General features: G+C 29.9%; 12 protein-coding genes and 1 long non-coding RNA gene across 40 annotated transcripts; 5 read left to right on the forward strand and 8 right to left on the reverse strand.

Annotated features, from left to right (window-relative positions):
- Nucleotides 1–1,515: 1,515 nt before the first annotated feature.
- On the reverse strand, nt 1,516–3,283 carry LOC8273435 (GATA transcription factor 5). The gene is made up of 3 exons (XM_002521454.4): nt 3,074–3,283; nt 2,598–2,949; nt 1,516–2,494 (listed from the first exon to the last, which is right to left on the reverse strand). Exons 1-3 carry the CDS (start codon nt 3,178–3,180, stop codon nt 1,757–1,759), a joined length of 1,197 nt encoding a protein of 398 aa, XP_002521500.2. The 5' UTR covers nt 3,181–3,283; the 3' UTR covers nt 1,516–1,756.
- Nucleotides 3,284–23,520: 20,237 nt separating this feature from the next.
- LOC8266413 (beta-galactosidase 3) lies at nt 23,521–29,521 on the forward strand. Its single transcript, XM_002534084.3, has 20 exons — nt 23,521–23,537; nt 23,615–24,000; nt 24,101–24,196; nt 24,322–24,434; nt 24,591–24,657; nt 24,816–24,908; nt 25,156–25,299; nt 25,417–25,505; nt 25,604–25,709; nt 25,832–25,919; nt 26,234–26,352; nt 26,440–26,604; nt 26,792–26,970; nt 27,141–27,250; nt 27,323–27,432; nt 27,771–27,881; nt 27,953–28,066; nt 28,157–28,359; nt 28,448–28,784; nt 28,872–29,521. The coding sequence occupies exons 2-20, from the start codon at nt 23,818–23,820 to the stop codon at nt 28,998–29,000; spliced, it is 2,556 nt and encodes an 851-aa protein (XP_002534130.3). The 5' UTR covers nt 23,521–23,537; nt 23,615–23,817; the 3' UTR covers nt 29,001–29,521.
- Nucleotides 29,522–30,698: 1,177 nt separating this feature from the next.
- Nucleotides 30,699–32,879, reverse strand: LOC8266412 (thioredoxin H-type-like). 3 transcript variants are annotated; one of them, XM_002534085.4, is made up of 3 exons: nt 32,723–32,879; nt 31,163–31,285; nt 30,699–31,060 (listed from the first exon to the last, which is right to left on the reverse strand). In XM_002534085.4, the coding sequence occupies exons 1-3, from the start codon at nt 32,810–32,812 to the stop codon at nt 30,917–30,919; spliced, it is 357 nt and encodes a 118-aa protein (XP_002534131.1). In that variant the 5' UTR covers nt 32,813–32,879; the 3' UTR covers nt 30,699–30,916. The 3 variants fall into 3 exon arrangements, with proteins under 3 accessions (XP_002534131.1, XP_015583840.1, XP_025015709.1); XM_015728354.3 differs by having other exon boundaries at nt 32,705–32,857; XM_025159941.2 differs by lacking the exon at nt 32,723–32,879 and adding an exon at nt 31,971–32,438.
- Nucleotides 32,880–34,265: 1,386 nt separating this feature from the next.
- Nucleotides 34,266–36,633, reverse strand: LOC8266410 (protein RTE1-HOMOLOG). 2 transcript variants are annotated; one of them, XM_002534086.4, is made up of 3 exons: nt 36,508–36,633; nt 35,410–35,697; nt 34,266–35,171 (listed from the first exon to the last, which is right to left on the reverse strand). In XM_002534086.4, the coding sequence occupies exons 2-3, from the start codon at nt 35,680–35,682 to the stop codon at nt 34,764–34,766; spliced, it is 681 nt and encodes a 226-aa protein (XP_002534132.2). In that variant the 5' UTR covers nt 35,683–35,697; nt 36,508–36,633; the 3' UTR covers nt 34,266–34,763. The 2 variants fall into 2 exon arrangements, with proteins under 2 accessions (XP_002534132.2, XP_015583841.1); XM_015728355.3 differs by lacking the exon at nt 36,508–36,633 and adding an exon at nt 36,422–36,503.
- Nucleotides 36,634–39,081: 2,448 nt separating this feature from the next.
- LOC8266407 (general transcription factor IIE subunit 1) lies at nt 39,082–45,500 on the reverse strand. 2 transcript variants are annotated; one of them, XM_048374379.1, is made up of 12 exons: nt 45,271–45,500; nt 44,430–44,618; nt 44,202–44,321; nt 43,691–43,811; nt 43,236–43,361; nt 42,998–43,107; nt 42,680–42,863; nt 42,076–42,276; nt 40,561–40,797; nt 40,238–40,442; nt 39,609–39,732; nt 39,082–39,535 (listed from the first exon to the last, which is right to left on the reverse strand). In XM_048374379.1, exons 2-11 carry the CDS (start codon nt 44,450–44,452, stop codon nt 39,638–39,640), a joined length of 1,422 nt encoding a protein of 473 aa, XP_048230336.1. In that variant the 5' UTR covers nt 44,453–44,618; nt 45,271–45,500; the 3' UTR covers nt 39,082–39,535; nt 39,609–39,637. The 2 variants fall into 2 exon arrangements, with proteins under 2 accessions (XP_048230336.1, XP_048230335.1); XM_048374378.1 differs by having other exon boundaries at nt 39,082–39,732.
- Nucleotides 45,501–46,699: 1,199 nt separating this feature from the next.
- Nucleotides 46,700–49,482, forward strand: LOC8266409 (purple acid phosphatase 5). Its single transcript, XM_002534089.4, has 8 exons — nt 46,700–47,143; nt 47,226–47,432; nt 47,533–47,644; nt 47,726–47,952; nt 48,055–48,193; nt 48,284–48,504; nt 48,930–49,051; nt 49,143–49,482. The coding sequence occupies exons 1-8, from the start codon at nt 46,991–46,993 to the stop codon at nt 49,345–49,347; spliced, it is 1,386 nt and encodes a 461-aa protein (XP_002534135.2). The 5' UTR covers nt 46,700–46,990; the 3' UTR covers nt 49,348–49,482.
- A 165-nt stretch (nt 49,483–49,647) lies between these two features.
- LOC8266411 (protein WALLS ARE THIN 1) lies at nt 49,648–51,792 on the reverse strand. Its single transcript, XM_002534090.4, has 6 exons — nt 51,472–51,792; nt 51,335–51,397; nt 51,133–51,249; nt 50,643–51,045; nt 50,332–50,483; nt 49,648–50,185 (listed from the first exon to the last, which is right to left on the reverse strand). Exons 1-6 carry the CDS (start codon nt 51,687–51,689, stop codon nt 50,008–50,010), a joined length of 1,131 nt encoding a protein of 376 aa, XP_002534136.1. The 5' UTR covers nt 51,690–51,792; the 3' UTR covers nt 49,648–50,007.
- An 11,363-nt stretch (nt 51,793–63,155) lies between these two features.
- Nucleotides 63,156–102,530, forward strand: LOC8277614 (protein MICRORCHIDIA 1). Of its 16 annotated transcripts, none has more exons than XR_007215959.1 (22): nt 63,156–63,854; nt 63,971–64,045; nt 65,196–65,230; nt 67,555–67,633; nt 67,740–67,829; nt 78,361–78,436; nt 79,058–79,136; nt 79,226–79,354; nt 80,853–80,951; nt 83,382–83,489; nt 83,576–83,725; nt 85,474–85,566; nt 85,788–85,839; nt 85,921–86,032; nt 86,906–87,125; nt 95,537–95,622; nt 97,687–97,729; nt 97,845–97,967; nt 98,073–98,273; nt 101,899–101,972; nt 102,065–102,170; nt 102,276–102,530. XR_007215959.1 is itself a non-coding variant. In XM_002533613.4 (19 exons), exons 1-18 carry the CDS (start codon nt 63,608–63,610, stop codon nt 97,962–97,964), a joined length of 1,893 nt encoding a protein of 630 aa, XP_002533659.2. In that variant the 5' UTR covers nt 63,156–63,607; the 3' UTR covers nt 97,965–97,967; nt 98,073–98,363. The 16 variants fall into 16 exon arrangements, 3 of the variants coding, with proteins under 3 accessions (XP_002533659.2, XP_015583532.1, XP_015583533.1); XR_003080834.2 differs by having other exon boundaries at nt 102,065–102,133; XR_003080833.2 differs by having other exon boundaries at nt 102,072–102,133.
- On the forward strand, nt 99,293–99,952 carry LOC112536925 (serine/arginine repetitive matrix protein 2). The gene has a single exon (XM_025159858.2). The coding sequence runs from the start codon at nt 99,293–99,295 to the stop codon at nt 99,779–99,781; it is 489 nt and encodes a 162-aa protein (XP_025015626.1). The 3' UTR covers nt 99,782–99,952.
- On the reverse strand, nt 100,240–100,667 carry LOC125370114. The gene is made up of 2 exons (XR_007215965.1): nt 100,534–100,667; nt 100,240–100,451 (listed from the first exon to the last, which is right to left on the reverse strand). It is a non-coding gene; the product is annotated as an uncharacterized LOC125370114 (long non-coding RNA).
- Nucleotides 100,998–102,530, forward strand: LOC8277610 (glutaredoxin-C3). Of its 2 annotated transcripts, none has more exons than XM_015728051.3 (4): nt 100,998–101,389; nt 101,899–101,972; nt 102,072–102,133; nt 102,276–102,530. In XM_015728051.3, exons 1-4 carry the CDS (start codon nt 101,211–101,213, stop codon nt 102,324–102,326), a joined length of 366 nt encoding a protein of 121 aa, XP_015583537.1. In that variant the 5' UTR covers nt 100,998–101,210; the 3' UTR covers nt 102,327–102,530. The 2 variants fall into 2 exon arrangements, with proteins under 2 accessions (XP_015583537.1, XP_002533656.1); XM_002533610.4 differs by having other exon boundaries at nt 101,013–101,389; nt 102,072–102,170.
- Nucleotides 102,531–102,709: 179 nt separating this feature from the next.
- Nucleotides 102,710–106,950, reverse strand: LOC8277613 (probable methyltransferase PMT27). Of its 2 annotated transcripts, XM_002533609.4 has the most exons (8): nt 105,300–106,950; nt 104,976–105,125; nt 104,580–104,850; nt 104,274–104,384; nt 103,939–104,113; nt 103,537–103,809; nt 103,247–103,441; nt 102,710–103,145 (listed from the first exon to the last, which is right to left on the reverse strand). In XM_002533609.4, the coding sequence occupies exons 1-8, from the start codon at nt 106,791–106,793 to the stop codon at nt 102,929–102,931; spliced, it is 2,886 nt and encodes a 961-aa protein (XP_002533655.1). In that variant the 5' UTR covers nt 106,794–106,950; the 3' UTR covers nt 102,710–102,928. The 2 variants fall into 2 exon arrangements, with proteins under 2 accessions (XP_002533655.1, XP_025015625.1); XM_025159857.2 differs by lacking the exon at nt 102,710–103,145 and having other exon boundaries at nt 103,243–103,441.
- A 4,990-nt stretch (nt 106,951–111,940) lies between these two features.
- LOC8277615 (protein SHORT INTERNODES) lies at nt 111,941–119,674 on the reverse strand. Of its 7 annotated transcripts, none has more exons than XM_048375132.1 (4): nt 118,413–119,674; nt 117,475–117,846; nt 115,366–115,410; nt 111,941–112,237 (listed from the first exon to the last, which is right to left on the reverse strand). In XM_048375132.1, exons 1-4 carry the CDS (start codon nt 119,062–119,064, stop codon nt 112,125–112,127), a joined length of 1,182 nt encoding a protein of 393 aa, XP_048231089.1. In that variant the 5' UTR covers nt 119,065–119,674; the 3' UTR covers nt 111,941–112,124. The 7 variants fall into 7 exon arrangements, with proteins under 7 accessions (XP_048231089.1, XP_015583530.2, XP_002533653.3 ...); XM_015728044.3 differs by having other exon boundaries at nt 115,366–115,413; XM_048375131.1 differs by lacking the exon at nt 111,941–112,237 and adding an exon at nt 112,248–115,141.
- Between the last annotated feature and the right edge of the window lie 23,993 nt (nt 119,675–143,667).

Here is a 143,667-nt window from a genome sequence, read left to right on the forward strand (position 1 = left end):
AGTGAATGTTCGTTTGCTCTCGTTGCCGAAGCACTAGTAGTGCGAGAGGCGATGAGTTAGGCAACACTTATGTGTAATCAACAGTGGTAATTGAATCTGACTCTCAAGTTGTGATCAAAGCTATCCAAGGGCGAAAGGCCATAAACATAGGAGATTTTGACTATTATGAATCATATTAAGCATATCTCAAACTTGACTAATCAGATTAGCTTTAGTTTTGTTTAATGTCCTGTCAATTCAGTGGCAGATTGTATTGCAAAAGACATTAAGTGTAGCTCTATTTCTTTATATTGGATGTATTTTATGCTAAGTTCCTTGGCGATCCTCATTGCTAACCATGTAATGTCTCTTCTTCTTTAGCTTAATGAAATCGTTTTCTATTAAAAAAAAATTACAAAATATATAATATTTAAACTACTTGTGATTTATTAATGTATTGAAAAGGGTTCAATAATAAGATGGAAACATCAGAAGCCATACTCGCCAGTCTCCTCTTTTGATAATTAAAAAAAAAGTTAACGACTTTAAAGTGCTCACATCACAGTCAATATCTTGTTTAATGTTTCCAAGTGCACCATTTGTACAACCCAAGAGTGGTCCAAATCAGCATAAAAGAAATTAAAAATTTTAAAAGAAAATTCCTTATTTAAGTGCCCCTCCCCAACAGAAGCTGACATGTACTCTCGTTATGCACCGTCATCAAGAGAAAGAAAAAGGAGGGCAAGAAATATTAACCGTCCGATTATGATTCCAACGATGGAGATTCTATGAAGTGCGGATATCTCACGCCACATGTATCTTTTCTCTCTTTTCCTTTCCCTTTCTTACAAAGAAGATAAATAGAGAGACTTTTCATGATGTTTTTGCTTTCTAACGGCCAAAGGAAATGAGGTGTCTTCGCTTTCTAACGTTCTTAGATAGCAAATCTCAATCTAACAACAATTCTTACTGTATACACTTCCAAAGCACACCAATTCTTCACCATTCTTACCTCTAATCAAATCCCAATTCCAATTTTTCTCATTATATTATATATAATTTTATCGGATTAACCGGATGTGAGATGAGCGCGAACAATACAGATAAATTTTTAAATAAATTTAAGATAAATTCAAATAATAATATTTTAAACGAATTTGTATCGGAAGACAAGCTCTCCCTTCTCATTCTCATTAATATATTACACTCAATTATTAGATGAATGATAAATACGGTTAGAAAAATTACTGCGGCATATAGAAACGATAAAAATAATTAAAATAATAAAAGGATGGTATGTATTCTAAATTTTATAAATATTTTATATTTATTACTCATTCAACCATACTCTATCATACCAAAAATAGCTACAAAAAATTTATTGCGCATTGACATAGTTGGGGTTTGAAGTAATTATATTAATACATTTATGGTAATTTGAAATTGGCAGTGATGTAATTTGTATTTTGACCCCAAAAAAGAATCAATTTTCCTTTTTAATTAAAGAGATTAGCAAAAAAAAAAAAAAAAAAAAACTATAAGAATCAAATAAAAAACTTGCTAGTAAAAATGAGAGAATCACAATATTAAAAGTCTTTTCCTAATTTAGAGACTACGTAACTAGCAAACCTAACCTACCCACCAAGAGAGGGGAAAAAGAAAAAGAAGAAATGTACACTAACCCGAACCTAAATGAACCGGGTTGAATGTCACCGGTTCGACCTATCCTCTATCTAGCTAATACACTGTCTAGCTTTGTAACTAAACTCTAGATTTTTCAAAAACTGGACACTGCAGGCGGAACCAAACCGGGTTCAACCTGAACCACTACCTCTTTTTTCTTCCTCATCTCCAGCACTTTACGATGATGGTTCGAGTGTAATTCACTGCAAAAAGTCGGGCTACAAGCCGGTCTATATTCGGGTAAGAGCCGACCGGACTTAAACCGGACTCCACAAGCATTGCAAAGAGTCTTGGCTCCGAGAGGACCGGTTCGCCATTGTGGAGTCTTTTGAACACCACAATGGCTACACCTTCTAGGCGGTTGAGACCCGCCTCCACCACTGGCTGGCTCGCCGGAAAATCTTTTCTTCAGCTTTTTAATAGGCGTTTTTTCATAACATATCGGTTCGGTCAGTTCACGGCTCATTCCTTGGGTAGTGAAAATGAGGTAAGGACTTAAAGGACTTGAAGAAGAAGAAGACGAAGAAGACGACGACGAAGAAGAAGTATAACTTGAAGAAGAAGAAGATTCAGTTAGAGAAGGTGACCCGAGAGGCCAAACTCTTACTCCGGTTCTAGTACGCTTGCTTCTAGCCTTGGTTTGAACTGGAGTCTTAAAAAAGGTCTCTGTTAAAACCACCGGTTTTTGTGTTACATAGAAAGGCTTGTTGTCGTTCTCTTCCTTATGATTTTCATGAGAAACTATTCCGGCGGCCGGAAAAGGGGTAGAATATTCCGAGTTGGAATCCTCCACAAAATGAGATAACCATTCTAAACTCGCCAAATCATCCGCCTGAAAAAAAAAATGCCACCTTTTTACTTTTAAAAAGAATTTACCCACACCAATTAACCAAGAAATTAAGCATTAGGCATCTTTCAAAATGAAACAAACTTACCGGAACGCAGAGTTCCGTGGCGAAATTGGAGGTACTGTCGCTAATTTTACCGTCTTCAGGGCGTTGGGTTTGCTGTTGGTTAGGAGAAAGAGAGACAGAAACAGCCGTGCATGCTTTCTGTTGTTGTTGTTCTTCTTCTTCTTCTTCATCCTCTCTTTCTACCGCTGCTTCTTCCTCATTAGAGAAGTCCAAAAGCTCGTCCACTATAAAGTCATCAGACGAGGTGCCGTTTTGCATACTAAGCGCATACAAATCATCAACAAAAAACGCTTGCGGGCTCAATTTGAAACCCAACTCCTTTCTAAAACTTGTTTTCAGAGCACCTTCAACGCATTCCATTTCTATTTCCCACCTAAAAGAAAACAGGAAGAAAGAAACACAGGAGACACAGAATTTAAAAACGTTTCTGAAAACAAAAACTATGTTTAAAAAAGAAAAAAAAGAATTTATACATCTATATTATAGTATAAATATACCTGAAGAGGAGCAGATGACAATAAAAGAGAAAAGAGGAGGAAGTGGTTGCAGAGGGGGAATGGAAGATAAAAGGATGATGATAATGGTGAGTAGTTTGGTAAAGCATTCAATGAGAGACCAAATCGTCCGTGGCCTATACAAAAAGTGCCCGTTTCTTTTTTTTTCCTCCCCTTTTCTTAATTTTAATTTTTTTATTTTTTTATTTATCTCTTCTTCTAGATTTTATGTATATGTATTATAAATATATAATAATTCTTTTAATATGTTTTTTGAAGTACCGTTGCTGTAGATAACGCGTATTGATATCACTAACTATGCAAATTGTTTTTGACTGAATTTACGATGCCTGTTCAAAAGTCAGTTTCTTTTGCTGGCTTTTTATGTTTAACTATTAAGTTACTTGCCTACGGTGCTACCGTTTTTTAATATTTTAATTATGAATATTCTAAATTATTTATTATATCGAAATATAAATAAAATGTATGTTAATCAGTAAATTAATCGTTTTAAAAATACTAACTCATAATTATAAATTTATTAAATAAATAATATATAATGATCGATGCAGTAACAAAAAAATAAAAATTCGTAGTTGTACTTCGTGAAAACCCGACTTCTTTATTTGAAATATATTAAATAAAAATAATAATATATCATAAAACTACCTAATATAAAAAGATACAACATATTAATCTTTTAATATAATAAACATATTGTATTAATTATATTATTAATGGATTAATATTGTATTTATTTATCTGATTATCGGATCGATATAATAATAATTAATATTTTAAATTTTGACTTTAATTGTTTTTACTTTTCTATTTATCTTATTACATTTAGTATTATCAGGTTTAAATTTAATTTATTATTTTATTAACTATATATTAAGTAGATAATTATTTGTATGCATAAGCATCATCTATCCTCCCTACAAAGTTTGATGTATTTTTTCATTTTTACTAATATCAAACATATGCTTATAGAAAAATAGTTTCAAAGCACTTTGATCCATCAATAGAGTTAAAAAGTTAAGATGGTTTCTTTCATTGTTTTAAAAAATTTGTTAATTATTTTGTTTTATTATTGAAATTAAGATTTTTTCTAAAAAAAAAATAATTAATAAGCTAATAACTATGTTTAGCTGAAATAATTAAAAAAAAAAAAAACATATTTTTCAGATGAAGCTAAAATTTGAGCAAAACAATTAAAATAAAACTCTGTCTTGTAACTCTATCCAAAATGGTTTGATGTTTCTGTATTAGGAGACACCACCAAAAGTAAGTTATTTTTGTTGAATTGGGTAAATTAATCTTACCTCACTAGCTTAAATATAATAAATTATATATAATTTTACTAAATTATAATAAATAAATAAATTATTATTTAGAGTTTTTTTTTTTCATTTTTACTTATAAAAAAGAAAAAAGAAAAACAGAAGAAAGCTGTTTGACGCGGAGATATGATGGTAACCGGCCTATGAAAACTGGTGTTCGTGAACACCTAGGAAACCGCCACCTTTCATATGTATTTTTATGCTTACTTACAAACACCTCTTACTTTTCTTTCTTAAATGGGTTTTGAGAATTTTCTTTTTCTTTTTTGGCCATCCTCTTTTGACTATTTTTATCCTCATTCTATTCTTAATTTTTCTTCCAAACTTTACCACCATAATGCTTTATACACTCCTTTTGTTTTTCCTTGACTATCATGCTCTTTTTTTTTATATATATATATTTTTTATTAATATTTATATAGTTATATTTAGATAATTCTTATATTTAAAGGTATTAAATTTTTTTTTTTTATGGTACCTAAATCAACTCGAATGAAAGAGTTAAATGACAGAATCTAATACGTTCTTGACAAATTAAATCATTAATTATTAATTCTAAAACTCTTAGGATATAATTAACAACAAAAGAATTCTTTAAAGATTTTAAAGTTTTAACCCTTTTTTTTCTATTATTCTATTAGCGCACCGAATTCATGAATGTAGATTAAATTAGTCAATAAAAAGATTTATATTTAGTATTTCTATTCATAAAAACAAATGTAATACAAAATTCTTATATCTATATTCATGATCTACCATTTAATAATATTAGAATTGATTATTATATTAGATAATCTGAGACTATTGGGCCCGGGATTAGAAAAAAAAAATTGCAAAAGAAGCAACCCTAAATCAACCCAAAAACAAATAAATCAAAGAAGAGGAAGAAACAAAATGTGCACCATCCTTCTACAATAATAATAATGAGCATAGTTTTGGGACAGGACATGCCTTCTAAGCAAAGAGAGTGAAGAAAAAAAGTGATACAAATATTAAGACCCATGGCCAGCTTTTTGTCCCCCTTATCACTACCAACTGAAATGATTCCTCTCTTACAATGACACCAATCAAAAAGAAAGGAGAAAAATTAAAATATACACTTAGATTATCCACTTCATATTAAATAATTATTTTTACTGTATTTTTTACTTTTCAAATAAAATTAATATTAAAATTTATTTTATTATTGAACTTAATTTATATGTTAATATAAATTATGATTTCTCGTGATTATATGTTTGAAACCAAATAAAATCCATAATTATAAAAAAATTATAATTTAATAAAAATTTAAGTATTATAATTTTTTGATTTAATATTTAATTGTATTGATAAAATAATAAAAATTAAAAATAAAATATATTAATATTTTATCATATTAAATAAAAAATAATGTTATGTCAAAATAAAATATATTATAATATATAAAAATTATTTTTAAAATAAAATATAAAAAAATAAATTTTATTATAATATAGAGCTTAAATCTGTTTATAACTACTTTAAATTAAAATCATATGTAGGGATCAATTTTTATATAAAATATATTTATAAATGACTTTGCTCTATTTTAAAAAAGCAATAGCATATACTATCACTCTGACTTTTGCCATTAAAATCCACGCCTCTTGTGTGACTCCGTGCCCTCAATGGCTGCACCTTCTGGCGCAGTTTCGTAATAATGGCCAAAGCGTAAGGACAATTTCGGAATATTATTTTGGTAGTGCAAAGTTGAATACGTATCCGAGATTTTCCAAAACGGACGGTTTTTTACCCGGTAAAAACAATTTGAACAAGATAGCCGGCTCCATGTGTCGTTTTCGGCCGCCTTCAAGTCGTTTGAAAAACGTGTTGCACTATGATTGGAGCACTTACTGACAAGTGACCTTAGTCCACGAATTGAATTTTAGAAGATTCTTTTTATCTTATTTTTTCCAAATTCTTTTGGGAAAGAATGTTTTAAAAAGTTTTGAATTTTGAAATGATTTTGGTATTTGTTGGGTTCCCTCTCTTGCAAGTTGAATAAGGAATGATATAATACTCTAATGGCATTTTACTTTTACATTTGTGTTTTTATTTCAATTTTCGTATATTTTTAGTCCTCAAAGTTTATTAGCCTCTCTGTTCTTTTTCCTTTTATAATTCTTTTGCAAATGATTTGGGTAATTTTAATCCCAGCTTTTGATTTCAGCCACACTTTAGTCATTAAATTAATACTGCCCCAATTTTCAAATAGTACTTTATTTTGAGATCCTTTTACAAGGAAATATGCACCATCTATTCATTTTAAATTACACATCTTTAATATGCATAAATATTATTATAAAAAATCTTGTTAAAAAGAATCTTCGAATCGGTGGATGGAAACTCGTAATTGATAGTAATTAACAAATATAGCCTACACTTGATTAACTTTTTTATTTTTAAATGAACTGAGTTTCAAATATTTAATTTCCGTGCGTGCGCGGACATGTTTATATATATAATTTCCCCACTATTTGTAAAATCATCTCTCTAAATAAAATTATTATTCTCATTCTTTCTTCTTCCTATTTTCGAGTCCAACTATTGTCACTTTCGTCAATCACATGTCAAGTAAAAGTTGATGAAGGTTTTTACGTGGTTCTTTTGTTATTAGTTATTACTTCAATCTCATTTAACAAATTGATATAATCTCATAGACCTGAGAAACTTTTATTTCTCTTTTTGGTAATTAAAAACCACTATTTTTAGCATAATCTAATTGATATTATTTTATTTTAGTTAAATTTAGTTTTATAATACAATATGTTGGGTTTATATTTAAAAAATTCTAAAAATTTTGATTACTGAAAAGATTTAGTTTTATTAATCACATACATACCCTTGCATGTTATTGACTTGCTTGATAAGATAAAAATGTATGAGTGAAAGTCAATATTAAAAAATACACTATAACAATATGAGATTTGATAAAATTTACTAAAACGAAGACCTATTAATATATTTTATCAAATTTCAAGAGAGAACTAATAACATATTAAACACGAAAAAAAAATCTATATGTTTAGAAAATATTAATATGTTGATAGTCTTTTAGCATATTAACTAATATAGTATTTTATAAGATTACTAAATGAAATTGAATCTCAAGAGCGTCATGATATATCTTTTAATGTCGGTCTCATTTCATTTCACTTCAGAATTAGCTATATTTTACCTGTTTGTAAACATTTGGAGGATGTCAAACAACAAAACAAACATCTAGAGGCAGGTTTTCCAAAATGCCCATGGAGCATTTGTGTACTTTGAATTTGAAAGGGACATAATAGTAGAAGAAAATGGTACAAGGGAAAAGAGGTAAGGAAAGAAACAGAAAGTACAGAATCTTGTGAAATTTCCAAAGAAAAGTTTTTAGGAGAAAAAAAAAAAAAGAAAAGGAATAGAATTGTCCCATTTTTTGATAATATCTCTATTGTTAAAACAAAACTGAAACTGGCTAATATTTGGTATGGGAAGTAGGAAGTTTCTTATGAGGAAAAAGAGTCATAAATAAGCCCCTTAGCTTGTTGATAAAAGTGGCAAAGAGGTGTATAATGTATTTTTCTTCTTTTACTAGAATTTTTGAACTTTGATGTATTTATTTACCTTTATTTTTCTCGCTTTGTTTATATTTTGCTCTTTTGACATATTAAAGCTTTATCGAGTTGTCTTTCTCTTTAAAATTACTCTCCTCGATTACAAATCCAAAAATAGTCCGCTAAGTCAGAATTTGATTTTTTTGGATGCCATGCTAATACTTGCTTCTAACAACATTTTTAAGTATCAGTATTAAATAGAATCACATTATACTTCTAAAAATTAAAGTTGTCATTATTTCATTCAATTCGGTTATGTAAGATTTTGGTTTGATTTTTGATTTGTAATTTTTATATTAATTTAATTTGGTTTATTTCGGTTGAGTTCAGTTTGAAAATCGAATCAACCGATGCACACCCCGTTAAAACTAGCTTATCACCCTACATGTAAGTAGACGTTAAAGAGAGAGAGAGAGATGGTGTGCAAGTAAATTTACTTTTATAGGAAGTAAGTTCATGCAAAGCTGCCACAGAAAAAATGAGAATTTTAGGAGCAATAGATAAGTGCTATGCAAATTTCCAACAATATTGATCCACCATTTAATGACTTTCTAGCACTGACGAATCAGCAAGACTACCTACCATATTAGTACTCTTTACCGAATGAAGACCATACTCTATCAAAATGCCAAGATACTCTGATCACGACCAGCAAAACTTGGTTCAGGCATCCTTCAAATCATTTAGCCTCAAAAGATAAGAAATGAGAGTTGATTAAACCCATATTATAAGAGCCGTCAATATTAAGCAAATGAGAAACCAAACAATTCTTCGGTAAAGTTATAAAAAAAAGAGACCATGAAGCTATATGGGGAATGGGTATCCATCTATCCTTGTAAATATGGAATTGAATCAAGGGTCATTCACTAAAAGTAGCCTAATCCCAAGTTTATTTACATAGAAAGTAAAAAAGAACATAGCTTAAAACTAGGATAATAATTGGTTCATCAGTAAGTGGGAGAATGTTAGTATATGCTTAAAGATGTTTTGATTTTTTGCTTGATCTATATAAATCATCATTCTTATATTGGCATGTTTTCATAATATGCGTTCTTTACTATACAATTAACTTATGTAAATCGAAGATGGTTTATGAGAAAATATTAATTTGGAACGAATTATAGTGAATGTTTAATAGAGATTGTATATTGATTAAATTTAGACTATATACCCATTTGTTTATAGATAATTATTAATTTGGTGGTTCTATAAGTTGTGATATTTAGATTTATATATCTCGTACGAGGATTATTACATTTCGATACTATCGGACATTTTACTTACGAGATAAATGAAATAATCACCGAATATAGTGAAAATCATATAGAAATAACGAGTTATTAACAAATGAGTAATTACTCAATGTAATAGGCTGTAAAAGTTTATCCTATTGTTTCTGGATATGCATTACTACCTAAATCCTTAGCTAAGGTTGATGGAATTTATGAACTGGTTTTTATATATCTTCTTAACATGTCAACGGCATTATGTTAAGAACAAAGATAATCTTCTTCTTTTTTTCATATAGAATTGACATTGAAATCCATACTTTATAACTATAAAGGATATATAAGATAACAAAAAGAATTAAACTACATAGAGAAAGACCGGTCTCGAGTCAAATCATATTAACTTTATATATATATATATTTAGATATTTATAATGCATTGCTAAATATTAATCTTGATCTATGAAACATATCTAATTAATTAATTAGAAAAACAATGATGAATATAAAAAAATTTAGTTTATCTAATACATATTCATCCTTAACATGATTACAACCTAATCGATCACACAAAATAATTCGTTAGAAAATTAAAAAAAGGACTGAAATTAAGATTGAATCAATAAATAAAGGTCTAATTTTTCAAGTATTGGATTAAAAACTAATCGAGCCAATAAAACTTGGCACAACCTAGTAGTGTATGCCCATGCCCTAATTCATTCGGATAACATAATATATGGATTTTGTTGCTCCTCCAATTTTCCTAGAAGTAATTGCAAGTCCACAACTATCCACACTAAACAGTCTCTTCGGAAATGTCAAGTTTTTATTGAACTTTATTTTAATATTAAAGGTTTGCCACCTAACCCTCTACTTGTTAGTTTTATTATGTGCAATTTAATTAATTTATATTTAGTCAGTCCAAAAATATAATAAGATATTCATTTTATAATTTATAATTTATAATTTATTACTGAATACTATTCATAAAAATTAAATATAAAATATAAAAACTATTTTAAGAAGCAACGTTAGAGTTACTAGATGTCATGTGGTTGATAAAATAGATCATTAGATTACCATTTGGAGTTAAAACTTGAGATATATTAAATTAAATTAATTAGTTCTTTTTTAGCTTAAGAATAATTTATTTTAAATCAAAATGCACAGTTGAGTTTAATATAATACATAAAATAATATGTAATATAACTTTATATAAAGTGGTAAGAGCATTTATTTTTTATATAAATATGATTATCTTTTCTAATATACATATATTTAGAATTAATCTAGAATATATTTAGAAGATATCAAATAAAATTTTATAAATAATAAAATATTATTTAAAAATTTTAATACAACTATATATTTAATAATCCAACTCGAGATATTAAATAATTATTATTAAATTACTTGTAGTTTAATCGTCTTCATGTAATGCACGCACCTTTAACAAAATGCTATTAAAGACTGATCGTATTGAAGGATAAATGCTGATGCCAAGGGGGAAGTCACGTGACGGGCATGAAGAAACAACAACATGGGACCATGATAATTGAGTTTCAGGAAAATGCAAACCAAAATAATAATAATAGTAAAGGGCAAGTTTGTATCTTGGGAAGGGAACCCAAACATTGAATTTTGTGTGGTATTAGCCATCTTTTTTCTTTTATTGCTCAACCCTTTTAATAATTATAATTTGGTTATGTATTTTGCTTTTTCTTAATCTATGATGTTTTTTAATTTTTATTTTCATTCTTTCATTCTCTTAATTTACATTAAAATCTGTCTACAGTAGTATTCTATATAGAAATAATTTTTATATAATAATAAAAATTTATAGTTATAATTGGACCAATTATAAATATGAATAAACTTTTTGTTATAATAAATTATAATTTTTTTCCAATCTTGTTTTAAAAAATATTTCTCTAAATAAGAATATTTATATATTTAATTTAATATATATTTTATTATATTTTATTTTATTATAGTATTATTTTATCTTATCAATTTATTTGTATAACATAATAAGATATTCATTGTATTTTATCTCTTGTTTATATTATTTTATTTAAAAAATTACATATTAAAATTCAAAAATTTAATATTCATATGACTATAGAGAAGTTAAACTCTATATGATTTTTAGGGTTTATCAAAAAATATATATATATATATATATATATAAAAGAGTTAAACTCAAATAATATTATAGTTTAAATTAATAATTGAAATGTGTCAAAAATTTAAAAAGTAAAAAAGTTGTCTTTGTATATTAAATATATTTTTTTTAGAAAAAATGTAGCTTTTTAAGATGGTGGTTGAAATCTTATTTTTTGAAAAGAAATATGGATATTCCATTAAAGAAAATTAATAAGTTTATCTTAATATAAAAGATAAAAATAAATATCAAATTATCAACAGTGCTGATGAAGTAATAAATTATAATTTTACAAAAAGAACGCTCCACTCAGTACTACTGAGCTACATATTAATCTTATAGATATTTTTTGATAAGTCCGATTGTTTGAATGTCGGATTTAATTTTTTTTTTTATTACTTTTATAGAGGGAGAACTCAATATCGTTGTAATGGATAACTATAAAATTCAAATATAATTATATTTATAATTTCCATAATAGAAGACCATGAAATTTTTAAAAAAATATTAAAATTTATTTATTAAAACTAATAAATAAAAAAGAATTTTATAGCAGATTTAAAAATAACCGGTGGCAGATGAAAAAAAAAAAAAAAAAAAGGAAAAGAACAGAAAGAGGAGTGGCCGGTAGGATATCTTTTGGTCTCAAGTATACTTCACATCTGATCGCTAAATGGCGGTTCAATCGTAATTGCCTGGAAGGTGTTAATTTATTGAGTGAAGTTAATCCAGTTTTAATTTAATTTTATTATTGTATAGAGTCGGTTACTCTAATTCAATTTCAAGTATCAGATGAGCCCGGTTCAAATAATCAAATTGTATCTTTAAAATAAATTAACTGCATTACTTCTGTTTTTTTATTTCTTTTTTAAACTGAAAATTGAACCAGTAATAAGAAAAAAAGTCAATTTGGTTAATCAAGAAATTGATAAATTAATTAACAAAATTAAAAAAAAAAAAAGAATAATAACCAATCAGTTAAGAGTAAAAAATTCTCTCCTTCTGGGCCCTACTTTATTTGATAGGCTCACTCAACTTCTTAAGAAGATTGGGCTCAGAAAAAAGGCCCATTTACGGGAGATTGAGAAATAGATATTTTAGACATGAGTGGTATTCCTTTCGTTCTAGAAAAAATTTCATGGGGCCCAATCTTTTTTTTCTTAAATAAATTTTTAAAACTTTTTATTATGATTTTTAAATTTTTTTATCTATATAATCTTTTTCCTTTTTTTAAAGATTTTATCAAAAAAAAAAAACTAAAATTTCATCTAAAAGATACCGAAAGAATATTATTTTTACTTATATTATTGTGAAATTAAGTTTTTATTTTATTTTTTTATGTTTTTAGAATCTGGTTAAAAAAATAATACTAAAAATGTATAAAAATATATTATTTTAACTTGTAAAATAATATAGATTTATTATTTTTATTTTATCTTTATGTTTTGTAATCGTGAATTGAATGATATTAAGTGTTTTTTTTATAGCAATTAATATGTTTTGATGACATGAAAATGTATATTTTAAAAAATATATTAAAAATGTACTAAACAGTTAAAGTGACTATTTATTTTTTATAACAACAAAAAAATATATAAAGATAAAGAATGACTATAATTTTATTAAAAAGAATGATACTAGAAAAATATTAATATAATATCAAAAGAATATCTCAGCACAATTTAAAAAAAAAATAGTATATAACTAAAACTTTTTCAAATCTTAAGTCATTAAGAAAAAACAATTTGAACCCGATTTTTTTATATATATTTATAAAGAAAACCCTTTTTTATGCATCGAAACTATTTGGAGATTTTAGAAATGCGATGCAATTTCTCTTATGTCCTTGTAAAGTCTAAAACTTCAATTTCAATTTAAAACAAAGAAGTTTTTAGATAAAGTTATCCACTTGAAAATCTAAAATTTAAAATACAGAAGAAACAAATAAGCTCTAACTGTAAAAGTGAATATTAAATAAGAAGTTATTCTAAAAAAATTTAATAGAAAAGTACATTGCTAAAATTATGAAACTTATAAGTTTTAAATTATATTTTCAAAAATATTCTTTTTCTTCCTGAGTCCAAACAATTTAAAAAATTTAAAATTAAATTAAAGAAAAACAAGTAAGCTCTAAATTGTAGAAGTAAATATTAAATAAAAAGTCAATCTTTTTTTTTTCCGAAAATAGTTTTTTTTTTTTCTTCTTCTCCTTTTTGGGTCTGAACAATCTGAGATTGTTTTTTTACGGTGAGGGTCATAGATTTATGGGCCATAAATTTATGGGCTGGTAGTTGGGTCGGGTTTCTGGATCTTGTGATGGGTTCATGAGAGAATAAATTGGAAAGTACCCATTACAATTAATTTTGTATCCTAATTCGCTGGACTTATTTATTTATTAGCATTGATCGTGACTAATTTACTTGTAATTTACGTGTGACTTATTTTCTTGTGTAATTCATAAAATACGTTTATTTAATAAATTAATATATAATATAATATAATATTAAATAGTAGATAAATATATTGATATAGTATTATAATAATACAAATATATGAATTAATATATGTTAGTAAAATAAAATTAAAAGTATCATCCTTTTTTCTATGACTTTTGTTTTTAATTTTTGTAAAAAATTTGTATTGAATTATTTGAATTCTACTATAGGTATATATATAGTTTGATATATAGTAATTTATCAATTTCTTAGAGGCTTAAGAATATATATGAAATTATTATAGAATTATGATATAATTAGATTAATTCTATTAGAATTATGAGATTACTTACTAATTAATTTAATTATAATTAGGAACATATAAAATTTAGTCAGTTTAAAAATTCTCCCTCCCTTTTATATATATTATAAAATTTAATATTAAACAGAAAATATAACGTATATAATTCTATTATAACTTAATTCAATTTTGATAATGACCCCAAGTATCCCATCAAAACTTATCCATACTCCTACATTTGTTACATTTGAAGATATTTTATTTTCTTTGATAATGACTTCGCATATCGAATTTAATTTAATATAATATTTAAATTATTTAAGCTCGAGCTCGAATTTGATTTAATTCCACTTCATTATATGGAAAGGTTTAAGCAGTCAAATCACTTGGAGCTCAAATATGATTAAATTAAGTCGATTTTTGAGTAACTTGCTGATTGGCCAGACTTATATACACACCAAATTTTCCATATCTCAATTCTCACCCCTTATAAATTTATAGTACAACGTTAACTTTTCTTCATTATTGTGTTGTTTAATTAGCAAAGTTGACCGTTAACTTTATATTATTATGGATGGGTGAATGTCATGTATAAATTATAATATACATATACTTTTTATTAAAATATAAATTTTTTAAATGTTTGTCATTTATATAAAAAATAACTAAAAAATTTCTATTTAAAATATTTTAATAAGCGGGTATATATATTTAAGATATAATTTAAATGGTAGGAACATTTATTTCTAAAAATAAAAAATCTTGAATTTAAATTCTCTACTCAACACTAAATAAGTTATCGTTTTTACGACGAGTATAAAATAATAATTATTTACTATTATACAGTAAATAACACATTAAATTACTTATGATTAAAAAGTAAGCGATAAATACAATTTTTCCGATAATACTTTATTTTTATCCTGAATCATCCCTATCCACTTAAAAAGATTTTTCGGTCATTATCTCAACGGTAAATTCTCCCACTAAACTCAAAATCATTTCACAAATGATGGCATAATAGAATTTGACTAAGCAAACCACATTCATTCACCTTTCTTTTTCTTCTCTCTCTTTTTTTCTTTTTGGTTACAGTTAATTAGTGGCGCCAAAGTGGCAACTTCTGTGTAACGTATTTTTAGGTTCTTTCAGTTATGAGTAATGACCAAGAACTCAATCAAAGGGGAATCCAATCCAACTTTATAGTAAAGTAGTAGCCAGTAGGGTTTCTTTTGAAGGACCATACAAAGAAAGAGACTAACTAGTTTACTTTTTATTTAATAGTAGGAGATAATGGCCATGGAACCCTAAGAACAACAAAGTGGGCAACACCTTGGTCCCTAAAGCGTGAAGGAACTGTCCCAACGTAGATAATGATGCACCCAAAAAGTGCCCTAACATAACCATGTCTTGTAAACTAAGGAATAGGCAGTCCTAAGTCGCGTGCAAAACCCTAATGAAATCTACTTCCTTTTATTTTATGTATAAATAAATAAAACAACTTTGAATTTGAAAACTTACTCGAATTGAATTACATGTTATCGTTAAATTAAGTCTACACATACGTGTCTAATTTTAATACTTTTTTCTTTCGAGATGTATCAAATTTATATATATTAAAATAAAGCAAGCATGTCTTGTCAAATATTGTTGAGTTAAGATTCACAAATTATTTGTATAGGTATTAATTTTAGTTGGAAATATATTAGTTTTGTACAAAATTAGCTCAATTAATGAGTGAACTTGCTTTTATTTAATCTAAAAATACTTTTGACAACTACTAGTATATTTCGTAAAATTGTTAAACGAGTAATATATATTATGTATATTTCATACTTTGTCAAAAGAAAAATAAGATATCTTCTAAATTTTATAACTATATTATATTTATTACTCATCCAACGGTAATAATAAAAAAGATTTATTTAATTTAATGATGAAAGCTTGAACCCAAAATTGAAGTACTATAAAGGAAGTATTAGTTTCCATTCTTAACTTTTTGCATGTACCCATTTGTTTGTAAGAGGAAAAAAGTACAAATGAATCCACTAATATTAATTGGGGCATGAACCCTAGAAGGGTTTGTTAATGGGTTTTGGTTTAGTATATGCCCGCAGGCATAATCTTAATTACCTGAACTACAAATTTGACTTAAATGGAGTTGCATGTGCTAATTAATCATAGCTTTTGGACAAAAGGTTAGCACTCACCACATAGATAAAATCTTATGTTCTTAACATGCTTTTGCCTTTTGTGCCATATGGGGAAAAAGATGATTATGTCCAAATTTACCATTAATACCGATCTTTGAGCCGTTGAGTGAGGTGCATAATTAGAATATTTTATTGTTTTTTTTTTCATTTATTATTTCTTTAGCTTTTATGATTAGTGAAAATAAACAAAGTTTTTAATTGATAATTTAGTTGCAAATTTGGAGACAGAATGAAGTTAGATTGACATCATCTGAACTAAGATTGACATCAATATTTCTCACCTTTGCCAATTCTTTTTTCTTAATATAGACTTGGGAAGTACAACATTTTGGAAGGTACACAAATATGTTTATAGTTGAATTGTATATTATCATAGGAAGTTCCAAAATAAAGGTATAAAGTAAAATTGAGTTAGTTGCTAATTTTCATCAATTTATCTAAATATATGTTTAGAATAGTTTCATTTTTGAAATAGTCGAAAAAAGTATAAAATAAAAATTATTTTTTCTTTCCTTTTTTGAGATGGCAAATATTTATTGGAAAATGGAGTGTGAATGAAATCTATATTTGATGTAATTATTTTATTATGAATCAAATGAAAGAGTTCGACAATATTTTTATTCTAAGTATTTTATATATATTTGCGATGGAATAATATCTTATTGAAAAATATGATAAATTTAAGGATTGAAACATTATTTAAATTTAAATAAATATTTATTATCAAATTAGATTGTAACATGCCAACCTTTTCACAAAATTGAAGTCATTTGTGTCATTTTAGAAATTTGTTTCTTTTCTAAATTTTATCTTATTCATATTTATAAATACAAACATATATTTCATAATAGAAAAAATATCTTATAGTCTAACGATTTTAGATATTTTTAGATATATTTTTATTTTCTAAAAAATACAATATAAAAGATAAAATTGAAAATATTAATTGACAATATGTAAGAAAAAGTTTTTTCTTTTCGTGAAAGGAAAAATCGTTTTCTTTATAAATAAAATATAAATTAATATTTGTATTCAATGTTGTCTTATTGCATAAAATTGCAATTAATCAACTGTACAAATCTGATAAAGTTATCAAAATAAAAAAAAATAATAATAAAAAGAAGAAGGAAAGCAAGGGATGCAATTGGTAGAATTCCCAAAAAGAAAAGTGGCGAAAGATGATCAAGAGAAAAATAATTTCAACGGCAAAAGATGTAACCACGTGGCAAATAATACATCAGTACTTCGTAAGTATCCAACAAAGATTAGATCGTCTATGTCCTTCGCTGCTTGCCACGTATACATCAAAGCAATCTTCCTTACAGGGGCATTTTCGCCATTTGATTTAACGGAATGGTAACCACCGACGTTAACGGAAGAACGTACCTCTTCAATTCGTAAGCAACGGTGAGAGACGGCGGTTGCGGTGAGTTTGGTACGTTTTCTTATAATTAATTAGTTACAAAATGAATACAGAAGGGAATCATGCGGAGCACGTGCACCGACGCAGTTTTATAGTGGAGCCCACAAGAAATCAACCACGTTTGGGGGGTCACGTGTAAATCAATGGGTGTCTCTCTGGAATTTGTTTGCTGGAACAAAATTATATAGCTTATTAAAAAGTATGTAATAATCTTTATAATAAATTTAATATTTTCAATAGATTGATGAATAATTTAATTTTTAAAATAGAGGCATTAATATTATTTAGACTTGATTAAACTCGTTTAAATTCAGAAAACATAAGAATATTTAATAAGTTGAAGGAATTCAATTTTATATTAGCTAAAACTTTGGTTTAATTGCATCCCTAATTGTTGTTACCATAAAAAAGAAGAATATATGTTAATAATTTCTTCAATATGAGAATATCAAATTTGATTTACTCTAACCCATGTAATATGTAGAACAAGAGAAAATGATTTAAAAAGTATCAAATTCTATATTAGTCAGATAGTGATATTAAAAAAAAGATCTCAATAATAGAACACCTAATGAAATAACATAATTGCATTTAATTAGTCTTGTCCTAATGCTTTTATATAGGAATAATACTCTACTTTAATAAAATATATACTTCTATTAGAACTACGACCGTTAGTATCTATTTTTAACAAGAGTACATATAATTGATTGCAGATAATAATTTATACTATTTTAAAAATTAATTATTTTTATCAATTTTTTAATTCCTTAATCGAATTAATTGACTAATAATATTTGTTATATATAAAATAAATATGTTAAATCTGAATAGGTGAGTTTGGTGTGATTGAATGGAGACGGAGGTAATAAAAATTATTATCGTTAGGTACGGTAGGACCTTCACACAAAAAACTTTACCCTACACATCAAACTCGTTACCGCATAAAAAGAAGCCACAAATTAATATTTACTGAAGCTTCTTAACTACTGGCTTTTAATTTTTCGGTTAAAAAGAAAGAAAGAAGTTAGTTAATTAGTTACGATACCTGCTGCTCTGTATATTTAGATAAAAGTGAAAACGACATCTCAATCATATATATTCATTTTCATGAAGATGCTAACCTGCATGTGGAAGTGGAACCCTTTTAACCATAAGCTAACTTAACCTTCTTTATGGACAGAATGATCATGGCAGCCTTTTATGTGTACAAAATGATGATGCTCTTGTTTTACAAAGAAAATAATAATACTAATTGTAAGAGTTTCTATTAATTCTTGATGGTAAGAATGATGTAATTTTATATATTTTTTCACATACTTTTTAATAAATATAATATTTTTTAAAATATATTACCGTCAAAATAATAATAATAATTTGTATAATATATAAATAAACAACTAATTAATTTTAATTTATTCGTCCCAATATAAATAAATAAATATATTTCTTAATTTACATTGAATTGCAAAGATGCATTATATGTGTATATATTAAAATCCAACCTCATCTTAAAAAGCAAAAGCTGCTACCATAAGGAATTAAGAAGGTCAACCTGGTAAGTGACAAATCACAAGTCTCCTCCTCGTGGCCAAACACAATATTCTCAGTTCTACAGCTACATAACATTTATATTAATAATTAATCCAAAAGGAAAAAGGAAAAGGAAAAAGAAAAGAAAAAAAAGAGTCCGAAATCTCCGGTAAGAAGTGGGTGAGAGAGCAGAGAAGTGGTCCGAGTTAGACTAAGGCCCCAGTGTTTGGGGGTTCTTCCACCGCTTTCTTTCCGTCCTTCACGCCATTGAAGGATGCTACAAAGTACAGACATTGCCAAAGACACACAAGAAACCAACAAAGATTTAAGACCATATTATAGTATAACTTTATAAGCATATATGCCTATGTGAGTGAGATTGCATACTATATATATATATTATTAACTATTAACCAGATATCACCACTAATCCCCCCCCCCCCCCCCCCCCCCCCCCTAATCTGCCTTTCTTTATGCAACTTCATTCCCTTAATTAAAGCATGTACATGAGCTCTTTTTTTCTTATTATTAATTTTTTTTAATTTATTACCGTTAAATGTTTATTCTAATTGCAAAGGCAAAAAGTATTTAATTTTGAGAGAAATAAGTATTGGGTTTAGATATTTTCTAGCCTTTTATATTAGGTCAATTTATTTTAACGAGTGCAAGAGAATTGTTACTTTTATTATATTAATGTATGATTTATTAGATTTTAAACTTGTAATTTTACAAAAGCTTTGCTGAAAAAAAGTATAAAACTTGTTTTTGTAGTTTAACTTTTTGAAACAAGATGTTATGTCGTCCTTTTGGTGATTTTAATATGTTAGTAATTTGTGTTCAAATTCATTAATAATTTTTACTTCTAAGATTTTATAAACTCTAACACTACAACATCAATTTTATTAGATAGATAGCATAGTGTATAACTTTCTAGTATTATAAAATCATTTAAAACTCGTCCAGATTTCATGGAATCACCATTAATTAACCTTGAACGAAAGTTAGTATTTCTTAAAAGCTAGATTGATAAGAAATAAAATAGTGATAAGCTCACTGATTATTAACACCGATTAAATGAGTTATGCCTATTTAATTTACGATGCTAATAAATTCGAATACAAATTATTAATGATTGAATCTCAAAATATACTAAAGTTTCGTAAAAAATATCACAAAACTCTTGATGTTAGAAAGTTGAATGGAATACTTTTCCCTTTTATTAATGTAAAGAAAGGATTTGGTGTACTTCTTCTGATCAAGTTGGGAGGTTTAGGTTATAAAGCATGATTACATTTTTAATTAGGTATAAAGTATGCTATTTTCTGCTATTCCTTCAATGCCTAACTCCTCCCCACATGCTTAAGTGACATATTTTGATTGGTTTACTGCCTAACCCATTTGTTATCCCCTCTTTAATATTAATATTTTGGGTTTTAGCTTTTACATTTTCTTTTGGACGAATACAGTTTTGCAAAGTACAATGGTGAATTGATATGTGGCAGTTCTCTTTATCCATTATTTATTTTCTTATTAATTATTTCTATAATCGTTATTTTATTTATTTATAAAAGTAATAAAAAAATATAAGTTTAAATGATTAAAAAATAAAATAAAGAAAATACTATTTTTCTGTATTTTACTACTTTGCAAATAAAATTAAGTAATTTACAGACAAGTAACCCAAAAGAAAATATACAATCAATTAGGGTGTCGGTTTGTATTTCAAGAAGCAGTAGCAAATCTTGCATGGTCAAGATCTTGTTCAGGATAAATGGCCTACCAAGAAATGCTTAGCCTTTTCACTGAAAATAATGTGCTTGTCATCCAAAAACACCATAAAAACATCAAAATCATGCAAGTAGTTTTCTTGCCCCCTTAAATAGACATTTCATTCCTTTCTCAATTGAATTGGAAAAAATAAAAAAATCAATCGGATGCGATTCAATTAATATCTGATAATTCCGTACATAATACATATATTTTATATAGAAAAAACCGAGCAGGAGAAAAAGTCCGACAAATTCTAGTAAATAATTCATCGGCATAGAACGAGTTTCAAGTACTATAAAGTCTCGAATTCAAACTATATTAGAAAAAGTTTATTAAAAAAAAAAAGGGAAGTCCATGTTCATGATTTTATATTGCACCCATAACCAGATTCTTGAATAATCTACGGAATTTGGAATCTTTTGTCCGCCCTTAAAAGGACAAAGAGTTGAATCGGCAAGGGTTGTTTTTAGTCTGGTTTTGAGTGACAGGTAATGGAGTGGGCTGTCTGTGTTCAAATACTTGAGTTCTTGAATAGAGATAAAAGAGATCCACTACAAGAAAAAGATTTGGTGCAGAAAAGTTGCCCTAAGGGATTATGTTCTGTGTCATATTTGCAATCACAAGCAATTGCCACTAAGATGATGGTAAGAAATTAAATAAATAAAATAAAAATAAAACTCTTCCCAGTACTACTATATAACATGTATATGAAAAAGAAAGAGCTTTTGACCCACCACTAAATTGGACTCTTATTTTAATCAGACTAAACATTTGGATGTAATATGATATGTGGAAATTTCCTTCTCATATTTGTTTAATTGCAAATGAAAAGAAAGAAGAAAAGAAAAAGGGAAAGTGAGTGGGTTTCATGGGATGGTTCTTTGATTCACATGGAGACATTCATTGTGGAGTTTTTGTCAGCAAATTAGGCATTCTGCTTCTTTAACAGCTTAAATGCCAATCCATACCCCAAATTTTGTAAGAAGTTAATTTGCTCCCAGCTAACTTTAAAATTTAACCCTTAGTTAATAGCTAAATTTTGATCATTTGAGATCTTCAAAAAATGTTTTGTTTTTGAACTAAAATTTAGAACCTTATTATGATTTATTATCCGATTTTAAGTTAATACATAATCTTTACTAAGAGCTCCCTGCGTTCCATCTCTAAGTATCAAATGCATTTTTCATTCTCTTTCTTACTCTATTATCCTTCAATTACTAAAAAAAAAATAAGATCCTGTAATAAATTCAGAAGAATTCATTTTTATAGTAGAGATTTACATAATTAATTGAGAATTACTTTTACAACGACAATAATATTGGTATATAATTTAAGAATTTGTAACTCCCACTCTCAAAAGCTTAAAAAACTGACCTAATTATTCACATTATGAAACTTATTGGGAAAATAGGTGAAAAATGTTAAAATGGGGTGAATTGAACTTTGAACACAAGTTTAGAGGGCGAATTGGAATTGAAGCCCTTGGTAGTACCTGGCCATATACTTTCATTACAATAATGCCCCTAGTCAACTTCAAAAACCACAAGTCAAACCCACCAATTCTTTTACCAATGGGGATCTTCAGTGACAGTTCACTGAACATTAACAAAATGTAAATAACATCAGTAACAAGAATTAACTATTAAATATATAATTACCTCACTAATGTCTCTAATATTAAATAGAATGACATGAATTCCAGATACCCAGTCACAGAAAAATAAGCCTCCAGAGAACACTTTTTCCTCTTGCTTTAGTAGATTCCGTTAACGCGTGCTAAACACTCACCAATGGCAGTCTCTGCCATACTTCAAATAAAATCTACAGATATACTACTTTATTGTATTGAGCTTTACTCCAGAAATTTCCTGCGCAGACCCTTGTGGCATGGATTACAATTTTGATTAATGTTTAGGATTTATTTAACTAATTATTCATAAATTTATCAATTTCATAATCTTTCATTTAATTAATAATTATTTCCCAAGTTATTACTTTTTGGAGATTTTACTAAATAAGATACCATCTCAACTGCCAAATGAAAACCACAAGAAGACTATATTTCAATTTCATACACAAAGCTCATTGTTTTTAGTGGATTGGGTTCTAATTGAATTCGATTCTCATAATTGGAAAATTATTAATTAAGCCAAATCGCATGGTTCTTATTTAGCTATGGAAATAATAATTAAGAGAAAAAAAAAAGAAAAACATAATAATAGGTATGCAAAAATGAGTGGCTGCGGCCAAGGTAGAGAGAATAGAGATGGAAGAAAGGAAAAAAAGTGCAGAAAGCATGTTACATTTACTGTTGCCATGTTTTTTTTCTTTCTTTTCTTTTCATTTTTTCCCCTGCTATGTCAGGTACTGTAAGTTTTATTATTACTGCTTTAGTAGCCAACAGCCACGCAGTGTGATGACTATTGACACTTGTGAACAGTGAGTAAATAGCATAACTGTACACACTTTATTTCTGTATATATATATATATAATTTATATAGATTGTTCGTTCCAGGGAGCTGCGTAGAGTCTGAAACCAGACTGTGAAATTGTGGAGTCCATAGTGACAGATGGACACTGTTCTCGTTCTTGCTCAACAGTAGACACCGATATAACCATAAACCAAGAATACCCTTTTGTTCTCTCTGTCTCTCTCTCTCTCCTTCTCCTTTTAGCTTCTGTTTACACAGCTACCTAGAGAGCTATTGAGAACCAGGAATGGGAAGTAGTAGCAGTAGTTCAGTTCCTATGAAGTTGCTGAGTTTGGTGTGTTTGGTGATATGTTTGAGTTCTCAGCTGGTACAATGCAGTGTGACCTATGACAGGAAGGCAATTGTTATTGATGGCCAAAGGAGAATCCTTTTCTCTGGTTCTATTCATTATCCCAGAAGTACCCCTGATGTATGTTCTTATAGCTTTCCATTTGTTTTTTCTTTCTTTATATGTTTATGTTCTTGGGGTTGAATCTAATTTTTCTTTGGGAAAAATGGGGACTTTGTAGATGTGGGAAGATCTGATACAGAAGGCTAAAGATGGAGGCTTGGATGTGATTGAGACCTATGTTTTCTGGAATGTGCATGAGCCTACTCCTGGAAATGTATGTTTATGTGTGTGTGTTTGTGTCTTCTAATATCTAAAGAGTGGAGAGCCGATGGTGTATTTTGTTTTTTTACCTTTAATTTGATTAATTGTATATGGTGTTTTGTCTTTGTGGGTTTATAGTACAATTTTGAAGGGAGATATGATCTTGTGAGATTCGTCAAGTTAATACAGAAAGCAGGCCTTTATGCTCATCTTCGCATTGGACCTTACGTTTGTGCAGAGTGGAATTTTGGGTACCCACCATTTCCTCTTTCACTGGATCTGCTTGCTTCTTTTACTCATTTTGGTTGTTCTGCATTTGGGTTTTTATTTTTCTTCCTCTTCTTTTTCTTGAATTTTATTTATTAGTATATTTGCTAATGTCCATAGGATTCTACTATTATTTGCAGAGGGTTTCCTGTATGGTTAAAGTATGTCCCAGGAATCAGCTTTAGAACAGACAATGAGCCTTTCAAGGTTTCTTCCTCTGCCTTCTGTATTTTCATATATTAGTTTATTTCACGGTATCTCCTACAAGTCAAAGCAGAAATAGTGCAAATTAAGTAAACTCTTGGATTTGTTTTAATTGTAGTTGTAATAATAATAATAATAATGACTTTTATATGTTGTTGCAGAGAGCAATGCAAGGTTTCACTGAAAAGATTGTGGGATTGATGAAGAGTGAAAATTTGTATGAATCCCAGGGTGGCCCCATTATACTCTCTCAGGTATAATTTTTTTCAGCCTTCAGGTTCTGTATTTTCACTTCTTTGTGGCATCTTGTGTTGCCAATTTGTGCAACTAAGCTATCTTCATGATTTCAATTGCCAACAGAGTGTCAGTTACTATTGTAGTTGAAGTAAAGAAAAGGAGGGAAAAGAAAAAACCTTTTAGTTGTTCTAGTGTTGTATTACTGTTTTTCTTCTTCTTCTTCTTCTTCTTTTTTATGCTCAATCTTTCCACTGAAACGTGCAGATCGAGAATGAGTATGGGTCACAAAGTAAGTTACTAGGTGCTGCTGGTTATAATTATATGAGTTGGGCAGCAAATATGGCTGTTCAAACAAGAACTGGGGTACCCTGGGTGATGTGCAAAGAAGAAGATGCCCCAGATCCAGTGGTAAGCTGTTTGACACTTGACCTAACAGAATTCTTTAATAATAATTAATTGTAATGTTCTCTCTAAAATAATTAATTGCATTAAATTTAAGGAGCTCTTTACCTTTTCCAATGATAGATAAATACATGCAATGGATTTTACTGCGATTCATTCTCCCCCAACAAACCTTACAAGCCTACAATTTGGACTGAGGCTTGGAGTGGATGGTATGCCTTTGAACATGTTATTGCAATTTATTATTTCACCTTAAATTGAATTATTGAAAACCTCTCCATTATTATTTATTTTTAATCATGTCATGAAGGTTCTCTGAGTTTGGTGGTCCGATTCATCAGCGCCCAGTTCAGGATTTGGCGTTTGCAGTTGCTCGATTCATACAAAAAGGAGGATCTTTTGTTAATTATTACATGGTCACTTTCTTTTCTTTTCTTTTGTTTTCTATTCCTTTCTTGAGAAAAAAATTCTAAGTATGGATTAAAATATTAAATTCTGTAAATTTGGTGAAATTGATTTCCTGTGTCATGTGTAACAGTACCATGGAGGAACTAATTTTGGTCGCAGTGCTGGAGGTCCTTTCCTCACCACTAGTTATGACTATGATGCTCCCATAGATGAATATGGTAAGGATTAATGATTTTTTTACATCCAAATAATCGTGTTATGAAGCAACAAAAAGAAGAAAAATAAATCTAGGAGTGAGATTTCCAATTAATAACTTGGTAAAAAATCTTGTTGGAACTCTGGTTTGAGATGTTATATCTTAGACACTGAGGAGTATCTTTCAATTGGATCTGGAAACCCCAGCGTTTATCTTATCATAATATGTTTCAACTGAAAAAGTATGAAGGTTTAGTTCCAAATCGTCTGGGTGGTTGCTACATATTATCAGCTTAGTGCGACATATTAAACAGCTTTTACTGCATAAATTTGACAGGTTTAATCAGGCAACCAAAGTATGGTCATCTAAAGGAGCTTCATAGGTCCATTAAGATGTGCGAGCGAGCTTTAGTTTCAGCTGATCCCATTGTTACACAATTAGGGAACTTCCAACAGGTTTTCTCAACTCTGACAAGCCTTTTGCTCAGGATTTTAGTAATTTCATTATGTACCGATTTCTGATATCATCTGTTACTTTACCAGGCTCATGTGTACTCTTCAGAATCAGGAGATTGTGCAGCTTTTCTTGCAAATTATGATACAAAATCTGCTGCAAGGGTGTTGTTCAATAACATGCACTATAACTTACCTCCTTGGTCCATCAGCATTCTTCCTGATTGCAGAAATGTAGTCTTTAATACTGCAAAGGTATGCAGTTTCTTGTTATGTTATGAATCTTGTCATGGTCATACCATATGATACATTGAGCTCGGACTATGTCCCAAAGAAGGAGGTGGTGGAGGAGGGGGAGAAGAAGAAGAGGAAAAAGAAATAACTCGTACTTTCAAGAAAACTATTTCTTTCATGTCCTTATCTTTCGTTCTTTCCTTTGTAGGTTGGAGTTCAAACATCTCAAATGGAAATGTTGCCAGCGAGTACTGACATGCTTGCATGGGAGAGTTATGATGAGGATCTTTCTTCTCTTGACGACAGTTCAACATTCACTACTGTTGGTCTCCTGGAGCAAATAAATGTCACCAGGGATGCTAGTGACTATTTGTGGTACATAACTAGGTGAGGCTAATTACCTTTCAGCAAGTACTAGTTTTTGATTGTCAAGCATGCTTTTGTCTTGCATCAAGCATTATGAAAATCCATTCTTTTTTTGATGCATGTCTTTTGAATTTAAGTACAGCAAGACATTAACATTTATGATTATCTCATACTTGTCAAAATGCCTACAGTGTTGATATTGGTTCATCTGAATCCTTCCTCCATGGAGGAGAACTTCCCACTCTAATTATTGGATCAGCAGGCCATGCAGTTCATGTTTTTATCAACGGCCAGCTATCAGGTATAGAAACATAAATATGCTTCATATTTTATATTGATTTCCCTTTCAGCTAATCAGCATGTATCATTCTAGGTTCTGCCTTTGGGACAAGGGAGAACAGGAGGTTCACATATACTGGAAAGGTCAATTTGCATGCTGGGAAAAACCAAATTGCGTTGCTGAGTGTCACCGTTGGATTGCAGGTTCCTATTCTATCTTTATTAATTGTCTGGTTTTTCTTATAATCAGATCGTAACATACTATAAAGGTTAGAACTCTGTACAACTGAATAGGCTGCTTGAGAAAAGTAAGTGTAGTATGTATCTACGGGTATGATTTAGTTCTCACTAATAACTGGCTAGAGAAAAGGGGAGAAAGAAAAGAAAAGGTGGAGAAAAATAGAAAATCAGGCCTATATATCATGCCCAGTCCACACTGGAATGCTAAATATCCTGTGACAATGATTCATTCACCTCTAATTTATGTTATGTATACCTACTTCCTATTGAATTTGCTGACACATTTATTTTGTTTGATGAAGAATGTGGGTGGACACTTTGAGACATGGAACACTGGCATCCTAGGTCCAGTTGCATTGCATGGACTTGACCAGGGAAAATGGGATCTATCCTGGCAAAAATGGACATACCAGGTTGCTATAATTCATTCATGTATTTCATTAAAAAAATAAAATTTGTTCTCTCATTTATTTCTTGCTAATAGGTCGGGCTTAAAGGGGAAGCCATGAATCTAGTTTCTCCAAATAGTGTTTCATCTGTTGGGTGGATGGAAGCATCATTGGTGGCACAAAGACCGCAACCATTGACATGGCACAAGGTAAGATATTATGAAGAGTGAAACTTCAGGTAGTTAGGTCAAAACAATCATTCATGTAGAAAACTTTTACTAACCGATACAACTTTGTAGGCATATTTTAACGCACCTGATGGAGATGAGCCATTGGCTTTAGACATGGAGGGTATGGGAAAGGGTCAAATTTGGATTAACGGGCAGAGTATAGGCAGATATTGGACTGCATATGCTAGTGGTAATTGCAACGGCTGCAGCTATGCAGGAACATTCCGCCCTCCTAAGTGTCAGGTTGGTTGTGGCCAACCAACACAGCGCTGGTAAATACTCCCTACATGATATGCATAAGTTTTATACGGAAAATATAAATGTTCATTTGGTTCCTGACAATAGTTAAAAAATTCCCAGGTATCATGTGCCCAGATCATGGTTGAAGCCCACCCAAAATCTCTTAGTAGTTTTTGAGGAGCTCGGAGGGAATCCCTCGAGAATTTCACTTGTGAAAAGATCAATGACCAGTGTGTGTGCTGAGGTTGCCGAGTTTCATCCAACTATTAAGAATTGGCACATTGAGAGCTATGGAAGAGCAGAAGAGTTCCACAGTCCCAAGGCTCACCTTCGATGTAGTCCAGGCCAATCAATTTCTTCCATTAAATTTGCAAGCTTTGGAACTCCTTTGGGAACCTGTGGGAGTTACCAGCAAGGACCTTGTCATGCGCCAGCATCCTACGATATTGTAGAGAAGGTACTATTAACATTACTCTCTCTCATTTAATTACACTCTGAAACCTTGCATGAAATCTTCTCACCATGTTCTGTTTATGTTCCACAGAAATGTATAGGGAAAGAAAGATGTATTGTCACCATAGCCAACAGTAACTTCGGCCAAGACCCATGTCCAAATGTGTTGAAGAGGCTGTCTGTTGAAGCTGTCTGTGCTCCAACAAATTGGAGGGGCTAATTCCAGGAAAGAATTGATAAATTGCTAATTTGTATTGCAACTACCAGTAATTTTAACTACACATTACCAGCAAGAGAAATGAGGAAGAAGAATAGGAAAGACAACAGGAGAAAAAGAAAGGGTTCTATTAGTTAGATAGGTGGAATGCCATAGTCTGTCAAAGTGGGAGAGGCTGTGGCCAGAGGTGTTTGGCATTCAAGAAAAGTAGTACTTAAAACTTAAAGTGGGTTATTGAACTATGTTGTAAATTAGTGATTTGTTTTTTAGATGAGTTGGAAAATCCCTTAGGTTCCAGCAATTAAGGGGGCCTAAAGGTGAATTTCAAGCCCCAGTACTCCCAACCCTTTTAAACTTGGTTGGAAGCAGTGGGAAAAGAGGTGTGTGATTTGATCTAATATGTTTGTATTCAGTAGGGGTAAAAAATCAAATTTCCCCAGTTTGTTCATGTTAGGAGTGGATCCTACTATGGTTGTTGTTCTCTTGTGCAGTTCATTTTTAATACACTCAGCTTTCTGTCCACAGTCATTCTCTTGTACATTAATACTCACGGGGGCTCTGTTTCATCTCCCAAGTTCAATCTTAAAACTCACTCTGGCCTTCAGGATCTGCTTTATAGTTTCTTAAAGAAGCTAGAAATTCAACTTTCCTATTTAATAAGTGAAATTTCAAAATCACAATAATATTAAGAAAAAAATTTAAAAGATCATAATTTCTACTCTTCCATGGGTTATGCCATGAATTCTTCTTCTTTTTTCTTTTTAAATATTTTTAAACTTTATTCTATTTTATTGAGTTGTACTTTTATTTAATTTTATATACTTTTTATATTTATTTTATGAAATTTTTATTTGTTTTATTAAATTAGTTCAGTAATCTTTAACAAAAATTAAATAGTTCAGTAAAATAATATAAAATTTTTTGATAAAATAAAATTAAAAATTCAACAATTTAAAAATACATTTCTTATTTTCAGAACGCTACAAGGTGATTGAGGTTGTATTTGGTAAAAGTAATTTTAAAATAATCTTTGGAAGTCGTTTTATGAAAAGGATAATTAATGTTTTTGTTTAAAAATAAATGCAATAAAATAATTCATAAAAATCTCTTAAAACTCATTAGCAAATTTATCAATAACTTGATAAATATAATATTAATATTTTTATTTATAACTTATATATTTTTATTTGTCATAAATATAAAATATTTACTAAAACAAAATTACAAAATTATATATCAGGATGAATATATTAAACTTTTATCATAAAAGTTTTGTTTCTTAATAAATTAATAAAATAATTTTATTTAACTCATTCTCTGCTATATTTATTTAAGTTCGCGGGTAATAGATAAATATAATAAATTCAGATCAGATTCAAATCATAATCAAACCAAAAAACTCAATTGGGTCAGAATCCCACTACCACTGCTTGACATTCACACCATAAAATCGTAGAAATGGGGAAAATTATTTGACAAACTTGTATATCTAGCAGGCCTCAGCATATTTAAGTTGGTCTAAACTCAAATTATGATGCCGACAACCAACAACTAAAAATGCCAAAGACAGGAGCAACTGCAAAAGATGCCTGTGGCTTGTAATAGCAGCAGCGATCCTTGGAGACACTTCTCTGGTCTATATTTTTGCCACCCCTAATCAATTAATCATAACAGAGTATCCAGATATGTGCAACCAACACAAATCACAGAATCATCAGCCAAACATAAATTTGCATGCAGCAGAGAAATCTTCCTTTCCACACAAAGATAATAAAGCAAAACTAGTCCCAGTAACAGAATTCTATTGCTTGACACTACTCTACGAGGATCAACTCGTGGTAGACAGCACCAGTCTTAGTTATTTTGAAAAACACAAAATTACTAACGTAAACAGTGAAGCCGCATGGAGATTTTCCAATTTAAGTGGAAGCAGTAGCCATGTGTTTCGCTATAGTTTGCTGCAGTTCGTCTTTCTTTGCTCCAACCACCTTGTCCATAATCTTCCCCTCCTTCAGGAACATAAAGGTTGGCATTGACTCCACAGCCCACTCGTGAGCAACAGTCTGCAAGTGATAGTACCCGTAACCGTAAGGGTCTGAGTTCACAATCTGTACTTAATAAGCAAAAGTCTAAAGGCCTTTTCTTCAATTCTGAACTTTACATACCTTCAGTTCATCCACATCCACCTTCAGGAAGGTAACATTTGGCAGTTTCTTGGCCAGCTCAGCCAAGAAGGGAGCAATGAAACGGCATGGTCCACACCATGAAGCAGTAAAATCAACAACGATCTGCATCACACCCAGAGCTAACCATATGAGAAGAAACATGATAAAAAGCTTCATTTATGAATAATGACTCATGAAACTGTCACAAGCCAACAGGTTAAAATTGATGCATGAATGTGCATGTGACGACGGTGATTGAAGGATGAAGGATTTGATTGGATTTGGATGCCGCCAAAATCCAATTTTCTGTGATAATCCTCTTACAAACTAACCAAAACTTTGGCTGTTCATCCTCATTCCACCAAACTCATCATGCCCCCTGCCACTGCTTGCTGGACCATGGCCAATTGGTTTTATAAAGTCAAATTCTGAAGCAACCAAAATATATTTTAGAGAAAGCTTTGAACGTAACTTCCATGAAAATCTATTCCTTTCTATAGCAGATTAAGCGGACGTTATATCTAAACCCAAGAAGACATTATATATACAAGTAGGCTTACAACTCCCTGCAGTCTACATGCATAAACACAAAGGAGGTCTAAAATTCATTCTTTCATAACATATGCCAAAACCCAATAGTGATAGAAAAACAATTTTTGTAAAGCCACAAAAAAAGGGCTGATTCTGTGTGTCACATTAGATAGATAATATTAGCTGTTCACTCATTCAAGATAATGACTTCTATCCCATGAATATGTTATATTGACTAACCAATAACCATAGAAACTGAAGTACAAAATAAATAAACCTTTGTTTTGTAGCACATATTCAACTTGATCAACAGAAGCCAAACTGGATAACATATATCAATAAACACTCGTCCTTCACCATTCAACGTACCCATGACTTTGGAAAAAAAAATAAAAATATACCCATGAATTTAGTGATAAAGCAGCCAAACCAATCAGCATGGCCCAACATGAAACAAATTTCATTACTTTGAGAACCTAGAAGAGGCCCAATCTCAGATTACTAGATCCAACCATACAAAGCCCAAAATTCTATTTTAACTATCCAACGAAAACATCATTATCAAACCAAAACCCCTCGTGTCATTTTCACTGCAAAACCCAGGCACAAGTCATTTTCACAGCAAAATCAAGGCTCCTTTTGTTTTCCCACATTACATTACATGACATTGACTTTTCCATACAAAATTAATATATAAATACATAACACGTTTACATTTGTTTTTTTTTTCTATATAATTTACATTACAAAAACAAACACACAAAAAGAGAAAAAGAAAAAACTAAGACAGACGAAACCGACTGGAACAAGTCTTTGCAAGTACAATCATAATACACACATCTGCAAGATATAAAACCATACCCATAATCCAAAACCACGAAAACTGCAGAACCCATAATCCAAAAAGCATTCTTTTAACGAAAAAGATGTTCGAAAGAAAAAATTAAAAATTAAAAATCGGCGTTAGAAATCCAAACTTCAATAGAAACTTTTTAACAAAACTATTTTTACATGTAACAAGAGTAATACCAGTCCCTTGGTATCATTTCCCTTCTGCAATTGCTCATTCCATGCCTCAACAGTGTGGCACCCGATCACTTGCCCTTCTTCTGCTGCCATTTCTATCCCTCTCAATTCTTTTTTCTCTCAAAAATTATATGTTTTGTGTTTGTGTTACACACAGCTATTAAATAAACAACTACGGTTTGTAAAAAGGGCTTATCTGTTTGGATATATTACAAATTTGCCACAATGGTAAGGGTTGCCGAATGTTTATTTTGTTTATTATTGGCCGTTGGATCCGAATATGTGAGTTCATGTATTTCATCTTACGGTTTAATACGGGCCTATGTAGAATTGGCTTAGCGGTTGTGATTGCATTATAACTTGTTACAAGTCACGTAATGGGCTGATAATTCGAAAATGGTAACGTATCTAATCTGCAAATAATACTAAATTTATTAAGGCTTTATTTGGTATGTAATATCTTACTTTTCAGGAACGTTTCCTATTATAGTTAAGGCTTATTTCAATTCGGTTATTTGATTTTGAAACTCTATTAAATATAATTTTATGATTATTACTATTTTCTTTTTAATTGCTTTAGAATTTATACACAATAAAACCCACATAATTGTCATGATATAATCGAAATATCTGCATAATAAAACTAAATAAGTTTACATATTATATATAAAAAAATAGTTTACATGATAAGAGTTTCATGTACATACAGTACCAAATATGAATATAATTTAAATTAAGAAGTAAATAGTTTACTGTTTAAAAGTAAATTGATAATAAATTAAAATATTAAAATATTTATTTTTATGTATTATCTAAATTTAAATTTACAAAATTTGGGTAAAATAAGAAAATGATAAAAATAAAAATGAAATTTTTAAAATTGAAAAAGAAAATATATTTTATAATACAATGATTATCTTATTTGGCCAATTATAGTACTGAAAGAAACAATTTTATCGTACTTTGATATTAATATATTAGAATATATTTATACACATGTTGTAAAATTTTAGAATCATTTATATGTTTAGTCTTTTATATTTTTATTTTTCTCGGATTGCAGACCGCATTAATTTAATGTGTAAAATATATTATTTGATTCTTGTATTTTTTAATATCAATATTAAATCTCTATATCTTAACTTTTAATCAATTAAGTCCTTATATCTTAGTTTGTCTTAGTCTTTTATTATTTCTTAAAAATTAGAATTGTTTTATAATTCTCTCTTTATAAATAACTTATGTATGCCTTTCTATTAGTCTATATCTTTTTTTTATTAATTACGACACCATGCCTTAATTAATATAACTGATTTAATCTAACAAATTATAATTCTAATTTAAATAAACTAAAATCAAGTGATATCATTCCAATTAAATTAATAGCTTATTATAAAAATAAAAATATAATTTAAATCTAAATGATAATAAATTCATATCATTCTTATAACTTAAAATTTAAATAATAATCCTCATAAGTAAATGTCAGCAAAAAAAAAAAAGTATAAGGATTTAATTCTATGCTAGAACTATAACGGACTCAATCTCACAAAATAGAAGTACTAAAATTTAGTACAAAAAACCTAAGAATTATAGAGAATACATGCAGCACTAGGATTACATTGTTTTGACCATGGAAGCAAACTAGCCTGTCAAATAATCCTATAGATAATAACAGCAAATTTATCTTTAGGATGTTCTGAAGAAGAGAACAGGTCTGAAATGCACACATAAAGAAAGTTTAGCTGCTATCCAGATAAGAGGGATGAATTGTTAGACAAAGAAAAAAGCGAGTAACAGAACAACAAAAAATTGGCTTGCAGTTCAGATAATCCAGCACGAACAATTTCCTATCTACAGATAGCTTTTCGCATTCAGCAACCGTCAAAAAATATCCTCAGTGTTTCCCACCAAAGAACGACACAGAGTTATAATGCTGCGAGCAAAGAGCAATTTTCATAATTCCTATTGGATATATACCTGAACTAAATCAAAGTTTGTTAAACTACGCTCTTATACAGGAATAAGATCTGATAGCACAGGGCTACAACTGAATTAAATCCTTGAAACAATAGGTACCAAGAAGAAACCAACCAACGAGAAGTAATGTAAAGAAGGCCCAAAAGGTCAGAAAGGTCAGGCCACCGAGCAGCAGTCCAATGCCACATACCATTACAAAGGGCAAGTACGATTGCACCTTGGATCCTGTACTAACCCAACGACCTTTGAGGAACATAAAAGCAGCAAGGTTCACCACATTCCACCCACCAGAATGAAAACTCAATCGGTTTAAGTTGTTGGCAACATAAGAGTGGCAATTGCAAGTGAAAAGGCTGTATGCGTGATGTTGAAACTCCTGCGTGCCCTTTTGTAATGCACCATCCCATGTCAATGTGTCTCTTCCAGTTATGTCCATATTATATTGATCTGCACTGCTGAATGCAGAACAATCCTGCACAATATTTAACAAGATGTGACTATATAAAGACTTACAAACAAAATAACAAGCATCTACTACAAGGCACCTTTTATATGTAATATTTTGTACAACATATGCTGCCAGCTTAGTGACATGTGCTAGACCCCATGTAAAGGCACAAAGGATCCTTGAGAATCAAATATACTATTAACAGAAAGTCAATGTCTAAACATATCCTGTTCAGGCCTCAGATAAGAAAATCTGAACATACCTTTTCTTTGTTTATCTGGATGAAGCGACTAACAGCTCCAAATGCAAAATTGTCAACACATACAAAATTAGGTCCTGCGAAGTCGAGGATTACTCCATCCTCTCTGCATATGCCAATATGACCAATGAATGGAATTAGCCAAGATATCACAGGGAGGGGGGTCCAGACGATGCAGCAGGGAAACCGAGCTCTTTTAGGATCAATCTGCATGCTTTGCTGAAAATTTTCTTCGAACATCATTTGGCGCTCGGGATCCACATTTTCTTCCATCATAAAATTTGTGCACAACTAGATTTTCATCAAAAAGATTAGACACTTCTGAGAAACAAATGCACCTTCAGACAAGTGCAAAAGGAAACATATGCCTCATTAAATCTTATCATGAAGTACTGGAATGAAACTCATAATGCAAATGATGCTAACAATTTCAAGTATAATCCATTTACATACTGTTTTAGCCTGTAACTTCAAAATTGCTGTAACACACAAGGGATTAAAGCTTAAACCTGCGTGAGATTATCATAAGCATCTAACTAAGGTCCTTCCTTGTTACCCTCTATATACCATTAAGCTAGCCAACTAGAAACACCAAAATGAAGTTGAAATCACTTATCAACGAAGAAAAATGTTATTTTCACCCCACAACACACCATACTAGATTCTAAACAAATCAATGGCAATGAGAATATTCGGATTGATGGGGGACACACAAGGTGGGTCCCACTAATCAAAAGGCTTTCATTAATTCGTGTGGAATTCAGTTTGGTGTGTGGAATACCAGAACTCATAATCAAATAAGCCTGGGAATACCACCAATAACTTGCGTTTAAAAGATAGGGTCTTGGCCACCAAGACAAATTATGATTGTGCTACTTTCCCTAGCAGATTATGATTTTGTGCAGAAAATGACATGACATCATGATACTAACAGGTGAGTAATCAATAGAATGGGTATTAAATCAAAACCCTAATGACATCAAAATTAAATGTAAGCAAAACATTGAATCCAAACCTATAATGAAGATCCAAGTTTTAGAGCGAATAATTTTCTTGAAAATTAATAATACGATTTATATATATAAAATGAAGATGAAATACCTCTGAAATAAAATGAAATGAGAGTCGAGGAAGAAGAAGCGATCTTGGGGTAAAGGAATTCTGGTCGACAAGTTCTTTTTGTTACTTAATGGGCTTTCGTCATACAAACACAGCATCTATATATGTTCTTTTAAAACCCAGCCCATAAGTTAATTTTCTTATTTATTGATAAAAAATAATTTATTTATTAATAAAGTAAGATGGTTTAAAATGATTAATGTTAAAACTAGAAAAAAAAATTAATTTTCTTATTTACTTTTAACTCTTTTTAATCTAGGGGAAAGGGAGTTACAAAAATGCACTATAACATAAAAGTACATACCAAACAAAGGTAAAAGAGATTATAGGTGCAACTACTTGTTAATTTTGTCCGAGTAATTCTTAATATTTTAATAATTAAATATAACTAATATAAATATTTTTAAGAAATCAAAATGTAAATGATTTGCTAATAAATTAATAATACTTGAATCAATTAACAACAAAAAAATAAAAAAAGTGTCAGACTTTTTCTTTTGAATTACAAATAAGAGAAAATAAACTTGAACCGACATGATTTAAAGTGTAAGCGTTAAGTATTTTTTTTAATAGCTAATCACTTGATAAAAATACATACAAACAAGGGTTTAATGCTTAAATCTTAACCTCTAATTGTCAATCTCCTTTTAACCCAAACCAAATATACCCTTAAAAGTTAATTATATTAATATTTAATTCCAATAATAAATTATTGTTATTATTATTAGAATATCAGTTTTGGCAATGCATTTTAGATATATGATCTTCTTCCAACATGTTGGGAGCTTCCTTATTTTAGCTTCAATCTATCAATGCAATTAGTTTCAAATTCGGCTCCTTTGCTACAAGCCTAAAACCCTTGTCTAAATGCCACTGTGTGGTGCAGAGATTTCTGCTTCTCATGAAGCTGAGAATAATATTTTCTTAAACATTTCTCCGAGCCTTCAATTTGGTTATTTTAGTTTAATCGAATAATGATTGATTCAAGATGTATTTGATGGTTAATGAAAGGGAATTGGACGCCATAAAGACTGTGATCCAAAGTCAACTTTTTATTTTCTTTCTTGTCATTGTAATGATATTTATATTTAAATATTAGCTTTTAAATGGTTAAACCAACTACATTTAAAATTAATTTTCTTTTTCTTAACAGCAGATATGATTAGCATGTTAATATATTAGAAATTGAGATCCTTTTATTTTCTAGCTAACATAATAGGCAATGTTAGTACAATCTTAATAATTAAATTCAAATTCACTGATTTAGATTTTATTATTTAATAATATAACTACTCATTACATAAGATTTAACTTAATTTTTTTTATAAAATTTCACCTATTTGATTGAAATTTAATGATAAGAATTATAAAATATGGTAGATCATATTCAATATAAACATAAAAGAAATTTTTCAATATCTCAAACTCTCCACGTTAAGTATGTGTTTAGCTTGATGACATGATTACAACTAAGGTTTTCAAATCACATTAATGGTGATAATAGGTCAAAATGGCACACGACAGTGTCGAGAAAGCCACAATGACCGCATTCAGTAGATGTGTTTTTGGAAATTTGGAAGGACCATTTCTGGAATAAAATTCAATTTGATCAACTCCCCCTTTTATCACCAGGGCTCACACTTTAATCACCTAAATTTATAGGCATTTTAATTCAAATTTGTGCATATTTAACTCACTTAGACAATTGTATTGGGAAAAACTAAAAGAGCAGATTACACATTCTCTGATTTTCTACAATTAAATTAAACTGTTCAAATTTTAAAAATAAATATTAATATTTTAAGTAAACAATAGAAAAACCCATTATGATTTATTGATACTTTTGCTATTTTTTCATAATAATAGTGAAAGACACCTTCGATGGTGATGATGGGAATGGTGAACATAACCACAGTTTTGGTAAAATAATTTTTAGAATTATTATCAATATTTTAAATTAATTTTTCAAGGAAGAATGACTGGCATCCTCACATTTTTATCCAAAACAAAACTAATTTTAACTAATATGTCCATAAATATGAAGAATAACTAAATTGAGCCAAAGGAACATGTTATTTCGCAGTTTTATATTGTGAAATTAGCATTTATCTTGAACAAAAAAATAATCTTAACAAATAAAAATTCGAAAATGGCATGGTTTCAGAATATACATTTTAATTAAAAGGGAATTAAGTTCGATCTTACGATAGTTAAGTAAATTAAGGAAAAAAAATCTTTACTAATCAAATAAAGGGGAAATGTAAAGAAAAGCAGCCAGTTCTGGCAAGAAAGACCATTTTCCTCCTTGTACACAATTGCTGATCAGTTACTCATTTTCTTGCTAGGCCACAGTGGCAATACCTATTAACTTTTTTTATTTTTCCTTTTTTTCTTTTTGAGAGCAAAACTAAGCTATAAATGGTATGTGTATCTTTGGACTACAATATCTTCTCATTATTCAATGGACAAACTAATGAAAGCCTTTCCTAGCAAATCAGAAGCCATCTAAAGAAAAATAACAAAGCACATTTATGTAAAATAATAAAGAACAATCAATAACAAGAGGAATTGTGAATCTTATAGCCGAAAGCCTTTTCCAGAATTCAAAACTCAGGATCCAAGTTCATATAATATGCTATTACATTTGCTTTATTGATTATAATTAATTTTGGAAGGTAAAAGGATATATTTATTTTACAAAGGGAGAAAATTAACCTAATAAAATAAAAGGGTAATATTGTCAATTTAGAGTTTTAGAGCGCATGCTGCCGTTACATATAACAGGTATGCAATACTCGGGTAAGCAGCTCAGGTTTCTCCTAAAATGTCATGACTCATGTCTAATCGATGTGTCAAAAAAATGATATACAAAATACACAACAAACGTAATGTACAATGTGCAAGAGAGTACCTATGGTAATCCTCAATGGATAATATTTTAAACTTGCAGAAACCAATATCTATGGAGCACTCCTCCATGGATAACATCTTACACTTGTAGAGATGATTTCTGTGAAAGGAAAAGAGTTTTAGATAAAATTTCACTGACCTTTCATATTCAATTCGGAAAAAAAATTTCCCACCCTGTATAGAAAGTTAACTAATCTGACATTCAGCCTTCTTCCCAATCTATATCATCCTCCTCATCTCCTGAAGCTTCTGCTTCAACATTCAAGTCATTGACCTTGTAGCTTTCAGTCGCATTGCCTGCAATGTCATAAGCAACACTTAATTAAAGACCACCAAATGATGTCTAAAAATTACAAAGTCATATGAAGGAGAAATACAGAGAACATAGAATGTCCACTACAATAAATCGTTAGTGTTTTTGTAGGTCCAACCAAAATTTCTCCAAGAACCAAGCCCACCAATTTCTGTTTGGTTTAATTTCTAGGAATTTTCGTCAGTCCTCAGTGCTTAACCAACAAAATGGCTTGTGGCACCATTAGACCACACCAAGCCAAATAAATATTGGTACATATCCTCTTCAATCCTATAAAAGAACAGTTAGTCCCTCTCTCTCCATGTATGCCAAACATCAGATTCACAGATGAATGAGCACAATTTAGGAGAAGTGAGGATTTGGGTCTGGATTGTGTTTGTGGAGTATTGATGGTGGTGGGGCTGCTCCAACTAGCTAAGCATGCACAGACATACAATGGGTCCTGGAATTGAAAAGATCCCATTCCATAACATGATTAATGAAATTAACCTCCTGTTGTGCTCTCTTCCCATTCAATTTCATCTTCTCCTTCATCCTCCTCACGTTTGGATTTCATGCCCACTTGTCGATTAGAGGACAACTCAGTAACACCATTAGAGATGGGTGTGTGTGATGACTCTTGCTTCTTAGCAGCTTCTTCTAGTTCTTGTTGTCTCTTGAACAGTGCAGCATAATAAGCTTTAGCATACTCATCCTATAAACAGTAAGGAGCAGAAGCCAATAATGTAAACAGATATATGAAAGAGACAAAACGGAGAGCACGAATTAAACCAATTCTACTCAGAAAAATATATGATATTAATTTCCAAGACCTGATATTGCGTAGCACTATCACCATTGTTGATGGCCTTTTTGTCATCTGAGAATTCTGGTGCTGCTGAACTGCCATCCATCTTACTCTCCTGCTTGACGACCTCTCCACGTTGCTCTTTTGTAAGGTTCATTCCCTGCTTAATCATCCATGGTGGTAAAACTTTCAAACCTGAACCTTCAGTTTCTGGTTTGACATCCTCTTCCTTGCCTCCAACACCAGAAAAGGCAACTTCAACCTGCCAAGATCAGTAATGAGCATGAATGATCCATGCCAATTGCAGTGTGTGCTCAATTTTAGAATAATGAACAATCTCATCAACCTTATTGAGCAGAGATACTATAATAATTAAAACGTCCATTATCTTTTCATTTTCTTGAAATTTAACGAAAGAGCTGAGCGGACAAAGAATAAATAAAAAGAATAATTATTGAGAAAAGGAATTTAAAGACTAGAATATGGGCATAAGACTAGGCAGCTCGCAAAGATGGAAAACAATAAACCCATTATCACCACTTAAATCTTCCTCTACATTACACTTTAAGCCTCTAAGGGCCAAAACTTTCAATGTGGTACAATTGTCTACAAAATGTTGTTACACTCTCATCATTAAAAGTTTTTAAGTAACAATTAATATGATTGAAGTGAACCTGATGGTGTCATTTGGGACTTACTTTTGCAACAGTTAGATCAAAGATCCAAATATTGAGTAACTAGGATAATTAAAAGGGATTCAAATGCTATTAACAATTTCAAAAGACAAAAATTGCACCAGTTGTATGAGGAAATTTAATAGTAGTATTATCAAATATCATGAATTCAGGCTCAATAAGACAACAAGATCACTCATCCGCATGCACTTCATCCTTAAAAAATAAATCTGGAAGAAAAGAGTACCATTCCCACTAATATAGATATTAGCAATTTGCTTCTTAACTGTGGAACTCAAAATATTCTCCTAAATTTAGGTAATATCTTTTTCTTTATTTTTATCTATAATCAGATCTGAAACCAACATGCAACTACAGACTTCAACCTCCCAAATCCTTTATTTTTCTCGAAATTAATGTAGAACATAAACCCTAGAGCTCTCCTGCATGATATGTGAAATAAGTAACTAATGTAGAATTTTGAATTTGCAAATGATTTTATAGACTTCATTTCAATTAAACACAATGTAAGTCCTCAACTATTTTCCAGCCAACACAGTCATTAACATTCTAAACTCAAATAAGGCTTCCATACTGAAGATCTGTGTTATTCAAGGCCAATTAATGAAGAAAATTTCATAGAGGGGTTATGTTTTGGATCATCTATGCTTGTAGCGAACTGATGTATTGGTATAGTCAATATATCCTAGCTTCTATGGAAGTATACCCAAAGGTAATACTGAGTATTCAAATTACGACTACATTTTATGTAGTCTAAAGCATGCCTCAAACTTCCCAGATATGAGAGAGAGAGAGAGAGAGAGAGAGAGAGAGAGAGAGAGAGAGATAACCAAGAAAAATATTACCTTTGTCTCCCCAAGGAATGGCATTGGTGTTCCACTATAACCCAGCCCTTGCGACTTAGAAGGATCATTGGAGCTAGCATTGCCATTTGCTGCACGTGCAGCAGCACTTGCTCGAGCTTCCCATGCTTGAAGGTTTCCAAATTCAGGAACAGGCAAATCCTTCACTCTGTTAAGTTGATCCATCAATGGCTTAAGTTGTACCTGCAGCCAATGGATTTGTCTCCTCCGAATGAAAGGACACACGAAAAGGTGTACTAAAGAGTAACTAATTATCAATAAGAGTTTGTATGTAGTCTGAAGTGGAAGACAGGCAATCAGGGATAAAAAAATGTTGCAGACAGTAAAATATTCCTAAATTTATGCAATCATACAATTCCTATTCATATGATATTTAACTTTCATTAATTGTCTTATGCACTCTATGAACATTATTGTCATTTCTAGCAGTAACCAATGTTGTTTAATTTACACATATATTTATGAAAGCTGTTTGTAGAGCAACAAGATTTTGCAAATCATTACCATTTGAGAGCAACATAAATTAAAATAAAAAGATACGAGCATCCAAAATTCCAAGGTGAAATAGCCGAGATTTATAACAAACCTCCATTTTCTGAAGCAAGTCCTTTAATTTTTCACGCTGTCGCCTCCTTGCATTGTCATCTCCATCTCCCCCTTCTTGAGCAGCTAACTTGTCACTCTCCGTCACAAGTTCTCCATTGCAATTTTCACAGTGAAAGTATTCATCATCTGGACAAAGCAATTGAAGAGCATCCAAAGCATTGTACCTAGTTGTACGAAATCAGGATATGTGAGAGATTTTAAGAATATAAAGTTCACTTAAGATAGCAAAGAAATTAAACAGTCACTCCCCCATGTCTCAAAATAATAGTAATTGAAAACAAAAGGCAACTACTAATACCTTCGCCCACAGTTGGGACAAATATACTCTTGAATAGTATTCTTGTTTTCCAATTCATCCTTCAGCTTTTTCCGCAACCGATGCAATCTGTACCTAACAACATCATATATCTGGTACCCAAATTTGAGTCAGACCTCTTTAAGAAAAATGCAGAAGCAAGCTGAACATTGAGTAAAACTAAAATACAGTTAACAAATCAATCGAAATTAGAGATTTATACAGAAGAAAGGAAGAGTACCTGTGCATAATCCAGACAACAGTAAGAGTGAGTATGTAGCTTTATCTTTTCATCCCCCTTTCCAGACTGTTGACCTTCAGCAGTGGCAGCCACGGCAACGCTGAATAGCTTTGCTCCCTTAGCTGTCTGCAAAAAGTCAAAAAGCAAAGATAACTTACAGGCAGAGTGCCCAATAACAGTGACTAGTAAAAGACATCATATTACATGATCAAAGTAACTCCTTACATATCGAATACTAAAGACAAAGAAGCAAAATATCTACCATGATGATAAGACACCTACAGGAGCTCAAAATTTGGGTCAAGGGAATCCTCATATCAACATTTTACAGTAAAAAGTTTTTAAGCTTCTTCCCCCAAACAATTCAATGAAATAAGAGGTAATTATGCCAAAGAATACATCAAAGAAAATCAATTCATAAAGAAATAAATATAAAGAAAAAGAAAAACTCTGACCTCTTTCCTATGATCTCGTGTAACTAGTTTTTCTTCCTCAAAAAACCGCAGGATCCTACGGAGTTGCTTTAAGTGCAATTTCAAATCCTTTGCCAGATCTTCTTCTCTTACCCATTGCCGTCTGTGATAATATGCCAGTATAACTGATCAATTACAGAGCCAAGTTTGAACCACAGCATTATAGATCATTCGCACATATAAGATTCATTTTAGATAAATCGAACATATACCTTTACACTTACTACTTCAGATGAATCACTCAAATAAAATTCTCAAAAGTAACTACAGAAACATGAGGTCTTTCATTTCTAAAATTTAAATAATACCAGCAAATGATTATAACTCATATGAAAACTAAACAAAATCACAGAACTAGAAATCCACATAACATCAAATATTATGTCATTCAATCAAACTCGTATTCTACTCACAAAAACAGAGAATATTTCACTCTCTACTTCCTAAAACAAAATGCAAAATAAAAATTAAAGTTTCAATTAAACTCTGAAACCTGGTTAAAGCATCAAGCACCACCACAGCAATCCCTCTGTTATCACTCCTTCCTGTTTTGGGCTGATTTTCCCCTTTAGTTATATCATCATAAAAAGCTCGAGCCGCAAGCTTCACTAGTCTGGTTGTGTTTTTTCCTCCAATTGTTAAATATATAAGATAAATGGAAAATAAAAATCAAGATTTGGAGAAACTATGTTGAATTAAGAGGGTATAAAGTGAGCATTACCGCTTGAATGGTTCGATGCTCATGTTGCTGGTGTTGGCGTCAATGACCCAGAAGAATAATTAACAAGCACTGGAAATACGGCTTAATACATATGCAAACACTTGTACTTGTAACATTTAGTCAGAAAGCCTCCTATATCTTGAGTTTGATCTATACACCTCAACTCGACAATTACTAACGCATAAACACCTGGAGAAAAATAAAAAATGAGTTGTAAAACACGCGCTATGACTCAAATTATGAATCGGCACATAAACTTAATTTCATGAAGTGGCAAACACCTAAGCACATGTAACTTTTATTCCTAATTTTTCTCTCTCCTCCCAAATTAACTCATTCTGCAATTTGCTTAAATTTCTCTTAAATTTAGGAAATGAAATCTCTAATGAATGGTTGCCAGTAAACTGATTGAATATCATGTGGAGTATTCTAGTTCTCCATAGAAATAGTGCACCTCAGAGACTCTCCTTTCAGCATGTAGTCAAATTCTTTGTTAATTTCCGAGAATTTCACATCGCGAGTGATGAATTTATCCACTTCTAGCACCAACATAACCAGAGGCAGTTGAATTTTACATATGAAGACAATTTACACAAGCTATTCAAGATGAAATAAATCTTTTGCAAGCTTGAGTGAAAAATCCTTTCTTGAAGCTATTCGAGATTGAATTAAATCTTTACAAGCTTGAGTCAAAATCCTTTCTTGAAAAGATGAAAATGAAAGCATGTTTTAGAAGTAATCAAATGAACAGTACAACATAAACGTAACAATAGAGGAAATAAAATGGTTTCCTTCTTGTAATTTGCAAAACCATCAGTAAAATCCTGAGAGATAAACTTACCTTGTTCATGTACTTTTCCACAATAGAAGGAAGATCAGTGCCGACGAAGGTTCCTTTCAAAGTTTTCTCATTCAGCGGATTCACAGGATGAGTTACTGCATAAGAGATTAGGGATCGAGGCTTGTAAACTGCAGAAGAAACCAAAATTGAAATCCCAATAAAGATAAGTTACAACGAAAGAAAAAAAGAAATTGAAGATGAAAGAAGAACCCTAAATGAGAAGAAGAAAGTGATATTTATTCAAAAATTATAATAAACCGGTTTTATTGCCACATCAGATTATAAAAGATAACCTCACTCGCAGTGTTAAGCGTTTGAAATAAGGTGCTGTGCCATATTTGATTGAATAATTTAAGTGTCCTCATATGTATTAGATCAATAATTTAGCATTCATGATGAGGAAATCCTAAGCAAGTAAAAGTGTATTTTGCATTGAGATTTTTCATTTTTCATTTTTATTTCATATTAATTTTTTAATTTAAAAATTATTTTTATAAAATTAAGTAAATTGGTATCCTTTTTCAAAAATAAATATAAGGAATAACTAATAAAATATTACAAAATTAATATTATTAAATTTGAAAAAAAAATTAATCATATCTTTTCAACACTGAATAAGAATTTCAAATAAATTCTAAACAATTTATATAAGGACAAAGTTATTATTTATTGCTTCATATTTTTAAATTATACTAAAATTTGTGTTATTTTTTTGTTATATTATTTATAATAGGAAATTATTTCATCATAATTTTATTAAATATATCTTAGTTTTATAACTTTTATTGCTTAATTTTTAGGATAACACATGAATTTGCTTTTACAATTGTTATCCAAAGTCAATGCAAAATCAATGCAATTAAAAAAATAAAATTGAAAATAATTTTAATTAAATTATTAAATTTAATATTAAGTATTAAATTTATATAATATTATTATTCTATAAAATTAAAATAAAATTTTATTATTAACAATAAATAATTTTAATATTTAAACAAAAATAATAATCAAAATTCTTTTACTTGCTCTAGATTTTTTAGTATAATTTAACTCTAATAAAACTTAAACGTTTTAAGAATATTTATATTAAAATTCATATAATTATACTTTAAATTTATAAACTAAAACTATTTCAATTTTTATATTATTATATACAAATTATAATTTTGATAAAATGTTTAAGAATTAATTGAAATATTTAATGAATGTTTATTAGTTTATTTGTTTGATTATTAATCACTAACCACATAAAAATAAATATTTATAATTCTTAAATATATTTCTAAAAAGAGTTTGGTGAAAATTGAACCATGAAGTTCAATTTTTGTTTACTTGTTTTAAAGAAGGAAAAGAAAAAAAGAAAGAGGAGCTAATTTGAAATTTAATAAAAATTAGTCTGATATTTTAATTTAATTATAATAATAAACAAAAAAAGGAAAAGAAAAGAAAGGATAATCAAAAGAAGTAACTACTTTTTTAAACAAAAAAAAAAGAAAAAAAAGAAGTAACTACTTCAAGATTTATTCTTAAACTTATTTTGAAAAGGGATAAAGAGTTTAGAAAGCATAATATAAGAATATGCCTGGGATGAAATCTTCTGCTCAAAATCAAACATATCTAAACTGAACACCTAAAGCAGCTGGAAATTATAAATGGGACACTTAGGCCAGTCTTTGAGAAGGAGGTGTATCATCCATCATCAAAACTGCTTGCTTTAGCAATGCCTGCAATACTAGTGTTTTTGCTGTTTCTAAACATTGCTGGGTCTTGCTATGGAGGGATCACTAGTCAGTACGTTAGAAAGGTTCAAGCTTCTGATGATTTGCCAATCGAGTCATTTCCTCCGCCTTCGGAGGATAATGCCCCCGAGCAGGTAATTATTCTGCAGCATGCACTATTCGAATCTATCTATTATTGTGTAATTCTGAGTCAATATTTATATGATCAATGTGCAGGTTCATATAACCCAAGGAGATCATATAGGACGAAGTGTTATAATTTCATGGGTTACACCACTCGACCGATTTCCAAATACTGTGACGTATTGGGCAGCAGAAGGCAAGCACAAGCACAAGCATAAGGCACATGCAGTGACCACATTCTACAGATACTATAATTACACCTCTGGATACATTCACCATGCCACCATTAAGCGATTACAGGTTCATTGTCATTCTTTATACACAGATTTTTTTTTTTCTTTTTTTTTTCGTGTGATGTTCACTTCAGGATTGTCACCAACAAGGTAATTTTCTAATACAGTACGACACTAAATATTTCTATGAGCTTGGAAGTCACAAAACAGCCCGCAGGTTTTCCTTTACTACACCTCCTGAAGTAGGACCAGATGTTCCATATACATTTGGAATTATGGGTAAGTATTGAAAAAGAAATGCATTTCTTTCTTTATGAGAATTTTGTTTCCTTATCGACACAACACATTTTGTTACTGCAGGTGACTTGGGACAAACTTCTGACTCTAATATCACATTGGAGCATTATGTATCCAACCCAAGCGCACAAACTATGTTGTTTGTTGGCGATCTTTCTTATGCAGATGATCATCCATTCCATGACAGTGTAAGGTGGGATACATGGGGCCGATTTACAGAGAAGAGCACTGCATATCCGCCTTGGATTTGGACTGCCGGCAATCATGAAATTGATTTTGCTCCTGAAATTGTAATACCCTTTTTGACTCGTTACACATTGGTTACATTCTAATTGTCCATTGTCAAACCTGTTGCTGGTGTGTGACAATGTACTCAAAGTTGCTAATTTCAGGATGAAAACACCCCATTCAAGCCATATTTGCATAGATACCACGTACCATTCAAGGCATCGCAAAGCACATCTCCCCTTTGGTATTCCATCAAGCGTGCATCTGCATACATTATTGTCCTTTCTTCCTACTCAGCATATGGTATGATAATGATCCTGTTATTTTGTAGCCTTTCAATTATTTCTAATAATTGGCTTCCTATAATTGTTGATTTGCTGCTTGCTCGCACAGGTAAGTACACTCCACAATACAATTGGCTCCAACAAGAGTTCAAAAAGATTAACCGAGCAGAGACACCATGGCTGATTGTTCTTCTTCACTCGCCATGGTATAATAGCAACAGCTACCACTATATGGAAGGAGAAAGCATGAGAGTAATGTTCGAACCATGGTTTGTCGAAAACAAAGTCGATCTTGTCTTTGCTGGTCATGTTCATTCATATGAACGCTCGGTAAGTTTCTTCTTCTACAGGCAGGCTACCTTTCATGATATAGTGCAGAACCGGCACAAGTTTTCACTTACCAAAACACAAACACTAGCAATGAAATGCATTTTAAAACTTGACTTTTGGCTTAAGAATTGAGCGCAAAAATGCTTAGCAATTTTTGGTCTTATACAGTCTCTCACAAAATATGGCTATAAACATGGTTCACATAAATTGAAATGATATGGACTGTTAAGAACCTGTAGATCTTTTAACATAATATGAACATGGATTGTAAAAGATCAAAGCTAATTATTAAGAGAAGGAAGGTTCAGTTTCTGTTGCTCATGAACTGAATAATCATCTGCATATGGTTTGTAAACCACTCTTCTTTGGTTTTGGCTTCAGAATCACCTTCAACTTCTGATGTGTTTAATTTTTCCATAATGTAGGAGCGAATATCAAATGTGAGATACAACATAACAAATGGATTAAGTGCACCACTTAAGGATTCTTCAGCACCAATTTACATAACTATTGGAGATGGTGGAAACATTGAAGGTCTTGCTGATAGGTACGCGCCTTAAATGCTCGATCATTTGCCATCTTTCTGCACTCTAGTACTGATGTCTGATCTTCATGAATTCCCCAATTTCATTGTGCAGCTTTACCGAACCACAACCAAGTTACTCCGCATTTCGAGAGGCGAGCTTCGGACATGCAATTCTTGAGATTAAGAATCGGAGTCATGCTTGTTATACTTGGCATCGCAACCAAGATGATGAAGCAGTTGCAGCTGATTTTCTTTGGATTTACAATAGATATTGGTATCCAGAAGAAGAGCAAAGTTCCATTAATAGGATTGTTTAGGCATTCGAATTTTTGGTTTATTAGGATTGTTTTGCCAAAACCTTTCTTAGGAATAGTCAGGTATCAAAATTCTCTAGCTTGTAGTCATGTCTGTGTTTAGAGTTGCGAATAAAAGAAAGTCTTCTTTATGTTAAATCTGAATATTTCTCTTCATTTGAACTTGGAGGCTTTACTTTTAGAATGGTCTCTTTTATGATGCAATACTTTCTGACTTGCCTCAAGTATTGCTAGATTATAAAACAGCCAAAATGATAACAGCTATCATAATATTATCTACAGCAAAAGCATAGAGAAAATGACTAGACTTTTAATGGACTAATATTCATTCACTAATCAATTGAATTACAGTGATATCCTGAAATATTTTTGTATCCAATCAGTTATTGAGATGAGGAGAAAAGAAGATTTTAAATAGCATGCTAATTTAAATTGGAAAGTGACATAAATCTATAGCAAGTTCTAGAAACACTTGCCAATAAGTATTTCTTTCTGCTATTCTGGGTCATTGAATCTTGTGGTGGCACTTTTTCTTTTCACTTTCTTTATCATTTTCTTTGGAGACACCAGCTCATTCACTTCATTTGCAGAACCTGCTTCTAATCTGCTCACTTGGAATTACAATTAGACAGGTAAAATGTACAACCATTGTCTCAAAAATGTCTATTCACTGGATACAGTAAGTAATGGTTGCACCAGACAGGATTTGCCTGTACTGTTTATTGGATAGTTCACAAACATTGAGGAAGTTACAGCTTTTGAGATGACAAGCTTGCTCTCTTCACTTTTTCCCCAAACCACCAGATAGAGGCCGGCTATAATTAGTGCAGCTCCAATAATGCTGCAAGTTGAATAACAGTATGATTCAGCAATCACTGAGCTATGGGGTAATCTTTCTTATCAGCTAAAATGTCTAGTAGACTTCTTAGCATGTTAGTCCTGATAAACTTCCAAGAGAACAAAATCTGTTGGTATGATGAAACTCACCCTCCCAAGTAGAACTCCTCGCCTAAAGCAATTGATGCCGTTACAGCTACAAGCATAGTCTGCAAAGGCAGGTAGCCTGAAACAAAAACTGGACCACCCCTTTGTATGACCCATATCTGTATTGCAAATCCAATCCCTGAAACAACCATTCCCTGCATCCCCCAATCTGTTATACAAAATCTTGTACAGAAATTTGATTATATTCTTTGAATTGTAAGGTTACGAAATCAATCAGTATATTATTGCATTTCTTTCCAAAATAGAGAAATTAATCAAGTTGGGATGTGATGCTAGCAGTATCAGCAACTAACCGCATAAAGAAGGCTAAAGAGTTCGACACTAGAGTGAACCTGCCAGGTTTGGGGATCTCTCTCAACATAGGCTGCAACTGCCAAAAGTTGCAGACTGCCAAAGAAGCAAGTAAATGAATAAACTGAAAATGGAGCAGGGAAATTCTTCAAGAATATTGCTTGCAGTACAATCCAGCTGGACCAACACAAGCAATGCCCAAGGGAAGCAATACAACCCAATGTCCAACTTTTTGCATTCGCATTTCCTATTGAAAACAATAACTCAGATTGGTTTGGAGATGAATTTGGCTTGTAAATGGATGGTCCCTTGTATAGGGTTATGACTGAAGCTCCAACAAAGGAAGTTAGTGTCCCAAGTACCTTAGCTAGTCCATCTTTCCTATTCAAGTGAACTTGCTCTAATCTGCAAGACAAAATGTAACATATTACATATATCTGCACTTTAATAAACAAAAATTAACCTCTTTCAGTCTTCCATTTTAAGTCTTGCCTGATTAAGGCAGCCAAGATAAATGTTACAGCAGGCACAGCATTCTCTGTAGCTGAAGCAAACGTAGGCGATGTGTTATCCAATCCTAACAAGTAAAATATTTGATTTGATGCAATTCTGCATATCAGAATAAATTCCCATTTCAGAAACATTTAAAAGAGATAAAATTATTGTAATCTCATCATCAATATACTAATCATACCCAACAAATCCAAGGAGGAAGAACTGCATAAGAAAAGAAATATTCAGTGCTGGTCGGTCTTTTCTGCATCGAAAATCAAAATAAGTGCAGTTCAAACATAAATTCAAAACACTTTAGATAATGCTTAACAGACATACTTCTCCATGAAATAAGCAAAGGGAGCCATCAGAAGCAGTGCAATGAGATTCCTATAAACAGGAAAAACAAGCTTGCTTATGCCCATGTTAAGTGCAGCTCTCAAAATCACATGATTTCCTGCATACCCAAATTGAAAAATTGTCATGGCTACATGCAGCTTGCTGCTTTCAGGCATTAAAGACATCATCTTCGTAGTTAGTGAACCAGGTTCAGCCATTGAAGCAGACTAAGCAGATGTAAAAAGAGTGAGTCAAAAGCAAAGAGCTGAGTTATTGGATCTATATTTGTCTATTTGCCCTTTAAGAGTGAGAGAAAGGCACATACTTTATGTAAATATGTCCCACAAAAGTTAAAGACTTTTCAATATTTTGTAAGAAGCATCTATGAGTTCACTTTGTTGCTTTCCTTGCAAAGCTGCAGACAAAGGACAATTTAGGCAAACAAAGTGGAAAAATGTATTTAAATTGTCTGTATCTGACAGAGCCCAAATCTCCATTGGTAACTGCATATTCTTGGGCGATTTTCATTGATCCTGCACAAGGGGGCATATCAGCACATGGCTTTCTGCTCTTTTGAGCATTCTTCTTTTCCTATTTCTTGGGAATAAACACTACGCTTTTAACATCAATTCATTTTCATCATCTGCTAGTATTATTAAGCATCCAAATTTCAAGATTTTCATAAGGGTTTTTACCATTTATCTCCCAAAATTTGCCAAATTATACTAATATGGACATCACTTATTAATCTTATATTAAATCCTTCTTATAACTTGTAATAATACCCGTATCATCTTAATTGTTAACTAGCCTAATCCTTTATGTGAATTAAAATTTATTTGATCGTTTGCACTACTATTAAAAATAAATTATTTTTTTTAATCTAAATTAGTAAATGATAATGAATTTTTTCACTAATTGGAAAATTTCATTATTTGATGATTATAAGCTTTTGTAATACAATTTTAAAAATAATTTCTTTAATTTTTTTCACTTACTTGTATTTCGATTATATTTAGAGATGAAAGTATAATATATGAATAAAGAAATAGTTATTAATAAATTGATTACAGTAATAAAATAGTCTAGTATCTGTCCTTTGAATGGAAGACATTTTATACAACTAAAATATTTTTATGAATTAGATATTAACATGGATATAAATGGTTTATTAGCATAAATTATTTAGATACAATATTCAATTTTTTAAATTAAAATATGAAGTTGGATTTTTTTATAAAATTAAATAAAAATATATAAGAAATTAATTTAAATTAAAATCCTTGATATAATCCTTATGAAAGAAAGCAAGGAAAATAATTCAAAGTAATAAAATAATTGAGATAAAATTATAGAAATCTTTTATAAAAATTATATTAAATTTAAAATTCAATAATTAGGTTAAAAACTTCAGGATAATTCTTGTGATGAAAGGGTGAAAAAGATAATTTAAAATAATTTAAAATAGTGAGTGTAAAATTATAGACTTTTTAATATTAATTAATATATATATATTTCTAGAATAGTTAATGCACCTCTTTAATAGTCATAAAATTATTATTTTTTAATAATTTTTTATATAAATTTTTAAACTCGCTATAAATAACTTAAAAACTATAGAATAATTTATGTAAAGAGAGAAAGTAAGTTACAACCTTATTTATATAATTTTTTTATTAATTCTAATGTTAAATTAAAAATTAAATAATAAGTATAACCTTTGATATTACTAAATAAAAAATTAAAAAGCATTCGCAATTATTCTCTTGGAATATTATATATCATATTAAACTAGTTAGTCCATTACGTGATAATCTATATATATTAATTTTTAAAATCTAAATTTTTTTGACATGTGTGCTTAATTTTTAATACATAAGATTTTTATTTTAACATGTGCACTATTTTTGACACTTGAGATTCAAGCTTATGTGTAATTTTATAGGTTTTTTTTATTAATTTATTGATTACTAAGTTATATTTTTAATTAAATACTCATTCTAATCCTAAAAAATAACATATTAATAATAAACTAGTTTCCTAATTAAATAATGATTAGTTTTCTAAGTAGATAATGGTTAGTTTTCTAATTAGATAATGATTATTTAAAAAAATATCATATTAATTAAATTAAATTAAATTAACTAATAAATTAATTTTATAATTAGATAATAAATCTAATTATAGAAAATACTATTTTTAAATATTATATTCACTAATAAATTAATCTGTAATTATACAATAATTTCTAATTCTAAATCAATTATATTGAGAATTTATATAATGTTATAATTAATAAATAAATATTATAATTTTTTTATATTATTTCACTAATAAAATTCTAAAAAATTAATGACATTTAAAAATAATTAGTTTGCTATTATTTTTAAAGTATTATAAATCAATATTAAATATTAACAAAAGTTATTAAATTATATATGTAAACTTGATTTTATAATCAAAATAATAATAACGATCGTGCAATGTACGAGCAAAAGACTAATATATATTAATTTATGAGACCTGAATTTTTTTTTTGATATGTGTGTTTAATTTTTAATACGTAGAATTTTTATTTTGATATGTGTACTATTTTTGACACGTAGAATTCAAGCTTATGTGTAATTTTATATTTTTTTACTAATTTATTGATTATAAGTTGCACTCCTAATTAAACACTGATTATAATCCTGATAAATAATATGTTACTAATAAATTAGTTTTCTAATTAGATAATAGTTCTAGTTGTAAAAATAATATTTTTAAATATTATATTCATTAATAAATTAATTTTTAATTATATAATACTTTTTAATTTTAAAAACTAATAATATCAATGATATTGATAGTATTAGTTTATATATTAATAGAGTTAATAAATAAATATTTTAAAAATAATTTACTGATAGTATTAATTTAAAGATAATATTAATAAATAAATATTTTAGCAATGCAATAATATAAATAAAATTTAAAAAAGTTAAAGACATTTAAAAAAAATTAGTTTGCTATTATTTTCAAAATAATTATAAATCAATATTAAAATTGAACAATTGATTAAATTGTATCTATAAATTTGATTTTATAATCGAAATAATAATAATGGCTGTGCATCGCACGGGTAGACGACTAGTATATATTAATTTTTAAATTCTAATATTTTTTTAACATGTGTGCTTAATTTTTGATACATAGAATTTTAATTTTGACATATGTGATACTTTTGATACATGAAATTAAAACTTATATATAATTTTATAGTTTTTTTATTAATTTATTGATTAATAAATGACATTCCTAAATAAACACCGACTCTAATAATAAGAGATAGGATATTAATTATATTTTAATTTTATATTAATTCATAAATAATCTTTTAATCAAATAATGATACTAATTATATCCTAAGAAATAGTAACATATTAATTATATTTTAATATTATATTAACTAATAAATAGTTTTCTAATCGGATAATGATATTAAATCTATTCTAAAAAATAGTATATTAATTATATTTTAATATTATATTAATTAATAAATTAGTTTTGTAATTAGATAATAATTCTAATATAGAAAATAACATCTTAAAATTATATTTTTAATATTATATTTAATAAAAAATTAAATATTTGATTATATTATAAATTTTTAATTCTAAAAAATAGTAATATTAATTATATTAATATGTTAATTTATAATATTAAAACTAATTAATAAATAATTTTTATATTATTGTATTAATAAAATTTTAAAATTTAAAAAAATTAAGGATACTTAAAGATAATTAGTTTGTTATTATTTTTTAAAATTCTATAAAAAATATTTAATATTAAAAGTTTTATTTTATTGTATGTATCAACTTGATTTTATAATCAAAATAATAACAACGACCATGCAATGCACGGGTAAGTGACTAGTATATATTAATTTATGAGACCTAAATTTCTTTTTGATATGTGTGCTTAATTTTTGATATATGTAATTTTTATTTTGACATGTGTACTTATTTTGACACATGTGATTCAAGCTTAAATGTAATTTTATAATTTGTTATTAATTTATTGATTAATAAATTAAATTCGTAATTAAATACTGATTATAATCCTAAGAGATAACATATTAATAATAAATTAGTTTATTAATTAGATAATAATTAGTTTTCTAATTAGACAATAATTATTCTAAAAACTAGCATATTAATTATATTTTAATATTATACTTACCTAATAAATTAATTTTCTAATTAGGTAATAATTTTAATTATAGAAAATAATACTTTTAAATATTATATTCACTAATAAATTAATTTTTAATTATACTATAATTTTAATTTCTAAAAGATAATAATATCAATTATATTAAGAGTATTAATTTATATAATATTAGAATTAATTAATATATTTTTTAAAAGAGAATAATATCAATTATATTAAAAGTATTAATTTATATAATATTAGAATTAATTAATATATTTTTTTAAAAGAGAATAATATCAATTATATTAATTTATATAATATTAGAATTAATTAATATATTTTTCTAAAAGACAATAATATCAATTATATTAATAGTATTAATTTATATAATATTAGAATTAATTAATATATTTTTATAATAATTTTTATTTTATTGCACTAATAAATTTTATAAATATTTAAAAATAGTGAGTCTGTTATTATTTTTTAAAATATTTTAAATTAATATGGAATATAAAAAATTTATTAAATTGTACTATAGACTTGATTTTGTTATAATTGACATAATAAACCATATAATACACGGGTAAACGATTAGTATATATTAATTTTTAAAACTTAAATTGTTTTTGATATGTGTACTTAATTTTTTATATGTAAACTTTTTATTTTCATATGTGTATTATTTTTGACATATAAGATTTAAGATTAAATGTAATTTTATAATTTTTTTTTATTAATTTATTAATTAATAAGTTACATTTCTAATTAAACGTGGACTCTAATTCTAAGGAATAACATATTAATTATATTTTAATATTGTATTAACTAATAAATAGTTTTTTAATCAAATAATGATACCAATTTTATTTTAAAAAATAGTATATTATTATATTTTAATATTATATTAACTAATAAATTAATTTTTTAATTAAATAATAATTTTAATTCTAAAAAAATAACATCTTAAATTATAACTTTAATATTATACTTAATAATAAATTAATTATTAATCTAAAAATAGTAATATCAATTATAATATTAAGTTATATAATACTAAAATTAATTAACATATATTTTTAAAATAATTTTTAAACTCCACAAAATGAAGACGATTGCTACGGTCTTGATAATTACAGTGTGCTTTTTGGCTAAATGGACATTATGGCCAACAAAAGAAGACAATGATGCAAAATGACAAAAAAATTTAGTGACACCTTATCCTTTTAACAATAATGTGAGAAGATAATGATAGACAAAGTGGCAGACAAGTATCTTTTCCTTTTTGATAAAACAATTCAATTATTTACCTTTGTTATCCTTTATAATAATTATATCACGAACTCAAGTCAGTTTGAAGTCCGGATAGTATTCTGTTATCTATTATAAATAGGTGTGATTTAGTTCAGAAAAGGCACGCTTGAACTATCCTCCCTGCTATCCCTTCTATCTTTGTAATCTTTTCTCTTTGTAAAATTTTATATTATTTACTTACTTAATTCTCTTATTATTTCTCTATTATTTGATCAAGAGTGATTCCAATTTCGAAGGTAAAAGGTATTGTACCAGGCTTTTAAGTAATCAAAGTAATTGTAACAGGAAGGTGTAAAAATAACAGAAAATTTCTTTGCAGTGTATGGGTTTTGGTTCCAATCTGAAAAAGTAAGGATTTTTAAGATTCTGCATTTTGAATAGGAAATTTTCTCGGGCATGTCACGATCATAGGAATGTTCAATTTCTATGGAGTTGGTATCTAAAAGGATAAGTTCATAAAAAAATTTTAATTTGTAGGGACTTTCGGGAATAAAGAATTATTCAGAAGGGAAAATATGTTGAAACATTTGCTGATAATTGAGATTTTCTATATTTCCATTGAATATTCCATTTTCAAGGTGGTGACGATTTGTTGTTGTGGTTTTGTAAAGTATTTTGGTGGTTCTGGTTTAGAAGAACCGGGTTTGGTAACAGCTTGTAAAAAGTTTGAAGGTTTTGTAGGGGTAGAAGGTAAAGGAGTTTTGTCAAGAATTTCAAACCTGTTTGTAGAAATCAATGACGAAGAATGTCTAGATTTGTTATCCACAAAATCAGCTGGCGATAACTTCTTCTTTATAGGAGTGCCCATAAAGAAAATAACGAAACTGAAAAATTTGGATAACAATTAAAATAAACAAGACCATTTGCTAAATTTGATTCAGCCATTGCCAAAAGTGAATTTGAAAAATTCAAATGTCGTGCATCTCTTAAACAGAGAAAAATAGGCATGTCTAAACCAATTCTAAATAAAGGTTTAACAGCAATTTGAACCATGCCTATATGCAAAAATTTAAATTTCTTTTTAATATGTTCATGTAATGCAGATGATGAAAGTAAATGTAAATTTTCATTAAGAGAATTAAGTAAGTAAATAGTATAAAATTTTATTGAGAAAATTTTACAAAGAGAAAAGATTACAAAGATAGCAGGGAGGATAGTTCAAGCGTGCCTCTTCTGAACTAAATCACACCTATTTATAATAGATAACAGAATACTATCCGGACTTCAAACTGACTTGAGTCCGTGATATAATTATTATAAAGGATAACAAAGGTAAATAATTGAATGATAGAGTGTTTTTCTATTTTTCTGTTATATTAAAATTTAATAGAGTAAATTAGTAATTTAAGATTATATTTTTAATTTTTAAGATTATTACTAAATATTAAATTTATTTAAATTAAATATTATTATTAATTATTTTTAACACAAATTATTTTTAATGATTAATTAAAACAATAGATTTTACTTAATTGAATATATTAAAAATATTTATTTATTATTTCATATTATTAAATTTCAATACAGTTTAATTTTAAATTTATAAATAAAATAATTAGTTACAAATTATAAATTTTACTTTATGTTAAAATTAAATTATATTAAAATAAAAAATTTATTCGTATTAATCTCATTTGAATAGTTGATAAAAAATTTCATTTTTAACATACAAAATTAACGTGGTTTCTTCATTAATACTGTATTTGTCAACTCCGTATCTAAATTATTTCACTATATTAATATATTATTATTTAATTCAATTATTACTTTTTATATAATTTAACTATAATGTATAATAAATGATATCTTTTAATTATAAATATTTATTTCACTATCAATAACTAAAATTAAATTATATAGTAATTTAATAATATTATTATAAATATAAGTAGTTTATAAATATTTAAATTGCTTAAATTAAATTTCATAGGTATGCCACCTGACCTAGGTGGTTGTTGATTATTTATGTTAAATGTCTCTATCTTGTCAAGTTGTAAAGCAATTGTAAAAAGAATTTGGTTTGTATAATTATTTTGATTTTGGACGTTTCTTATATCTTTTAATAAGGGAGGTCTGTTGTCATTTTCAGAGCTTATCTTTTTAAAAGGTGAGGCAATTATTTCTTGATCATGAACAATTATTTTGACTTCTTCTAAAGGTGGATGAACAGAGATTATTTGTTTGTTTCATACGGTTGTATTCCATGTTTTAGAAACTCTATCATTTGTAAAAATATTTTAAAAGGAAAAATCCAAAATATTATTGTTACAATAAATTTCAAACCAGATAAAAACGGAACATTAAGTTTAACAGAGGTTTGATTTTTAGTTTTAATGACTATTTTTCTTGTATTTAAAATTCTTGATTTATCTTCTAGTGAGGTATAATTATCCCACCAACATTTTAATTGACCAGTAAACCCAGAAATTAACATTTGCGCAATTTTTTTATCAGTGTTATTTATAGATCTGGCTCTGTACGAAGTACAAGCCATGGTCATTTCTTGTAACATATTTAAAATTTGATATTCTGATAGACCATCAAGGTTCCACTCATAAACAGAATCTCCATCATATCTTCAAACAAAACATCTGGAAGAGTAGGTCTAGGATAATAGTGTCTAGTTCTTGGTTTGTTGTATCCTCTTTTATTGTATATTTTGTTTATTTCAAAAATATCATTAACAAATTGACTTTCTAAATCTTTGATTTCAAAGTTTTCATTTTATTCAGATGTTTCAAAATTAAGCATGCTTACAGAAGGTTCGTCTTTTAAAGATAGATTGGATAATTTTAAATTTATTTGTTTTAAAATTTTATTTTTAATTTTGACATATGTGATACTTTTGATACATGAAATTGAAACTTATATATAATTTTATAGTTTTTTTTATTAATTTATTGATTAATAAATGACATTCATAATTAAACACCGACTCTAATAATAAGAGATAAGATATTAATTATATTTTAATTTTATATTAATTAATAAATAATCTTTTAATCAAATAATGATACTAATTATATCCTAAAAATAGTAACATATTAATTATATTTTAATATTATATTAATTAATAAATATTTTTCTAATCGAATAATGATATTAAATCTATTCTAAAAAATAGTATATTAATTATATTTTAATATTATATTAATTAATAAATTAGTTTTGTAATTAGATAATAATTCTAATATAGAAAATAACATCTTAAAATTATATTTTTAATATTATATTTAATAATAAATTAAATATTTGATTATATTATAAATTTTTAATTCTAAAAATAGTAATATTAATTATATTAATATGTTAAAAAATAGTAATATTAATTATATTAATATGTTAAAAAATAGTAATATTAATTATATTAAAATTTTAAAAAATTAAGGATACTTAAAGATAATTAGTTTGTTATTATTTTTTAAAATTCTATAAAAAAATATTTAATATTAAAAGTTTTATTAGATTGTATGTATCAACTTGATTTTATAATCAAAATAATAACAACGACCATGCAATGCACGGGTAAGTGACTAATATACATTAATTTATGAGACCTAAATTTCTTTTTGACATGTGTGCTTAATTTTTGATATATGTAATTTTTATTTTGACATGTGTACTTATTTTGACACATGTGATTCAAGCTTAAATGTAATTTTATAATTTGTTATTAATTTATTGATTAATAAATTAAATTCATAATTAAATACTAATTATAATCCTAAGAGATAACATATTAATAATAAATTAGTTTATTAATTAGATAATAATTAGTTTTCTAATTAGACAATAATTATTCTAAAAACTAGCATATTAATTATATTTTAATATTATACTTACCTAATAAATTAATTTTCTAATTAGGTAATAATTTTAATTATAGAAAATAATACTGTTAAATATTATATTTACTAATAAATTAATTTTTAATTATACTATAATTTTAATTTCTAAAAGAGAATAATATCAATTATATTAAGAGTATTAATTTATATAATTTTAGAATTAATTAATATATTTTTTTAAAAGAGAATAATATCAATTATATTAATAGTATTAATTTATATAATATTAGAATTAATTAATATATTTTTTAAAAGAGAATAATGTCAATTATATTAATAGTATTAATTTATATAATATTAGAATTAATTAACATATTTTTCTAAAAGACAATAATATCAATTATATTAATAGTATTAATTTTTATAATATTATAATTAATTAATATATTTTTATAATAATTTTTATTTTATTACACTAATAAAATTTTATAAATATTTAAAAATAGTGAGTCTATTATTATTTTTTTAAATATTTTAAATTAATATGGAATATAAAAAATTTATTAAATTGTACTATAGACTTGATTTTTTATAATTGACATAATAAACCATATAATACACGGTAAATGATTAGTATATATTAATTTTTGAAACTTAAATTGTTTTTGATATGTGTACTTAATTTTTGATATGTAAATTTTTTATTTTCATATGTGTATTATTTTGACATATAAGATTTAAGATTAAATGTAATTTTATAATTTTTTTTATTAATTTATTAATTAATAAGTTATATTTCTAATTAGACGTGGACTCTAATTCTAAGGAATAACATATTAATTATATTTTAATATTGTATTAACTAATAAATAATTTTTTAATCAAATAATGATACCAATTTTATTTTAAAAAATAGTATATTATTATATTTAAATATTATATTAACTAATAAAATAATTTTTTAATTAATAATAATTTTAATTCTAAAAAATAATATCTTAAATTATAACTTTAATATTATACTTAATAATAAACTAATTCTTAATCTAAAAATAGTAATATCAATTATAGTATTAAGTTATATAATACTAAAATTAATTAATATATATTTTTAAAATAATTTTTAAATTATTGCACTAAATTTGAGAATTTTAGAAAAATATTAAGAAGGAAATTTAAAAGTATTTAGTTTATTATTATTTTTAATAATATTATAAGTTAATATTGAAAATTAAAAACTTTATTAAATTATATCTATTAACTTATTTTATAATTAAAATAATAAAAAAATGATTAGTATATATAAATTTAAGAGGCCTAAATTTTTTTAATATGTGTGCTTAATCTTTGTTATGATATATGTATTTATTTTGATATATGGGATTCAAGCTTATATGTATTATTTTATTTTTTCTATTAACTTATTAATTAATAAATTACATTCCTAATTAAACACTTAATCTAATCCTAAGAAATAATATATTACTAATAAATTAATTTTTTAATTAGATAATAATTAACTAAATTAGATAATGATCTTCTAAAAAAATATATTTATTATATTTTAATATTATATTAATTAATTAATTTTTAATTAGATTATAATTTTATTATATTATCTAATAAATTACTTTTTAATTATATAATAAATTTTAATTCTAAATAATAATAATATCAATTATATTGATAGTATTAGTTTATATAATATTAAAAGTTGATAAATAAATATTTTAAAAATAATTTAATTTTACTACAATAATGGAATATAAAAAATTATAAATATTTAAAAACAGTTAGTTTATTATTATTTTTAAAATATTTACATCAAATATCAAATATCAAAAAATCTTATTAAATTATATCTATAGATTTAATTTTATAATTAAAATAATAATAACGGTACTGGTAAACGGCTAATATTACACTGTATCCTTCTCGTAACTTACAATTTTCTTTTAGGTTTTGATTGAGATATTTTTATATTTTAATATTTATATTTACAATGTGTAATGTAAATTCTTCAAGTTTAATAAATAATAATAAATATATATAATAAAATTATTATGTTACATTCATTCCATTTTATAATTTAATTAACTTATTTAAATTAATTTAGTAATATGATATCAATATTACATGAACTATTAAAATTTATAAATTTTGAAATAGAATTTATATTTTAAACATAATGATTTGAAAAATTCATTTTATCAACATATTAATATAATTATTGCTTATTTACATTCCTTTTAATTACTTTAATAAATTCAATTAAATTATACAGTTAATAAATATTACTGAAGTATTTTATTAAGAAAAGACAACTGTATTTCAGTTGCCAAGCGACCTTATATAGATTGACTTTTTCTTGGAAAAATTTCCATTTTAGAATGGAGTTATTACAGAAGGACCAATCGCGGCAATAACCATAAGTTTTCCTTTTCCTTTAGAAAGAAACCGCAGCAAATCACCAGGAAGATCCACCCACCGACCCTTTTATTAATTGCAGATACTTGAATTTCCCTACTTCCTATTTAGTACACCAATTATATGAATACTATTCCTGCCTGAAGCAGGACTCCCTTCAAATTAGGAAAAAAGAAAAGAGGGAAAGAAGGACAGAGAACACTTATGGAAAACAAGTAGTAGTACAATTTTTCCCTACTTCCTATTTAGTACACCAATTATATTAATACTATTCCTAACTCAACTGGGATTCCATCCAAATTTGGAAAAAGAAAAAGAAGAAAAGAAAAAGGACGACAGAGCAGCAGGAGGATTCTCAAATCGAAACAGCTTCTCCATACGTGTTATAAACGTCTTAAAACCCTAATTAAATGCCTCCTAAATTGGGTAGACAACCGATTGATGTGGTGGAAATTGACAGCAGTAGTGACGACGAAGATGGCGTTACTGTTGCTGCAACTACTGACATTAAATCCAATACAAAACCCCAACCCCAACCCCGATTTCAACCGCAAACGCAAACGCAGGCGCCAAACCATCGGGGTCTCGAGTGCCGAAGTTTCTGGAAAGCCGGGGCTTATGATGTGGGTTCCACTCCTAGAATGGCTACCACTCAAGGTCAAATCGCGGTGCTTAGTCATCCAATTTGTTCACTCATTTTTTTTTTTCATAATTTATCTTTTGTTTGTTTGTTTCATAAGTAAGTCTAAATTGTTGATTTTGCTATTTTGCAGGGCAATTGGAGCATGCACGTGTGCATCCTAAGTTTCTGCATTCAAATGCAACTTCTCATAAATGGGCTTTTGGAGGTATTTTTTTTTATGTTAAATTCTAATTTATATTTTAATTTGATGATGCAGACCTTGTACGTTATTTTAGAGAACTGATGCTTCCACATTTATTAATTAAATTCGAGCCACTTGTAGAGTTGCATTTGCATGTAGCATGGGTACTGGGTTACTATGACTTTGAGTTTGTTGAAGACTGAAATGCTGCATTTCTCCTGCCAAAATCATCTGATTGGAGAACATTGTACTGACTTCAGTTTCAATATAGCATAGTTATTAAAGGCATACCTCAACTTCACTAAGGCACACACTTCTAGAGGATTTGGTGAGCGCAAAGATGGCATGCTTCACTAATATCAGACCCAATATTTTGTTCTTGACTTCTGATTGGAATTGGACATTGATGGTAAATAAAATTAAGATGCACCATTATCCCATCTTCACTTAATCACTTCAAGAAATGAAAAGAAGGGTTTCTACAAGTAAAAGAAAAAACACTTGGAAAATAACAATATGTTTCTTTGTTCAGAAGGACAAAAAGAAATGCTCATTTTTAATTTCTGTTTTGGATCTAGTAAACATTTATGCTAAGTATGCTTATCTGTGCATTTATTTTATTTTTGGATTTAAAAAACATTGATGTCAAGTTTATGATTCTACGCATGTGTTATGTTAGAGTCTTTTTAGCTTTATTGTATTGATATTATCTTTTATTTTTGTGCCTCACTTCAGTAAGGTGCACTTCAGAGTTACGCGGTGATGCGCCTCATGCCTTTAAAAACAATGTAATATAGGAACTCACTAGAAACTTATAGTCTTCTACAGACTTCCAAATAAAGGAACTCACTAGAAACTTGTTCACTAGCTGCTAGCTAGCGGCTGATCAATGGAGTCCCAGTATTATCATGGAATTTTTGCTGAAAGAATTCTTTTAGGTGCTCCAAACTCTAGAATAATTCGTCTTGACTTTGGTATTGCAATTAAATAATGGGAAGTACTTTATTTTCTCAAACAGTGTTTTCCATGGACAAGTTATTTTCTATAAACAAATGAAACCTAAATCACGAAAAATTCTTTGTTATGTTCTTGATCATATATGCCAAGTATAAATAGGGATATATTCATTTGCTGTAGTGGTTTTTCCTTGTACTTATGATTTTTTTTTTGGCAGCAATTGCTGAGCTACTAGATAATGCTGTTGATGAGGTATCATTCAAGTCAAGTTTCATTTCCTTAGCTTTACTTCTAAATTTTGTTTTTGCTATAGATGCAATATACTTCGACATTTTCAGTTGATTTTAGAAGCTGTTGAGGTAGTTATGTAAGATCTGTCTTGCAATGTGTATTGGCTTGGCTTTAATAGATTTTTAATTACTAGCTTTGACTTTTTTGTTGGTTTACAAGAAAAGAGCATAGGGCTATTTAACAAAAGATTTAGTAATTTGAGCATGTATTAGCTGATAAATTAAATTTGGCAACTACTTTTGGAACTGTAAGTGAGGAAGAGCTTCTAGAGAATAACTGTATTGCCACATTTGATGTCCATTGCTTGTGACGTTTTCTATGGTTACTTTCTCTTTAGAAATCACAATCTGGCTTTCTAGTCATGTACCTTAGTTTGTCAGTTGCATTATCATGTTTATTGCTGCTGTTCTAAGTTGTTTGCTGTTCATTGTCTTTTCAAATGTTTCTTAGTCTTTTTGGTCTTTGGATTATGTAAAATTATTAAAGGTGCAAGGCTCAATTTGGTGCAAAGGGATCTTGGAGCCTGGGTACAGGGTGCAGGCGTGTGAGAGAGATCATGCACAAAAGGATTGACAATTTCAAAAGGATTAATAATTTCAAAATTGTTATGACCTTAAATTCATAATAAATTCAACAGATTAGTACTGTATAAAGTTAAGCACACGATAGTTAAAAAACCTTCAAAGCATCAACCTGAATTTTAGAATCCAACTTCCAAGGTAACAACATAAAATACGTCATTTGTTTCTGAACATAAAAAATGGTTTATTGTAACAATTAAAATACTAGAGCTCATATGAATTCTATTTTTTTTAAAAAGTTTTTAAAGCAATTTCTTTGCGTGTGTTGTACTTGGTCATATCAGTCTCATAGTTAATAACTTGGACTGATTTAGAGCCTCATAGAAGTGAAGAATTGGTGCAATACATTTAGAATATCATGGTCTTCCCTTTAAGAAACAAGTCAGAATCACAAGGGAAGGGCAGAATGAAACAGGCAACCCAAATCTAAGAGCAGGGAGATGTCCTAAATCAAGGTAGGAGGAGAGAGGTTTGTGGAGTGTGAATGGGAAATGGAAGGATCGGGTGATGTCGAGTCTATTGGTGGTGGTCTGGTAAGATTTTGGTGTTCTTTTTGTTGAAGGAGAGCAATTCCAGAAACTCTAGCATCTTACTCTCGCAGATGCACTAGGGCCTAGGAGTTGAAACCCATATCCAGAAGTGAGAACTCCTTAAAGCCATTTTTCTATTTCTATCAGTTCACTCTTCTTCTTCTATGAGGGTAAGGAAATGTATCGGACTGCAAATCCTGGAATGACGGTTCGACCCCGTCCTGGTGGTGAGTCAAATGCGATTTCATAGACGGAGAGAACCAACCCAGCCAACCTACCAGAGGTAAATGCCATGAAATAAGGTTTGATCATCCTATTTATGGGGATTCCGTAAATATTCCATTCCAGGCATGATTAAATATACTATAATATTATTTCGCGGTCCTGATTGAATGAGTCAAATGTGCATCCTAAGATGCATGGGTAAGCTTCTATAGGTAAGGTCAAACTCCGCCGGGTTTCCTGAGTTCACTACAACAATTTCAAAAAAAAGTATCCCTTCAAGTGCACCCTTAAGGAAAAGTGACATAATTGGGAGGATTTCTAGAGTTCTATATTTGGGTTCTCTCTCTCTCTCTCTCTCTCATTTGTATGGTTTTAGGGGTGGAATTTGTGGTGTTTGAGCGTGCATTTTATTTGTTGTCCTTTGCTGTAGTTGAAGAGAGGTGTGCAATTCTTTTTGGGGATTCCAGAATTTCTTATCTTTTAAGGTGATCGTAAAAATTTTTTTCTTATTGCATTAGGTTAGTCTCTCATAAACTACTCTAGAACTCTAGATTTCTATACGATTAGGAGAGTTTTCTCTGAATGATTGTGCACGAGGAGTACACCAAATTCTTACTGGATCCCATGCTAGTTGATATGTAGAACTAATAAAAGAAAACAGATATATTAAGGGAAGAAATGATGCATCTTCTGAAAGTCTATGTAAGAGAAATGAGGCAACAGAATCACACATCTCTTGGTTTCGTATAACTACCCATAACTTCCTCCGTCTCTTTTTCTTAATGTTGGAAGGGTAGAATTTGTTTCCCTGTTGTTTCAGTTGAGGATCCTGAAAGCTGTCTTTATGGAGCAAGATATGCTTATTATAAATTACATGAATAAATTATAACAAGATATTTGGATGAGTTAATTGCATAAGGTACATTCATGTGCCTGGATGTGTTTTCAGATTCATAATGGGGCAACATTTCTGAAGGTTGATAAAATTGATATCATGAAGGACAACTCTCCGGCTTTACTTTTTCAAGGCATGTATCAATAAGCATTAATTTCTTTTATTTGATTACCGAATGTGGTTTCGTGCATTGGCTTGTACTTATTATGAAAGTTAATTTCTTTAATGTTTCTTTACAGATGATGGTGGTGGGATGGATCCTGATTCTATTCGGAAATGCATGAGCTTGGGTTATTCTTCAAAGAAATCCAACAAAACTATTGGACAATGTAAGGATTTTCTTGCCTAATAATATTCTATGATTTATGTCTGCACTTTGCTTGGTTGTTCCACATTTTGTTGGACAAATGAGTGCTCATGGAGGACTTAGGGTGATTAATGAAGCTTGCAGGTTTTAGGACTAAGCAATCGAACAAGACTATTGGACAGAGTAAATATTAAAATTTTCTGGTGTTGTATTTTACATGGTTGTTCCACTTTTAGTTGGACTTATGAGTGCTCATGGAGGACTTAAGGTGATTGTGAACTAACCTTAGATATTCAATGTGAAAGTAATTCTCTCTGTATATTCATCAACGATTGTCACACCTATATGTACAAGTTATATCTCTAATATAGGAATTCAAATCAAATACTAAATCCTATGTAAATCCCTAAGTATTCTCCTATTATATATAGCTGTACGCTCCTAATTAATATGAAATAGTTGTAACAGTAATTAATGAAGCTTGCAGGTTTTAGGACTAGTCTTGAGCCAATTTAAACCTTGGAACAGGTAGAAACTGGAAATAAGCAACTGATGATGGGACTTGAGAGGTTGACTTTGGTGGCTGAAACCTGTAACTATTTCAGATGTTGGAGCTTCTAAGCTTCACATTTAGAACTTCCATAGGCATCAGATCATGGTTTCATATATATCACATCTGTCCAAAATGCAAGAGGCAAAAACCGTAGGAACTTTTGTGTGCTTAAAAGTGTGTAACAGAAATTGCTGACTTAAGGTTTAAAGAGCCAAACTAACTCTGAAACTTTAGGCCACTGGGTTCCAAAAGCTAGTCTTGGATTACCTAACAAATCTTAAAGAAGTAATATTATCCTATACAAATAAGAATTCAAGTAAATGTATAGATTCTGTAAGTATCCAGATAGCTTTACCAGAAAAGCTGGAAATTGATAAAAAGAATACTCCCGCTTCCAAAATGATAAGATCCTGTGACTTTACTGCTTAAAAAATAACAAGGGTACCAGAGTAGTCAAGTTTTCAACTAAACTTGTTATCATTAGGCCTAAGAGATAGGTGCTTGGGCATACCAAATTTGGCATGCCTTTTGTCAACATGTTACAGTTGGACTCCATCATAGGATCTTTTAAATCAATTCCGGACTTCTGTAATAGTATTCCCTCCACAAGAGAAACCGAATGCACGCAAAACTGAAAGGAATCAAATTGTTGGTGAAGGATATCTCTTACAATTTTACTGTAAGAATACACTGCATTTCCTATAGTAGCTTCTCTGTTTTGTTCCCGGAATGTATTCCTTATGCTATACAAGCTGTTATGATTATGCTAAGGTAACATTACTAAAAAAGGATGATGCAAGATTGTTGCTCATTGTGATGCAGCAACAAGAATTGGAAAAAAATTGTTTGAAGAAGCTTTGGATTCCTTGGCCTAAGATCTAATCATAGGTTCAGACACGAAAGAACCCTTATTTGAATCTCTGATGAATTGGTGAAGGCAGACCCATCCTTGAGAGAGCCCCTCCTAAGATTACTTTTTAAGAGTTAAAATTGCTTTCTTCATGTTCTTATGTGCTGCGTTTTTAAGCTTTCATTTTCTATTTATGCATTTTCCATGTTATGTTTTTTAAATGTTCATCTTCTTCTTCATAAACCGAACAGTGGTATCAGAGCTCTAATGATTTTTGAGGGGCCTGTTTTGTTTTAAAACAAAAAGATCTCTGTATTTTTTGAAATCTTTTTGTCCACATGAAGCTGCTCCATCAAAGAAAAAGAAGAAAAAGTTGTACTAAAGCTTCGGCAAGTGCAAAACAAAAGAAATGGTTCTGTTTCTAAACATTTGATGGTTTGATTTCCGTTTTCTCAAAAGGAAAAAGAAAAGAAAATGCTTGGTTGCGTGCTCTTGTACTCCTTTTTTTGAACAAAAGGTACTATGATTTTTTGATACTCTGTTTATTTGAAACAAAAACAGAAGAAAAGTTTCCATGTTGGTTGTGTTTTCAAATGAAAAACACAATGAAGAGACCTAAGCAAATCTATGAACTGCAGAAATTTGATTAGGGCATTCATTTCTATAAACTGAAAATTTGTTAGAAGACCTTCAAGTCTATAAACTGAAAATTTGTTGGAGACCTTCATGTCTATAAACTGGAAAACCAATGGAGACCTTTATGTTTTAAACTGAAAATATGATGAAGACCATCAAGTCTTTAAACTGAAATTTGATGAATATTTGGAGGGCCATCAAGTCTATAAACTGAAATGTTACTGAAGGAACTGTGCATGTCTGAAAACTGCTGAAAATTTGCTACTGTTATTAAAAAGCCAAGAAGCTAGTTATTATGTGTGTTCTTGTTCTTCATTGTGTTGCAGCAACAAGAATGAAAAAAAATTATTTGAAGAAGCTTTGGATGTTATGTGATAGGATCTAGTCACAGGTATAGACACCAAAGAACCCTTATTTCAATCTATGATGAATTGGTGAAGGCAGACGCTTCCTTGACAGACCTGACCCCAGCCCCCCCTAAGACTAACTTTTTAGAGACTAAAATTGGCTCACTCATGTTCTTATGTGCTGTGTTTTTAAGCTTTAATGTTCTGTTCATTTATTTGCCATTTTATGTTTTTCTAATGTTCATCTTCTTCTTCATAAACCCAACAGAGATCCAATGATCTTTGGGGGGCCTGCTTTGTTTTAAAAGAAAAAGATCTCTGTACATTTTGAAATCTTTGTGTCAAAATGAAGCTGCTCCATCAAACAAAACAAAGAAAAAGTTGTTTTAAAGCTTCGGCAAGTGTAAAACAAAAGAAATGGTTATGTTTTTAAACATTGATGATTTGATTTCCTTTTTCTCAAGAGGAAAAAGAAAAGAAAATCTTGATTGTAGGTTGTGGTACTCTGTTTCTTGAACAAAAGATATTATGATTGGTTGATACTCTGTATTTTGGAAAAAGAAAAAAAGAATAGAAGTTCCATGTTGGTTTCGTTTTTAAATGGAAATGAAGAGACCTAAGCAAATCTATAAACTGCAGAAATTTGATGAAGACCTTCATGTCTTTAAACTGAGAATTTGTTAAGAGACCTCCAAGTCTATAAACTGAAAATTTGATGGAGACATTCATGTCTATAAACTGGAAAACCGGTGGAGACCTTCATGTCTTTAAACTGAAAAAATCATGCAGACCATCAAGTCTTTAAACTGAAATTTGATGAATATTTGGAGGGACCATCAAGACTATAAACTGAAATGTGATTGAAGGAATTGTGCATGTCCGAAAACTGCTGAAAATTTGATATATATTTGTATTTAAAAGCCATGAGCTATTTATTATGTGTGTTCTTTTCATTCATTGTGATGCAGCAATAAGAATGAAAAACATTTGTTTGAAGAAGCTTTAAATGTGTTATGTGCCTTGGCGTACAATCTAGACACGAAACCCTTATTTGAAGCTATGTTGAATTGGTGAAGGCAGACTTGTCCTTCACAGAGCCCCCTCCTAAGACTAACTTTTGAGAGAATAAAAAAGGCTTTCTTCATGTTCTTATGTGCTGTGTTTCTAAGCTTTCATTTTCTGTTTATGTGTTTGCCGTGTTAAGTCTTTTGAATGTTCATCTCCTTCTTCTTCATTTACCCAATAGTGGTCCAATGATCTTTTGAGGGGCCTGTTTTGTTTTAAAAGAAAAAGATCTATAAATTTCGAAATTCTTTTGTCCAAATGAAGCTGCTCCATCAAAGGGAGAAAAGAAAAAGTTGTTTTAAAGCTTCAGCAAGTGCAAAACAAAAGAAATGGTTATGCTTTTAAACATTGATGGTTTAATTTCTTTTTCCCAAAAGGAAACAGAAAAGAAAATGCTTGATTGCGGATTGCGGTACTTTTTTTTCTGAATAAAAGATATTATGATTGTTTTATACTCTGTGTTTTTTAACAAAAATAGAATAAAAGTTTCCATGTTGGTTGCATTTTCAAATGAAAAACACAATGAAGAGACCTAAGCAAATCTATAAACTGCATAAATCTGATGAAGTCCTTCATGCTTTTAAACTGAAAATTTGTTAGGAGACCTTTAAGTCTATAAACTGAAAATTTGATGGAGACCTTCATGTCTATAAACTGAAAAGCTGATGGAGACCTTCATGTCTTTAAACTGAAAATGATGCGGACATGTTTTTAAGCTTTTATTTTCTGTTTATGCGTTTGCCATGTTATTTTTTTTGAATGTTCTTCTTCTTCTTCATGAACCCAACAGTGGTGCAATGATTTTTAAGGGGCCTTTTTTGTTTTAAAAGAAGAAGATCTCTGTATTTCTGAAATCTTTTTGTCCAAATGAAGCTGCTCCATCAAAAGAAAAGAATGAAAATGTTGTTTTAAAGCTTCAGCAAGTGCAAACAGACAGAAATGGTTCTGTTTTTAAACTTCTGATCGCTTGATTTCCTTTTTCTCAAAAGGAAAAAGAAAAGAAAATGCTTGTTTGCGGGTTGTTATACTCTGTCTTTTGAACAAAAGATATTCTGATTGTTTGTGATACTCTGTTTTTGAAACAAAAACAGAGGAAAAGTTTCCATGTTGGTTGTGTTTTCAAATGAAAACCACTAAGAAGAGACCTAAGCAAGTCTCTAAACTGCATAAATTTGATGGAGACCTTCATGTCTTTAAACTGAAAATTTGTTGAGAGACCTTCAAGTCTATAAATTGAAAATTTGATATAAACTGGAAAACCGATGGAGACCTTCATGTCTTTGAACTGAAAATATGTTGAAGACCATCAAGTTTTCAAATGAAATTTGATGAATATTTGGACATAAACTGAAATGCGATTAAAGGACCTATACATGTCCAAAAACTGCTGAAAATCTGCTAATATTTGTTGTTAGAAAGCCATGAGTTGGTTATTGAAAAGAAAACTCGTCCTTGACAGTGCCCCCTCCTAAGATCAACTTTTGGGAGAATAAAATTGCTTCCTTCATGTTCTTATGTGCTGTGTTTTAAAGCTTTTATTTTCTGTTTATGTGTTGCCCATGTTATGTTTTTTGAATGTTCTTCTTCTTCATGAACCCAACAGTGGTCCAATGATCTTTGAGAGGCCTGTTTTGTTGTAAACTAAAAAGATCTCTTTCTTTTTTGAAATCTTTTTGTCCAAATGAAGCTGCTCCATCAAAAGAAAAGAAAGAAAAAGTTATTTTAAAGCTTCAGCAAATGCAAAACGATAGAAATGGTTATGTTTTTAAACTTCTGATCACTTGATTTCCTTTTTCTCAAAAGGAAAAAGAAAATGCTTGGTTGCAGGTTGCGACTTTTGAACAAAAGATATTCTGATAGTTTGTGATGCTCTGTTTTTGAAACGTTAAAAACAGAATAAAATCCCTATGTTGGTTGTGTTTTCAAATGAAAACTACAGTGAATAGACCTAAGCAAGTCATTAAATTGAAATTTGTTGTGAGACCTTCAAGCCTATAAACTGAAAATTTGATGGAAATATAAATTGAAGAACTGATGGAAATCTTTCATGTCTTTGAACTGAAAATATGTTGAAGACGGTTAGAAGTTGTATTTATACCAAATCGCTTGGTTACTGGGCTTTTATAGTGTATATAAGTGGCTTGGGCACCCTCTTCCTTTGAGCTAGCTTTTGGGAATGAGTTCTACCCAAGCTCATTTATCAAAGATCATCAAGTCTTTATAATGAATTTGATGATTTTTTGGAGGGACCATCAAGTCCATAAACTGAAATGTAATTGAAGGACCTATGCATGTTCAAAAACTGCTGAAAGTTTGCCAGTGTTTGTTATTAAAGAGCCATGACTTGGTTATTATGTGTGTTCTTTTTGTTCATTATGATGCAACAACAAGAATGAATGAAAAAGAAAACTGTTTGAAGAAGCTTCGAATGTTGTTGTGTGCCTTGGCTTAGGATCTAGTCACAGGTCTAGACACGATAGAACCCTTCTTTCGATCTATGATGAATTGGTGAAGGTAGATTCGTCCTTGACAGGCCCCCCTCCTAAGCCTAAATTTTGAGAGAATAAAATTGGTTCCTTCATGTTCTTATGTGTTGTGCTTTTAAGCAGAAACTTGATGAAGACCTTAATGTCTTTAAAGTGAAAATTTGATGGAGACCTTTGTGTCTTTAAACTTAAAATCTGATGAAGACCGTCAAGTCTTTAAACTGAAATTTGATGAATATTTGGAGGGACCATCAAGTTCATAAACTGAAATGTGATTGAAGGACTTGTGCATGTTCGAAAACTGCTGAAAATTTGCTAATATTTGTTATTAGATGGCCAAGAGCTAGTTATTATGTGTGTTCTTGTTTTCATTGTGATGCAGCAACAAGAATGAAACAAAAAAATGTTTGCAGACGCTGTGGATGTTATTATGGGCCTTGGCATAGGATCTAGACACAGGTTTAGACACAGAAGATTCCTTATTTGAATCTATGATGAATTGGTGAAGGCATATTCATCCTTGGTAGAGCCCTCTAAGACTAAGTTTTGAGACATTAAAATTGCTTCCTTCTTATTGAATAGTAAATGCCTTTATTGGCTACTGTTAACTAAGAAAGGCATATCCTAAATTATTGTCTCTGATTTAGGATCTTGCGTCTCAAAGGCAAAATAAAACATGAAACAAAAATAAAACTCTTAATTAGGTAAACCTATGCTGGCAGCAAAAACTGTGCATTTATTGTTGTTGGCTTCTCCCTTCTTTGATATTGCCATCCGATAAAAGCATGTATATCATCATTCCCCTCTCGGCTTTGAGCTTGTCGTCAAGCTCAAACGCTGGACAAGATTCTTGGAAGTGTTCCGTCGGGTCCTATGTTGCATCCTCATCGAAGATCCTGCCCATTGTACTAACCACTCCCATTTGCCTCTATTGAGCCTGCTGTGTATAATAAATTGGAGGGTTGGCAATGCCTTGCCATTGCATACTGGTGGTATATTGCCCTCACAGCTAGTTGAGGTCATTTTTACTCCTTGAGAGACACATGGAACACATCATGTGTTCTACTTCCCATTAGAAGTTCAAACTTGTAAGCAATAAGTCCTACTTTGGCCATGATTCTGAAAGGTCCAAAATATTTTGGGAGAAGTTTATGATACTTCTGCCTTGCTATGTTAACTGAAATTATGGTTGAAATTGTAGTTATACCCATTTCTCAACTGCAAAACTTAACTCTCTATGCCTGAAATCACAAGTGTTATTCATCCTCTATTGGGCTTGCAAAAGCCTATCATGAGCAGCTTTGATACTGCATCTTTCTCATGGAAAGCTTTATCCATTGCTTCAACCTATGTAGAACCCGCTAAATAAGAAAGAAGCCGAGGAGGCTTTTTGCCAAACTAGTTGAAAAGGGATGGTGCTAAGAGCAGTGTGATAAGAGGTCTTTTAGCAGTACTCAGTCGAAGGTATCCAATCAACCTATTGTTGCGGTCAATCTCATGTGAGACACCATGGGTACATAACCGATAGTGCGGTGCTGGTGCATTAAAGCATTCTGCACAAATTCTAACACAACACGCTTCATAACCTTCCATTAAAAATCTTGACGAAGATATTGTATGGTCTTTTGCCCAACTTCATCAGCAATATTGTGGATAGCTGAAATAATGGTGGACAACTGAGGAGGTAGGTAGAAGATATACCTTTCCCTTGAAGAAAATCAGCCCGGCTCATACAGCCCAATCTGTTCATAACTCCCCTTGTTCAATATGTTGCTGCTGCTGTAACAATTCCTGAGAGGTTGCTATTTCTTGTTGAATGACATGAACGATTTCAACTTGAGGAAAAGAGACTGCCATGAGCTGTAAGGAATCTTCTTTTCCTCTCGATAAGCCATCCATAGCTTTGTGCAATTTCGCGGCCTCCGAAGATCAAACCCCATCAATTTGTTGATCCAGTGCTGTTGCGGGAATGCGGTTAGATGTTTTTCTGATATGTATTTAAGGCTAAAATGATCAGTACATATAAGGAAGTGCTTACCCCATAGGTAGGGACGCCAATGATATACTGCCTTGTCTAATTTTATCAGTTCACGCCTGTATGCAGCTAGTGTGAGGTGCTGGTCTGCAATTTTACGGCTGAAAAAAGCAATATGGTGACTTGTGTTGTAATACAACCCCAAGCACAATGCTGAAAGCATGGTATTTGGCCATAAACACTTTCTCAAAGTGGGTTAACTTTAAAATTGGAGTTGTTGAAAGAGGCTTTTAATTTATTGAGAGCAATATCTGCTTCTGGAAAGCATTTTTCTTCAAGAGACTAGTTAAAAGTGCGGCTACTTGTCCACAATCTTTGATGCATTTCCTGTAGTATCCTACTACACCAAGAAACCCCCCTAGAGCCTTGGTAGAATGTGGAGTTGGCCAGTGATGGTTTTAATTCTCATTATATCAACTTCCACTCCGGCTTCATGGATGACATGTCCGATATAGGTTACGTGCCTCACCAAAGAAATAGACTTCTTTAAAAACATGTTAACGCACAGGAGTTCAAAAACTATTTTTACATGTTGTATATGTTCACCCATGTTTTGCTATAAATTAATATGTCGCCAAAGAAGACCAAGACAAACTTACAAAAATGAGGCTGAAAAATCTTCATTCGTCAAACTCTGAAAAGTTAGGTGGCATTAATAAGCCCAAAGGGCATGACTAGGAATTCAATGTGCCTATGGTAAGTTCTATAGGTTGTCTTCTCCACATCTGATGTTGCCATTCTAATTTGGTAGTAATCCGATCGTAGATCTAATTGTTTAAAATGCTGTACCCAATGAAGTTCATTCAGCAACTCATTCACCACTGGTATCGAATCCTTAACAGTTCATGCATTAAGCTCATGGTAATCCACACAGAAATGCCATGAACCATCATGTTTCTTGACTAAAAGGATTGGGGAAGAGAATTGTGATGTACTTGGTCGAATGATATCTTATTGTAGCATCTAAGCGCCGTGTTTCTCAATCTCATCCTTTTGATGTGAGTATCGGTAAGGTCGTACTACACCTTGTCCCGACTCAGGTATAAGAGGAATGCGATGAGCAAACCTAAAGGCTCCAAAAACAAGTCTGTATATTTAGCCAATAATTTGTTTAACATTATTATAGCTGAATTCTGTATTTGCATCAAACTAAGTTGTGTTTTAGCCTTCGGAGGTCATCCTCGCCGCGAAACCTCCTACCCATTGAGCACAAATTTCATAGTTCCCATAAAATTGGTCCAAGAGTGCACAACCATTTTCCTCCTAAGATCACGTCCAATCCCTTTAACTTAGTAGTATAAAAATCAGCTTGAAAGTAGTCATATGCAACCTAAACCGGTACCGACTTATAGATGCCCGTGATCCATACATTTTCCCCATAGACTTGCAGCCTTGGTCTTCTCCATACTTCTAGTCCCAACCTTGGTAGTAAGCCTTCATGCAAAAAGTTTTATGTGCTGCCAGAATCTACTAATATCGAAACAACAACTTCTGATACTTCTGCTAATAACTATGTGGTAGGAGAATTGCAGGTCCCACTATTGGCATTTGGAGAAATCTCAAAACCTACCGCCATATCTTCGTTTGATTCACTATTGGCATCTGAATCTCAATCTAAAATAACCTTTTATATTTGTGCCTACTGTATAGGATTCATCATAGTTATACCACAGTCCCTCGTCCCTCCTTTCAGTCATTTTTGCTCGTGTAAGTCCCTTGACATTGCAAAGAGCTCATTCTATTGGTGTCCCCCACCCTTTGCAATTGAGCTCTTGTTAGTAAATATAACAGATTCATTGTTGTTGGAGTTGGGGTTAGGCCATAATGCACAAGCCATGTTGATGACAATTTCGGTTTTCCCCGACTCCTGCAACTCAATGTCAATCTTGAGTTCTTTCAACCCAGCCATAAAAAGATTCACTTGTTGGCGTGGGTTAAGATCAAAAGTTTTGGCCAATAACAACTGGAATTGGCGTTGATATTCTTCGATAGATCTGGTATGTTTGAAACTGGCTAGTTCGCCCAAGGGGTTATTACTCATAGGTGGCCGTAGTCTTACATGACAACAATCCTTAAATCGCCCCTAGTTCAGTTCTGTCTCCTCTTGTTCTACTTGATCAAACCATAATGTGCCTCACCTAATAGATAGAATGCAACTAAGCCTACCTTATCGCCTCCCGAAGTGCTTTGATTAATGATGAATTTTTCACATCTTTTCAGCCATCCTAAAGGGTCGTGAATGCCATCATAAGTATGAAATTCCATCTTGGAGTACGGAGGTACCATAGATACTCCCGATTACATTTCATATATGTCTCCCTGAACCCGAACTTCCGCCGCTAGCACGGGTACTACTATGTGGTCCTTCTGCATTGTTTTTATCATGTACTTATGTGCCGTGTTTTTAAGCTTTAATTTTCTATTTATGTATTTGTCATATTAAATTTTAAATGCTCGTCCTCTTCTTCATAAAACCAACATATAACTATGTTTTGTGTGGTTGTACTCAAACTTACTTAGCCCGCAATAGTTGCATTTAACACCTTGGCTTTGCATTACTGAAGAACACGTATATTTCCAGATGGGAATGGATTCAAAACAAGTACCATGAGATTGGGTGCTGATGTTATAGTATTCAGCCGTGCATCTCGTGGAAGGTACTTTCATTTCCCCCCTCTTTGGCTTATGCAACAGGCTTCGTATTTTAGTCTAATATATGAGTTGCATGGAATGGTTGTATCGCTGCTCATTTCTTTTCCACACTTTTTCTAGAATTTAATGGTTCTGCTTTATTAACAATTGGACGCAACTTGATAAGTTGGTACTTCAACATGACATGATTTTTCCTATATTTCAAAAATATTGCAAGTATTGATAAAACATTAGGAGCAGTGGAGCACTCTGTCCGTTGGCTCTTTCTTAAAATATCCTGTCGTGCATTTTGTTTCACTTTGTGATTTCTCTTTCATTGCGTTTCTATGAGAAAAGCATAGATATGGTTGGTGTTCAGAATTATTGAATTTGAAACTTATCTCAAGCTGAATGCAGAGCACATCCAATTCATTTTGTGCATGTATTTCCTTTCTCGACATGCTTTTGTTTGCTATAAGCAGGCTCACTATCAATCCTTATGATTTATTTTTCTCCTTTTCTCCAGCATGTATGAAATGATAGGAGCACTGCATTTCAGTTAAGAGGAAAAAGTTGAAACAGTTTACTAGTGGAATCCAAGTTTTGGTTTTCAAGACTAACTTTTCTCTTTGTACTTCTGTTTTTAGCAAAGCAACTCAGAGTATTGGGCTTTTATCCTATACACTATTGCTGAAAACTGGGCAGGATGACGTTATTGTTCCAATGGTAATTCTTATTGTATATAAGGCATTCTAGGGGTTACTGTATTGTATTTGACCGTGACACTTCAACTTCTGTTTTCACTTATATCTCAGGTTGACTTTGACGTATCTGGCCATTGGGCAGAACCAATAATTTATAGCTCACAAGATGATTGGTCTTCCAATTTGAATATGATCCTTGAATGGTCTCCTTTCACTTCAAAGGACATGCTTATGCAACAGGTTTATTAAACCACTCCCAATGATTGTTACATTATGAAACCACTTAGCTTGGTGTCTCCTGATGTATTACAGAGGAGGATATTGTCTATAACACACCAGACCCATCACTCAAAAGTTAAGATCTCTTTTGAGGTTATTGGATCTAAGAAATATACTAGCGACATTCAAATGCAAGTTGCACAACCAATGCGGGATGCTGATTGGGGCATTGCTGCATTAAGCTAAAACTTTGTATTGCTCTCAATTAATCTGCTTTAAAATAATTTTATGAGCATATATGCTTATCCTATTATTCAATAATCTTGAAGAATCTTTCAAATTGATGACAGTTTGTTTTTGAAAATTAGTTTTGTAGAAAACAAGTTCTGCTTATTCAGTGCTTTGTAGGAATTTTTTCAAGGGAATTTTTTTTTGTCAAAGGGAAAAATAAGTTGTTTTGAAGGAAGATCGCTTTATACTTTTCAAAAGCCACTTGAGGGCTTTCACAAATATATGAAAAGGAAAGGGACCTATAAGATAGCCACATTGGCACATACTCACTGGTTCACCAATTGCCACCAATCGTCAGCCGCAATGACTAGTTGTTGTTGGCTGCCACTAGTAATGACTCACGACTCACCTTTTGTTAGTGCAGTTTTTTTCTTATATTTAAATAGCATGAGTGTAATTATATTAAGATTTTAGAGAATTTTGGAAATTTTGAATACCTTAGATATTACCATGATTTTCAAAATATAACATGATTACACCCTCTTCAAGTTTGAAGTCTTTACAATTGGGGAGTAGAATAAAATTAAGTGAACAAACATATGGACCTTTATAGGTGCAAGTACTCTTATGATCACCTAGGAAACAATGTCAAGTTGATTTTTAGTTTCCATAGCAGAGATAAATGGTTTTAGTAGACAGATCCCACAAAAGGTAGGAGCTTGGATGCTATGGTTTTAAGTTTGGCAATTTGAAGGAGGGAATTTGGCATTTACTTTGCAATTAAAGTAGAAGTCCTTGTTATGGGATATTCTCTCTGTCTCTTTGAAAAACATTCTTCTTTGAAAACTCAACTCTTATTTGGGCTTCCTTTTCAAATCAGAATAATAAGCTTTCTTTGAATAATTTGGTTTCATCTATAATTTATGAAAATAGGCTATCAATCTATAATACAAAAATATTTTTTAGGCTTAATGTCAAATTTTAATGTTCTGGTTTCTACTTTTTTATATTTTTTCTTTTCTAGAAATAGCATTTTAGGTATTAGGAGTATTGGTATAACCACATATCAAATGTGAGTTCATGTCAAACCTTAACCTTGTATTGATGCAACCATTGCCTCGCGTAAGACGAACATCACTTCAAGAATTTTCTAACTATAGCACCATGTGTATGCTTGATCCTTATTACCAAGTTTAAAGAAAAGCTTTTTTCTAAACCCACTAAATATTATTTGTTTATACTTTGTTTACATGCTTTTTTGCCTTACTAATTTGTTTGCGTTTCCCAGTTTGAGGACATTGGGCCACATGGAACAAAAGTAATAATATACAATTTATGGCTTAATGATGAAGGCATATACGAATTAAGTTTTGATGATGATGAGGAGGTATGTTATATTTGTTGATCGTCTATTAATAACTTAGCAATTTTTCCTTTTAATATGCTTGTAAAATCTTTTGCTAAATGATCTGCTTGCTATGATATTGATTCTTGCAGAAGCTACTGTTTTTTAAAATACAATATCAACCTTCAACTTGTATTGAACATATTATCATTTTGCATTAGAAAATTAAAATATTTGGCTATTTTTTTGCAAAACATTTTGGCTTTATTTCACTAGAAACCTCTAGACTGTGCTCCCCTAGAATCTTAATAACCTACATATGGAGGACTTCAGAAAAAGAATCAGTTTTTTTATCAGCTCATACATTGTGGACAAATCTGCAAACAATCAGATGGATGAATTTTTTAAAAACACTGTTCAAGGAACAAGTGATCCCCCTCTCCTTACTAGTGAGCTAAGTGTTTTTCCTTTAATCAAAAGTAGTATATTAGTTCAATCATTGTAACTCATTTAAGTAGGAGTTGGTCTTAAAAATTCCTTGCATCTCTAAACAAAAAATTGCATTAGGGGAGGAATTATAGAAAGGTGTTAATCCAAAGAAGAGAGGCAGAGACTTTATGTGCAAGGAAGGTTAAAGGGCTAGGCCCCTTGCTCTGTGTGGTGCACTATACAAGATTGCAATTTAGGATTTATATTGTTTAGGTTCATAACTGCAAAAGAATGAGAGAATGGATTAATTTCAGTTTATAAAAAAATTCTTGCCTAGTTTAGGTGCATATCTCTACCTATACACTAAAACTAAAGATGATTGACACATTTTCATTAGTTTTGAATAATTGAATATGTGCTGATCATCCAATGCTAAAGCCTAAAACACCAATATTAGCGCGTCATTCTCGTATTTGTTGTGTAAACATCTAGTGTTGGTAAGAATTACCCTAAGTGAATTCTTTTAAGTCAAATTTAAAGGCTCATGTGATTTAGTGGCATAGTTGTTAAAGGTAGGCCTCGGTCGTAAGGTGCATGAGGCTGACTTCTTTGAGACGTGTGCCTGGGCATTAAGGTGTATGCCTTACAGGAGTTGATGAGGCGCGCCTCATATTATTAGACTCAATTTTTTTTTTTTCCTTATGCTTGAAATTGGACCATTGATGGCAAATGAAAATAAGATGTATCGGAATCTCATCCATACTTAATCACTTCAAGAAATGAAAACAAAATAATTCAAGAAGGGTTTCAACAAGTCAAATTTTTTTTTTTTTAAATAAAGAAATGTGGAAATAAGAATAACATTTTTGTTTGTCAAATGAAAATGTTGTTCATCTTTAGTTTTTTTTTTTTTTTAATTATAGAAGAATTTGTGCTCATTAAGTTTGTGTTTGTCCATGTATTTATTTTATATTTAAAAAATATTTATGTCAAATATATTATTTTATGCATTGGTTCTGTTATGAGTCTTGTTAGCTTTATTGTATGAATTTTATCCCTGCATCTTGTGCCTAGACTACAGGATCACTTTGCGCCTTGCGTTCTTAAAAACTGTCTAATGGGTTATCTTGTGATGTAAATAGGTGACTTTATGAGGTAGAGAAAATATTTATCTCTTAAGAATTTATAGACTTAGGGTGGACATAATGCTAAATGTTCATTGATGATAACAATTTAATGTTTCATTTTATGAAGAAGATGTAATGATCAAGGGCTAAGATTAATGTCAGTTAATTAATATTGCTGAGCTGTCAAAATGATATTGGTTTATATGTTAGTCAATAGAATTAGTATATTGGGATTAGTTGTTAATGGCACCAATTATATTTGAGGGAGGTTATTTACCTGTAAGGAATCCTATAAATTATTCAGCTGCAGATTGTAAAAAGGGGATCTTAGTTTCTTTCCTCTCCCAAACTCTTTTCAATTTCATTTCTTTTCTCTCCCTTGTTTCATCTGTTTCTCATCTCTTTCTTTCTCTTTCTCTCTTTTTCTCTCCTTCCAAACACAAGGACCTAGGGTAATAACAAAGATTGTAAAAATGGGATAGGAAGACATACCTAGTCATAACAATTGAACGTTTTTGGTTCTTCTTTTTTACTTTTCTGTAAATCCTTTATGTAATGAATTTTATTAAATGATCTTTCTGTATACCCCTTTTTGTATAGGAGGTTATGCTCATCATTTGGCATTATTTGTAGAAAAGCTGATTTTTATAATGTGAGAAAAGAATCCTAGTAAATTGATGATAAATATTTATGCCAACATTATTATTTTGCTTTTGATCTCATTTCAGAGTTTAGCTTGGACATTAATTTTGATTGGTTATCTCTTGTCACCACTATCAGTTGTGGTAGACTATCTGAGCTTGTCATTCTGACAAGTCTCTTTCTTTTTCTATGTTTTGATGATGTGTGCTCTGTGAAACAGATAAAAGAAGTTTTCTGTTAGAAGCATATATTAGTCCTTTGATATTTGATGTAGGACATAAGATTGAGGGATGAAGCTAATCGTGGAGGTCAGATTAAACTAAACCAAAAAACTGTTGAACTTCAATCTCATATATCTTATCGTATTCGCTATTCACTAAGGGTGAGCTTTCTAATATATTGACTTTGTATTTAGCTTCCATTTTTCAGTATGTTCTTTGACTGTTATAAACTACACCTTCTTTATAGGCTTATGCTTCAATTTTATACCTAAGAAAATTCACAAACTTCAGTATTATATTGAGGGGGAAGCCCATACAGCAGTACATTATTGCAGATGACTTGAAACACTCAAAAAAGGCGATATACAGGCCTCAGCTGGGAGTAACTTCAAAAGAAGTAAGATATATGATCAAAAGAAAGGAAACAGTTTTATTTATTCATTGATTAGTTGTGCTCTTTCATCTTTGATGCTTTATATACTAAAATGTCTATCATGCATCCTAGGCTTCTATGAAGACCTGAGTGATGATAAAAGCTCCAATGCTTATACTAAAATCCTGATTGCTGCCATTTATGATCTTTGTTTTTCTTATTTAATTCCAGGCCTCATCTCTGCTTTGCCATTAAGTTTTTCATACTATCTACTTTGCCAATATGCATTTTACTTGTTAGACTTGTTGAGTAAAGTCAAAAGGGAACAAATGAGCCAAATTTGAGCTTAAGTTTAGTACTTGTTTTACAAATCAATTTAGCTGAACATGGCGAAACTTAACTCAACCCATTTGCTTACCTAGAATAGTCCTGCAGTTTATGGAGGTGCTGGGTATCTTACTCGTTAGAAGTTGTATTTGGCCCGCATCAATAAATTAGTGGGTTGTTATAGTGTCAAATGGCTTGGGCACCCTCTTTCTATGAGCTAGCTTTTGGGAATGAGTTCTAATCAAGCCCATTTTATGTGGTATCAGATCCAGCCTTTTGTCTGCGATGATGAGTTTGGACCCAACCCATTTATATGATACGCTAAGCGTGAGGGAGGGTGTTAGAAGTTGTATTTGTCTCACATCGATAAGTTACTGGGCTGTTACAGTATATATATGCGGATTGGGCACCCTCTTCCTATGAGCTAGCTTTTAGGAATGAGTTCTGCCCAAGCCCATTTGACAACTGTTAATACTAGTTTTCTTTTTTATGTTATACACATACATTTCTATGCATTCATAATATATCTTTCACATAATTCATGTTATATAATGTTCCTTTTTTGTGTAGTTTTATGCTTGAACTAAGAAAATTGTGAGAATTTTTGTATTTTGTATTGAAAGTATTACAAAGACATAAATAACTCTCTAGAGAAATAGTAAAGGAAACTACAATAGTCTAGGAGTTTATAGTTGTCGTGTTTACATAATATAGGATAGGAAAGAATAATGGAAATTGTAGCAGTTAAATTAGGAATAACTGCCTTAGCTGGTGATCGATTTCGACGATGAAGCTTATCCCCCATCATCTAACTGGCCGACCTTGACCCCTGTTATTTTGAGGTCATATATAGTATTTAGAGTTTGCCTTGATTTGGTAACGGTAATAAAAATTTTCTCAACACTTGTCGACAAATTTTAAAACTAGTTGAAGGATTAATGGCTTTACCATCTTGGGACCAAAACTTTCAATAGTTGGTGCCAGTTTTTAGGATGAATTTATCTTCCCCCTTTCATTTCTTTTGTTGTACGAAAAGAAACTTATTTGAGAAAGAATGAGGGGGACTAATTCATGGAGGAAAAGGGGTCTTTGTAAAAACTCAACAAACAACTACAATACAAACAAGAACATGAAAGTAAGATGAAAGTAATGCCCTCCAATCAAGTAGGCTAACACCTAAAGAGTCCCTTAAGAAGCATCTGTTCACATTGAAGCCAAAAGACCTTGTCTTACATCAGTTGGGAATTCATACATGTAGGAATACTCTCTAACATAATTCTTTATGAAAAATCATTAGTGTGAAGCTCTGAAAGTCTTTTCTAGATGAATGTGGACCATTTCAGGAGTTATATTTATTTATTTATTTGGAGGGTGAATCTTTACAGAATATTTGACAGTAATACATTTGCCTTTGGGGTGTGTGTGTGTGTCCTTTTGGGTGTTAGGTTGCTGTGGAAACAACAATTGGTTTTATCAAGGAGGCACCTAATCTTGGAGTTAGTGGATTCAATGTATACCATAAAAATCGCCTGATCAGGGTATGGTTTAATGATGTTCATAAATTCTTTTGATGCATTTTGATATATCCATGCATGTAAATTCACTGGTGTATATAAATATTGTTTAAATTTGTATTTTGATACATGGTCACATTAAATAGACTTTGAGTCATACATTAGAATCGCTGAACACCACTGATACAACAATTAGCATACTTTCCTTGCAACTAATTCATAGTTTGGTTGTTTGCAATTTACAGCCCTTCTGGAAAGTCACTGGTGAAGGTGCCACTAAAGGAAATTATGTTGTTGGTATTCTACTCCCTCTACATTTTCCGTTTCTGAAATTTTACCATGATGTGTCAGTAATTAGTGATTTATAATATATTATAGGAGTTCTTGAAGCCAATTTTATAGAACCAGCACATGATAAGCAGGATTTTGAGAGGTCATCACTGTTTATCCGGCTAGAAGCTAAGCTGAAACAAATGCTGATGGATTACTGGTTTGTTACTATTTAGCATGTTTCTTGCAAATGTTTTGCTTTCTCTGCTGTGTATGTTCGCACAGAGCATATACAGTGATATTTTACTTCTGATACATCTTTTGTCAATCAACTCATTTGCTAACTTGTTAGATGTCATTGTATTGGCAGACATTGAATATTGATAACGATTGCTATCCACTTATATGCTTCATTCCTTCCTTTGCTGCTACTGCTTTTTCCTGTTAGTTAATCTTCATCTTGTTAGTTATTTTAATTTGTTCCTTGAGAATGTAAAGCCCTCAGCCAAATGCATAGCATTTGCTCTAGTTACTGCAAACTCAGAATTATACACAGATGATCACAGCAAGACAAATATTCTGGGATTATAATCACATGCAGTTGCCTGCATGTTGGAGAATGTAATCCCATGTGGGGGAAAATAGAAAGAAATCAAGTGGCATATAAGTGGAGAAGATTGGGCCTTGGTACAAGCCGATTGATTTTGTGAATGATGGGTTCCAACCCCACTTATATCGCCAGCCCACTGTGGTTTCCTCAACACTCTCAAAGCCCATGGAATTTCTAAAGAGGACTAGTTTCTGGTGTTTTAACTGTTTGACTGAAGCTCGAGGACAAGATAATGAAAATTTGATGCTGAAATAATTAAGTGCCAGAGTTAAACTTAATAATATGAGAGACTTACTGCTGAGTGTTTCTGTCGGTTCTGTGTAGCCATTCGAATGTGGTGGGATCTATTAGACTATTGTTGTTCATTCACAACCATTAACCAAAGGATACTTCCTACTTTGATAACTTTTCAATTTCTTGTGGACTGTATGTTTATGATGCAAATCCGCCATTTGGAAGCTAAATTATTAATCATTTTGGCAGGAATAACAACTGCTATCTAATTGGACATCAGCCTCCTTGGATTAGACCAAATACGTTAAAGCATACTGCGAAATCACATAGGCAGTTGCCAACTAACCAGCACGACGCTGGTTTCTCAGTTAATGCCGGAGAAGAAATACATCTAGATCAATCTCTTAATGATTTATCGGCCAATTTGCTACACTTGCCTGAGGATCATCCAGTTACTTTTTCTGCAACTGTAAGTGATGTGAGCCGCCCTTTCTTATATTGCACATACTAATTTGGTTCCACTCTTCAGTTTTCCATGAGTCAAGGAAATGGTAGTATGTTGAGTCTAATTCTAATCTTTGAAATCATTATATGCTTGGGCACAATTGCAAATTAGTTGATAGTGGAGACCTTAGACATCAACCTTTGTACTTAGAAATAACAATTGACTGAAAATATACTCTGTTTATTCCATATATCTCAAGGTATTTATACAAGATATCTAGACCTATTTAAGGTAAGTCAACTATATAGGAATAATTACAGGAAAGGTAAGTTAACTATATAGGAATAATTACAGGAAATAAATACAAGAATATTATAGCTACAATTCCTAAATAAGTATACAGCTATATATGCTAAGTCTCCCCCTCAAGTTGGTGCATAGATATCACACATGCCCAACTTGGATAATGATGCATAAAATGAGCCACTAGTAATAGCATGAGTCATCATGTCGGCCAGTTGATATGCACTCTTAATGTAAGGAACCTCTATCATACCAGAATCCAGGTTATGCTTGATATAATTCCTGTCAAGTTCAATGTGTTTAGTTCGTTCATGTTGAACCGGATTGTTAGGTATCTCAATAGCTGCAGTGTTATCACAATAAAGTACCATAGGTTTCTTTGGACCAAACCCGAGTTCTTTTAAGAGAATTTTTAACCAAACAAGCTCTGCAGTTGCATGATGAAGAGCCCGGTACTCAGCTTCTGCACTAGACAATGACACCATATTTTGTTTCTTACTCCTCCAAGTCACCAGATTACCTCCAACGAATGACACATAGCCTGAAGTAGACTTTCTATCCAATTTAGAGCCAGCAAAGTCAGAGTCCGTGAACCCATAATATCCAAGTGCCCATGTTTGGAGAACATAATACCTTTATCTGGAGAGGACTTTAGATAAGCCAAAATACGATTCACTGCATTCATGTGTCGATCACTTGGATTGTGCATAAACTAACTGACAACACTAACCGTATATGATAAATCAGGCCTAGTGTGGGTTAGATAAATCAAATCTCCCACTAGTCTCTAATATCTCTCCTTGTTAGTCGGAATCTGATCAGGATAAATAGATAGACCATGATTCACTTAATGGGAGTATTTACAGGTTCACAGGCAGAATTACCAATTTCAGCTAAGAGATCTAAAATATACTTCCGTTGGGAGAGAAAAAGTCCTTGCTTGGACCGAGATACTTCAACACCTAAGAAGTATTTTAGAACCCCCAAGTCCTTCATCTCAAACTCTTTGGCCAAGTAGCTTCGAAGTTTCTCTATCTCACTAGCATTACTACCTGTAACAATCATGTCATCAACATAAACCATAAGCAAGCTAATATCATCATGCTCCCTCTTATAAAACAGAGTATGATCTGCCAAAGCTTGCTTAAAATCATACTCTTTCATTGAGTAGCTCAACTTGCCAAACCATGCCCTTGGCGATTGTTTCAACCCATACAATGCCTTTTTCAGCTTGCACACCTTACCTCCTCCTAGTGTAAATCCTGGAGGATCCATATACACCTCCTCTATCAAATCACCATGGAGAAAAGCATTTTTTACATCAAATTGGCGTAATGGCCAGTCTAGATTGACTGCAAAAGATAGAATGACTCGAACGGTGTTCATTTTAGCCACAAGAGCAAAAGTCTCTTGATAGTCAATACCATAGGTTTGAGTGTAACCTTTGGCCACCAGTCTAGCCTTGTACCTTTCAACTGTCCCATCTGACCTGTATTTCACTGTAAACACCCACTTGCATCCTACTGTCTTCTTTTCCTGTGGCAACTCAACCATCTCCCAAGTAGAAATTTTTTGGAGAGCCTTCATTTCCTCTTCCATAGCAACCTTCCAAGGGCTTCCTGAAAAAGACTAGGAATAGACACAGAAGACAAGTGAAGAGCAAAAGCTATATGAGCCTTAGACAGACGATGATAAGAGATAAAATCAGAAATATGATAAGTGACATTAAAAGATGACTTGGAAAAACCCAACCTATCAGGTTCTCTACGTTCACGAGGGGGATATCCCCTACCATGATGGTGATCCATAACTTGTGGATTCAAAATAGCATTTTCTAATGTTATAGGACTATAGTCTTTCTCTAAAGTTGAAGTTTTAGGAGAGGGAACACATACCTCAGGGTTAATAGTAGAAGAGTCATCCGATGACATAGTAGTATCATCAAGAGGGGCACTAGAGTCAGGAGAAGGCGTAACAGTGGATGCTGTTTTCTTCTTGTATAACCGTTTTAAAATAACCTAGTTGGTCTTTCATCCTTAAATTCAGACTCAAATTCAACAGAACAAGTATTATTTAAAGATTCCTTATTCTCTATAATAGCTGAATTCTCCCCCTTACTCGACCTCCACAACTTTTTCTCTTCTAACCATAACTGTTTCTCTTCCTTACTACTAATCTCCCCATGAAGAGGAATCATAGTTACATCCCCAGAAAAATAAGATACTTGTTCACAAAACTGAACATCCATAGAAATATAATATTTACCTGTAGGAGGTTGAAAACATTTATAGCCTTTTTGAGAATTAGAGTAACCAAGAACAACACATTTAAGAGCACATGGATCAAGCTTATTCCTATATATAGAGTGTACATGAACATAACATACACAACCAAAAACCTTAGGACAAATATTTAGAGCAGAAGGAATATAGTGAAATTGTGATAACATCCTTAAAGGGGTTTGAAAATTAATGATACGAGCAGGCATTCGATTAATAAGAAAGACAGCAGTCATGACAGCCTCAACCCAAAACCGTTTAGGAACATGCATAGTAAAGCTTAAAGCTCGAGCAACCTCAAGGATATGATGATTCTTACGCTCTGCTATACCATTTTGTCGTGGTGTGTAAGCACAAGTTGTTTAGTGTAGGATGCCATGTTCTAGGAAGAAATTGGTAAGAGACTGATTTACAAACTCACGATCATTGTTAGAATGAAAAACTTGGAACTGAGTATGAAACTGTGTGACAATCATTTTGTAAAATTGAGGAATCACCTGTATAACATCACTTTTAGATTTCATCAAATATACCCAGCTCACTCTAGTGCAGTCATCAATAAAAGACAAAGTATTTATAGCCTGAGGCAGATGGAGTAGAAAAAGGACCCCACACATCAGTATAAACACATGAAAAAGGAATAGAACTCTTATTGAAACTGGTTTTGAAAGGAACACGATGGTTTTTAGCATAAATGTATTGTTCACATCTTAGACTAGAGATAGCAACATTGTGAAACAATTTAGGAAATAAACGCTCTAAATAAAGAAAAGATGGATGCCCCAAACGACAATGCCATAAAAGAATCTTCTCTCTATCAAACGACTCTCTCTCTACTTGAAAACCATGGCTAGGTTCAGATTTAAATTCTGTAGCCCCCTCTAAGTAATAAAGACCTCCTCTTTCCTTACCAATGCCAATCGTCCTCTTTGTACGTTTGTCCTGAAAGACACAATGAGTAGAATCAAATATTGCAGAATAATTAAGACTTTTGGTAATCTTACTAATGGAAAAAAGACTATTAGAAAGATCAGGGGCAAGTAAGACAGATGACATTGAGAATGTAGGAGAAATTGAGACATTCCCAACTCCTGTAATTGGCATAGAAGTCCCATTAGCAACCTGTACAGACTTAACAGGTGAAGACATTAGAGAGGCAAGTATAGAAGAATTACTAGTTATATGATCAGTAGCCCCTGAATCAATAACCCAAGTGTTAGAAGCAGTAGAAACATATGTCAGACTAGAATTATCTTGTTGAGGAGACACTTGAGAGACATGAGAAGCAAAAGGTGGAGAAGTGTCAGTAACAACAATCTGAGTAGATTTCTTATTTTTCTTCTCAGCTTGTTTAAGGTTATACCACTCCAGATAGCCATGCTTCTTCCAACAAATATCTACTGTATGCTTGGTACTATTGCAATGAGTGCAGAAGCGAGAATTGGAAGCAGTAGAATTCACAGGAACAAAAGGAGTCGTATGAGAGGTGCTCTTTTGGATTATTAGAGCTGAAGCCTCAGAATGATTTTCTGTTCCAATGGTGACTTGTCTCTGCACTTCACGACGAACTAAAGAGTAGGCTTTTTCCAAGCTTGGTAAAGCGGAGGTAGCCAAAACACGACTACTAACTTGATCCAAACTGTGATCAAGACCTGCAAGAAACATATAGATGCGATCATCTGCAATACGCTTCCTTTGTTTCTCAATATCAGCAGTACATGTCATGTCATTGGACCTACAATAATCAAGCTCCATGAAAATTGAATTTAACTCATTGTATTATTCTGGGAGAGGTCGACCACCCTGGCGCAATTGAAATGACCTCTTCATCAGTTCATATACTTAGGAAAAGTCAGAAACATCAAGATAGCTCCTCTTAGCCGCATCCCAAACTTCTTTAGATGTCCCACACTGAACAAAGTGTGACATTAGATTATCAGTCATGAAATTAATAAGCCAAGACTTGACAAGGGCATCTTCAGCTTCCCATTCATTATAGCCCGGATCATCTTCTGTAGGTGCAGCCTTTCTTCCAATAATATAACCCTTCTTCTTGCCAGCAATATGCATCTCTAAAATCTTTGACCAACACGATAATTAGAACCATCCAATTTAATATGGATTGGAGAAGAGGTCTTATGAATGGTCACTGTCGAGAGTTTCTTGCTATTAGGAATCTCTTTATTGTTAGTTTTAGTAGACATTGCAGCTAGATGATGGCTAGGGTTTGAACAAAAGAAGGCAGCGGAAATTTTTTTCTTTTGCTCTGATATTGAAATAACAATTGACTGAAAATACACTCTTATGTTTATTCCATATATCTCAAGGTATTTATACAAGATACCTAGACCTATTTAAGGTAAGTCAACTATATAGGAATAATTACAGGAAATAAATACAGGAATATTATAGCTACAATGCTAAGTCTTAACTCAATTGTCTATATCAGTGGGTATTTTATGTTTTGTTTCCATACAATATAACATGAGAGAGAGAGAGAGGGAGAGAGTAATATGTCACTTTTACCCTTTTGCCCCCTTTTTAAAAGAGTAAGCATATCTTCATTTGTAGGGACTGTTTCGCTGAATTTGATAGAAAATTGAGATATCATGCTGCAATAGAATAATCTACATATCTTTAGTATTGGTAAATTGGTACGAGCTGATCATTTTTTATGGATCTTTTTCTTAGGTTTCTCTAGGATATTTCTTTTTTGGCAGTACATATAGATTTTGTGATGCATTTTTTTATTCTTGTTCCATAGTGTAGAGAAAGAAAATTTGGTACAAGTGTGAGCATTTAAACCTGAACCTGCACGCTCGTATACTTGGGATTTAAAGTCTTACTCTTAAAGTCTTGATTCTTACATGTGCCAAAGCAAATCCTATCTCACATCGGGAAAGGGCTATTTAATGGTTGTAACTATGTCGAATGGAAGCCCATTTAAAGCCATATAGTCAATAAATGCATTGTGTTATATTTATTTGATACACTGTTGTCAATATAAATTGAATAAATTTGAGAAAAAAAACGATACACAATGACGAAAACAAAAGAATGAATTGCATTCAATTTAAAATTTAACAATTAAAAAAAAAAGAAGAAGGCATGAATATAGTATGAATAGAACAAGAGAAGGGGGGGTGTAATAGAGAAAAGGTTATAATATAAAAAGCTATATATATATATACGAATTACCCACACCCTGCATTTGGTTAAGTAAAATTATTGTTGTGAAAAAGCCTGCAAGTGCACAGTTGTCATAATAGTAATATAAGGATATGAAATCTGATTATCATCCCACATGAATTTGTTGTATTTAGCACCAAAGAATATTAGCGTTATACTAACTAGATAAAAAACAATTGATCTTGAACTAGAACAATTTAAATCATAACTAAAATGATTACAAATAAAATATAATTTGAACACAATGGATAAAGAACCCCAAAGTTAAGATTCCACTGTACTAACCCTATTATAAACTGATTAACTATTCCTCCAATCTAGTTCAATTGATCTTAAAGATAATTTACTTTAATTTAGTAAACATACTCCTTGAGTTTTACTCATGTCAATTCTATTAATCCAAATCATTTAAGTACTAGGAAAAATTTGAAACATCTCAAAAACCTAAATGTTATGTACAAGTCTTAATAACTTTTCTTTAATATTTTTTGAACTAATATTAAAATTCAACTTTTATTACTTCGTATAGGGCTGTAATATTAGCAATAACATTAAGCAGAAGGAACTTTAGTCAACACAATTAACCAAGAATCGAAGAAATTATTTTAAATTATAAATTGAGTTAATGTGTTTCCACTCAAATTCTAGAAAAATGAACTTAATTACTCATGGCTTTGTTCAAGTCCAATCAGAAAAAGAACAAACCAATCATTCTAGATAATGTAAAAGTAAAATAACAAAAGAAGTAGAGATGCTTTTCTAATGATTTCTCTACTCTAGCAAGATTCTTGATTCTTGATCTCGAATTTGATTCTTCAATCTTTGATATCTACTTTGCTTGACGATTCTCTTCAAGCGAACTTTAAAAATTCAGTCTCCTCCCTTCTAAAACACAGAAAGATCTATTAGTAATGAGTTTGCAGTCATGCATGTTCAAAGTTGGTATGGAAACAAAGCCAAATCCATCCAAGGGTTGGACCAAAAACAATCACTTAATACAAACTGATTTCTAGTGGATGCAATCAGAGGAATAGAGGTTAGATGACCATCCAAGCCTTGGAGCATAGGCTTGGAAACCTTCAAAAACCACTCAACACTCACTCGTTTCATCTTCCTGACTTGAAATCTATCCTAAGCTTTGATTATAAACATCTTTTCATCCTTTTTCTAATACTTTTGTATCTTCATCAAATCAATATAAAATAAGAATTAGCACTTTCATTGGATGAAATCTATAAAAATTACAAATAAAACTCTAAATGATTTTTATAGATTATTGTTTCATATTGATTTGATGAATATACAAAAATATTGAAAAAATGATGCAAAGATTTTTATAATCAAGCGAGCATTGAGTGCTTTTTAAAAGTTTCCAAGCCTATGATCCGAGGCTCGGATGGTCATCCAATCCTTGGATTATGTCCAATAGTTTTTATCCAATCCTTGGATGGACTTTGCCTTGTTTTCATCCCATTGTTGATTGATCTTTCTGCATTTTAAAAGGGTGGAAATTTAAATTTTTAGGGTTCTCATAGAAAGAATTAATCTCAATATGGTGAATGTAACTCGAAGGATCATATTTGCTAAATTAGGGTATATTATCTTCAAAGAAATAGTTAATCAAATTGTAATAGTGTTAGTATGGTGGAAACCTAACCTTAGAGTTCTTTTTCCATTGATTGTTCGAATTATATTTTAATTTTGATTTAAACTTTTTTTGATTCAAATTCAATTAGTTATAATCTAGTCAGTATAAAACTATAATATACCTTGGTGCTGAATACATCAAATCCTTCTTGGACGATAATCGGATTTCACATCTCTATATTACTATTGTGACAGCTGTGTACTTGCAGAATTTTTCACAACAATTTATTTTTCAAGAAATCACTCTCCTCATAGTAGCAGAATCAAGGAATTGCTTAGATGAAAGCCTCAACATTCTTAAGTTATTTAAATGTGACAGCTGTGAATCCTAAGAAGCTATTGTGTCCACTTAATTATTTGATGAGGCATTATAGAATTAGCAGCATATGGTAAAAAATGAGAAAATGTGAAACAAATTTAGCTCAGTAGGACTTTAGCAAAGCTTATCCACTGGTTATTCCCAACCAAATTATTATCTCATTGTACTGAAATGCTCCTTCCCTAATAAAAAGAGATTATTTCAGGTTCCACAAAGCTTCCTTTTGAAGTTTGCATCAAAACAAACTGATTCTGACTTTCTGTGTTATCTTTTGATCTATAAATTTCCTCCTTGGTTGATCTGGTGGACGTTGAGACCAATAAGATACTACATTGTTATGCAATGATACTGACATGCTACCTTTTTTTGATGGAAATGCATATTGCTATCTGAGATTTGACTTTTGAGGGAAGTAATGAATGAAAAGTAACCAGTAGGAGATATGCAATGTTATGATGAGAATTGAGTAAATTAATTAGCTAGCTAAAAATTAAATTAGCTGCCAATGAAACTGAAACCTGAACTAAACATGAAGAGTTTAAGAATTGAGAGTTGCTCATGAGCCCACATTTTTGTCATGATCCATATCTCATAGGCAGAAAATGCCTGCTTTGTATATATCAATTTCTGGATGCTTCTTCTCTTATCATCTGTGATTGAATGCTAATGATCGCAATTTGTGGCTGAATGCCTTATAGGGGTCTTATGATGAAGTTTCTGAAGATGGTCCAGGATCCATGTTGGCTGATCAGATTTGTGAAGAGAACATACTACTTTTTATGAGGTACATTACTTTATTGTCAATATATTAGTTCTTCATATAGTTTTATATGTTGTTTCCTTCCTTCATTTACTAGGAATTGTATGCTCTTAAGCTTTGGTAATTTTAATTCAAAAGTAGAGTGAACTGTTTAGGAAGAGAAGCATTTTTGCTCTTGCATGCTAGACGCAAAAAAAAAATGCATGGAGTTATAATACTTTCAAGATTTATAACTATTTGATTATTTGGGATTTCGGTATTTTTGAAAGAGTTGGTGAGAGGAAAAATTGTGCTCTTTGAAGGGAATAGGTTGAGCCAAATCAAAATTCATCGTGATTTCTATCCTAATACAGAAAAAGTTATCATCTAGTTTTTCACGATTTGCATCCTGGAAAGCAGCTTGAAGGGGTTTAAATGGTGTTATCATCAGCCTGATGCAGCAGCTACGTCCTAGTCCCCATAACGTATCACCTATGTATCGTGTCGGTGACTCAAAATCCAATAAAAATTGGTCATTTCGGTCTGTATCAGTTGTTTCTGGGTAAATAGAAGTCAGTACCTCAAATTTGGCCTTTGTATCACAACCATCCCTAATTTTTAATTTGCATTACTAAACCCTCCAAACTTTAGTTGGGGTATCACTAAAGTCCTTGCACTTCATCTCCACTTAAGTGAGGACGGAAAAATGACTTGGCATCTACACGTGACTTAACTTTTATTTTTCTAAAAAAAATACATGTCAAAAGAAATTTCCATGTCATTCTTCCAAGTATTATCTCTCATCTGAACTCAGTCTTCTTGACTCATTAACTCGACTCCCTCTCTCTCTCTAAAGAAGAACCAACTTAGGTGAATCATTAGTAAACAAAGATTTAAACCCAAAATCTTCAAAAACAATCTCATCCATAGCACGCTGAATAGAAGGAAGAATAGATAACGACTCAGTTAATAAAAGAGAAGAACTTGAAGGAGGTGAGGTCTTCAGTGGTGGTGATGGATGAGAGATGGAGGTATTTTTTTGAGGAGAGCGGACAGTAGATGCAGTTGGGGATAATTGTTACTGGATCACATTTGCTGCCATGCCTGGCTTTTAGATAGCCTCTGTGTTTTCAAGAACTATGATGTTTGGGTTTGGAAGAATGTGCGGTGGGTTTTAATGTTGCTGTTGTGTGTTTCTTTGTTGAAGGGTCTTACAGTGATTTTATTTACAATATTGATGAAATTAAAAAGCTAGAAAAGAAGAAATAATGTACAATGTGTTGAGTAACTTCTTCCAAAAGATCTTCCGCAATAACTGTCTCAATCTCTCATACACTCTTGATTTGCATTTCAAAATCTTCCAAAAAAATCCTTGCTTTACTGGAAAGAAATTCGTCAAAAATCTCTCTTTCCCTATGTACGCATATAGGTTTTAAGATTTAAAGCAGTCCAGTCACACCCAAATCTACATTAGCTTCTCTTAACTGTCAACACCTCTCTCTCCCTCCATTGGAGCTAATTTCATGGGACAGTTGTAAATGAAAATGGATTCTCTAGAGAATGGGGTTTCATCGAAGAGAGGGAGTCTTCTACGTGCTTCTTCAGCTGGCTGAATTGAAAAACACCCATTTCTGCAAAGACCCATAGTCATCTTGCTTTTCAAGAAGCTAGATTATCTTCAATAGATTTCTATCCTTTGTTGTTCTTCTACGTTCTTTTTCTATTATTTGTTACTATTGTTTTGACTTTGCTGAGATTGTGGGTTGTTAGGGATTGTCTGAGTCCTCTTCTACATTTTCATTTCTGGTATTGTTGAATGAATAACGAATAGTTGTGAGGGATGAGGAGAATATCATGTGGCTTTAACTGACTCGATTTTCATGGAGTACAAACTCCATACTGTGAATTATGGCCAGCGACCTAGATCCTTTTTATTTTCTTCATTCATGTTTTAGATGCAATCAGCAGATCTGTGAGGTCTAGATCTTTGTCAAGGTTGTACTAACATCTCCCTTGATTTTCTGATTTAATTTCTTTGTACGAACTGATCATTATGGAAGTTTGATTATTATTTGGCTTCCATTTGGATCCACTAACTATATTTTACAGGTGCGAGGGACACAGGCAGAAGCAGATCGAGTTAAAACACACGGTAGGTATATTGTGCATTAAAGAAGTGCTTGTGGTCATGACTTGAAAGCTGGAAAGAATTTTTGAGTAAAAAGTAGTAATGGTAATTAATAATGTTTCTGTTGGTCAAATATTAGATAACGGAATTAGAGAAAGAGTTGGAACAGGCCAAAAGGAAGTGTGCTCAACTTTCTGCTCACCTGGAGACTAGAAGGAAGCAGAAGACAGTAAAAGAACAAACTGAAAAGATTACATAATTGGTAATGCTACTTTTCAAGCTTCTGGCACGCTGAGAACAATGTCAAACTAATCATTAACTTGAAAAGTTAGGTTCTGAATAGCTGATTTTCCCTTTTCATTCTTAGCATATTTCAGTAGAAAGCTCGACCCGGTGCCAGAAAATCAACCTACTGCTAACTCTTTTCCGCCTGTTCCTCCACATCTATGTATATTACAATGAAACCAATTTTGTAATACACTCTTGTTTTATGAAGGTCAGCAGTGTTACTTCATGTTGGCCTTAATGGTGCTGTATATATGATGGCAGCTTGAAGCATCAAAGGAAGGTAAACTCATCAGCTCGGTAATTTAATGTATACAAATTGCAGAGTATTGAATTTTTGGTATATATGAATTTTGACCCTATTTCTTGATCAGCATGTGTGGATTGAACTGTTAGCTTCTATGAATTGGATAATTCTATTTGCCCTTCATATCATGTATTCATTTCTCCATATTCTTGCAACATGATTGCAGTCTTAGGTGCGAGCTTGCGATATGTCATGCATCTTAAGGGTGAAAAGGAGAATTGTTTTAACCCATTAAATTATCTGAGTAATCAATTTATTATATTAATTGATATCAATATTAACTTTTTATTTCTTATACTCCATTTTCTTAAAAATGGGTTGTTTAATTAAAGATGAACAGAATTTAGTAATGTGTAATGTTATGTTAGGTGGTAAATTATACTTGGAAAAAAACAAAATTCTAATGTATCCCCAGTCTAGACCTAAGAATTACCAGGCAAGATTCTGATGGTTTGAGGCTCTCGACCTAAGAATTACTAGTCAATATTCTTATAGATTAGAGGCTTTCAGGCACCGAGATGGATCTCAAAGGTTCACCCTCCCAGAATCAATTCTAATTATTAATAAGGGCCAAATGTACAAATAAGCTCTTCAATTTTCCAACAATTACATTTTTAAAGTTAATTTTTGTTTATTTTATAGTGTAATGATATGGGATACAATTAGTTTTAGACAATAAAAGAAATCGTTTAAGGATATAAATGTTATATTTTTTAAATTCAGAACAGTAATTGAATATTTAAAATTTTAGAATTTAATTGTAATTTAGCCAAAAGTTTAGAAATTTATCCACGCTTTTACTATTAGAAAGAGAAAAATCTGGAACATAAGGTGGGGAGAAAAAAGAAAATAAAAAAACAAAAATATTCAATTATATGCTGCCATCCGCCTAAGTCAAGATTCCTGTTAATAGTCAAATTATGGCATGCCTCTGCCTAGTCTTCCCATTATGCACATTCCAAGAAGTTTCCAAGTAATCATATCCCTCCTCTTTCATGCAAACGACAATGCATTATCACAATCCCATCTTAAAATACCCAATCCCCAATCACCAATTTCATCGTTTTACGCCAATACCCAACAAATTTAAAAATGCCCCAATCAAAATTGGCTTGGCGGCGGCTATGGTAGATCTGACCTTGAGACGATTGTCGTCGTCGTCGTCATCGTCGTCCTCATCATCATCATCATCATCATCATCACCCAGTTCATTTCTCCAAATCCCAATCTCATTGTTTTCTGTTGCTATTCATTCTCAACAACATATGGCCACCAACAAAACTGAACCTCTAGATTCAAAAACACACAATATAAATAAGAAAGAAGAAGAAAAGAAATTGCCGCCGCCGCCGCCGCCGGAGAAGCCGGAGCCTGGGGATTGTTGTGGAAGCGGATGTGTTAGGTGCGTATGGGATGTGTATTATGAAGAGCTTGAAGAATATAATAAGCTTTATCAATCCCATTCTGATTCTAAGCGCCCTTGATATTATACTATATTCTACCCATATTCTTTGCCCTTGTATTGTTGCTCGTTTTCATTCTTTCGGATATTTTGTGTTCTTGATCTTGGGTTTTTTTTACTTGTAAAAATTCATAATTGATTGATGAGTTCTACTTGTTAAATAAATATAAACAGAGGATATTAATAAAGATCATACCTGCAGCTGTGTCAGAAATTTAATCCAACATGCGAAGAAAAACTATGTATTTCATATGCAATTTCTAAATTTGTAAGCGAATTCTTAGGAGAAATTAGGGTATCCTTCTTGCTCCCCATATGAATTAACAATCCAATAAAAATTGATACGTAAAAAAGTGAATAATTAGTAGTTACTTAGTTTTTTTTTTTAATTATTTAGTGAATATCTCTTTTAATTTTTTTTTATTCTGTTCTTTTGTTCCATATTACTCCTTTATTAGATTGTTATTTTATGGAGGGTGCTGATATGAAAGTCTGAATCCAAGGTGTATATATATATATTTCAAGCAATTACAATAAATAAATAAAAAGAATTAAGATGGCTAAAATTGTGAAGAAATTACAAAGAAAAAATCAATATTTTTAAAAGGTAGGTAGGTACCCTTAAATCCATCCTTGGTTCTGCGATTGCTTACCCTGAGTATGTGAATGTTCTGTGTGCATAATGACAGCTCCTGCAACAGATAGAATCAATGAGATCTCCTCAAGTATAATTGTTAGCGCCTAAATCAAATGGTGTTAACACACAGCAAATACATTCTCTTTGGCAATTATGAAAATGAATTTTGTCAATTCAGGTGCCAGGCAAGTGAAAAGCTCTTCAGAAGTACCATCACCCTGAACTGGAACTTCAAACAAACTTGAAGGTCCCCACTTTAGCTAGATGCAATTGAATTGCATGTATGATAAAAGTATTCTTTTTTATTGTTTAATTTTATAATATTCCAATATTTCACCTGCAAAGAATAATTAAATTAAAATTTAATTAAAATAAAAAAATTTAAAAGTTTACAATTATTTATATTATATTATCCTCTCGCTTATTTCATTTCATAAGCCGAATCCAAATTAATAAAATTTCAGCTCGAGAACCGACTTGTTTATCTATACACTCATAAGTTGCTTATAAATTAAAATTCTAATAACTTGATTTTGAAAATATAAATTTTTTATACTTTCATTTAATGTATCATAAAATTAAATTTTATCAAATATTTTATAGTTCTGTTAAAATAGTCTTTTTTTTATTCACCATTTTGGTTCAAGTCGACTGGCCGTGTGGGTCTTTATTTTTCTAGTTCTCGGAAACTATGGACCCGCTATCGCTTTTGAGTTTCTACTTAGGAAGCCCAGTGACCCAGTCCATCAATAAATGTGTTCTTTTTTCTTTTTTCTTTTTTTAAATTTTTCCCTAAAGAAGAAATTGAATTCAGATGAAGACGACGACGAAAGTAGAATCAAGAATGGTCGTTAATGGCAGAGGAGTTGGAATGCTAGTAATAGTCATAATAAGTTTAGTAAATGCAGTGAATGCTTCAAATTCAGCTTCTGCCTTTGTACAGAACCTCATCAATTCCCAAACGATTGTCATCTTCTCCAAATCCTATTGCCCGTATGCACTATCTCTTTTTCTCTTCTTTCATTATCTTTTCTTTTTATTTTGTTCTTATTATTTCAATTATATCTTGATTTAGGGTTGTTTTTATCAACATTTAGTAATTAATTAGGTCAAACATTTAAATTTAATTAAGATTCTTTCTTACTGTGTTATGCTTCTGTCTTTACATGTTCACATTGCATTGCTTTTTTATTTCATTGCTGAGATTTATTGGATTATGTATAGGATGTGATTTTTGTAATGGAATTTACGACTTCAATCAGACTGATACTGCTTAACCCCTCTTTTTAGTGTTCCGGATGATGTAATTTAGTTTCTCTGGTTTTTGATATGAAATGCAGCTTATTTTGAACTTTTGAAGAGCTTCTTCCTATTAACCAAACCTTTTCCAGCGTATGGTTTATGGTTAATATATAAATGCTCGTAAATTAGGCGGTGAATAATAATAATGTCAGCATAAGTGAATAAGGGAATTCAATTTCTTTGTGTTCTTTTGCTGTTAGGTATTGCTTGCGTGCTAAGCGCATATTCAATGAACTACATGAGCAACCTTATGTCGTAGAACTGGATCTTCGAGGTATATATTGGCCAGTATTATTTTTGATATCCGTTATTGTTGTTTGAATATGAAACCGATCTTAGATGGGGTTGTTAATATTACTACGAAAGTGCACAGACGATGGGGCTCAAATTCAGTATGTTCTTCTGGATCTGTTTGGTCGACGGACTGTCCCTCAGGTATTTGTGAACGGAAAGCATATTGGTGGCTCCGATGGTAATTTGATATAAGCTATGCCATTTGTTTTCCTGCTAAAAGTTTTGCTTTCTTCTTGGTTCAGTAAGCCATCCTGTGTGTTTGATTAATACTTTTGCTATTCAGATCTCAAAGCTGCTGTCCAAAGTGGGAAACTGCAGAAACTTCTGGCTATAGATTGATGGAGTTGTGGAAAATTTAGAGACAACACCTTCTGAACTGAAGCTGCACCTGGTTTAAAAGAACATAGTTGGATCTTTATTTCAATATTGAAATTGAGTTTTCCAGACTTCTAACAATGTTGTATAAATCAACCAGTTGTGCGTGGCTGTGTACAGTACATGAATGTATATGAAATTTAGCTTTCCAAACTTTTTTCTCTGGGCATTGTGCACATTTCATTTCCTATACTACAGCTTTATGAATTTGGGGACCTTCTAGAATGGAAAAATATGGAGTTTAAATTTGACTTTTTCAGAGCCTTTGATGTAATATGTCGTCATATTTCACTGCTATTGGAACTTAAAATCTTTGCTATTTAAGTATAAAGAAGGCCAACATCAATGAAATCCGTAGTGCAATTTGCATCCTGGTTGTGGCAGAAAAATCCATCAGTTAACCGATTGTAACACTACATATTGACTATACTACATTACAACAAATATATATATGTTGTTGCATTGAGCAGATAGCGGACATAAAGGCACAATGGCTGGGTTTACAAGCTTTCATGGAGGGAGGACACCACAAGTTTATGAGCCAATCTACTCTATATGTTATCAGGAAGAAGCTGCAGAAATCTGTGGCCGCCAGTCGCCTTTTTGTGCACTGAGCAGACCTTCTTGGTCTTTGGAGAAGGTTAGGTGAACCTCCCATCGTAGAGACTTCAACAGGTTCTCAACTTCCCCTATTGTGCTCGACTCGTCACGAACGATTAATTTGCCTCCTGGTCTCACTATCCGATCAACCTCTGCCAGCACAGGAGCAAGTTTGCACCTGCAAAACAGAAGTCCATTAATTATCAAGCTTCAGAAATGTAAAAGCCGAGTGACACTTTAAGCATATATATATATAAGCATAACTGAAAATCACTTTACCTTTTCTTCAGCCTGGAGAATAGATGATCAGCATGGAGGAGGTCATAAGTGCGAGGATAAGTGCTGAAGGACTCGCACCAGTCATGATAAATCCCAAATAGGCCTCGCTCAAATATTATAGGAAGTGTATCCGGGGAATCCGTGTTCACTACATTGAACACCCACACTTTAAGGTCTTTTAGAGCTGCTGCAAACCTGGATGCATGAAAGGTTTGGCTTTTGTATTACCAATACGTGTCTTATAATCTTAACCATAACAACCAAGCAATAGGATTAAAAAGAATGGTTACCCGCCATAAACAGCCCTCATGTCCATAACATTTCTCACATTGGACCAACTGATGCCTAATCCCTTCAAATATGATGAGCGTACCACATGTTTCCAGTGTGCATAATCTGTGGCAAAGTCCTGAGGAGCTGGTTTTCCGTAAATCCCCATCTGAGAGCTGTTCAGCCAGTAAGGAGGCGTCTGTAGCCTACTCGGCCAATCCTCTGGCCATCGAGCCCCTCTCTCATTGTCATCGACTGGCACCCGATGCATGCATGATTGCAGAGGCACATACCTAAAAGTACAATTCCAGAATGACGACAATATTCTGAAATCTGAAGTTTTACTAGGCTATCAGCACTTCTATTAGCTATTCATGCCATCGCTAGCTATATTCTCACAAGGACAGGGGTAAGAAAAGTACCAGGCAGCATTTGGATCATCATCGCCCTTGCACATTGGAGGAGTATTTTTCTTCCTTTGATCATAGCAATCATTGGATGAAGGTTTGCGGTAGATGGCAGCACCAACAGAATTGAGTTTGTCCTTCTTAATCGTAACGAGCTCCCAACACATGGATACCGTCAATGCAGACATTGCTTGGAAAAATATACTAGAAGGTCAGCTTGAAATAAGTTCTAAATGATTATTTTTATTTCTTTTGGCATCTTAATCAGTTTGAATCTTTTATCCCATTTACATTCGTTCAAGCCACGAAGTTAGGCAATTGTCCAAAATAAAGCATGTACATAATCCTACCTTGCCATATTTCTACATCTTCTTCAAGCTTTTGGTACACAGGTGTAGCTGACCAAACAAAATATCCTCCCGGCCGAAGGACGCGGTTCAATTCCAAAAGTAGCATACCACCTGAAAAATTTTAGCATAAATATAAAATGGAAAAAAAAAAATTAACATATTAGAAGTAATTATATTGATATATTTGAAACTAAGTGCAACTGAAAATTATGAATTCATCACAGGAAACACTGAATGTGTTTATGTTGTTTCATGCAACTCTTTTAACAGAAGAAGAAGAAGAAGAAGAACAAGAAGAGTTATGACCATCTGCATGCCAAGGCACTCGACAACGAGCACAATGCAAGACATCGAAAACCCTGCTAGGGAACGGGAGACGCTGAGAACCCATGACAGCGGAGATAGCAGGTATCCCTCTTTCAAGAGCAAACTGAACTTGTGCTTCATGTTCATCTTTGGGTGCAAAAGACATTGTAAGAACATCTTTTTCGAAAAGATAACCGCCAAAGCTTGCGACACCACACCCCACATCCAAAATAACTCTAGTACGCTTCCCCCATGCAATATTAGGCACTGCCTGCAACCGCAAACAACCATGATTTAGGATATATTAAAACATCACATTATTCTTAGATTTATATAATTTCTAGAATCCCTAGTTCCATCTTGAAGAAATATGAAAAATTAAGAATCTTTAATTACCTGTTGAACAAAGTCAATGTAATGAAGAGCTCCATGTATGAACTGGGTGCCTCCACCTGGGAAGGTCAAGAACTCACCTGTCACCTTAACCCAGTTCTGGTGTCCCTTCACCTCTGCTAGTTTTGTATGAGGTACATTATGATACCATATCTGCCATATAATGGGGCACAGAAGTAAAAGAAGGAGAAGTTATCTTTAACTATTTACTGCATTCAGCTGTATATTACTCATTTCTCTCTTATTCATTTAGAAATTATGCCTAGGCATATTTCAGTGCAGACTTCAACACTAAAACGTGAATCAAGAGTATTGTTCTGGTATTACCTTATCACGGCTTGCAGGCCATGCGATAGGTCGTTTGTAACCGTCAGGAAGTGGGACCAAACATGTAGGCCCCTCTTCAGGACAATGTCTCTCTCTGTGCTCAAAGTGCCTGGTAGTTCTTAATTGCCTTATTGCCTTCTCATTGTCAAGACAAGGAATATAATCAGGACCTGCTGTGACATTACAGAGATGCCAAGTGTACCCATAAATGCTTTCTTTGCCATCTGATTCTCCCTTTCGTCTCTCTTTTTGGTTCTCTGACTCGGTTGCTTGAGTTGACCATGACTTTTTTGATTCCTTTGACTCCTTTGGTATTTCTGTAGAAGTCCCTCCACCAGGAAATGATGATTCGCTGGTGGATTTCTGTTCCATTGTTGTTTCTTCTTTCGTTTCTTGGCTTGAAACATTGTTCTCACCTTGAGATTCTTTCTCAGTTTGTTGATTATCAACTTTAGTATTCAAGTTCACTGTGGCCTTTTCAGATTTTTTGTCTCCGGGGGTTGTTACATCTTCAAATTGATGTTCTTGTTCCAGCTGCTGTTCCTGTTGTTGTGTTTCATCGGTTGAGGTGGATTCTTGCTTCTGCTCTTCTTGTTGTTTCTCCTGTTGCTGTTTCATTCTTTCTTGTTGATCTTCTTCTGATAACTCATTTTGAGATTCTTGAGAAGTGTTCTGAATTCCGGCATCTTCTTGTCGTTGTTGCTGTTGCTGCTCCTCATATGATTTTGTAATTTCCTGATTGTTTTCAATGCTTTGAGTCTCTTGCTGCTGCTGCTGCTGTTCTTGATCTGCGCTTGATTCTTGGCTCTTAGACACCAATGAAATTTTGCCGCTCTCAATGTTTTCTTCCTGTTCTTGTTGCTGATTTTGAGTATCCTGTGAATTTTCAGCATTTTCAGATGATCTGGTTTGCTCTAGACTGATATCATTGCTCTCGTTTCCTGTTTGATTAGATTCAGAAATTTCTTTATTAGTATGATCAGCTTGCTGATTTTGGGTCATTAGACTTTCTTCAGATATCTGAGTCTGTGATTCTGTCTGCTTCTCCTGTTCCTCAACAGATTCTTTCCTATCTTCAACAACAGAACTCAGTTCACCACCACCTGTTTCTTGCTTACTCTGCTCAATAACAATGCTTTTAGGATCATCAGATTTAATGGCATCTGCAGGAAGATCACCAGGATTATCTTCAAAAACAGGTTGGTCTTTCTTGTCAGTATTTTCCTCATTATTATTAATACTCTGTGCCTCATTAGTAGCTGAGGTAGCATCAGCATTATCAACTAAGGTAGCAGCATTATTGGCAGTGGCGGTGGCGGAGGAGGAGGAGGTGACTTTGGTGGGGCGAGTGATGATTTGTGGAGGGACTATTGATGTTGAAGTTAGCATCCACACACCTATAACACATACTGCGATGAATGCAACAGTAGTAACTGTGGATGTGTATGAAGATGATGAGCTACGTTTACTTGTGCGAGGCCTGCTTAGAGGCATGTTTGGCTTCTTTATTTTCTAGCTTAAGGGTGCCAAAGGAGTCTGTGTCTGAACTTTGAAGATGGGAAAATGTGAAAGGTGAAATTTGGTTAGAATTGAATTCAAATGGAAAAAGAAAGGCAAGGAGAGAAGTTTCAGGCTTTGCTTGTGGAGGAAAATGATGATTGAACAAAACTGTTTTACGACAAACCAAATAAATTTGTAAGTATTTTCAATGTAGAATTTATCAAAGATCCTAAGAAATTGGAAGTTGGTTACTCTAACTGTCTTAAACATTTCTTAGGACAAAGTGTCATGTTAAAATTCTCTTTAATAACAATAATAATAATAATAATAATAATATTGAGAAGATTCTATGCATATTTATGCTCTTAAATATTATGATTATTTTACCAGTTTAATATTTTAATTTCTGATATAATTTAATAATAAATATTTAAGATTTATTAAATTAAATTAAAAATTAAAAATATTTAAATATAAAAAAATTATTTATATTAAATTATATTAAAAATTAAAATATTAAACTCACTAACTAATATAAATTTATTATAATATAACAACACTAACTTTGAAAATTCGACCTACCAGTGCTGAAGCTCCAACCCACAGTAACAAAATAAAAATAATGTTAGAACCAAAAAGAAAATACATTGTAAAATTAAAGAATCGACAATTTGGCTTAAGTGTCCATTCAGCCTCTTAAACTTTTTTAGCTTGGGATAAAAATTCAATAAAACTGCTAACTAGCTAGTAAATAAATAATTTAATAAACTTTTATTAACTGTATTTAATATATTAAATAATTATTTATAATTTATCTTTAAATATATCTTATTTTATAATATCTTCTTTATGATGCAAGCTACCAAAAATAGTTTATAATAATTAAAATGCTATAACTAATTTTATTTAAGTTAATTGGAATTTTTATTATAAATGAATTATTAAATAAATTAATTTATAAAATATCTCTAAAATGAATTATTATTAATTAATTTTAATAAAAATATCATTATTTAGATTAATAAAATAATCAAATCAGTTAATAACATATTAAAAAAAGCTACTAAAACTAACATAATCAATAATTTTAATTAAATTAGTTATTAGTTACTGTTTTTTATAATTATTTAATAAAAAATAACTATCAGTTGTATAGAATTATTTTAAACCAATTTATCTAAAACACTTAGACAATTGGAATGATGCAACATGCTTCATACAAAAAGAATACATATAAAATCTATTCCAAATCACTCAATCTAAATTCAATAATGAATTATTTATCATAGTTCTTCTATATCTCTATTTTTTTTTTTCTGTTTTAACAAATATTTAACTCTTAATTTTATATGTAACAAATATTCAATTAGGTATTCCAGTTTTACCTTTTTTTCTTTAATTATTATAAATTAATATTAACACCATTAATTTATAATAATTAAAAAGAAAAAAAAGGTCGCGACTTCTATTTTTGAATCAAATAAATTCAAATATTTTTCCTTATTTTTCCATCACTTTCTTAGGAATGAAATACTTACAAAGAAACAATTACGCAAATAGGCTATTCCCATTCACTCCCAATCCAACACGTAAACTTTCAATAATCAAAATAAGATGGTGATCTTTATTTAAAAAAATATAATTTCTATAATAAAGAACATTTTAAGAAATATTTAAATATAAAGAATAAAATATTTTATTTAAGTCTAATAGACTTGTTATATTTTATTATTTGTCTTTCTTTTTATTTTTAACTTTTACCAATTGAAATATACTATAATTACAAATATCAATTAAATCAAATGTATAAAAATTTATAATGCATTTATTAAATATAAAATAGAGAGTGAAATTTAACTTTCCAGAATATCGAATTGACTATATATTTTATATTTAATAAATAAATATTGCATTAGAGTGTTATTTTATGCTATTACTATTTAAAATAAAAAAATTGACATATATAAAAAATGCATTGGAGATGCTTTAATACATTGTCCTTTAATCTTTAGGATGCGGAGCAAAAACACAGGACAATAAAATGTGATTTTTCTTTTAGGGCCAAATTCAGCCATGCAAATTAAGACATCAAAAGAATGAGAATTTTTTTTAAATATATTAAGATCAGTAACAAATATGATTTTAGTATGTAACTTTTTATAAGAGATATAGTATTGTTTAATTTTTTTTTTCTTTGAATTTACAATGTAGTTATTTTTTAGTTATTTTTTAATTATTTTTAAAAAATCAAAGGTCAGCTGAAACTGTAGATTGGAAAATAAAGTTAAAAAGCCGTATTCAATATTTCAACACAGTAAAATGAAAATGAAATTAAAAAGAAACTTTAAATTTAATAAAAGAAATTAGGAATTTCTAATGTTTTTCTAAAAAGGAAACAAGCTTTCCAAATCTTAGCTCTGATTAATTTTTGAAACAGCTACTTATTTTTGCTTATTGATTTGTTTATTTATGTTAATTACTTCTATAATAAAAAAATTTAAATAAATAACAATGTGTCTTTTAACCGCAATGCAAACAAGGCATCTAAATTGACATCCATGAATGGAGTACTTAAAAATTTAAAAAAGAAATTAAGAAATCTAATCCAACTAAAACAAGGATTAGGGACCCAAATAGTTATATTCACAAAATCTAAGGGTCTATCATTTACCCATTTTTACTTTCTGTCAGGATTAAGCATAGAAATGCCCATCAATTTTTTAAGACCTCATTTTATCTTAGTTAAGTATTTATTATTTTCCTTTGTATATTAGATTACTCATCATTGAACCTTTTTATGGGTTTGCATTTTCCATGAAAAGTTTATATTATCCCATTGTGCGTTTATGATCAATTTTCATTTCACATGGAGAAGAAATGTTAACAATAATAAAAGAAAAGAATAAACAGGAAAAATAAAAAAAAAAGACTATAATGACATTTTTTTTTTTACAAAAATATCATTTTTATCTTTAAAACAAATTTTACTTAATTTTACCCGTATTTTTTTTCGAATTCCTAATTTAAGAAAAATCCAAATCAGGTCAATTTTTTTAGACTATTTTAATATATGAATTTGATAATATTTTTATTAAAATAAAATCGAACTAGCTCACAAGTGATTCGGTTCATTTGCATCCCACTAGATCCTTCAAATAAGAATGTTTTCAAGTTCGAATCTTGAGCCCAAATATCAGCATTTTGAGACTGCAAAGATAGCCCAGCCATTCTCTTGCACAGTTAGTTTGAGGATCCCAAATAACAGGTAATCCCACATCCAAAAGTCTACTTTCTCCACTAAGATCCTGATGCTACAAGTGATTTTCATCTTTTTGAGGATGTTCAAAACCAGCATGAAGGTTATGCATTCCTTCCCACCATCCTATGTAACAACAGTTCTAATTATTAATGTTGACTGTCCCTCAACACACACACACACCCACTAAAAGAAAAAGAAAGGATATCCTAATATCCTGGGTATAGTTGAGTACCTTGTTTTTATTTATATATCATCATTTTCTTAATCTTTTGGTAATAAAATAACGTATGGGTATTCTATTATATTACAATATCCAGTAGCATCCATCCATGTTAAGGAATACCTTCTCAAGGCTAAATGATCCAGTCTGTGGTTGGGCAAAGTGAAGGCATATGTTCATCTTGCCAAGCTCCAACATAGACCTGAAAAAAGGGGCAACTTAATTCATTGCCCCACCACCACTTTTGAGTTTGGACATGTTGGAAGATGAGAATCAAGAACATCAACATTCTATAATAGAAATCTTTCTGGTTAGGGCTCAGACAACATTATTCTTGCAGCTTGAAATGTCTGCCATTCCTCAAAATTCCCATCACCATATTTTTGGGCAGAAATACTCTATTTTAATTGGTGAATCTTCATATAAAAAATTTCTTCTCTTTTGGATTAAATAAGAAAAACTCAATTTGGGTTTTAGTGGTCAAATCCCTAACCTTATAAATAATGGAAATATTCATCCAAAAATACTAATTAAAGTATATAACCTTTTATCTGACCAAGGCATCACTAATTTGAGTTTGAACTTCTTCTCTATGAATAACATTTTATGAACTTGATTAAATTCTTAATTTTAGAAAGATGGATGGTTAATTACACCAGAAAATTTGTCAAAATTTCTAAGTTCATATGTGTTTAATACTTTATATATAAAAATATTATAAATAACTTAACATTCCTATTTAATTTTTCTAACTACAATTTATTATAAATAAACTAATTATATATATAATTTGTCGATTCAAAAATCTACTAAAAGCAATTCCAATCCCAATAATTAAAAGAAAAAGAGAAACAAAAAGTCCATCACAAGAGCAAATACTAAGATAACAAGGTCAATTTACTTTTATAATCATAACAAAGAGATCAAGTAAAAGAGATTTATCCAAATGCATCCTTAATCTTTTTTGTTTAACTAACTAATACTTTTATAATTGCTTTTACACCAAAAGAAAATTAGCAAAAGTTTAGAAAGGAATATTTTCTAATCGACTGATCAAACATCCTAGAAGAAATGGTTGGAATCTTTTGACAAATAGAGTTCTTAATTCCATGTTTAGGTTAAAGAAAGAAAAAAAGAAAAAAGGGTAAGAAAGTGTTAAATAAAAAAAATTAAAAATTTCAAAGAAAAAAAAAGACCCACTAACGATCATAAATTAGTAATTACTAGTGAAGCTCCAAAATTGGTTAAATCCAGTCTCAAGAATTGTACTTGTGGTTGGTTTTCAGAAATGAAGACAAAATAATAATTGACTGAAACAGCCAAATCCACCACCGAAAGAATTTATGCTGACTCATTGAAGAGACAATTCAGAAACAACATTGCTGTTGCACAATGTAATTCAATATGACAAAAAATATAATATAAAATAAAATGACATTTAAGAAAAAGAAATCTTAATTAAAATCAATCGATCCTCAAAAATTGATATAGAAACATAACATTTATCAAAAATATACAAAAGCAGAATTGCATTTACGTATAAATATTGAAAATTTAGAGGTATTATCTATAAATACTAATTTTATAAAATCTTTTAAAAACATCACTTACTTAGTAATATCACTGCAAGAATAAATGTGCAAATTAATATTCAGATCATCGAATACTAATACAGATTTTGTTATTGACAAAGAAATATTGCTTCATACTGAATATATATATATATGTTAAAGAAGTCATAAGCTTAAACATAGCCACTTGGCAAATGCTGCCTGCTGTGAAACAGGGTGTTTAGATTAACAAGAACTTGCGCTTATCAAGGCTTTTCTTGTTCCTTAGTGAAAGGTCAATGCAATATTGCACTGCTATAATAACCCAGTAACTGGTCTGTTCCTCTCTTCACAAGCAGAGCAGGATTGGCTCTCTTTTTAACGGTAAGTTTGAGCAGAGCAAACCCAACTGGAAGAAAAAAAGTAATGTTTTTAATTGGATTTTAAATAAGGGCTTATAGATTATAGTAATTGGACTGACTGTTTTGGGACCACTTCAATTATGCCCACAAATCAGTAAATGCATTATGCATTAGATATATACATGGTACTGATGGCAGATTCTTATGTATATAAAGAAAATCTTAGCCTCACTCTACATTAGCTACTATCCCAAGAACAAATTTCCTGAACCACCTATCTGTATTCATACACACACATTACACAGTGTCCTAATGCAATAACAAACCCTAGTATTCTATCGCCTTGTCTATGCTTAATCATTGCTATATTTGTTTCCCTCCTTTTCTTCTCTTTCCCTCTTTCTTTTCTTTTCCTTTTTTTCTCTGACCGAGTAGCTTTTAGATGTCTAACTTCTTTTTGTAGCATATACTTCCAAGTAATAAACATGTTTCAGAACCCAATCAAGGTTTTTCTCGGTTCCTTTTTTTTATAAAGTGATGGGCAGCAAAAGGGTGTGCAGACAATAGCTTAAGACATGGCATGGCAGAGCTAGTTGGTGAAGAAGGCCTGAAAGAAGTTAACAAGAAGCAACAGTCGTTGCAAATGACAGCCTATATAACACGACAGAATGAAGATGGGAAACAATTAAGGTTGGTAATCTTTACACAGCCCTACTTGTTAAAGCTTGTTTTTCATTTTCTTTTCAAAGAAAAAAATATATATATATATATATATATATATATATAGAGAGAGAGAGAGAGAGAGAGAGAGGAGAGAATGTGGAAGCAGAAAAAAATTTGCTTTAGGTATGTTAGGGAATTAGAGACATGGAATTTCCCTTTGCGTTGCTCAAGGAAAACATGAGAATCCGAGAAAAGTGGAAGGTTTTCCTGAGCATGAGGTCATTCTCATAATTAACATCTCTCTCTCTCTCTCTCTCTGCTCAAAGTTTGTGGGAATACTTTTGGCATTGGGAAAGAGAAGTAATAAAATTACACATACATTCATACCCACAAACAATATATTATATTCTTTGCTTGGGATTTGCCTTTACTATATTAGGTTCCAATTCCAGCTTGTACTACTATGTTGCTGCTACTTCTGCTCAAACCATAGATGCTACAAATGAAACAACTACCCACAATCTTCTTAAACTAGGAAATAATAATGAGAAAAAAAAAAAAAAAAAGAAGGAACAGATTAGCTTAGCTATACAAAATAAGCCAGTATACTAATTATATATCACAGCATTGAGCTCCACAGATAAAGTAATTTAAAGCAATGGCTGAATTAATTTGTTAATGAAATTAAATCATCAATCACTTAAAACAAAAATAAGAATAAAAGAGGTGAGTCTTGTTTGAATGGTTGCATAAGAGACATACAGATTGCAGATAGGGGAGCTTAAATACAAACAGTACAAAAAAATTTTGAACTAGGTATCAAAATGACTTGCAGAAGATATGCATTCATAAACCTAATGATTACTTTGAAATTCAAAGCTTACAAAAGCATACTATATATTCTTCAATCTTGCATGTGTATGTCCTTGTTTGGAACAAGAAAAGAACATGTGCAAGAATTCAATTGAATGCCATGATCTCATTTCTTGCAAATTGTCTTTTGTTTTTTCTTTTTCTTTAAAGTTCAAATAGCTAAGCATTCCGAACATGAAAATTCACTAAAAAGAGTTCGATTGAATCAAGTTCTTGCATTTTTAGAGTTTCCAAACAGAATTGTGCTTTCATGATTGTGCATGTAGTAGAAAATTCATGTCCATATGCTTATAAATGCATTAAACCAAAAATTGAACCAGAAGAGCTTAATCTAAGACATTCAATTTGAAACTCAGAGATTTAGGCTTTCCTTTCAAAAGACTTGGTCTTTCATATCTATTCCTTGTGAAAGTGCATGACACTTCCTGCATAGACTCAACAGCATTCGCTCAGAAAATGAAAATTATCATAAGCATTATGCTCAACCTTCAAAGTGAAAGCCATATCTGTTACAGGAAGAAGTGTGCATGCTGGAAACATCAGGCTGGGGAATAGTATGCAAGAACAAGAAAAGAGACCAAGATTCCCAAATTAGTATACGAGAACAAGAAAACATCAAACTAGAGAATAGTATAATGCAAGCATGAAAACAATGGAATGACTGCATACTGTTGTAGGCCCTAGATTTCTTCAAAAAATATGCTGAAAAATTTATGCACATGAAGATATCCAAAGCCAAGATCCACCATATTTATGGTTTCTTTGTCATTACTCTGAAAAAAAAGTCTCCAAAATGAATGAAACATGGTTAACCAAGCTTTATTTACATTGCAAGATTTCTAATAGGTGCTCACATGGATACAAGTCTATTATGTTGTACTGCATTCATTAATTATTTCTAAGCTTTCCTATTGTTTCCCTCTCATGTATCATGTGGCAGACCAACAATATACTTATTTTTTTTAACAATGGGGACACGTGATGGACTTTTACTAAATTTTCGGACATGATTTAGAAGAGTGTTATATTTTAAGAGATCTCAGAATCTTACCAAAATAGGGAAAAGCATAATGCAGCAGATGCTTATTAATTCATATAAACATTGAAATTGAACTAATTAGAGTTAACTCACAGCTGACTTTCAGACACTATAATTATGTTTTATTCTCTAAAACACAATCATAAACAAACTTTTAAACCTTAAAGAAGCAACACATCAAAATCATGAAAGCTTCATAAAGAATCCATAGTAGCAAAATTAGTTCTTGTAGAAGTTGACAAGTTCACATAAAGTCTTAAGCTAATCAGTAGGACCAAATCCAATCCCCAGCTCATTACTTTCCCCAAAATGGAAATGTCCTTCATGGAATTAGGATTATTTTCTCTGCTGAAAACATCATGTAGGATTCTTCTTTCTGAAAATAAAATGACTAATATTTACCATTTTCTAAATTAAACTTCAGTTGATATTTGCTTGCGAGAAAACACTTTATATCAATGATACTCAATTAAGTATGTTAATAGTTTGTTTTTATCCAAAAGCTAACTTCATTATTACTCTTCATGATTATTTCTTTCTATATGAAGGTTTTCAGGATAATATAATAGCAGTAATACTAAATAGGCAAATGTACTGTACCTGATGACAGAAACAGCAGGCCAGACTTTTCCACAAAGTATGTCTCTGCTGAAATTCAAATTTAGATTTAACACAGTCTATAAATAGTAGAAAGTTCATATCCAATTATAATATTTAACCAAATAACTTGAAAGGCAACTAAACTTTCCAAACCAAGGGTAGCCAATATTTCAAGGGTGAGCTTGTTTCTTTTAATGGTTGGCATAAGAAAAATTCCCTCACATTGACTCAAAAGGAAACAAACCAAACAAACATATATACATCAGAAACTTCATACTCATCAGTTCATATATAAGCTATAATACTTGGCTGGTTAGGTATAAAAACTGCCTGCTATAGTTCCCTGAGATGAACTCTTTATTTAATCAAATATATGATAGACAGCATTGAAGCAACATTCACCTTTTTATACAAATTTTCATTTTAGCAATAGTAATAGTAATGAGTTTACAAAAGGCTCCCACTGTAGCCTTCATTTTATTTCCATATTACCTATACTTATGCCAGTCCAAAAAAAAAACACTATGTCAAAGAAACTATGAGAGATTTGATTCCCCTTCATTTAGATCTCCCATATATGTAAATTACATAAATTTCTTATTATGCAATTTAACAAAAATAAACACTATGTATGGAGAGGCAAAAAATTGTCACTTCTTGGGCACAAAACGTTTAGACTTTTCTACTTGTAGGGAAAATTACAAATCTCAAACTTCCATACTGTTGTATAGCCTTGAGAAAATATCCAAGAGGTCATGGATTTCGTGGCTTAAATTTGATATTTGACAATGTTGTGCAAACCATATGCAATGCGACAACCTACATTTATTAGCAAAGATGCAGAATGGATATAGCTAGCCCATTAGGTGTCGGAATTATTGCAAACAGACTGTTTATGTCCAAAAATAATAGCCTGAAGAAGAAGAAGCCATTTTCAAGATATAAAGACTTCCTTTTTCTTTTTTTTTTTTTTTTTTTTTTTTTTTTTTGGGAAGAGAGATATCTTTTAGGTGCAGAGGCTATCATTAAGTAGTAATAGTAATAGTAACAAAAAGAAGAGAACATGTCTTGGGTCAGATGGTTTGTAGATTAAGGAAAGCTTCACAATCTTTTAGCTTCTTTCATATATATATATATACATACATATATATGTTTATGTATCTATAACCAAATGCACAGCATCTCTACAGATATAAATACTTAATTTGTTGCAGGTGCATTAAACAAGGGTAGTAGATAAGTAATATTTCCCAATTTGTCATCAAAGTCACATCTATTCTAATTAAGTTGGAGACGCAGAAGAGAGAGAAAGAAGATCATTAAAAGATTAACAAAAATAAATCTAAAATAATAACATGAACATGTGTTTTCAAGAAACTAAAGAAAGAAGACGAGTATGTATGTGTGCGCGTGTATATATATATATATATATATATATATATAGATTTCTGCATGGCTGGATTCCGCCCATGCCGCATTAAGGAAAAATGATGTTTATCTTTGTATAGTTTGTCCAACCATTCAAGAAACACCATTTTCAAACCGGCAAACTTACGGGTAAGCAGGGAAAAAGCAGCTTCTAAGTCCAAAGTTATATACACTAGTGTAATGCAATTTCAACTCAACAAGACAAAACTATATATATTTATGTAATAATAATAATAATAATAATAATCAATATCAAGAAACACCCACTTACTACACTACACTATACGCTACCAACATAACTTTAGATTTCAAGAAAGAAAGGAAAAGAAAAGAAGAAATCAAAGAAAGAAAAAAGAGCAATAAAATTTAGACTTGAGCACTGAAAATTTGAAGAAGAATTTAACCAACATGTTCCTGATTTCCTCTCCTTTGTTTGTCATTTTTTTTTTCTTTTCTTCACTTTTAACAGTAAGTACTTGGATCTACTTCAATGGACGTGTCAAATTAATGTACTTCATTCATCTCTACTGCATTTATCATTATCATCATCAAATACTTGATAATAGACAGTCAGAAACGTCTAAAATATTATGGAAGAGACAAGACAGATTGACAAAAGAAAATGTGGTGTGGGGTTATTGGGTTTATTTCATGATCTTGGGTTTGGAAAGAATTGCGTACCAGCCATGAAGGTATTGAGTGGAGTTGGGTATAGAGAGGAAGGATCTAAAAATCCTACTGCTGCACCAGATGAAGCAGACGTTACTCCACCGCCACCACCACCAGGAGAGATTGCAGCTGATGCGGTGGCTGTGATCAAGTTAAGGGGTTGAAGTCCACCACCACTACCACCACCGGAGGAGGTTTCAGCGGCTGGCATATAAGTGCTTTCAGGGCCATGATCATAAAGAATTCCTTTGAAAACATGACCACCAATGTTAACAGCTGTTTGATATGCATATTGGTCATCATTTTCATCAATGCCACTCACTTTCACACAGCGAAAAACAGCAGGAGAGCTTACTTCTGATGGGAAATTACCCAGTTCTAACCCTAAACCAAAAAAATAAAACATTAGCATATATATAGATATATATATATATATATATATAATATTTAAATATTTAGATTTAAAAAAACAAGCATATATATGTTTAGAGACAAGAAATGGGATTTGTATTGAATTATTTTATGTATTAGAAATGGCACACAAAAGCAAGAACCGCATACACTAGTACACAGATATCAACAAAAACACACACTCGCACGCAAAGAAGGGGGAAAATAGTTTCTTCCCTGCCAAACCACTCGTCAGGAATACTAAAAAACAGTATAAGTAAAGAAAAAGGGGGAAAAAGAAAGGAAAAAGAAAAGGCTGATGATGGGTTTCAGTTTTTTACTATGGAGGTCGATTTCATTTACACACACGCAATAGATATGGCCTCTCTTTCTCTCTCTTTCTCATTATTTCTTTTCTAGATACTCTGTTGATGTGTCTCTAAATTCTTCTAAAGAGTCAATCACTGCTTGAAACTGTGAGTTGTTGATGTCACTGATCATAATACGATGGCAGAGATAAAGAAAACAAAAACGAAAAGGAAATATAAATGTCTGTATACCTGATGAGTTGTTGGGCAAGCGAGTGTTAGTAGCAGGAGTGCAGGCGAGAGAAGAAGAAGTGGGATTCTCTCTTAGTCTTTTAGGATTCTGTTGTTGTTGTTGCTGCTGCTGCTGCTGTTGCTGGTGTTGTTGTTGTTGTATAGCAACTAGTTGTTGTTGTCTTTCTCGGCGTTTAGAAGCAGGAACCCAAGTGCTTTTAACATGGGTTTGGCAGTCAAATCCTCGGCTCTTGCAGCAAGTTCTACACCGCATGTGTACACAGTCTTTCTTTGCTTGATTGCCACAATCTTGACAACTCATGCTACTACCACCACTGCTTGACCTCATCATCATAAAGGCTGATCTTGAAGATGACTCATCAGAAAAGTTGATTGAGCTTCTACTGGGTCCTACTCCTAACCCAGCAGCTGAAGAGTAAAGATCTTGTTGTTGTTGTTGTAAACTTTGGTGACGGAAAAATTCTTGTTGTTGCTGCTGCTGCTGCTGCCATAGCTCAAAACCCTTGTAAGGTACATCTTCATTTTTGTACCAAAACCAGCTTTCTTGTGGAATTTCAGTTGGTGGTGGTGGTGGATTGTTATTATGTTGTTGGTCGTCTTCTTGGTTACTTCCTCTTCCTCCTCCTCCACCTAATGAGAACAGGCCAGCCATTTTTCCTCCTGTAAACCTGTCCCAATCCTTAATTGTAACCCCAAATCCATTAAAGCCCAGACCAGAATATTACTTTCTTGAATTGAATTCTTTCTTCTTCTTCTTCTTCTTGGGGTGTTGTTAGTTCAGTAGTTGTTGGTACACACTACAGTGGTGGGTTCTTGAGAAGGTAATTGCTTTGCAGCAGCTAATAGCGAGTGGCTATACTAAATTCTTTCATATGTTTTCTTTAGTTTTTTCCTTTCTTTGCTGCTTGCTAAGACAGTATAGTCTCTACTCTGCGTGTGTCATTTAATTCTAAAACACAGAATTACAGCTGTTGTTGTTGTTGTTGTTGTCACTGCTGCTACTGCTACTGCTGCTGCTGCTGCTGCTTCTGCGGTGGTGGTGGTGGTGGTGGTGTTTTCGTTGCTGTTGTTTCTCTTCTCTGCAACGCCGCCATAGACAGTGTCTGTCTCTCTCTTGTTAAAAATTTAATTCTCTTTCTCTCTCTCTCCCAAACCCATCCCTCTCCTTCTGATTTGTTTGCAGTTGCTTTTTTAGCTTCCCTCTGCAATGCCTCGTCTCTCTCTCTCTCTCTCTCTCTGAACAAAAAAGAAATAAATTTATAATTAATAATTATCTAATTAATAACTTATTCATTTTCGTTAATTCATAAATTAACTCTGATTTTATTCATTGGCTGTGGACGTCGCCATCCCATCTCTCTCTTTCAACGAATGAGAACAATTGATCTCCATGCTCATCTAATGGTTTGTTCGTACGCCACGTGTCTCTCCACCTGCTTTTCTTTTCTTTTTTTTTTCCTTTCCTTTCCTTTCCGCCGGAAAACCCGCTACTTTCTTTCTCGTTATTTATTTATTTGTTATTATATATCTTATTTCTTGATTTATTATTAATTACCTCTTTATCGTTCCATGTTATCCTGAATAGTATATAAATTTGTACAGGCGATGTATTTCACTGAGTCATTCGAAATCATAAATAAATAATTTGTTTGTTATAGTCAATTAATACATATTATACAATTAACAATTAAATATAACAATAATTAAATTAAAAAAAAAATAGGATTATTAACTGTTAGATTGCTGAGAATTGGAAAAGAAAAACAAAGAATAAGGATAAAAGTGCAATTTCAATGTTGAATAATATTTACTAATAGGTGCAGCTGTAAAGCATAATCTAATCCATTTGTTTCATACCCATGTGTGTCTACCTTTAAGGTCAAATTTGTCATTATATTGGCCATGCAAATTTACTTATACACGCCAAAAGAAAATCTTGTATATAAATTATATTATATTTTTTATTTTTATTGAGGCAGATAGATTTGGGCAGTGAAAAAGAGGCATGTATTTTTATCGAATGCTTAAACATATCATATATCATATAAATAAATAAGAACAATTCTGCCTGTTCCAGTACAGGGAGACACAGCGCCACCTTCATGTACCTTTTAACTCTTTTTTATATTTAAATTATTTATCATTTTAGTATATATGGTTTTCTATATTTATACTATGATGCCTTTTCTTTTGTATCTAAAAAGATGGTATGATATTTTTAATTATTTATTTTCATGTGACTGTGTTTTTTTAAGGACAATATTGTCTTTTTAAAACGTAGTTATAGTTAGCATTGGATTGTCATGGATACAAACAGATGAGATGCAGAAGAATGATGAACAATAAATGGAGTTAAGGAGCACGCCGGCCTGCAGTATTTGTTGTATTTAGTTCTATTAAACACAACCATACATACTCTCTTTCTACCTAACCATTTTTGGCTTCATTTATTATGCTACTGTATACTCAAAAAATTAAAATTAAAAAAAATGTAGATGATTTTGTGGTTCAATTTCTTGTTGGTCTAGCTTAGTGATAAGAGAGTATCTTGGCAAAATTACAAAGAAAAATTCTCTTTATCTCTTAGGAAATAAAATTGAAGAGACTCTAGTTATAATTAAAGAATTTACATTTTTAAAAAACTCTAGCCGCCTCTCTGCTCTCTTCTCTCTTATTGTTTTTTTTTTCTTTTTAATTCTTTTACTTTATTATTATTATTATTATTAAGATTTTGATTCTTTTACTGAAGAATTTAATTATGCCATTTATGAAATTTGAATTTACTTTTACGGATGCACTCATAGAATTTTATGGAGTTGCAATGTTGATAATAAAAAATTTTATTGATTTTTTGTAATCGGACTCATTTAAAAATTAAAAAACCAATTTATAATTTAAAATAATCACCGAATAGAGTATGTAGTTGCAAATTAAAAAAACTCTATTAACGCGATCGAATAATATGAACACAAATTTTTACTATTCAAGCGAGATTTTTCTTTTGTGCTTCATAAATATATTGATTTTTATTATTATCATTGATCAAGTTGTACTTTTATTTTACAATAAACAAAAGATTCATCATTTCTAAAATAAAAATTCACTTCAAGAATCACGATTTACTTTATATCAATTTAATGTCATGAGTTTCTTAAAAATTACAGTATGAAGTATATTTTTCAGCTAGCCACAATCTATTTATTTTTGTCACAACTCTTTCTCCCACGATAGACATACATTTTTTTAAAAACTTTAATATATTAAGGGACAATTTAGTAAAAATATTACACGACACATAAAATGGGCAAGAGTTAGATAAAAATAAGTGGGATATTTATTGTAAGATTAGTATCAAAAAGTGTTTCTAATTTGAGGATCATAATAATGAAATCTGTTAATTTTAGATATGGTCGTATTTAATAAATAAATAATTGAAAGGAATTGATGAAACCTATAGTGGTAATTTCGTAATTCTAGTCGTATAAAGCTCCATGGACCCGCAGTTAATTACATTTTAAATTTTTGTTTAACTATTATACAAATTTCCATTAACCAAATATTGATTTTTTATTAATATACTTGTTTTTAATTGATATATCAATTTTTTTTAAAAAAAAATTACAAATACCCTCTTAATGTTTACTTCCAGATGCACATAAGCATATATATTAGGTGCCCAATTGAATTGAATAGTTGTATGAATTAAATGATTATTACTTAAGATTTTGCTCTGTCCAATCTAGGAGCTCTGATCTTCATGGAGCTCTATTTCAATTTTAATAATTCTTTTTTTTTCCCTTTCACAAATTGTGATTTAAAAAATGGATTAGATATTGGTTTACAGCTGCACCTATAAGCAAATACAATAAATTAAAGTTTGATAAGTAATTTAATTATCACCTTAGATAAAGTTTTTCATAAATTTGGCTGCACAACCTAATGCTTGATAACTTCCATTTCTGTTTTAATATGAAAATTAAAGCATTATACTAATAACAACAAAATAAAGCACTTTATATGTAAAATGAACTTCAAATTTGTTGAAGTGGTGAGAATTTATTAAAACATTTTATATTAATATTTGTTCTGCAACTTATTACTTTTGTTATTAGTTATTCTTCAATTGAATGAGTATGCGTAAAGGATCTATGGAAAAAGACATAAAAGTATATTTCTAATCGTTACTAAATTTTTAATGAAAAGATAATCTACTTTCATTAACGGATTTATTAGATAATCGAAAACAAAGAATTTTGGATACTATTCAAAATTCAGAAGAATTACGAGGAAAAAAGAAAAGCCTTTCAGATATTTGAGAAAATCGATTAAATACTGATGCCAAAAAAAGAATTTACTTTAAATATTGTTGTTAATTGATTTTTTTTTAAATTGATTTAGTATTTTTGTTCCTGTTTAGGGAAATAGTGAAAGTGAAGTGTCATCATATTATTGGTGTAGATTTAAATGACAATTTTCTCATCGTTCTTTTTAATTACAAATATAAGTTTAAGAACGTATTTAAGATCTTCCTTAAAAGTGAAAAACAGAAAGAATGCATTTATCATATTTTGGATCTACATTAAAAGTAATGTGTGTATTAGTTCCAAATGAAATTGATTGCAATTTAGTTTCTATTTTTATAAATTAAAATTTATAAAAGGTGTTATTGCTATTTTTTTTTTTAAATGAAAAATTACGGTGTAAGTTTTTAGAATATATTTCTTATAATTTTATCCATTCGACAGTTAAATTTTATTTAAAAATATCAATCGAACCATGCAAAATGAATTATTAAAATTAAAATAATTTAAAATCTACCCTTTTTAAATTATAGTGTAAGTATCATAGTTGAACTCGGTTCTTCTCTAAAATATCGATCAAACTCTACAAGAATCAAAATGATAGAAACCCTTGTCACAGTCCAATTTTTGAATTTGATTGCTTCATAGATACCTACAAGTATTTTTGTATTTAAAATAGTCAATGGGAAATTCATAAATTTTGAAATTACACTAGCACCATGGAGGGCTCATAGAGACTGGCTGTCAAATGGAAGGGAACTGAAAACTAACCAATGGCCATTGACCATTCCTTGTGGGTGAGATGTTGAGAAGGATACATTGACCCTGTTTGTCCCCACGTTGGCACTTCCAACATTATATTACATGGGACCTACATTTCTTCTGTGGGACGGGATGCTGACATGGCAAGGATGACACCTACAAGTAGGACCCACTTACAGTTGTTTTCTCACAAGCCTAGACTTGTGTGGATGCATCCTTTCACTTCGTGTACATGAGCAATATGTACAAGAGAAAAAAGACGGCTCTGTATGTTTTAACTTTTAACGGACGTTTGGCAAACAAAATCAAAGACAAGAATAAGAGGAGAAAGAAAAATAAAACTGTTCTTTTCCTCTCATTTGTTTAGATAATCAAGAAAAATAAAGAAGATATAAGATAAAATCATCTATAAATTAGGTAATATTTTTTTAATTTATAGAAAGACCAACCGGCCATAAAATATACTACACAAAATGAAATAGTTATTTATTTACACTTGTTATAAAAATAAAAAATCATATAATACAAAAGATATGATTCGAATAGAAAATCTCTCATTTTAAAAGTGAACCGTATTGCAAGTTGAGCTAATAAATTAGGTGATATTAAGAGTTCGAAGATTTAACATCTACATTAAAATCATAAAAAGAAACAAACCGATCTGTATTTAATTACCGATAAAAATATCAAGATATTTTACAAATTGGTTGTTAGCATGTATATAATTGCACTTATGTTTGATGATACTGAGTCCTTAAAAAATATATATATGTGTATGCATAATCCTCTTGTAACAGTAAGTAAAATTAGTAAATAAGCTGATGATAAATCTTTAAAATGGTCAAATTAACTAAAAGAATCATAAATCTTATTTTTTATTTTAATAATTTTATCTAATTCTTTTAAAAAAAAAATTCAGAACTAGCATATAACAAAGTAAAGTCTTTATTTCAATTCTGATACCCAAGTCAACTATTCCATCTAAAATATTGATGTAGTATTGGAAAGTAACAAAGTATTAACTAAAAGCTTAATCTATTACACTTTAGTATTGGACGTTTGATACATATTTTATTATTTAAAATAAATAAATATGTGTCAATTATCTATCAGTTTGGTATATAGATGAGAATATAACCAAGTCTAAGGTAAAAAAAAAATTTCTTAAAAATGTAAAAGCTTAATTACTCAGTAAATAAATTTTCTGAAATATCTTTTCAACAATAAAAGAAAAATGTGAAAAAATATCCCACTTACCTGCATCAGTTATAAAGGATCTACAAAAATGAATAATTACTAATTAAGTGTGTGTAATTAAGAAAAGAAAATCTGAGGTGGGAAAAAACAAGAAAAATAGTCTTACACAGCTGAAATAAAAAAAAAATATATATATATATATATATATATATATATATATATATATATATATATGTGGAACATATAATGAATACTGAAAATTCTAAATATTAAATCTACTGAATGTATTTAATAACTGTGATAATAAAAAAAAATAAAACAATTTATTGGACATATTTGATCTTGTAAAATTGATTTTTAAACTTATTTTGATTATAAATAAAATATTTAGAAATAAAAAGCATAATGAAGATGATATGGGTATTTAAAAAATAAACAATAAAACCCGTTAAATTTGTATTATAAAAATTGATAAACATGAGTATCATAAAAAAAAAAAAGTCATAGTTTTTGTTTGTCATGCCAATATATGACAGCAATGTATTTTCATTGTTATTATTGTCAAACTGAATGAATAATAATAATAATAAATATATATATATCCGAAGTTAATCTCTAAACTTTTAGACAAAAAGAAAATCCGAAGTCTGTAGAATAATTCTAACTTATTAATAAGAATATGGAAATAATTATCAAACCTCTTATACATTATCATACTTTACTTTATAGATTAAGTCTTTACATTAAAATTCTTTTTGGTTGTAATTCTATATTACTATAAAATGTATCAAATTCCCTTCATGGAAAGTGTGATTTTATTTCATTACAGTTCTTGTCTAAGGGTTGAGTTAATGATGTTAGTATGCATGTAACTAAAGATTTTATTGTCATAAAGGAGAAAGAGAGAATAAATGTGGACCAATGCCAACTAGCATGTTGCTTAATAGTAAGTAACTTGCAAGATTTTGATGTACATAAAGTCAAAAATTAAAGCCAAATATCCTATGACTTAATTTGAAAATATGGACCATCAATTGCAATTAAATGTATACACTATTTCAAATTTTGTTTTTGTAAACAAAACAAAAAAATTATATATTAAAACTCAATGCATAGTATAGGATGGTCCTTCAAGATTTAAATTTAAATTAAATATGTTAGATCAATCCCATCGTCCCAACCAAAAAATGTCAATTTTTATATTCTAATACAGTTTCCTTCTCCAATTTTCAGACAAAATTGGGCTGTATTTTTCTATGATATGACATGAAAAATAATATTTGTCTCTTTGAAAATTTCAAAGGGTTTTTCTTGGCTATATATTATCTCAAAAAATTAGCGGTTATGATATTTATCATTCATTTAATAATTAAAAATAATATGCTGGATAGTGAGAAATAATATGAGAAATGGACGAAAAAATATTATTTATATATTTTCTTTGAGTTATTACTTTCAGCCATCAAATAATACTATAAATTATATTTTACTCATAAGGGTCAATCTTTTAGGTCGTTAAAGAAAAATAATGAGCATGGAAATATTATTTATGTATTGTGTATTTTATGTTTGTTTGATGTTATTTCAAGCTAGAAAGAATTATATGCTAATAAGCACAAATGAAGCAAAACCATCGTAGGTGTAACCAGGGTTTCTTCGCTTACATGATTATGAAATTTAAGATATTGTATTCAAGTGATACTTTTTTGGATAAATGATTATTGAATTTTACGTTTAGTCTCATTTTAATCATAAAATTTTAATTTGTTTTATTTCAATCATTCAATTTTAATTATGGTTATAATTTAGTCGCCTTTCTTAAATATTTTTTTATTAGTTACTTTTACCACGCCTCAATTATTTATTTATGAAATGACTAAACTGAAACAAAATTGAAATCGGATGACCAAAATAAAATAAATTAAATATTTATAATTAAAATAAAATAAAATATAAAATTCAGTGACTATTATATTATTATCCTCGCCTTTTTTTAGATATTCCATCTTTCTATTTAAGGGTCATATAGTTCGTAAGATAACAACGGATGAATAAAAATAAAAATAAATGATTATTATTGGTATTTAATTCGTTAGAAAATTTAGTTCAAAAGTGAAATACGATCTCTCGAACAACCAAAATCACTCCTTTCTCCCTCTCCATAAAGAATGAAATTTATATTTTATATTGTAAGATGATTTTTGCTGTCTCGTCATCATTGAGGTAGGAATCATAAACTTATTTTGGATTGGTTACTAACACAATTCTGAGATTTCTTATAATATGTTATTTTAATCCCTTTACTTTTAAAATTGGGATAATTTAGAAATAAAAATATAAATAAAAATGAAAATGAATGAAAATAGAAATGATATTTCATTTCGTTCCATCAATAATAACATTTAATCTTTTATATTTTGATACAAATATACATTTATATTATATACATTATAAATAAAATATTATTTTTATTTTTTTATATTTATTTTCATAAATAGAATTAATTTTATAATAAATTTTAATTAAATATAGCATTAATTAGACTTTTTATTTATTATATTTTGAAATATATAAAAAAATTAATTTCAACCTACCGATAAGCCGTTTTCGGTTTGTTTTCAAAACCGGCTTAGTCATAGCCACCTTATAATATACCTTTAGCATAAGATGCAAAATTAAAGTCCTCACTTATTTTGAGAAAATTCAATCAAATCCCTAGTGTTTATTTATTCTCAATTTCATCCTTAACCTTCTTAAACGAGTTCAATAAAACCCAGATAGCTAAATAAATCGAGATCCCTTTACGTTGATGTACAGGAATTGTGTTTTCTTCCAAGGCGATGTTTAGGATTTCGTATGGAGGTGCACAGACACTGTATTTACTGTCACTAACCAATAACATTTATTGAGTATTGATTTTCTTTTTCATATATGTTTGGTAGCCAAGAAAACTGTGAGAAAATTTTCTTCTTCTTTTTCTTTTAGTTATGCTTCTTTAGCATTCCTAATATGCAAAGCAATTTGATTATCGTTTGAATCTTCTTAACAATTAAAGACAGACTCAAATTGGAAGTGAAGCCTCAGCTGAGATTTTAAAATTAAAAATAAATGAAATTTAACTTAACCTAAAATCATCTACTCAAGGATAAAATCTATTTATTTTATTTTAAACTTAAATCACTATTAAAAGGAATTACTCAATTCCTTACCCTATGTTTGGGAGGAAAGAAAATAAATTTTATTTTGCCATTTATTTTCTTTCTTTACATTTCGATAGAAGAAAAATTAAAAGATAAAAATAGATTTATTTTTCCTTGTTTGGAAAGTTAAAATATAGAAGGAAAAAAAGATTGCTGTACCACGCATTTACTGTTTTGCCTTTTATTTTATAAAACAAAAGATTATTATAATCAATTAATTAAATATATGAAAGAAGATAATTGATGGAGAAAAAGAAAATAAAAGAGATAAAATTTAAATATTTTTTCTCTTTTTATTTTTCTCTCGTTTCCAAACAGAGCAAAACTATAATGATTTTCAATTTTCTTCCAATTCAATGTAGAGTTAAAATCTAGATGTAAATAGAATTCAGTCAATCTATTTATTTTATTTTTATAAGTATTCTTAAATATTAAATAAATATTATTAATTTTAGGCACCAGTGACTTGAATGGGTGTGTCCACTTGAGATTGAATGACAAGAAGGATGAATGAAAGCAGAAGACAAAAACTAAATGGCTACCAAAATGCCAAAAATATGGCATCACTTGAATTACACAATTAACACATTGTACTTGAGTTAAATGGAAAAGTAATCAACAAATGTTAATTAAGCTGTCCCTTTCTACTTTTCCATCTCACAGCTGTCTTTAATTGCATCATCACCTAAAGTCTTTCTTTCCATTGTTTTAACAACTCAACAAACACCTTCTACCAATTTTGATTTTAATTTGTTCTTAATCAAAAAAATTAAATTAATTATGCAACTAAACTTACTCTATGAGTTAGATATGCTCATGTCATGCATCAAAGTGTTAAAGGATGACACTTTATTTTAAACTTATTTAGATGTTAATAACTTCAAAATAAGCTTTTTTTTTTTTAAAGAAATATAAAAAATTTTATTAAATATGAAAGATGTATATAAAGAGATTTAATTCCAACAATGATCAATCGTTTTGATAGAAGAACAATAGCTAGCAATTTTGCGATAATAATGCTCTATTTGATGATGAGCATATTGTTTAAATATTAAATTAATTTTTTTTTTCATTTTCACCATTCTTATAAAGAGAGAATTCAATGTTCCTATTATAAAGTACCATAAAATTTCTAAAAAGATTATATATTTATTTATTAAAATTCATTATATAAACTAAAAAAAAAAAAAAACTACCGCTGATCTAATTAAAAGTGATTGGTGGTGAAAAAAATATGAAATTTTGATTAAAAAGAAAAAAAAAATCAGAGAGAACTTCATATAAATTTAAGAGAAGTGTTAATTTGAATTAAGTTTAGAAAATTTAATAATAAAAAATAAATAGTCTTTTCAATATATTTTAATTTAATATAACATAATGGGTTGTGTACGTCACCATTATTTGTATTTTATCGCCTTATAGATTATATTTTGATGAGAATATCTAATTTTTATAAAAATTGATCCATTCACTGATTTTATTAAAATGGCAATAAATTTTGATGAATGTTATTTTCGTAACCAAAATTAGGATTATAAATTTTCTTTTTCTACATAGATGAATTTCATTATCTTTTTTATGCATTTGCTGGATTTATAACTATAATTGTAAAATATGTTAAAACCTTACTATATAATGGGATTGTGAATGAGTCGAACCATTTAGAATTCACTTGGATATAATTCATTTAAATTTGTTTAATAATTTAACAAACCAAACTCAAAATTAATAAATACGTTCGTTAGATTAAAAAATACATTCATTATACAAATGAACAAAACTCATGTTTATTAGTATTCAGTTATTTATGAGCTTATGATTGTTTTAAATTACGCGAGCTAACTTATTTATAGATTTGTCTGTAAGTTCTTAACTTTATTTATAAACTAAATTTATTTTTCATCTATTTTATCTAATAATTACTTTTGAAATGTGTTTTTTTTTTTCAAAATTAATCATAATTATATAATTATAGGTAAGATGCATTATATGTTCCAAGATTTTTGCAAAGGTAGGTCATATGTATAAATTATAGTTATAAAATAAAATATGTACAATTTGAAATTTAGAATTATGAAAAGAATGTAATAATGTCTGTATGAAATTTTTATTATCCAATATTACTTAAATAAATCTATTAAATTAATAGTTGAACTAACCAGCTTAGATTATTGGAAAAATAATAAAAACATCCATGTTTCTTTTATTCTTTTTATTAAATTTATAGTTTTTTTTTATTTTTTTATTTTTATTGTGATAAAATATCAAAAATATAATTTTTCTAATTTTTTTAAATTACGGTTTTGTTTTTTTTTGGTTTATTTTTAGTTGTTTAAAACAATAAAAGAAAACCGATGAACAATCAAAAAATAACTGCATTATACATTTGAAAAGAAAAAAATTAGAAAAACAATATTTTTGGAAAAAAATTTACTCCAGTAAAAATGATATTTTTTTATTAATTTTATAGTATTTCTGAGAAGTTTTCTAAGTTATTTATGCTTAACAAACTGAGTTTGCGAGCGTAACTTATTTTGTTTTAACGAGTTATAACTTAGTTAGACTCATTTAGTTCGAGACCTTCCATCACCTTTTGTGCTTTTAATTTCTCATAAAATAAAAATTAAAAAAAATGGGATTTACGGTGCCATTTAAAATTCACTTTTTAGTTAAAATATTATTAAAATTTAAATCAAAATCAACTAATTAATAGCATATTGAGCCGAACTTGAACTCTTCAAATCTCGACTTGCTCGGCTCGGTTGCAACCCTAATATGGTTAGACATAATTACTAACATTTGGGATGTAAAAGCACAGGATAATCTAAACTAGTTTAGAGTTAAAACTTTCATCATAACTTTGGTGGTTCAAGCCTAACTATGTAACTGTTCAAATTACTCCTGTTTTTTGTACTAATCATAATTAATAAGCACTGAAGAAAAATTGATTAGAAACATCAAGTTCCTTTACATTAAATGAGAAGCCAAAAGTCAAAAAAAAAAAAAAAGAAGGTTTTGCCATCGTTTTACGAAAGACCGGAAAGTCATCAAATTAAAGCAAATCTTAGTTGGTAAATGGAATTCTTCTTGCGGGCAAAAACAAAATCAAAAACAAAAACAAAAAAAAAGATTGTCAAATCCTTTTCTGATGTTCATGAAAAAGGCAATTTATATTAGTTACAAATGATGTAATTAGATAGAAAGTTAAGAGAAAATTGTAGTACGTCAAGTAGTATTTGTTGCTTGCTTATGAACAAGAGGATAATTATTAGGAAAAAGGAGATTACCAGGTGTTACCATAATTGGAATATTACCTTGATTAGCGGAATTGATATGTTTGTATAATTTGAGAATTGTTTTCATTTTCTTTTAATATACGAAATTATAAAAATGGTTCGAGCCGTCCGATATATTGTAAGTAAAGAAAGAAAGTAACACTTACTTAGAAATAGAAATTTTGATCGTGTTTGGAATTCATGATTAAAAAAAAAACAATTAGAATGAAATATTTTTTAAAAATTTCCATGTAAATAGACTCCTAATTTACATATTAAGAAAAAATAACATTTTATATTACCAAGTAAACCTATCTTGGTCAGTATTTAATTTAATATTTGATGTGCTCCTAACTTATGGCAATTCAAATAACAAAAATAAAGTACAAATCCATTTTTTATGTGAAAAAAATGTAACTATGCTACTATGAAGTGACATTCTTTTTATTTACATTTCTTTCATTTTCTTTATACTCGGCAGGAGAAGAAAAATTCAGTTTAATTTTTAAAGAAAGTAAGAGAAGGAAAAAAATCTTTTACTCCTTTCCGTCTTCCACTACTTCATACACAAGTAGCGGATTTTATTTTATTATTGTGTTAAATTTATATCATTTTTAAATTTTCTAATTTATAATATGAACACCATTTTTTTGTCAAGAAAATAATTTTTTTAAAAAGAAATTATCATATTATAATTTATTTTTTATTAAACCACTAAATTCATGTCATACTCGTTATATTTTATATATTAATTATTTGATAAATATTTAAACTAACAATAATTACTCTTACTAATTATTTGATAAATATCTATAGGGACAATTACATCTAACAACAAAATAATTTATCCAAATAGTCTTTCTAATAAAATCTAAGAGTCTATATATGGTGGAATTATTTGCTCAAAATAATCACTAAATGCTTTATTTACAATTTATATTTTTATGAGGGTCCTTTTAAAATTAAATTAAAAATTTAAATTAATTTTTTTTGTATATGTCAGTAGAAGAAAATATTATTAGTAAATAATTTTTATCTTATGAGATTCATTCAATTTCTTATATTTTTTAAGATGGAGAATATAGTGTAGAGAAATGAAGACGATAATTGAGGAGAATTTGAAAAAATAAAGATGAGTTTTCAGAAAAAAAAAAAAAAAAAGTCTATTGAAATCTTGAAGAAAAATGAAAGAAAAATCTTGAGAAATTTTATTCATAACAATGCATAAAAAATCATTAAAAGTATATAAAAATCTATGTCTATAAAAGTCAATGACTTTTTGAATACTAACTTATTTTTAAAGATTTCACAAAAGTTGTAATTGAATACCCCCTAATTTCTTTAGACTTTTTTAAAATTTTTAAAAGTTTATATTAAATACTCCATGCCTTAATATAGAATTTTTTAAAATTACTATTTAATACACTATTACTTTTAAACTCTATCAAAGTTTTTAAAAGTGTTAATTGAATACACAATTCTTAAGATTTTATTAGTATACTAATATAAAACTATTCTCAAATTATTTATTAATTAATCCTGATATTATATAAATTAATATTATCAATATAATTGATATTATTATTTTTTAAAATTAGAAATTATTATATAACTAAAATAATTAATTTATTAATGAATATAATATTTAAAATATTATTTTTTAGAATTATAATTATTATCTAATTAGAAAACTAATTTATTAGTTAATATAAATATTAAATTATAATTAATATATTATTTTATAAGATAATCATTATCTAATTAAGAAACTAATCAATATCTAATTAGATAATTAATTTATTATTAATATGTTATTTTTTGGAATTAGAATATATATATATTAATTTCTAAAATTTAAATTTTTTAACATATATGCTTAATTTTTGGCATATAGAATTTTCATTTTGACATGTATACTTATTTGACACATGGAATTCAAGCTTATGTGTAGTTTTATAATTTTTTTTCTATCAATTTATTGATTAATAAGTTACATTCCTAATTAAACACTAATTCTAATCCTAAAAAATAACATGTTAATAATTAATTAGATTCGTAATTAGATAATGATTAGTTTTCTAATTATATAATGATTATTTTAAGAAACATATTAATTATATTTTAATAACATATTAACTAATAAGTTATTTTTCTATTTAGATAATGATTCTAATTATAGAAAATAATATCTTTAAATAATATATTCACCAATAAATTAATATTTTTAATTATATAATAATTTTTAATTTTAAAAATAGTAATATCAATTATATTGATAGTATTGATTTATATAAATTAGTATTAAATTAATAAATATTTTTAAGATAATTTTTATATTATTTCATTAATAAAATTTAAAAATTTAAAAAAGAAATTAAGGACATGCAAAAAATAGTTAGTCTATTGTTATTTTTTAAAATATTATAAACTAATATTAAATATCAGAAAAAATTTAGTAAGTTGTATCTATAAACTTGATTTTATAATCGAAATATAATAACGGTCGTGTAACACACGGGTAAACGATTAGTTAGTATTTAATTAGAGATTTTAACTTATTAATCAATAAATTAATAAAAAATACTTACACATAAATTTGAATCCCATATGTCAAAAATAAGTATATATATCAAAATAAAAATTCTATATATAAAAAAAAAGACACATATTAAAAAAATTTAAGTTTCAAAAATTTATACATTGTACTACCGTTATTATTATTTTAATTATAAAATTAAGTTGATAGATATAATTTAATAAATATTTTAATATTTAATATTAATTTATAATATTTTTTAAAAAATAGAAAACTAATTATTTTTAAATGTTCTTTTTAATCTTTTAAAATTTTAAAATTTTATTAGTGTAATAATATAAAAATTATCTAAAAATATTAATTAATTAATTTTAATATTATATAAATTAATACTATTAAAATTGATATTATTTTTTTTAAAGTAAAAAATTTATTATATAATTAAAAAATTAATTTATAATTAAATATAATATTAAAAGTATAAGTTAAGATATTATTTTCTAGAATTAAAATCATTATCTAATTAAAAATTAATTTATTAGTCAATATAATATTAAAATATAGTTAATATGTTATTTTCTAAGATAGAATTAGTATCATTATCTAATTAGAAATTTATTTATTAATTAATACAATATTAAAATATAATTAAAATATTATTTTTTAGAATCAGAGTCAGTATTTAATTAGAAATGTACTTATTAATCAATAAATTAATAAAAAAATAATAAAATTACACAGAAGCTTGAATCTCATATATCAAAATGAGTATATATATCAAAATAAAAATTTTATGTGTCAAAATTTAAGCACACATGTCAAAAAAAATTTAAATCTCAGAAATTAATATATTAATAATGTAACTTATTAATCAATAAACTAATAGAAAATTATAAAATTATACATAAATTTAAATCTCATATATCAATAATAAGTACACATGTCAAGACAACAGTCCTACGTGTCAAGAACTAAGCACACATATTAAAAATATTTTAGCCTCCGAGATATATATATATATATTTGTTTCCAAACAAAGAGTAAGAAAATGAAGATAGGAGTTGAAGAAAAGAAAAGGGCAAATTACTATCACACTCCCCATACTTTTCTTAATAGGTACTAAAATTAGGCATTTTTACTTTCTTTTCCTCATTTAAAAATCTGTTCATATAAAAAGTTAACCAAGAGGAAAAGGGTCTAAAATGTCCATTTAAAATTAACAACTCCCCACCCCCACAGCAAAATAAGTGTTTGATTTGCTATACTTTGATTTAAAATTGTGAATCACAGTTCTAATCAATAAACATAATGTTGGCTTCTCCTTTTCAAAATTATAGAACTCTTTTCCTTTTTATTATTCATTTAATGTAACAATGTGTACACTTTTCTTCTTTTCCTTAATTCTAAAATTTTAATAGTTCAAGTATATGTTTCTTTTTTCTAATTTAATATGAAAAAGAAATATTATTATATATAGAAAAACCAATCCCAAGGCACTGTACAAGAAAGTCAACATAGAAAAAGAGCAAGATGTAACTATATTTTGTGCAAGTGTAATTAAATTTTAAAATTTTAAAATAGCTAATTTGTGTGTTTTACAAGATAATATACTAAAAAAATATTGTTTCAACTTTATTTAACTCAGAATGTTTACATATGGAAAAGTATTAGTTCTTTATTAATGAATACAAATTATAAAATAATCATTATTTATCTCTCTAATAAAAATTAATATTATAATCAATATTAAAAATATAATCTATTTTTAATTTTAAGAACTACTTTAAAAATTAAAATTTTATTATATTTTAGTGAAAAATTTAAAAATTTACTTATAACTTTTACTTAAAGATATGTTCTAGTTTAAATATAAAATAAAAGGACACAAACAAATACACATTCTTACATTTATATATTTATTTATATACAATTCATGTGTAATAATTTTAATAGATGTAATGTCAGCATTATTTGACTTCGTATTAAACTGAAGTGTAGTATATTTTACAAATATGAAAGGGAAAATGCTTAATTTTTAAACTAATAAAGATAAAAATGTCTATTATTAGAAAATTTTAAGAATGTGTAACAATTATTTTTAATTTATATTTGGTTGAGGTTTAATAAAAAATTAATTTTATAAAATATATTACTTATTAACTTTAAATTTATTAGACATTATATATGTATTTTGCTAGAATTAATATATCTATAATAAATTTTATATAAATTTAATTTATAAAATTTTAATTAATTTTCACTTTATTTAAATTATTGTTAATTTTAAATTTATAAATAAATTTTAATAAAAAACAGTGTAAAAAGTTTAAAAGAATTAGAAAGAAGAAAAGGAAAAAGGAAAACAGAACAGAAGCGAATAATGAAGCGTGAGAGTCCCAATAATTTGTGACCTTCTTCTCTGTGTCAGTGTCAGTGTCTCATATTCTCGAGCCGTGTGTTTGTTCCCATGGTTGACTCGGCCCCTACCTACGCACCTACACTGCTTTCTACAAACACATATATCTCTCCAAAATTGTTTTTTTTTTTTTTTTCTTTTTACAACATCAAATATATTAATGTGTTAATATTTTTGTATGCTAATAAAAATAAAAAATAATATAAAAATAAAAAAATTATTATATTTAAAAGAAAAATTAAAATGGAGACTTTAATTCTAATATTAACTACTTGGCCACCGGACTAATATAACTTATTAATATGAAAATCCATTAATTAAAGTCTAGATAAAAGATAATTATGTTTTCTTCTTTATTTAGCTTCACTTTTATTTATTGTATACATTCTTGAAATATTTGCCATGTTTTAAATGGTAATTTAAAAGAATAATAAAAAGGTATTTAGCAACAGTATTTTTACGCATTTTAATTAAAATAAATATATATAATAGTTAACTGTAAAACTCATCGTGACTTTTTATTTTTTTATTCAAATTTAATATAATGTTGATAATGTCAAACGTAAATCTTTTAATCTTTAGAATTAAATATACCGGTTAAAAATTTTCTATAATTCTACTGAAATTAACCATTCTATATGAAAACTAATTATACTGAATTTCAACTATACATTAAGTTATAAAAAAATAAAATTTACATTCGAATATCCCAAAAATTAAAATGTCGTATTATATATGTAAATTAGATAATTTATTTTGCAATACTTTACATAAATACATTTTAAATAAATTAAAAAGCTCGGTCATCCTCATATTTGAAAAGAGAATTCAGAGTAGTTATAAGACTACCAAATTATTTATTATTTTTCCTTTAAAAAGTTTAATTAATTTAGTTTACATGTAAGTTTTTGATAAAAATATTGTTTGTGGTATTTTTGAGTATTTTAACGTGCGTTTCTTTTACTAAGTGAGTCAGAGCTAATTATCTTAATAAATGTGATTTATTTGCAATGTAAGATGTTTTGATTTGTTATCTAAAAAGTTGTGCGGCTAAGATTATTTTAATTTTTAGCTACACGATAAAACTACGGACGGAGCAAATTAATGAGCTAAAAATTAAATGCGTTGTAGAAATTTATAATTATCAAGTTAAGAAATTAAATCTCAGAAGTAACCCTAAGCTAAGAGCTATATATAAAAATTAAAAATTTGTGAGCTAAATTAACTAAAAAGTTGTAAATTAAAAGCCATTATAGATTGTATATTGAAAGCAATTGAATTGCAGAAAATAAACAATTGAAAGCAATATTAAGGAATTAATTACATAAAACTCAAGACTTATAAGAATGTAAATAACTTTTGTATTTGATTTATTTTATAGATTGATAAATTGGTTGGAATTTTTAGTTCTGTAAGGGGTCTTTTCTATTTATAAATATTTCTTTTCTGAACTTTTTTAATTTATCTTTTATTTTATAAGAATGCGTTTTAATTTTAAATTTTTTTTTATAACTGTTCTCTTATATTTTTAAATTCTTATCTATCAGAAGTTAATAATTATCCATTATTATTAGCCAACTCTTGATCCGTGGATAGATCGAGAAATGTTACAAGAAATTAACATGCATTAGAAACAAGACATGGGAAAAAAAATTCGTAGATTTAAGAAATTTGGATAAAAATTAAATCCATTTTTTTATTATATCAAGCCAAATTACTAGACTTATAGCGGTACTAAATTTAAGTCTAAACAAATATATTTATTATATTTAATAAACAAATATAGGTCTAACCTCGCATTTGGGGGTCGAAATTTCTTTTATCTGATTGAACCACGAAAGCTTTTATCTTTTTGGTATAAATATTGGTTTCACACTCAGCAAAAACCCAAACATTATAGTGAAATATGTGATTGTTTTAAAGAGTAGCCACCTTTATTTTCAAAGAAAATAAGGGAATTCTTTTACGTGACTTCATTTCAAAAAAATAGTTTAGATAGAAACATGAATACTGTATAAGAGCTAAAATTCAGAGATTTAGTCATGAATTTAATAATGCTTTCAGAATAATCATCAATATCAAATATTGTAAAACTCAATGAAAGTAACTCTTGTATGGGGAAAAACCCATGCAGTTCTACCCTTTGTGAAAAGGGTTTTTAGAAAATGGAAAAAATTTAATTTCACTTTCAGAGGAAGAGGAGCCCTTTAATTTCTTGATATTAAAAGGATGCTCGGATCTCTTTTAGTATATTTATTTGCCTCCTAGTCCTCTTTCTTCTTCTACTACTAATAATGATAATGAAAAAAGAAAAGATAGGGCAAAACCCAGAAATGATAAAGCAACAAACCCCAAAACCAAGTCACTCTTTTGGGTTGACAAGCAAAGTAGACATAACAAATTCCTTGCAATTTCATGTTATTATCAACTTCCATTTAGGGCTTATATATATAAATTTATAAACCCAAATCATATGTTATTATGCAATTGCAGAAGCAGAAAGAGAAGTCATAACTCATAAGTGATGACACAAACTTCCTTCATAGTAGAAGTCATTGTCTGCATTTTGAACCTTTTGGGACTTTGGAGAATCAAATTGAATGAGGTGTGTGTGATGTGAGTTGGAAAGTAAATGGAAAATAGAAGAAAAGGGAATTTGAGATAGTGAAATATGAAGTGAATTTTCCTCAAAGAAAGTCACTTTCAAGCCAATAAATGAATGTGCAGCTGATGGCAACAAGGAAGCATGTGATATTGGAAATTAGTCAAAAATATTCACACAAAAAATGAATAAATTAAATTTAATAAAAATATATGAAAGATTTGGTTGCCTACTTTCCAAATATATACATTCTTTCCTTCATTTCTACTGCTTCCTCACACAAATGGCATTTGAGAGAATTAGAATTTTCCTTTTCTTTCCATTTGTTTTTATATGAGAATCAAAAGCTCGCATGCCTTCTTTTGCTAGGCCCACCATTCCATGTCAAATCTTGAAAATTTTGTTATGTGGGGCTCTTTGCAATTTTGGGTTTACTCTCTATTCTCAATTTCCAATTATTGTTTTATTTTTCTTTTCTTTTCATTTTAAAATTCTTTTTAAGTGCAATGGGGATTGTCAAATTTGAATTTAATAATTTCACTAAGGTAGATTTATACAATTTGATGATAAATAATAAAATTATAGTTAAATATTGAATGAGTAGTCCATTTTCTTTTATGATCGATGATTAATTATATGATTTTCGTAATAAAATGAGGATTAATTAAATGATTGAACGAGAAAAATAAATAATTGGAAACTAATAGACATGATAATGCTACTAGCTGTCGTATATGTAGAAACTCCTCATAAATTGGTAACTATAAATATTTCACAGAAAAGAAAGGTTAGAATGGGGAATCAGACTGAGCTTGCAACTAGGTTTTGCCCCTTTTGGTATTGTAGGGGCTAAAAATGCTTTTTTTTTTTTTTCTTAAAAAAATAAAATTATTTATTTATTTTGAGTTTTAAAATGTAATTTTTTTTTTTTTCAAAAGTAGTTCATAAAAATATAAAAACAAAAAAATTCCGAACCTACTTATGGTGATAAAAGACTAAATCAAAATGCAAGCAAAACGAGAAAATAAAGAATAATCATAGGAAATAAAAAAAAAGAAATTGGATTTCATAAAGTCAATCTACATTTAATCTGTTCATAAAAAGGTAAACAAAATTGTTGAACTGTAGGGCAAAATCTGAACTAGAGATAGAGATAGTCTCAAATTAATTTGGATAAAATCTTAAGTTCGAATTTCTTTTTTTATTATTTTAAAAAGATATTTGTTGAGTCGTATATTATGGCAACTCGTATACTAATTCAATTTAAATAAAGCTTTAAATTTAAATTTTCTTTCTTGTTATAATAATTTTTTTTTATTAAATCATGTATTAGGGCGACTCATATATTTAGAGAAGGGAATTTTGTTAGGTGATGCTCTCTCCAATAAAGATACTCAGCTTTGTTCCAGTGCTTGATGTTGGAATCATCCTCCTGATGGATGCAAATAGACAGCCCAGTGTACCCATTTCGTGTCATCTGTAATGACTCCCTTTTTATCTCGTATTATGCAGCATGTTTTGGCTGCTGTTGCCTTCTACTGCCCCCTCTGGCCTGGTGGCTAGATTTTGTATTTACATTAAGAAAGTGTCTGGTTTTACTGAGATATTTGAATGCATCCTCTGATGATTCTACTTCTCGAATCTATTCAATAAACATAGATAATAACATTTTTATCTCATATTCAATCAAAAAGATCGTTCTGAATTCAATGTGCTGCATTGTTTTTATTTATTTTTAAAATTTTAATTAACTGTGATATGGTTTTTATTTTGCATATCATACTCTTTGAACACCTGAAATAAAATTAAAAGAACATCACTTTGAATGATTTGTATATTGCTCGAATTGAAAGATGCCTCTATGGCCAGTCCCTACCTACGGTTGCTCTAACATGGCACAGTCCACTTTATTTTATTTGTTATTTTTCTTTAAAGAATATGCTAGGAAATTACTGGCAAGGTCTCTATGTTTTCCCTAGAAAATGTCCATGGGTGACGGTAAAACAAAACAAGCATGCATTTCTACATTCACTATTTTCTTTGGAGACAATTTTAAGAACCCACTCTCCCAAGTGCTGAAAGGATTGAAACCCTAAATTTTTAGAAATGTCGTTATAGAAAATTACTACAGCTGGTAAGAAAATCCTGATTCAGGGAGAGAGAAGCACCTTTAAAAATGTCGTTTTAAAGGGTTATTCTGATGAGCAAGAAATTTCCCTGTCAATTGGACTAACCCTCTTAAGTAATATGCATATTATGTTGAATAAGACAACATATAAGTCTTAGTATGGTTTATAGAAAATGGAGGAATTTATAAATTCCAGAAATATTTATGAAACTAGAGGACACAAAAATTATCACAATTTCCTGATAAATGTGAAACTCATGAGACTATATAACAAAATATTCAGAAAACGACCCAATTTCTGTTTTTCTTTCCCTTTTTATTCTTTTTTTTTTTGGGAAAGAAATTTAAAGGGACAAGTAAAGAAAGCAACAGAGAAAGAAAGAAGAAAGAAAATGACCCCAAGTAAGTAAAGTCCAATTAACATCTAATTGGCAGCCATTGACAGATTCCATGTAATACTCCAACGACAAGACTCGAATATTACACTCTTTTCACTTCCTTTTCCACCACAAAGCATGGCAAAATTTTTGGAGCTTGTTCTCTTCATATGGAAGATTACAAATTTTTGGTGCTATTTCAACCATTTCTAGTGTTACTACATGCTTTCTTTCTTTTCTTTATTCTAATAATTTTATATCATGTTAGATATATAATATTCCTGATTCAAACTATTTTTAGCTCTTAGTGTACCTTACATGGACACTAAACATGTGCCGATCTAGTTGAGATATTTAAATTGCACCTCTAATGCATTTATTCCGGCTTCTATTAAACAAATAGTAGAAGATACAAAATGAAATAAACCAACGATATAAATTTAAATGAGAAAGAAAGTAGAGTTACTCGCTTTCATTCCTATCTCTCTCTCAATATGATACTAAATGATTTGAGGTTTGATCTCAGAAAAGATATTACTCAAAGTTGGTTTGAAAAATCCCATCCCATAGGATACCATTACATAAAGAAATCTATGGTGAAAAAGGCCAAGCCAAAGTTGTAAGAGAAACTCTAAGCATATATATGTGGATGTCTCTCAAGAAAGTGCTACATTAGCTTTTCAGAAGTGAAGTGATGATCTTGTGCTGCCCCTATTGCTATTGCTACTGCTACTACTAGTATGACTATGAAGCTACACATCCAACCCAAAAAGGGGTGGTGTAATTCATTAGGACCACCCTTTTTTCCTTTCCTATTTCTTTCACCTTTTTAAACCTAATTTTTGTTTTATAACTTAATGGCCTATTGTGGTCTACCCATCGAGTGTGGGGGAAGCAAATGCTATGTCATTTATGCCATTTAACTTGATCATTTAGTCAATGCAGACGCGTATGAGAGATAATGCATGCCCATTTCAAGTGAAACCCGTGATCATTTTATTTCTTAGGAAAATAATGAAGGTGCGTTTTTGCACTTCACCGGTTATGGGGAATCTCACATTTGCTCCTCAAGTCTTGTTTTGTCCAATTAAACGTATATTTGCTCTGAATCATACATGCGTCTCATTCTCTTATTTGAAGTAAAAATGAATTAAACAACTTTTTATTGTTTCCGATGTGGCTAACAATGAATCCTCTCTTTCCTTTTTCTTTCTTTCACTCTCTCGTCTCTGTCAACCATCTTTTTGAAAAATTGTTGTTTAGTCGGAAAAAATATTTTCACCTATATACTAAAATGATAAATAAATGACATAAATTTATTAATTATAAATAATTATTCAATACGAACATGTAAAACACATATATATACATGTTACTTATTAATTTATAGTGGTATATACACCTAGAGTAGATAAAATTACCATATTCTTTTGATATGCTAAGATTTATTGAGGAAAAGAGAAGAAACTCCCAAAAGGAAACTACCATGACCAAGAAAGAAAACGGGAAATCAAAACTAACTAGTGCCATCACATAGAAACTCTTAGATAAATCTACTATACCACATTATCCATAAATAAAATTAATTTGATTTTGACATATAATTATTTATTAGGTGTAATATCTACTCCGGTCATATTAGTTATTATCATCAATTACTCATGATAAAAAACCAACCGATACAATAAATAATGTTGTATATCATTAGATAATTGATATTGTTATAAATAGTGTAATAGACAAAATTTATTTAAAAATTTATCAAGATGACCAACAAACTGAAAGTGCCTAAAACATCTTAAGAAAAATGCCATTTTCTTTGAAACCAAACATCTTGATTAAAAATAAAAGTTCTTCCATCTAATTACCCTATTTTCTTTTATTATTCTCTCCAAAACAAATCAATGTTCTTTTAATTACACAAATTAAAGACAAGAAGGAAACCCAAAACATCTTAACCAAAAAAATAAAAGAAAACCAAGAGGATACCGGTTTTTCTTTAGGTAATATAAAATATTGAAGTCTCCTCCGAAATCATGATCCTCCATAAACCCATAGAACCTTTTCTAAATAATTATACTATGCGTTTGTGATTAGAGATCACTCCTCTGCCTCCTTCTTCCCTAACCTCAAACTTAACGGTATGTCAGTTTGGACTTAGAAATCAAGTAACTCGGACCGTTAACCATATAATCAGACTGAAATCGGTGCCATTTTCTGGTTACAATTCGGTCCTAAATTATAGGAGGATTGACCACATAATTTTGGACCTAAACTTTGGTTCACGGATAAATATTTTCTCTATAAATATTTTTTTTCGTAACATTTTAACTAAAATGGAGTTGTTTCACACTCCAAATGAAAAAATTGCATCACCAATTATGTCATACCCAAAGTTGGAGGGATTCCTATTTTACATATCCAAAGATCGAAGCTTATAACATTTATACCCTTAAAGCCA

This window comes from Ricinus communis, chromosome 5 (genome assembly GCF_019578655.1).
Source record: "Ricinus communis isolate WT05 ecotype wild-type chromosome 5, ASM1957865v1, whole genome shotgun sequence".
Classification (NCBI taxonomy): domain Eukaryota; kingdom Viridiplantae; phylum Streptophyta; class Magnoliopsida; order Malpighiales; family Euphorbiaceae; genus Ricinus; species Ricinus communis.

What these genes read in the sequence shown, in the direction of transcription:
- LOC8273435 (XM_002521454.4), bottom strand. Translation starts at nt 3,180, where the DNA reads ATGCTTTACCAAACTACTCACCATTATCATCATCCTTTTATCTTCCAT. An exon ending in TGTCATCTGCTCCTCTTCAG is followed by an intron (nt 2,950 to 3,073) that starts GTATATTTATAC and finishes GTTTTCTTTTAG; the next exon opens with GTGGGAAATAGAAATGGAAT. An exon ending in CCACGGAACTCTGCGTTCCG is followed by an intron (nt 2,495 to 2,597) that starts GTAAGTTTGTTT and finishes TTTTTTTTTCAG; the next exon opens with GCGGATGATTTGGCGAGTTT.
- LOC8266413 (XM_002534084.3), top strand. Translation starts at nt 23,818, where the DNA reads ATGGGAAGTAGTAGCAGTAGTTCAGTTCCTATGAAGTTGCTGAGTTTG. An exon ending in GCCCCATTATACTCTCTCAG is followed by an intron (nt 24,909 to 25,155) that starts GTATAATTTTTT and finishes TGAAACGTGCAG; the next exon opens with ATCGAGAATGAGTATGGGTC. An exon ending in CTTTTGTTAATTATTACATG is followed by an intron (nt 25,710 to 25,831) that starts GTCACTTTCTTT and finishes CATGTGTAACAG; the next exon opens with TACCATGGAGGAACTAATTT.
- LOC8266412 (XM_015728354.3), bottom strand. Translation starts at nt 32,812, where the DNA reads ATGGCAGCAGAAGAAGGGCAAGTGATCGGGTGCCACACTGTTGAGGCA. An exon ending in TGGTATTACTCTTGTTACAT is followed by an intron (nt 31,286 to 32,704) that starts GTAAAAATAGTT and finishes GGTGTGATGCAG; the next exon opens with ATCGTTGTTGATTTTACTGC. An exon ending in TGGATGTGGATGAACTGAAG is followed by an intron (nt 31,061 to 31,162) that starts GTATGTAAAGTT and finishes TATCACTTGCAG; the next exon opens with ACTGTTGCTCACGAGTGGGC.
- LOC8266410 (XM_002534086.4), bottom strand. Translation starts at nt 35,682, where the DNA reads ATGATGGAAGAAAATGTGGATCCCGAGCGCCAAATGATGTTCGAAGAA. An exon ending in TCCAGATAAACAAAGAAAAG is followed by an intron (nt 35,172 to 35,409) that starts GTATGTTCAGAT and finishes AATATTGTGCAG; the next exon opens with GATTGTTCTGCATTCAGCAG.
- LOC8266407 (XM_048374379.1), bottom strand. Translation starts at nt 44,452, where the DNA reads ATGAGCATCGAACCATTCAAGCG. An exon ending in AGCATCGAACCATTCAAGCG is followed by an intron (nt 44,322 to 44,429) that starts GTAATGCTCACT and finishes AAACACAACCAG; the next exon opens with ACTAGTGAAGCTTGCGGCTC. An exon ending in GTTGTCTGGATTATGCACAG is followed by an intron (nt 43,108 to 43,235) that starts GTACTCTTCCTT and finishes TTTGGGTACCAG; the next exon opens with ATATATGATGTTGTTAGGTA.
- LOC8266409 (XM_002534089.4), top strand. Translation starts at nt 46,991, where the DNA reads ATGCCTGCAATACTAGTGTTTTTGCTGTTTCTAAACATTGCTGGGTCT. An exon ending in AGGATAATGCCCCCGAGCAG is followed by an intron (nt 47,144 to 47,225) that starts GTAATTATTCTG and finishes ATCAATGTGCAG; the next exon opens with GTTCATATAACCCAAGGAGA. An exon ending in TTGATTTTGCTCCTGAAATT is followed by an intron (nt 47,953 to 48,054) that starts GTAATACCCTTT and finishes TGCTAATTTCAG; the next exon opens with GATGAAAACACCCCATTCAA.
- LOC8266411 (XM_002534090.4), bottom strand. Translation starts at nt 51,689, where the DNA reads ATGGCTGAACCTGGTTCACTAACTACGAAGATGATGTCTTTAATGCCT. An exon ending in TTCCTCCTTGGATTTGTTGG is followed by an intron (nt 51,250 to 51,334) that starts GTATGATTAGTA and finishes TCTGATATGCAG; the next exon opens with AATTGCATCAAATCAAATAT. An exon ending in GAGGAGTTCTACTTGGGAGG is followed by an intron (nt 50,186 to 50,331) that starts GTGAGTTTCATC and finishes TTCAACTTGCAG; the next exon opens with CATTATTGGAGCTGCACTAA.
- LOC8277614 (XM_002533613.4), top strand. Translation starts at nt 63,608, where the DNA reads ATGCCTCCTAAATTGGGTAGACAACCGATTGATGTGGTGGAAATTGAC. An exon ending in CAACAAAACTATTGGACAAT is followed by an intron (nt 67,830 to 78,360) that starts GTAAGGATTTTC and finishes GTATATTTCCAG; the next exon opens with ATGGGAATGGATTCAAAACA. An exon ending in AGGACATGCTTATGCAACAG is followed by an intron (nt 79,355 to 80,852) that starts GTTTATTAAACC and finishes TGCGTTTCCCAG; the next exon opens with TTTGAGGACATTGGGCCACA.
- LOC112536925 (XM_025159858.2), top strand. Translation starts at nt 99,293, where the DNA reads ATGCAAACGACAATGCATTATCACAATCCCATCTTAAAATACCCAATC.
- LOC8277610 (XM_002533610.4), top strand. Translation starts at nt 101,211, where the DNA reads ATGAAGACGACGACGAAAGTAGAATCAAGAATGGTCGTTAATGGCAGA. An exon ending in TTCTCCAAATCCTATTGCCC is followed by an intron (nt 101,390 to 101,898) that starts GTATGCACTATC and finishes TTTTGCTGTTAG; the next exon opens with GTATTGCTTGCGTGCTAAGC. An exon ending in CGTAGAACTGGATCTTCGAG is followed by an intron (nt 101,973 to 102,071) that starts GTATATATTGGC and finishes GAAAGTGCACAG; the next exon opens with ACGATGGGGCTCAAATTCAG.
- LOC8277613 (XM_002533609.4), bottom strand. Translation starts at nt 106,793, where the DNA reads ATGCCTCTAAGCAGGCCTCGCACAAGTAAACGTAGCTCATCATCTTCA. An exon ending in ACATTGACTTTGTTCAACAG is followed by an intron (nt 104,851 to 104,975) that starts GTAATTAAAGAT and finishes TTGCGGTTGCAG; the next exon opens with GCAGTGCCTAATATTGCATG. An exon ending in AGATGTAGAAATATGGCAAG is followed by an intron (nt 104,114 to 104,273) that starts GTAGGATTATGT and finishes TATTTTTCCAAG; the next exon opens with CAATGTCTGCATTGACGGTA.
- LOC8277615 (XM_025159859.2), bottom strand. Translation starts at nt 119,064, where the DNA reads ATGGCTGGCCTGTTCTCATTAGGTGGAGGAGGAGGAAGAGGAAGTAAC. An exon ending in CTTGCCCAACAACTCATCAG is followed by an intron (nt 117,847 to 118,412) that starts GTATACAGACAT and finishes TTTTTGGTTTAG; the next exon opens with GGTTAGAACTGGGTAATTTC. An exon ending in CCTGCTGTTTCTGTCATCAG is followed by an intron (nt 115,142 to 115,365) that starts GTACAGTACATT and finishes TTTTATTTTCAG; the next exon opens with AAAGAAGAATCCTACATGAT.